We start from the raw sequence: 121896 nt of genomic DNA, 5'->3' as shown, positions 1-121896 counted from the left end.
ATGCAAGTAGAAAAATAGGGACCACCTTGATGGGAAGGTAAAAGTGTTCCATGTGCCTTCAGCATTGAGTCATGTCGGCCACATGACCACAGAGACGTCTTCAGACAGCACTGGCTCTTTGGTTTTGAAACGGAGATGAGCACCGCCCCCTAGAGTCGGGAACGACTAGCACATATGTGCGAGGGGAACCTTTACCTTTACCTTAAAGAGAATAAGAATTGGAGGAAAACATCTTTGAAGATGGCAAGGGTAAGTCTGTTATTGTTTATAATAAATTTAAAAAACCCTGCATGGGTGTGTTAAATTCAAACAAATTCAAACCTTTATTGTCAGAGTACAACATGTGTACAATGAGATTGACTGAGCCTCCCTTTGTACACCCCCCCAACACAATACAACTCACAGTGAAAGACAAAATATCCCTAGCCCAGTGAATCCTACTAATAAACACCCAGTCCTATTGCACCATGTGAACTTATTGGACATCGCATCACAAGTCAATTGTACTATGTTGTAGAGTTATTTTTCATTCAGGAGACTGACAGCCCATGGATAAAAACTGCTCTTCAGCTTGTTTGTGCATCTGCCTATGCTTCTATATCTCCTTCCAGAAGGTAGGAGAATAAAGAAGGGCTGACCAGGGTGTGAGTCTTCCCTGAGGATTTTCCTCACTCTTCTAAGGCAGCGAGCCTGGCCATGAGGTCAACAGAAATCAAACTTCACTGGAACATTTTACAATGGACAGTCTATCATCGTACATCTTGATGATGTGTGTGGCTAATGTGTTTGTTTAAATACCTTGTCTTTGAATGCAGCTCTTTTGAAAACAGGTGTTTTCAATCAGTCACAAATTCTAGAAAGGAATAAGGCTTGAGAACTACAGGAAGGAGGCCACCAATAGCAGTTTTTAACCCCTACCAGTACTGATTGCCACGTACACAGCATAAGTTGCCTGCCAAGTTTGGCAGGTTTTTCTTCATAGTGATAATGATTCTATAGAGGTTAAGTAGGTATCCAGCCTTACTCCTGTGTGTAATGAGATCATTTCCTCATTCACAAAATGTTCTCTTTTTTAATTGTATTTTAGAATTGAGCCCTGCACATGTATATTTAGCATAGGAGTGTTATGGCACCTTGCTTGTGTGTGATGATGTTAATTCTTTATTTTCTTTTTTGCTGTTATTAACTCCCCTATATTCCATTGTGTAATTTTATAAATCTTTTAGAACATAGTATCAACATCTGAAAAGACAAGGAAGATGGGAACAGTCATGGAAAAACAAGAAAAACCTTCCCACAAAAATCTCCAAATTCAGAAGGTTTCAACCTCAAATTAGTATGTGAAAGAACACCAATAGATAATAACTGATTCAAAGATCAAACAAAGATGGAAGAAATATACTAAAATTATATATATTAGGAGTGTCAACATACAAGATATTTTAGAAAGTAATAACTTGAGTTTGTACTACTAGAATATAAAGTGTTGAACTTTGGAGAAAACATTTGGAATATCACAGATAGACAAAAAAACAAATGGATCATAAAACAAGTCAGTCCAAAATTTACATTCAAAGCACAAATGATTATGCCAAATTATATTTTGGACCCATTACAGGAAGTTCCCTTGAAAAGTCTCTTGTGATGGGAACACAAGAAGGAAAAAAACACTGGAAAGAAAGAGAGAAGGCAAAGAACAACAAGTTGAATGGACTCACTTACAATGGTGGTCTATGCCATTTTGAGGACAGATCATCCTGGAGAAGAACATTTATGTAGTTGATAAGAAACAGTACTGACTTAATGGTGCATACATCAAATGATTTTGCAAATTTTGAAAGCACTTTCTGCTCAGGTTATTACGGTAGTTAACTTGAACTTTTCCAAGATGTTGTTAGTTAATTAGTAATAGGTGGGAGAGGTTTTTGTTTTCTTTGCACTTTTGTTTATTCATCCTCCACCCTTCAAATAACATTAACTTAGAACCTTGCCTGGAATGTACTACTTGTCTCTCTTGTTACATCCTCAAACCCCCATAACTTTAACCTTAAACTGTCTGTTGACCTCACCCCATTCCTAAGAGGTCTGTAAGGAGCGTGCATAAGCACACCAGCGTCTCTGTCCAACTGTCCCCATTTATTTGTCCCCATTTCCTGTTTTCTTATTCATGTTTATTCTTGTTCCTGTTATCTTGTACATGAGTGACAAACTAACTAACTAAATAAAAAAAATAAAATAACCAATCACTACTTATGCAAACTACAGCAAAGCCGTGTATGTGTGTGTGTCGTTTTTGTAGATTTGCACTTTTTCCCCTCAGTGCGGAGAACACTACTTTTTTTGCCCCGGGGATAAAAAGCGCAGAGTCTCTATTGGCCTTTACGAAAGAAACCTAAGAAAGCGAAGGCAAGATTTGAAGTTGCACCAGCGACCCCTACAGGACACATAGGAGCTGTGCTGGCGGAGCAAGGAGCTGGACGCCGAATGTGCGGGCCTTGTTCAGAACTTCTGGAGTGAGAGCAGTCGCGCGTCTGCGCAGATCTCGTCTCCTCTCTTTCCGGGATCGATGGTTTCAGCGCTGGAACCTGCAATTAACGAAAGTGGATCGGGATCATGGAAAAAAGGAGAGACTCCAACCCAGTGGGGTCGTTACTAGCAGCCGCTCGGGAAGTGTACAAAAGGGTTTATGGCGGGGAAGATCCTAAAATTGCAGTGTCGGCGCCCGGCAGGGTAAATTTGATCGGAGAGCACACCGATTACAATCAAGGGTTCGTGCTACCTATGGTAAGGAAGCAATGCCGTGCAGAAAAATCACATTAACTTCGGCTGTGCTTCTTCCAGTTTTATGGGGATTTTCCAAAGACCTCTCGGGGGAATTCCTTCATGTTGACTTCATCGATGTAGAGGAGGAGAATTAAAAAAGCCGTTTCTGCCATGACGATGCTAATGTTATACAATACAATAGTAGAGTTGGAAGGGACCTTGGAGGTCTTCTAGTCCAACCCCCCTGCCTAGGCAGGAAACCCTGTACCGTTTCAGACAAATGGCTATCCAACATCTTCTTAAAGACTTCCAGTGTTGGGGCATTCACAACTTCTGGAGGCAAGCTGTTTCACTGATTAATTGTTCTAACTGTCAGGAAGTTTCTCCTCAGTTCTAAGTTGCTTCTCTCCTTGATTAGTTTCCACCCATTGCTTCTTGTTCTACCCTCAGGTGCCTTGGAGAATAGTTTGACTCCCTCTTCTTTGTGGCAACCCCTGAGATATTGGAACAATGCTATCATGTCTCCCCTAGTCCTTCTTTCTCTTAAGCTAAACATACCCATATTGTTCCTAAATATGGGAACGCCAGTATTTAAAGAGATTATTTTTTTTGTCAGTGGGTAGGCAAAGCTGCTGAAGATTACCATTGAAAACTGGATTCCTTTCCGAAATATTTCTGGTCTCTTCCACGTCAGCAGAGTTAAGCCTTCTTGGATTGCAAAACGTGGAGTTAAATATTCACTAAGTATAAAATAGCAAATGTTAAGCTATTCTTTCCAACTTATGCTTTCATTACCCTTCTCTTATTTCCCTGACATAGAATTCAAAGGCAAATTGTTCCATAAGAAGTTGCGTTTTATGTCTAAACATCATGATTTCCTGTTGCAAAATGTTTACCGGATGAAGACATTTCTCTAAAAAATTAGCAAGAAATAAAGTTCCCTGAGTGTGAAAATGCTGTTCTGACAACACCCAAAGATATTCACTGAATATAATTTCTTGAAATAACTCCAAAACACTCATGAGTACAACACACTTGAGTTAACCTGAGAGTAGGTTTACACAGCACATTCCATTAGAATGTAATTTCATTGTTTATAGTTTGCTACAGGATAGTTTGTTACACTGTCTGTAATGTGGTTTCTTTCTTTTTTCTCCTTTACTGAATCTGTTTGCATCTACAAATGGTTCTTAAGACATAGGCCTCCATTAGAAGTTAAAGGAAAAAGCTAACTTTTGGAATGCCTACATTAATGTCATGCTAAACATCCACTCTTAAATCCCCAAAATATCTTTGATCTTCATCTTTGCTTCATCATTCTCCCCTAACTGAAATTATGCTTTCTAAAGAGGTTCTACTCTTTCTGTCTCTGTGGCCCATAGACTTGGAAGTACCTACTTCAACCCATGAGATGTATTGAACTATAATGACCATTGGATAATAAAAATCTCACCCCATCCTAAAGAAGTACAGATGGTGTAATTGCATAATTCCTTCTCTGTTTTTCTGCGGGGCTTAATTTTAAATTGTAAGCCACTTATTTCTTTGTATTCTGCAAGATATCCTGTACAGTGGCGGCAATTTATGAAAGTATGAATAACAACAGACTCCATCCAGTGTGATGGAAACAGATTTCTGTATGTGTGCTGTAAGATTTCCTCCACATCTCCAAATTCATGTTCTTACCATACCATGTCTGGTAGGTAGAATGACTAAATTAATCCAAATGTTCATCAAATACATTGAGCTCCAGACTCATCACACTGGCTGTGTTTGCACAATATTAAGCCATAGATTAGCCAGGTGTGATGTATGAAGTCAGCAATTGTGTATTTTGGGAAACATGTTTTCACACAAATCAGTTAATAGGTCTATTCAATGTTTCTAAGGACTATATTGGAGAAATCATTACAAATCAAAAGGATTGTCTCCATCATAATAATTATCTTAAGTGGCCAACATTAAAAACTTCAGGAAGAGTCATTCTTCTAATATCTACACTCCTACTCATATTCTTCATCCTCCTTTCTATCCATTCTTGGTCTCCTCTGCATTTATAAGGGGGAAATACCATGCAGAAAGTGCTTTTTTAGGAATCTTGCCCATCTTTTCTATTTAGTTACATTGGACATGACACACCTATTGTACTCCAGATGTTGCAGAACCACAATATTTAGCAGTCCCAGCCAGCGGTGGAGGGCACTGAGAGTTGTAGTTCATCAACTGCTGGAAGATGAGTTTTTTCCATTGCGACCCTATACGGCGCTCTGTTTCTTCAGGCCATACAGATGAGGACAGTCGTGGTTGGGAGTCCAAGGGAAGATGGAATAATATCCATAACTACAACTGCAGAGGAAGCGGAAGAGCCTAAAACTGTGCAGTTTCCCGTTCCGAGGGAAGGTGTTTCCTTGAAACCCGGAGAACCTCGCTGGGCTAATTATGTAAAAGGGGTTATCCAGCATTATAAAGGTAAGATCCAAAACCAATCAAAGATTGAGGTTATTACATTATTCGGCAGTTGGGGCATCCATAAGAAGGGAGTAAAGAAACTTTAGGTGGCAGCTACAACAATGCAGTCAAAACTCTGCTCTTTCCCCATGTGACCCTCTGCCACCACAGACTCTCCTCTTCAGCAGGAATGAGGCGATGGAGGTCTATAATATAACATTATTCAATAGAGACATTGAAATATTCCTCGTCCCCTCTCTCTTAGTAGGGCTTTAGGAAGATTTTCTTCTCAATCTCTCTCACGGAATGCTAGCTGTAGTTGCCATATAACCCATTAAATACAAACCAATTAGAGCTGTGGTGACGCAGTGGTTAGAATGCAGTACTGCAGGCTACTTCTGATCACCAGCTGCCAGCCGTTTGGCAGTTTGCGTCTCACCGGGCTCAAGGTTGACTCAGCCTTCCATCCTTCCGAGGTGGGTAAAATGAGGACCCAGATTGTTGGGGGCAAGAGGCTGACTCTGTAAACCTCTTAGAGAGGGCTGTAAAGCACTGGGAAGTGGTGTTGCTAAGTGCTATTGCTAAATGGGTTCCCATCACCCACAAAGCCAAGATAGCAGTGGGATAGGCAATTCCAGCTACTGTGCCTTTAACCCCTTTGAAGAAGTATAGCCCTTTACTTAAACAAAGCATCTTTCCATAACTCTGACAGAGTGTTAGTTAAATACAATGTTTTTCAGAATCGTTTGTTAAATTACAGATTATTTGCGGGACGTGCCTTGAATTATGTTGTTTTCTCCCTGTGCTGCTTTTCTGTTTCATTATAGCTGGCCCTCTCCCAGGCTTTGATGTTGTGATAGAGAGTAATGTACCAATAGGGGGTGGTCTCTCAAGTTCAGCCTCCTTAGAAGTGGCCATGTACACCTTCCTTCAGCAGCTCTCTCCTGGTAAGAATTATACCATGCCTGTGATAGAAACAGCAGATTACTTGCATTCCTTTTAAAGCAAGTGAAGTGCTAACTGGATACATCGAAAGAAGTAAGTAAGTTACACTATATTGCCAAAAGTATTCGCTCACCTGCCTTTACTCGCATATGAACTTACTGTAAGTGACATCCATTCCTAATCCATTGGGTTCAATATGACATTGGCCCACCTTTTGCAGCTATAACAGCTTCAACTCTTCTGGGAAGGCTGTCCACAAGGTTCAGGAGTGTGTTTATGGGAATCTTTGACCATTCTTCTAGGAGCGCATTTGTGAGGTCACACACTGATGTTGGACAAGTTTACGCGGCCTACCACTTCGTGGCTGAGTTGCTGTCATTCCCAAATACTTCCACGTTCTTATAATACAGCTGACAGTTGACTGTGGAATATTTAGGAGCGAGGAAATTTCACGACTGGATTTGTTGCACAGATGGCATCCTATCACAGTTCCACGCTGGAATTCACTGAGCTCCTGAGAGCGGCCCATCCTTTCACAATGTTTGTAAAAACAGTCTGCATGCCTCTGTACTTGATTTTATACACCTGTGGCCATGGAAGTGATTGGAACACCTGATTCTGATTATTTGGATGGGTGAGCGAATACTTTTGGCAATATAGTGTATTTTTCCTTCTTTTCCATCACTTTAACTTGCCCAACCATCAACTGCCTCTCTTCTTTCAGTCCTCTCTCAAAGTTTGTTTCTTTCTTTCTTCTTTCTTTCTTTCTTTCTTTCTTTCTTTCTTTCTTTCTTTCTTTCTTTCTTCTTTCTTTCAGAGGCAGTTGATAGTAGGGCAAATTAAAGTGATGGAAAAGAAGGAAACAAACAATCAGGGAAGAGAAAAAGAAGCTCTTATGACAATCATTCTTTTAAAAAAACATAGAAGATGCATTTTGTTTTTCATATCTCCTTTTTTCCCACCAATTAAGGGTAATTGTTAATATTTCAGCCAACTAATCTGAGTTAATGAGAGAGAGACTATAAGGCTTTATTTCTCAATCCCCGATCTTAACCTACCAGGAAAATAACTTAAAAGAACACTTAAGCAGTTTAGGGTGCCAACAGTGACATTTGAAATATATTTATTTACCCTCAAAAGGACTATAGAAAAATATTAGAACAAAGAAACCTGGTTTCAACACGTCCAGCTTTACCTGGAATTCTGAGACTGGAGATGACCCACCTGGAGCACAGCCAGGTAGGGTTAGGCTAGGGGCTGAGGGGCAAAATCCAGACAATGAGGTGGAAGCAAAGAATGTTTCCTGCCTTTCTTTGACATCATCAACCAGTTCCAGATTTTTTCAGTAATCCTTTAGAAGGCTCGTCTAGGGTATATTTTTCAACCTGAAATTTCTACCCCCTTTTTGACTTTGTTAGCTAAATGAGACTGAGGTTGACCACAGCTGAAGACGTTTTGGTAGAGATGTGTTGCAATCCCTGGCAACTCCAAATGGTTGGGAAAGATTCTGCCAAATTAGAAAGCTGCTACCACTCAGGGAAGAACACACACACACCGGGCTAGAGAAAGTCTAACCTATATAGGTTCTGGTGTTCCTCTTTTTCAAGCAGCTGCATGATCACTGTTAAAAACAAAATAGTGAATTAGAATTTAGTTAGTGGATGACCCTCTTAAGGCAGGGCTGCCAAACTCGAAGCCCATGAGCCAGTTGCGTCATGCGCCGGCCATGCCCATGCCCAGTTTAGCAAAGGGGGGGAAAGTCCCGATACTTCACATGATGCCACCATGATGACGTGAATTTGACACCCCTGCTCTAAGGCATTAGTCATAGTCTACACACATGCTCTGTTTAGCGAAGGGGAGGAAAGTCCCGATACTTCACATGATGGCACCATGATGACGTGAATTTGAAACCCCTGCTCTAAGGCATTAGTCATAGTCAACACAGCAGCCGAATTCACACAACATATCAAGGATTCTTGGAGAACAGCTATCCCTTCTGGGAGGAGGGTTCAGGCATGGAATCAGCCTGGATTCACTATATAAAACACAAGAGAGCTAGGCCTGACCTCTCTGATTGCCTTGGCACCTTATCTGCCCATTCCCAGATGAGATCGGCCACTCGGACAGGTTCCTGTGTAATAGGCAGAGAACAATAAAGTAACCTAGATTGAACATCCAAGAAGCAGACATAGGCAGAGATAAAGATTTAAGAGAGGAATTTTGGAGCCAAGTCAAAAAAAAGCATAGCAATTAAAGTATTGAAGAGACAATATTAGCACGAGACTATGGATAGATGATTATTTTTTCTTTACAGTTGTTTTGATTTGCTTTTCCATTTCCTTCTCTTTTTAAAGCATAGCAATTAAAGTATTGAAGTAGACAAGAGACTATGGATGGATGATTTCTCTTTTTTGTTATTCTGATTTGCCTTTTCTCTCTCTCTCTTTCTTTTTTTTAGGTAGGTGACATGCTTAGAAGTTAGATAGGAAAGAAAGAAAGAAAGAAAAAGTTGCTTAACAAGGGTGACATGATTAAAAGCTAGAATAAGTAATAGAAATAAGAGAAGGGGGAGTATTAATGTATACATATATTTATAACAAAATGAAAGTAATAACGAGAAATATGGAATGATTGAACAATGATAGACTGTAACCTAATATAAATGTATGTTATTATTAAAAATACATAATAATAAAAATACATAATTGAATGTAATAATTATGATTATCTTTATTAGTTTTATTTGCATTTGAATGTATGACACCCAGGTGCCACACTGTTTACACATTGATTTGAGTTGTTCATAAAAAATAAAAAACTGGGGGGGGGGGAATAAAGTAACTGATTGGAACATGGACTGATTTTGTTGGCCATGCCCATTCTGAAGAGCTCAAATCCTAGAAAAGAATCACTAGAAGGCTACACTTTTTATACATCTGCATGTTTTGGCTGGTATTGATATATGAATATCAAACATTTTTATATTTGGCCCTCTTTCCTTTATCTGGAAATAAAGTACTAAATTGTCAGTGGATATTTTTCTTCTTTGGTACAGATGACATGGATCCAGTTACTAAGGCATTGGTGTGCCAGAAAGCAGAACACACCTTTGCAATGATGCCTTGTGGTATCATGGACCAATTTATCTCCGTGATGGGGAAGGAAGGACATGCCTTGCTGATAGACTGCAGGTCAGAATGTGGCAATAAGTTGTTCTCTTGTGACTTCTTCCATCTACGTAGAGAGATCCTGTCCCCACAGATGAGTTATCTCATCTAACTAGGCTCAGAGTATTCAAAAGAGAAGAAGGATGATGTTTCTCTGTCAAAAAAAAAAGCTTCTTGTAAAGTATTTGTGGAATAAAATTCTCAAAGGGCGTTCAGATCACCCTTGTACCTTAAGCCCTGGGTGAGTTGCTGAGGCTAGGGATAGACCTAAATCCATGTCCTTTAAATTGACAGTTAAGACGCGCTTTTTAAGGATTGTATGAATATTTTTATAGAATATTAGAAATCGTTAGAAGGTAACACATACCCAGCTCATGCACATTTTAGAATTCAGAATGTGGATTTAAAATTTAAACCATTTTATCAATGGTTAGAGAATAAATATGAAAAGTGGAAAAAAGCAGAAGAGCAAAATAGAGAAAATGTTTTAACAAAGTTAATTAAGTTAAGAAGAGGATTGTTATAGTATTAGGTATCGTATATATTAGTATTAGTATTAAGTTAAGAATAGATAAAATAATAAATATGGATGCCAATTGTAATTGGTATTGTATAAAATATTTGCACAGAGTGTATGTAGCCAGATGACACACTGTTTAATAAAAGATGATGTTTGAATTAAAATAAAATAAAATAAAATAAATATTAAAACAAAGTTTAAAGCATTGCATTTTTAAAGTTTTTTTATGTGGACAGTGCACTTTGGTTTATAATGACGGCTCTTTTCGGTATTTCTTACGTATAAGTCACTAAACCCAGCAAACCACCTTTAGGATCATTTTGTGTGATCTAGTTATGTCCTCTTGTTATTCAAGGTCCTTGGAAACTCGCCTGGTCCCTTTGACTGACCCAGACTTAGTTGTTCTCATCACCAACTCCAATGTACGACACACTTTGACAGGCAGCGAATATCCCACACGTCGGCGTCAGTGCGAAGAGGCAGCCAAGTTGCTGGGAAAGGCCAGCCTGAGAGAAGCCAGCATGTCAGACTTAGAGGGTAAACATTATTTGGAAAAGAGCGGGTGGGGGGCGTGTCAGCTTCCAACCTTCAGAACATCTGACGTTTTGTGTGTCTGTTGCAGAGCAAGGGGAGATGGAAAGCAAAGAGGCAATCAGTGATGAAATTCATTTTTTTTACTACCGGTTCTGTGGGTGTGGCTTGGTGGGCGTGGCAGGGGAAAGATATTGCAAGATCTCCATTCCCTCCTCACTCCTGGGGGAAGGATACTACAAAATCTCCATTCCCTTCCCACTCTGGGGCCAGCCAGAGGTGGTATTTTTTGTTTTGTTTTGCTTTTTTCTCTCTCTTTCCAGAGTCCAGGAGTCTCCTGAGTAAGGAGATATACAGGCGAGCCAGGCATGTGATTGGGGAGATTGAACGCACAGCTAGGGCAGCCGAGGCTCTGGAGACCAGGGATTATAAGAGGTTTGGAGAGCTAATGGTAGAGAGCCACAATTCCTTAAGGTAAGGAAACAATCTGAAGCTGATATACAGTCTAGGTCCGTGATGGCAAACCTATGTCACGCGTGCCACAGGTGGCACGCACAGCCATTTGTTTGGGCACGCAAGGTGACTTCAGCCTTCTTTGAAGGCCGTTTTTCGCCCTCCAGAGGCTTCAGAGAAGGCTCCGGAGGATGAAAAACGGCCCTACAAGCAAACTGGAAGTCCGTTCCCAAACTTCCGGTTTGCCGTATGGCGGTTTTTTTGTGCTCCGGAGGCTTCAGAAAGCCTTTGGAGCCTGGGAGGGTGAAAAAAGCACGCCAAAAGTGTGTGGGGGGGGAGCGCTGGTCACACGGCTGGTCACACGGGGGGAGGTTGTGCCGCATGCGCACTGGGGTCACAGACATACCATTATGGGTGTGGGCACACCCGCGCATGACCCTCCCCTGCGCTCCCCCCGCATTTGGAACGTGATTCAAAAAAGGTTAGCCATCACTGGTCTAGGTTATTCCCTTTGTATTTTTTAAAATTATCATTTATAGAATCAAAAGGCCATTTTTGAATTTCCACGTAAAGGTTTTCCTGTATGTATGTAGATTGGATGTACAACGAGGCTATTTCCTGCAGAAGATCAGCACACCTTACAGGTAGTCCTCCACTTACAACAGTTCACTTAGTGACCGTTTGAAGTTACAACGGCACTGAAAAAAGTGATTTATGATCCTTTTTCACACTTATGACCGTTGCAGCATCCCCATGATCATGGTTTTCAGATGCTTGACAGCTGGCTCACTTCTATGACGGTTGCAATGTCCCAGGGTCATGTGACCCCTTTTGCGACCTCCTGACAAGCAAAATCATTGGGGATACCAGATTCACCACTTAACAGCCGTGTTACTCATTTAACAACTGCAGTGATTCACTTAACCGCTGTGGCAAGAAAAGTCATAAGATCAAAACTCATTTCACAGATGTCTCACTTAGCAACATAAATTCTGGGCTCATTTGTGGTCGTAAGTTGAGGACGACCTGTATTGTACATCTATTGCATCTCTTTAGTTTCACAAAATTAAGGACATCTTAATGTAAACCTACTACTTTTTATTCCTCTTACACTCTAAATGATTGTTGTTTGCGTATCATCAGATGGACCCATAAACACAATCTGTCATGCCTTGGCCACCTAAGACATATTTCTAAATAAGACAGAAAAAGTCTAGACTGGATTGTCTGCCTTAATCCTATTTGTTCCACATGGGGCGTTTGCCTAAGAGTAAATGAAGTCACATCATATTCTTTCCATATCCCATCAACAAAGATCTACATACAGTGTAATGACATAGGACAGGGGTCCCCAACGTCTGGGCCGCGGGCCACTACTGGGCTGTTGCCTAATCCCCATTGGGCTGCATGAGTAGCCAGCATGTGCGCACAGCCCCACATGCGCGAGCATCACTACAAGCGGAGCAGGTAGTCGCAGCCCAACTTGCACAAGTGTCGTTGCGAGCACTTGTGGCCCCTCTCACACGAGCCTCACCGCGTATGTTGCGGACATGCTCACCGACACACGCGCATGCACCTGTCCCTCCCACAAAATCATCCCCTTTTCCCCCTCCCTCTCCGGGCCGCCAACCCCGAATGTTTGGGGAACCCTGACATAGAATTTAGCTGCTGCAAGTGATACATTTTAATGCAGGGGTGGGCAGTTCATGGTTCCAAGAGGCTATGTGAGAAATTGAGACTATTGTGGAAGGCTGAACCAATAGGGCTGCGAAGGTGTGTAGGCAGGAATGCCTGCACAAAGGTAAACTGGAAAAAAAAATCACAGTCACCTTTAAAATGAAAGCAATCACTTGTATTGCATGCATAGCGTTGTACACTTATTTACATTTGATTTCTAATTTCTGGTTGCCCTCATGTGGGCTGGATGGAGACAGCCAAAGAACTGTGGCCCAAGGCTGCAAAATGCCCAGGTCTGCTTTAATGTATCCCAAGGTGAGAATTGGATACTTCTGTAATATCATCCCATGTCTATCATTATCTTGATTTGGTCTAGTGTAACTCCTAACAGTTTTCCCCCCTTTGTGTGTAGCTTCCTACATTCCAGATAGTAATTAACATGGCCCACATTTTTTGTTTAAAAATCACTTATTTTTCCTCCCATCAGGGATGACTATGAAGTTAGTTGTCCAGAATTAGATGAGCTGGTAGCTGCTGCCATGGAAGTGCCTGGAGTTTATGGTAGCAGAATGACTGGTGGCGGTTTTGGAGGTTGCACCGTAACTCTTCTTGAATCGGGAGCTGCAGAAAAAGCTCTGAAGCATATCAAGGTATGTGGTTCATCAGGCTGCAAGAGTGGATTTGCTGATACATTTCTCTCATTTACAACAGAGACCAGTGGAATTTTAACATCAGCTTTTTCTTCTTGGATCCTGGGTTTAGTTCTTCTAGATACAAAGCACTTTCTCTGGGGATAAATATACTGTACCTTTCGGAGTATAAGACGGACGTTCCCCCCCCCCTCCTAAAAGACGGTGGAAATGTCGGTGCATCTTATAAACCGAATATGGCCATTTTTGGCTTTCTGAAACCTCGTCCCGCTTGTCCCATTTCTTGGATCCTGTGTTTAGTTCTTCTAGATACAAAGCACTCTCTCTGGGGACAGATATACCATACTTTTCAGCCTATAAGACAGACTTTTTTCCCCGCCTAAAAGAGCGTGGAAATGTCGGTGTGTCTTATACACCGAATACAGCCATTTTTGGCATCCTGGAACCCCGCCCCACGGTGTCCCGTTTTTGCCAAAAACGAACCTGCAAAAACTGGGCACACAAAGTGTTTGGGAGGCCTGCAGAATCCTCCTGGGGGCTGGGGAGAGCAAAAATGGGATGCATAGGGAGTTGGGAGGCCAAAAACGGACTCGCTTTTCGCTAAAATTGGCCTGTTTTTCGCTAAAATTGGATGTGCAGAGGGTTTGGGAAGCCTGCAGAGTGCTCTTGGGGCTCGGGGAGGGCAAAAACAGGATGTGCAGAGGCCAAAACCTTTTTTTCTTGTTTTCCTCTTCGAAATCTTTGTGCGTCTTATAGTGCAAAAAATACGGTATAATAGAATAAAGGATGCAATCGATGCATGCGGTTATTTTTGATATCAAAAATTCCAATATGTTCATCAATAAATTTCATTCAGGAATCCAGTCTTGTTTTTCCTTCCTGGCTCTCTTTTATGGTCTAATTCCTCACTGTGAATCTAAGAACAGTTTTAACTTATACCCTGAAATAAAAACCCTAACCCTGCCTTTCTGCCTTCCATCAGCCATAACCTGCCACTAGTATATTGGCCTTATGTGCCTGCTTATTCCTGAGATGTTCCCAGCAGGAAGAAACAGGCTCCAAGCATATCCTTCTGGGCCCCGAATTTCCAGCATCTTCCTTTTGTCCTCTGCCTGTCTCCAGCCACTGATGATAATGTCCCACTGCTACATCCTCCACCTGCCTCTTTCTCTCTCTCAGGTTCTGCTGTTCCCACACACCAGTATCCAGGAAAACGCTCCATCTTGGATTCCCCCCCCCCTTTGCTCCCCATTGTAAACCACATTTGTCCAGAACTACCACATTTCAGTCCATACTGCCACGAAACACCCTTATTTTGTTCTGTATACAGGCCAAAAGCTGCATACATTAAACGGTCCACGCATGGAATATTTTTTCAGATCCCTAATGTCATTAATTGCAAGGAAAGCATTTTTATGTTTTTAGAGGAATGAAGTACGGTAGAAAGTGTTTGTGGGTGAGAAAGAAAGATTTTAACAGCATGGATTTTAGCATGGAGAGATGAATTTAGTTCTGAAGAGAAAAATCTCTAACGGGGAGCATATAAACTGTCTTGGTCCACCTCCTATTTATCTTCCACAGTTTCTCTGTTAAGAGCTGTTTCTTTCTGTTGCTATTAGAACTGTTGTTGTTTGGATAAAAAAATCTCCAGTCCAGACAGAGGCAATCTGTTGCCTTCTGGGTGTTTAATTCCTTGACATTGACAGTTTTGCCTACAGCAGATAGAAGACCAGAATATTTGAGAAAACATTTGCCCATTCCTGGCTTAAACGTCCATTATCAGCACATGTTTTCTGTTGCTAAATTTGCTGCTTGATCAAACTCATATGCTTGCTGATAATGTCTTGGGGTTATTTCCCCCCCCCCCCCTTCAATTGTGTCCAATTATTGGAGATTGCTTGAACAAGTCTTTGCCATTTTCTTGGCATGGATAAACTACTTTTTCAGAAGTAGTTTATCCTTGTCTGCATCCTGGGTTCGAAAGTTGAATAGCCCAAGGTCAGACAGCTGGCTTTGTGCCTAAGACAGTATTGGAACTTAGAGTCTTTCTAGCCTGATGCCTTAACCACAACACCAAAATAGTTTTCGCCTTTAGTTTACCTGTTAATAATTGCCCTCTGACTGATATACAGCCATCTGATATGCCCCAAATCAGATTTCCACATTTTTTCTCCTGATGCAATTTGTGTCCCTTTGATCATTCAGATCATTGCACATCATGATTTTCTTTTTGCTTTTATCGATTAGGACAAATACAGCAGGACAGCGACATTCTATTTCACGAAACCCGCCGATGGATCTAAAATACACCTCCTGTCTTGAAAGCTCTTCCATCTGGCCTGTAGGATTCACTAAGAAAAGTGATAAGAGCATGACATTTTTGGACAGCTTCCCGGGACATTAGCTTGGAGCAAAGTCTTGACTTCTTCCATAAAATAAGTGAAGTAAGTGAAAACCTGTGTGCACGCGCATATTTTTTTTCCCTTTTAGCCAAGAGCCCAAAATAGATTTTTGTCTGATTTGCAAGACAGTTTGTGGCACTGACTTTCCTTTTCAGAGAAAGACTGTAATGAGTTTGATTAAACAGTCCTTGATTTCTGCATACAGTTTTCTGTGATAAGTTCCTTCAACAACCTGGATGGAAATACTGAGGCTGGGAAAGTCTGGCATAAACTCCATAGCTCTAAAGCAATTCCTTTTTTATCTTTCCAAGCAGAGACTAATCATGGAAATAGGCTGTCTCTTTTACATAATGCTCTAAATATTGCTCCTATTCTCTCCTTCTTGCTTAACCAACGAGTGATCTTCCAATAATGGATTACCCACTAAACATCTCTTAAATCGAGTCACTTTGTGATGAGTTACTCCATTGCATTCCAAATTATCATTTGTTACTGACAAGGATTGGCTGGTGCGAGATAATACCCTCAACCCATATAATTGGTGTAAATGTAGTAGAAAGTGACAGTGTAGTCAGTCACTGTAAAGTCAAAATAAAATAGGCATCATAATGTTTATGAGATGTTGTGTAATAGTATCGTCATTTCTAATGAAAAGATGTAAGTTGTGTCATTTGTATGATGTAAGTTGTGTCATTTGTATGATGTCATGATGCATTTATCATTTCTCTCCCCCCCCCCCCCCGCCCCAACTCTGATCCAGTGGACATACATAACCTAAATTGAGCAAAATTTACAATGATGATAGCCTTTCTTGCAATAGAATGTATGATTGTCACGTTAAAGTAATTGGCTATGTTCCCTTGTAGGAAACCTTCAGTGGTTAATTGGTTTTCATTTTAGCATGATTGGGACCCAGCCTTCATTTGCAAACCTCAGTTTATTAAACCAATGTTATGCATAAGCACAATGTCATAATAAACCAGGGTTAAACACATCAGGGATTAGTAACGTGTAAACTAGCCAATACTTCTTTAACATCACTGGCCACTAAGCAGATTTTAAATTATCATGTGCCTAGCCTGTTTTGTTATGTAAAGCTTAGTGTTTTGTGCAACCATTATATATCCCAACAGTACTATCCCAACTGTATGTTTTGAAGTGGCAACTGTTACGTTAAAAATGAGCTTCATCTTGGCACTGTAACGTACTCACAAAAGCTATTCAATTATTCTTCACCTGTATCTCAGCTGCTAAACAGATGCAAACTTAACTTTGCCCATACAACATGTTTTAAAGACAGATAACATTGCTATTGATGCTAATTCTTAATGCTAACCTCGACAACGTTACATCCTTTTGACTTTGGCTGTTGGACTATTTTAGTAACATCTTCAGGTAGAAGTTATATATTTTGCTTTTATTGCCTAAACCTATTGAGGTTTAGGTTTGTACAAGATCTGCATCATTGTCCTCATTAGCAGTCAAACTGTTTTTTTTTTAACATATCATATTTGAAAAAAAAATAGCTGCGATCATAGAGAAAGTGTTTATTAAGTGCAATACAAAGCCATCTGGTCCCAAAGCACCATCTGTCAGATTTCTGAAATACTGAAACTGCATGTGTACTTAATTCCATCAACCTCTACAAGCCATAATAATCTACAAACGTGTAATTTACATTAGAATGTGTTTTTCATTATACATCAGTGAAAGCATAGGTTGCCTTTTAAAACTTCTATTTAGAATGACCGTGTTACTAAAAGAAATATGGTTGTTAGATACCTCCAGTGACTCTTTGGATTACACCAAGATGTGTGTGCCTCTTACTCTTGAGGGAAAAGTTTAATAATTGATAGTAAGAGTTTGCAAGAAACAGGAAATCATATCAGAAAAAGAAATGGAAAGCTCTGGAAATAAAAGTTAATGCAGCTTCTTCTAGGAAAAAATGATTTGATCTGTTGGATGTGAAAGAAATCTTGCCCTTTTAAAGACAGTCCAGGAACTTTAATAATTCCATCTCTTATGAATGATTCACAGCACTGAATATGAGATTCTAAGAACTCCAGACTGATACATTTTGCCTGAATGGGCCCAGCTGCATTACTCTTCCTAGTCTAGTGGCATTGATCAAATGTTCAGTTTGAAGAAATATTATGTCTATCTGTTCTGAGAACCACCCACATCTATGGGGCATCTTCATGTGGAGTGCGGGATAAGCCAGCTAGCGTTACCCACACCTTGCGTGATGATTGGCTCTGATGAATAAACTGTCATTTAGATCAGGGGTCGCCAAACTTGTCAAATTTAAGACTGTGGACTTCAATTCCCAGAATTCTTCAGCTAGCATGGAGTTGAAGTCCACAAGTCTTCAAACTGACAAGCTTGGAGAACCCTGATTTAGATAGATACGTAATGCCACGTAATTGCATTCTGACCTTCTCACCGAAGAATTCCTGGGCAGCTTCTGAAATACTGAAGCCACAACACTGATGTTAATTTGGGTTTCAGTTTGTTTCCAAATGAGTTTTGGCATTATTTCCCAAGAAACACTTTGACATGATGCTAGCATTGTCAATTCACCAGTTTTTATGTAGTTGGGGGAAAAAAGATTGAACAAGTAGTAGGAAAACAATCACATTGGGACTATGACCAAGGCTATTGTAACTGCACCATAAGAGCCTCATCCGAAAGTAACTAAATTGTTGGCTAGAAGTAAATCGGTTTATTTTGAGGGCTACCTCTTAAAGATATTAATTGTCCATGGCACAATACCAAATATTTGATGTTGAAGTTGGAAAGTTGCTTTAATTGGCCCCATGTTGTATCAGATTCTTTGGGAAAGGATTTACAGGTAAGTCCTTGTTTAGCAATCATGACCTGGGATCAGCAGCTCAGTTCTTAACTCAGCAGTCACTAAGTGAAACTGTGCCTGTGTTTGTGCTCTTGCTTCAACTGTCCTTTGCTTTATAACCCGCAAAGGTCATAAACATGAGGCTTGGTCATAAAATTACTTTTTAAAAATTATGGTTGCAACTGCAAATGGCTGCTGAACAAACAGTCGTTCAACGAGGACTACCTGTATATATTTTAGCAACCTTACACCATAAAATAGTTTTTTTTTTGTTAATCTGTTAATGAATTCCTATATACTGCACAGCATGGGATTTTATAACCTACTATACAGCAATTGGATTAACTCCCCTGCATTGCAAGGAGTGTATGTGACCAACAGAATGTTATTGTGCTCAAAAGAAAAGAAAAACAACAACTGAGGATGGTGTTAACATCAACAAAGAGGAAGAGATCCAGTTAAAATATGCAAAGTGAAAAGCAATGGTCTGAGGTAAGGATTTCAAACCAAATCCAGAGCAGCAAAGCAGATATTCATGAACTGGACTCAGAGTTGAACTAGTCAAGAACCAAGTGTCTTGTTAAAAGTTCCTTTCACAAGATGCTAGTTCTGTGATGGCAAACCTATGGCATGCGTGTCCGAAGTGGCACCCAGAGCCATGATGCCTGGCACGTGTGGTGTCGCTAATTCCTCTTCCAGGTTTCTGGCGGGCATGTGCACGTGCCAATCAGTGGGCCTTTGTGTGGGCAGCAGTGCCGGAAACCGGAAGAGCCGGTCTTCCGTTTTCCGGTGTGAGCATGTGCACTGGCCAGCTGATCAGCGTGTGCGCATGCGCTTAGTAACTGGAAGACTTGCTGGCCAGCATACACTGGAAACCAGAAGTACATTTTCCGGCACGAAGCACTCCCTTTTTGGCATTCGGTGCCGAAAAGGTTAGCCATCACTGAGCTAGACTGTCTGCAGATATCACCTGGTGATATTTCAAAAGCAACGGCCAGTGAGTGGCTTTTAGGGCTAATGGAGCACAGAGGTTGCCATCCGCTCCCATCTGGAAGATGGCCACAGAACATGTTGTTGGAATTTGAGTTTCTTTTGGGCAGTTTCCTTGTGCGGCTTAAGCTTCATAGAATTGTCTCTCTGTCTGTCTGGAGAATGTCCCACTGTTGCTGGACATTGTGCTGGTGATGTATTCTTTGGTGATCTGTTTGGTAAGGGTGCCGCCACTTTCCACTCGCTGAGTTGTCATCAGCATCCCATCTGAAACAAAGGGACAGAATAAAAATTGTGCAAGCAGCAACTTCACCATCGCTAGATTTGCAGTTCATTCTTAAAGCATAAAATTGGCTGTTTAGGTTTTTGTTGAGTATGTGATGTAAACCCAAATATATAAAAGTGCATTTTGCGAAGCCAGCTAATTGTAGTTTATTCTCTAAACTGTAATTGAATGATGGATTAAGTGTATTCAATCTGTGTATGTGCACAAACACATGGCCATACCTATGTGAAAGCTTAACATAGTTTATTTTTTGTTTTGTAATCCCTAAGCATCACTTTTATGACTTCTGCCCCTGCACTGGTTGCATTTAGGAACACTCTAGATCCGTTACTGATATCCCTAGACCTGTTTCAGGCACTTGGGAAAGAGCTAAGCCCCCTTAGAGGTAGTAAATATCCCAGCCCTTCCTGAAGTCATATTTCTGATATCCTCTAAAAGAGACCTTTTTATATCCTGTGACATCATCCATAACCTAAAAGGCTTTACATATAAAGCAACACAGATATCTATTCTAAAAGACCTGATAGGTGTAACTGCAGGCAGTCAGCACTCTTTGTGTGATTAATAAACCATATTTTGGGGGGTATAAGAAGCTCCAGAGTATAAGACGCATCTTAGTTTTGGGGGAGGAAAATAAGACGAAAAATTATGCCTCTGCCTACCAGCATCCATGGTATTCAGCTGACACATGGTAACAAGGTCAGCCAATGAATAGGCATAGCAACTAAAGTCAGCCAATGAGGGCTATTTGGACTCTGAAATTTGCTGTGGGAGCAACAAGGAGACAGGAAGGAGCCTGGCTTAGCCAAGAACTGAAAGTGAAACTGCTTGTATTTACTGCTACCTTGGAAATTTGGTAATGTATTGTATATTATTATTATTTTGAATCCTGGTGAATCAGTTACTTGTGTGTGCTTTCTGAATGTGATTGCTGCAAATTCTGACCAGCCAGGTGATCTTTAGCACTTATTGCAGCCTGATTCAGCACAGCTGATTGGTGGGTGGATCAGACTGCCAGAATACCTCCAATCAGCTGTTCCAGGCTGCAGGGATTGCCACAGACCATCGCTACCTCCATGCCTTGTGTAAGACATACCCAAATTTTCACCCTCTTTTTGGGGGGAAAAAGGTGCATCATACGGTAATCCTTTCAGAGTTCCTGAATGGAGTTGGGATGCTGGTCATAGTGTGCTTTAAGCAGAAACAGAGTTCTTTTTTGGTCAGAAGTCTTCATTTAATTTTTGTACCCTCAAAAAAAGCAGTTCTTTAATTTAGAAATAACTGCTCTGGCACTGTTCCTGGTCTTAGCAGTGACGGACAGTTTCCTTATACTATGAAAAGAATAAATTACCATTCAGTAAAGCTACGTATGTATGGAAGGGCCTGTTCAGTCATTTTTCTAGAGGGAAAAAATCTCTTTATTTTTCTTGAAGTAGAATGGAAGACAAGGAAAGTGGCGTAAAGGCCCACATTCTCTTAACATTAGCATAAACACAACTTCAGGAGTAGACTAGATTCCCTTCATCCTCGTTTACATATTTCTGAATGAAGATTTCAACCTTTCCCTTGCGATCCCAGAGTCTAGAGATTCAGGTTTGTTCTCCTCTGAGATGAATCCTAGATACTCTTCATTAATATTATCCCAAAGATCTCAGCGAGGTTATTGTAAATCAAGGCAACCCCTATTTCCATCATTCCCCTCCCCTTTTTTTACCTGCATATAAAGGATCCAGTAGAGAGTGAGTGATGCTCGTTTGCGTGTTGTATTCTGTAGGGAGATTGAAGACTTCCTCCCTGGTGAATTGATGTGTTCCATATTGAGAGAATACTCCTGAAGCAGAAAGGGTTTGTGTGTGTGTTAATTCAATGCTTGGATATCTAATTCTCATTCCATCTAATTTTTTTTTTTTTAAATGACTCTGAGAAGAAACGTAAGAAGGTAATGTCTAAGTTAAAGCAGAACATTTGTTTTCACGTAACCATGCAAAGCTCTATTCTGTTACTTTTATTTCCAGCTAGTCTTCCTGAATGTTCAGTTCCTCTCTCATTTCTCATCTGTCTCCCTTTGAATTAAAATGGGATGACGACAGCTTCAAAAGCAGAAACTTGTAAAAATCATTTGCGACTCCTTGAAGATCAATTTTCTAATCACTTAAGAAAACAGCATTACTTTTAAGAGTATTTAAAATGTCCATGCACACATCATGTTAAGGAAAACTGATTCACAATTCAAGATGCCGTCTGCTCCCATATATTACATTTGCACAAATTGGGTAATGAGGACCCAACTTTGACACATCCATATTACCCTAACGTTGCCTCTTTAAGAACACATTCACGTGTGCATTTTAAAAAAATGCAAAAGACTTATACTGCTGCTTATATTATAACAACAACCCTGGATAGTGTGGGAAACATTAAAACAATCAGAATATAAAGTCAATGAAAATTTCAAAAACCCATGGAATCCTGGGACCAACATTTCGCATACATCTAAGTACCACTAGCCTCATCCTATCCAATGTTTGCGAGAAGAGCCAGCATTTCCAGAGCTTCTAGAAGGTAAGGAGTATGGGGGACTGCCAGATCTCTGGGAGAAAGGTATTCCACAGAACATGGGTAGCTGCAAGAAGGCATAGTTCCTAGGCCCCACAAAAGAACAACATTTAAGGAAAGCAACCTGAAGAGTGCTGATCCCTGACCCTCTCATCTCCAGCCCAAACCATTGAAATTTGGGTTTTCCGCATCTGATTGGAGTGTTTTGTATCTTCTCTGGAAACCAGCTTTGTTACAAGTGCAATCTTCAGAACTTCAGAGATGACTGAAGCAAAGCTTGAGGTCTGCTGAGTTTTTATTGATCGCTTTTTACTAATTCCTAGTGACACCAGTAATAGAGAGTCCTAGTGGACAATTACTTAAATATGAGCCACCACTGTGATGAATGCCATACTGCATTCAGTTCTGGTCGCCACGATGTAGAAAAGCTGTTGAGACTCTAGAATGAGTGCAGAGAAGAGCAACGAAGATGATTAGGGGACTGGAGACTAAAACATATGAAGAACGGTTGCAGGAACTAGGTATGTCTAGCTTAAGAGAAAGAAGGACTAGGGGAGACATGATAGCAGTGTTCCAATATCTCAGGGGTTGCCACAAAGAAGAGGGAGTCAAACTGTTTTCCAAGGCACCTGAGGGTAGAACAAGAAGCAATGGGTGGAAACTAATCAAGGAGAGAAGGAGAAATTTCCTGACAGTTAGAACGATTAATCGGTGGAACGGCTTGCCTCCAGAGGTTGTGAATGCCCCAACACTGGAAATCTTTAAGAAGATGTTGGATAGCTATTTGTCTGAAACGGTATAGGGTTTCCTGCCTAGGCAGGGGGTTGGACTAGAAGACCTCCAAGGTCCCTTCCAACTCTGCTATTGTATTGTATTGTATTGTATTGTATTGTATTGTATTGTATTGTATTGTATTGTGCGGCAGCAGTCAAAAAAGCCAACACATTCCTAGGTTGCATTAACAGACAGAATCAAAATCACGTGAAGTATTAGTACTGCTTTATAAAGCCTTAGTAAGACCACGCTTAGAATATTGCATCCAGTTTTGGTCATAAAAAAGATGTAGAGATCTGGAAAGAGTGCAGAAAAGAGGGGGCTGGAGGTTAAAGCATGAAGAATGGTGGCAGGAATTAGGTTTGTCTAGTGAAAAGAAGTACTGGGGGTGGCATGATGTTCCAATATTTAAGGGACTGTCACAAAGAAGAGGAGGGTCAACCTATTTTCCAAAGCACCTGAGGGTAGAACAAGAAGAAATGGATGGAAACTAATCAAGGAGAGAAGCAACCTAGAACTAAGGTGAAATTTCCTAACAGTGAGGACAATTAACCAGTGGAACAGCTTGCCTCCAGAAGTTGTGAGTGCTCAAGAAGAGACTGGTCTTGTCTGGAATGGTATAGTGCCTCCTGCTTGTGCAGGGGGTTGGACTAGAAGACCCCCAAGATTCCTACAAACTCTGTTATTCTGTTACCCTGCTGCTGTGGCATGCCACCTCTCCTTCTGTTCATGGCAACTCACCTTTATGGCCATTTCAGGTTAGGCAGGGGGAATAACCAGGCACCACCCATTAGCCCATGAAACACCTGACAAGACCAGAGCCAGAGCCAATTCCTATAATTTGTACTTTACAGTAGGAAAGAAGGCATTGAACGCTGCATTTTTTACACCTTGGTTGACAATGTGCCCTTAACAGCACACCAAGAAGAACACATGATAGAAGTACTTTGGCGCCAAAGCATACCTGCGTCTTGAGATTCAATGGTGATAATGCCCTCTCTTTCAGGCCCAAAGCCTTCAGTGGTCTTGGCTTGCACTTTGAACTTATACGGAACATTTTCACTCAGGTAAGGCACTGTAAGGGTGGTCTCTGGGTTATCTCCCTCCACATAGATAGTCCTGGGTTCCCCTGAGCAGAGAAAAATAAAAATAAGGCATAGGAAGCTTAAGGAATAATACATATTCACCCATACAGTCCCATCTCCTCCTCATGCCAGGTGCTTCATTTCAGGTGACTGATTATTTTTTACAGCTCCGAGCCATCTTACTCTCACCTATAATTTGGGAAATGCTCTATGTTAGCAGGGGAAGCTTTGCGACTGAAGGGGAATGTATTTCAAAAGGCTGACATACCTTCCCCCTGCAGAGTCTCACAAGTGACCATGTAGCCCAGAATTAAACCATTGGGTTGGCGGGGTTTCTCCCAGCTTAGTTGAAGCGAGTCTGGACTCAGGGCTGTGAATACGAGAGGCCCTGGGGCACTGGGTGTGCTCAGGGTAAATGGTGACCCTATCAAGTAAAGAAGTAAAGGTCAGAGTTCTGTTAAGAGAAAATCAAACCAGTAACAAAGAGAGGCACAGGCAGAAGTTCGAAGATTTAGAATAGTAGAATTGCATCTGGGCTTTTCAAATATCTCATACATTGATTGCTTTGTTGAATCCAAAAAGCTAACCCAATTACATTTGGAATTTACAGGAAGTAAAGTACCACTCAAGATTCAGTGCAAGCAGTGGATGAACTTGGGACTGGCACTGGGGAAGCCCAGATTCTAGTACAGTGATGTCTAACCTTTTTGTTTGGGTGCCAAAAATGCGAGCTCGCATGCACAGTAGTGTGCGTGCGTGCCGGCACCCATAATGCAAAGCAAGCCTCCACATGTGCATGCATGCACAACCCCCCCATGCTTCCCCCCCCCCCCACATGGGCCCACTGCTTGCTTCCAAACTGAGCTTGGTATTTCCTTCGGGGGAACTTCTGGTAGGCTCATTGGGCTTGTTTTTTTGCCCTCCCCAGGCTCCGGAGGTTTTCTTAAAGCATGGAGAGGGTGAAAACTGCCTCCCTCAGCCCTCCAGAAGGTTGAAAATCAGCTGGCCGGCGCGCTCATGCACTCTGGAGCTAACAGCTTGCGTGCTGGCAGATATGGCTCCACGTACCACCTGTGGCGCACGTGCCATAGGTTCGCCATTACGTTTTTGGCCTTACGCCACTATCAAGCTGACTTGGGCCCCTCTTTCTCTTCGCCTAACCGTATCTTAATTTTAAAATAAGGATGTGACAGTCCCACTTCCCAAAAGAAAGGTGGAATATGAATAACAACTACATGCATGGTTTTCATGTAGAATAGGCACAGATTTAGTTTGAACTCCTCCTTCCAAAAGGCACAGCTGGAAAAATCAACATTTGGAAAAGTAAGTCGCATATCCATGAACTTGTAAACATTTCAAAACAATTACCTGGCATGGGGCTGAGAGGGCTGCGTGGATCCACCTGTGACTCAATGGTTATCACACCTTCTCTTTCTGGACCCCATCCCTCATCACTTTGGGCCTTTACTTTGAAGACATAGGAGTAGTTAGGTAATAGATCCTCCACCACCACAGAGTTCTGCATTGGATTGGGAATTGTAAGTCTCTTTATTTCACCTAAGAAAAAGGAGAAAAACCAGCGGTCATTCCACAAACTACGTCGATCAAAAATTGCCGCTTCTACTGGCAGAATAGGCACTGCTAGTGAATGCGATAGGCTGAATGCTACAATAATTGTGAATGTTTCTTCTTCATAGATGATCATGTCCTTCAGTTTAGTATACGTTGGAAGAAAAACTCTGTCCTTGTCTCTTTTGTAACACATTATCTCAGTGAAAACGAAAAGAAAACTAAACCTACCAATTTTGTCTGTGGATTATTTGAGAATTAAGGACTTTACACATTTTGAATTTAGTGTTTTTCACCAGAACCCAAATTCACATTACCCCTATTCCAGTCAGACAGCTATCTTCTAATGCAGCCTTGGTTGATATATTAGGGAACATTATTCAACAAATATTTTTAAAATCAAATTTAGAAACTGTCCATCCGCCTCACAGAGGATCTATGAAGGTTCTGCCCCTGCTGTGGCGTATGGAAACATCTGGAAAACATAAGGACAGGGAAATCTGTTTGGGCAGTTTGGAAACAGACCTCAGCAATAAGAAACATGATTTGGGGGGTGTTCCATGCTACAAACCATGTTCTGATCGTTCTAGAATTTGATGCCTTTTGACAAAACAAGGTTTTCCGATTGCCACTTTCACCACAGGGAGAGCTTCACTGACCTCCACTGAGAAGCTGGTATTGCACACTGTATCCTTGTACTTCTTTATCACAGTGGGGTTCCTGCCAGCTGACTTTCAGTGAGGTTGGCCCCAGGGCAGAGAACACCAAGCGAGTTGGAGTGTCCGGAACATTCAGAAGCTGCATTCTAGAATCTGAGGCAGATAGAAAATAGCAAGATTAGATCTGAAAGCAAGGAAAGGACAAAATGCAATCGTCCACATCAGCATGAGACTTCCTTTTGTGTCAAAGAAGAACAAGCCAAGAGTAAGCTGAGATGTTGAGAATGTAGCCAGAAGAATTGAGGGGAACAGCATGGCTGAAGAATCATTGGACAATGAATGAAAAGAGTATCACGGCTGCATTGCGTGGTAACATGCAGCAGGAAAAGAAGAGGAGTGTTGGTTTTGTCAGGGAAGCCGTTCTTTTTCTTGTCCCCAGGTCCTAGAGCCTCAGGGCAAGGCAAGGTTCCAGGTGGAGGTTAGATTAAACTCACCCACATGACAAACTAGGGCAGTGATGGCGAACCTTTTTTGGCTCGCGTGCCATAAGTGGGGGGGAGCGCAGGTGGGTAGTGTGCAGGCGTGCTGCACCCATAATGCAATGCGCGACTACAGGCGCAACCCCCCCATTTTGTGCATGCTTTTTTTGCCCTCCCCAGATTCCAGAGGCTTTATAGGAGCCTGGGGAGGGCGAAAACAGCCTCTCCCGCCCCGGTGGAAGCCCTCTGGTTTGCTTGGAGGGTTGTTTTGAGCGCTCCGAAGGCTTGAGGAACTTCCCTGAAGCCTCCAGAGCAGTCAAAATGAACCTCCGAGCAAACGGAAGTACATTCCCTAACTTCCGGTTTGGGAATAGGGCTGGTTTTTTTGCACTCCGGAGGCTTCAGGGAAGCTCATGAAGCCTCTGGAGGGCCTTCGGGGGGGGGGGGGAGGCTCTTTTCGCCCTCCCCAGGCTCCTATAAAGCCTCTGGAGCCTGGGGAGGGCAAAAATGGCTTTAAAAAAGGGTGAACTCAGCTGGCCAGCACACACATGCGCGCTGGCCAGCTGACAGGGCAGCGCCTTGCGTGCCCTGACAAATGGCTCCGCGTGCCATAGGTTCGCCATCACTGAACTAGGGCCTAGCTGATCTTCAGAGTCAGTGTAGTCCCTGGCCTTTTGTGGCTGAGGAGGACAAAATGCACCCTGGATTGTTCATTTTGCAGAACGTTTGGTACTCTCTTAAGCTTGATTGTTTGCTTGCAGATGTTTCCTTACCCAACTAGATAACATCATTAATGTGAGTGAGCGTAGGTTTTGCTATCTTTTAATAAATAGTAGCTTGCCCTGACAGTTTGGGTTGGGGTGTAATTTCCTTCTTGGTGATTACTTGATTAGAATATCATTTTTTGCCTGATTGTTTGCCTTGCTTATCTGAATATGGGCTGTTGGAGAGTATGTGTTCTAATCTTTTTGTTCCCTGCCTAGGTTTTTTATTGCCTTTTTTTGAATGGTGTGTAAATATGGTTTATTTCTGTAAGTCTATTTGTCTGAACATCCTAGGAATTCCATAGCATTTTTCAATTTGGCTTAGTTTATGATGTTATTAGCTTCCCAGTTGAAACTGGCTGAGTTTGGCTATGTGTTACGAGATTAAAGTTTTCTTGTCATGTCTTTTTACTGCTAGTTGATTTCTGTGGACATGTTTGTGGATGTAGCCTTCTGCCAGTCTATCCTACAAAGTGGCTTTTAGAACTCTTGCATTGTAAATGACTCCTGCTTTTTCTTTTTTTCCCCTTTGTTTTTCCCCGTAATGCTATTCAGAATGGGAAAGTAACAATTAAACATAGTCATAATGGTGGTTGCTTTGCATCCTTGAGAAGTGGAAGACAACATTATATAGGAATTATTATCTGAACTGTAGCAATTCCTAGGGTGCCTCCATTAGGAGACGTAGAATTGCTTTCCATGCAGCTTGAGCCAACCCACTGACTTTTGCTCATCTTTTTGCATTTAGGCAGAGAAAAAGCTCCTAAAGCATTTTGCTTACTCCTTAAAAGATTGGACTCATTTGGCCAGACAACCCCTTCCTTTTGTAGAATAAGAAGTTTCCCTCTCTTCCAAATGTTTGTTTTGGATGCAAGCAAGGTGCTTTCCTTTCTATAGAGGACAATGTAGTTTCAAAACCAGAGGAAATAGCTGTAATTATAAGGTTGTGAGCTACAATAAATATAGACCATGGACCTCGGCAACACCTTAAACTATGTAAATATGTTTTAAAAGGAACATAGTGTAACATTTGCCTGTTTTGACCTGGGGAGATGGACGTGGAGACAGAAGAATAGCAGATTGTTAAGGATACTGCCTGAGCACTAACTCCTTTGAGCGTGTAATATAATAACTGAAGTGATGTTGTTAAAACATGAAAACTATCAAAGTGAAAGAGATGGAAGGTTAGAAGGCAGAGCAAATTAGCACATGCACACAAGCAGATCTACAAGCAAAGCCACTTGAAGGAATTTAACGGGAATAAACTAGCAGTTTATGAGATGAGTCATTGGAGCTGGAGCAAACAGCCTTGCAGGTGATCAGCCATGCCATTTGCTATACCTAAGTACTTGGAAATCCAAGAAGGCTCATCAGTCATGACTATAGAATCCCGAGCATCACGGCTGTCAGAGTAACCCATCACATTTGCCCTCCTAGAGCCCACATCCTGCGGGATCTGGGGTATCCTTCTAGTTTCTTCGTATGTGGGAGAGAAAACATTCTTGGATGGGTCTAAAGACATGCCAAAAACAGAGAGAAAGAAAGACACACCATTGAGAGTACCAGAAAAGATTGCAGCACCAACACCAGGCACAGTGGCTGAAGGAATAAGCCGGAGGAAGAAGGAATATTTTCTTCCTGTCTAATGCTAACTGGCATGAGAGATCAAGTGAGAGAGAAAGAGTTCAACTAACTGGAATCTCCTTCAGATAGAACACTGATTATTCTCAAATCACTAACAGATTAGCACACATTAGTTACCTACCATGTCCGGACACAGTGGTATATTCTCTTGTTAGCGATGAGTTTCCGATCACTCTTCTCTCGTGATATACATGTGGACTTAGATAATTTCGGGTTAAACTTCCACTACCAGCAGGGAAGGCAATATCCAGTCGGCCATTCATCAGGTGTTCTGGAAATTATTCAATTTGCTGCAGTTAACATCCATAACCATGGATATGCATCTCAAGCAAGTTAATTAATATGAGATCTGACAATAAATATATCTTAGAATGCCTGGGCTCACGGTCTGTGCTAAGTGGTTTAATTTTTACTTAGTGAACCCAAACACGTTCATATATCAAGGTCCATGTCAGTATGCTGTTTGAAATCAGCCAACTGTGGCTACATTAACCAATCTATGTTTAAATTAAAGAAATGGCTCAATAAGATATGTGAACTCAAAGTTTCTAGTATTAAAATGTAACCAAGTGCCTCCAATATATTGATTTCAGTTGTATTTTTTTTCCGACCAGATATGTTGGTTGCAGATTAATGGGATTCAAAGCTGAAGGCACCTGAAGAGCATCAGTTTGGGAAGCATTGACCTTGGCTTTATTCTGCTTCTGATCTATAAAGTGCATTCTGGGGCTCCATAAGAACCAACATCCCTTATGTCGTATCACTTAAACCCACAATGCACAACAAAACATCAATATCAGAATTAAACAGACTGAAAGGACCAATAAGAAAAGAGCAAGGGTTAGTTAGTTCAGAAGATGGCTTCATGAATGCCAAATGATGTACCAAATACTAAAGGACATGATATTCAAGTAATGCTATATTTTTCGAAAAAGAAAATGTTTTAGAGCGTTCATTAAGTTCCTGTAAGACTAATATATTCAAATGTCTGTCCGAATAGTTACAGATCCTTCATAGTCAGAGGCATTATATATACTAGAACCAGATATTAATAACAAACACTCTGGCTGGTCATCTCTTTTTTCTGTTTTCTGAGTTCTCTGTTAACTCTGTTAACCACTATTGGAAATAATGAGGGCAAGATGAAGAGACATTCTTAAATGAATTACAGAAAATGCTCAGGGGGCAGGCATTAGTTCTGTCTCAACAACTCTAAGAATGTTCTGAATTTTTAAACAGTTGTTGGAATCATTGGTTGGTTACACAATGTAATACTTGGCATTGTTCAGATATTTAGGGCAACAGGTTCCACGAAGGAGTAGCTGCCAGGATGGTGAAAGTTCACCAAGTTTAGCATACTGAAGAAAATCATAGTTATGAGGTTTTCTGTAGCAGGTAACACTGTTGTCCTATGCTAACAAGATTCCAAATGGGAGGTGGGGACTTCTAAATACTGCAGAGGGGGCGGTTTCCTTCAGGTATGATGGATTGGGGGAATGAATGCCAGCAATGGAAAAGGCTGAAAAAAATAATGGGTCTATCTTTTTGACCACCATTCCCACCCCCCACCAACTTCTTCTACCAAGTACCTGGTAGGAAAGGAACTCAGATGTCTGAATTGATGGTTTACAGAGGATTTTTGAAATTAGCTTGTGAGCTGCATGAAGGGCAGAAATATGCAATATGTGTCCCAAAAGAATTCTCTCTCTTTGCACTTCCAGTCAGGTTCATTCAATTCCATGCCTAGGATAGCCCTGACTTTGGTACTAAATAACCAATCACAAGCAGATTCCATTACAAATGCTAAACGCCCTATGCCCGTGATGGCGAACCTGTGGCACGCGGAGCCATTTGTCAGGGCACGCGAGGCGCTGCCCTGTCAGCTAGCCAATGCGCATGCACGCGCTGGCCAGCTGAGTTCACCTTTTTAAAAGTGATAAAAGTCACTTCCGGTTTGCTCGGAGGGTGGTTTTAAGCACTCCAAAGGCTTCAGGGAAGCCTCTGGACAGTCCCTGGGGAGGCTCTTTTCGCCCTCCCCAGGCTCCTATAAAGCCCCTGGAGCATGGGGAGGGCAAAAAAAAATGTAAAAATGGGGGGGTCGCGCGTTTTGCGCCCATGCACACTGGGGGGCGTCGCGTGTTGCATTATGGGTGCGGCACGCCTGCACTTGACCCCCCTGCGCTCCCCCACTTGTGGCACGTGAGCCAAAAAAGGTTCGCCATCACTGCCCTATGCTATTAACATGTCCTTGTAGTTTGTAGAGGGGTAGCGTGAATAAATTATATTCCAGGGCCCTGGAGTAGGATGAGACATCATGGTTACTGGGAGGGAAGAAGGTGGCCATCCTTCACCTGCTTGGGGCTGGGACGTCCCACTCCTTGGTAGGCTGCCGCTGGTTGCATCACTGTCCACTAGCTCAGAGGGGGCACTACCCTCATGGAGGAGACACTCTGTGTCCGAGGAAAAGCAACTGCTGTCCGAGTAACGAGGGATCAGTTCTACTGGGAGTCTCCAGGTGACGTGACGAAGGTCCAGCTCGTCCCCCAGCAGCTGCACATATTTCCATCGAGAGCCTTTTGGAACAAGTGAAGGACTTGTGTTGGCAGGGTCGGAAGAGTGCAGGAAGCGCCGGGAGGAGTACAAAGCAGCCGGTCCATCACTTGCAAACTACCTGCAAACTTAGTGTCTCCTAGCAACACTTTAGGGGGGAAGCACAATGCACAAGGACTCTTGTAGCTCTGAAAGGAGTCTGCTACATAATGCATTGCATTTGTGCTCAGATTATGAGTGGAAAGGGGAGACCCGACCAGGATCCATAAGGCCCACTCTCTGATTCTTGCCAATCATAGTAAAAGTATGACATCCCATCCAGAGGTGACCTTCCTTTATCCTCTTCATTTAATAAATATAACATTGGATGATGAATAAAAACAAAATCACAATTGGGTATAGAATCAAATTAGACAAGAACTAGGGTGATACTTAGTAGTTGTCTGGATATCTCTGAAGCAAGATATCCAGCAACAGGGAGCAAGAGTTAGTTTCCCAAACTGCCTTATTGGCACTAAGTTCATCATTGTCATCAGAAAGAGGTAGTCCTCAACTCACAACCATTAGTTTCGTGAACGAAGTTACAACAGCATTAAAATGTAAGTGACTTATGACCGCATTCCACACTTACAACTGTTGCAGCATCCCTGTGGTCACTGACCAAAGTTTAGATGCTTGGCAACTGACATGGATTTTTGAGGGTTGCAGTGTTCTGGGGTCATATCATCACCTTTTGCAACCTTCTGAAAAGCAAAGTCAATGGGGAAAGCCAGATTCGCTTAACAACCATGTGGCTTAATTAACCACTGCAGTGATTCACCTAACAATCATGGCAAGAAAAGTCGTAACATGGGAGCAAAACTCACGTAACAATTGTCTTGCTTAGCAACAGAGGTTTTGGGCTCACTGTGATTGTAAGTCAAGGACTACCTATAGTGATTTCTTGATTAATGTGTAGCAAGACTCCAAAATAAATAAATCTATCTGTCTGTCTGTCCATCCATCCACCCGCCCACCCACCCACCCACCCACCCACCCACCCATCCATCCATCCATCTACAATGCAGAGTCACCTGAAAACAAGTTTCACTGAGTTAATACAGTAGGACCTACTCCCAAATATGCATGTATAAGAGTTCAGTGTAAGAATAGAAGGGGAAATCATTTTCAAACTTTCTGTATCATATCAATAATTTATACCAATGGCCATAACTGTATGGCAGCTGAATCATGCTGCATTAAGTTGTGGTTATGCCCAAATAAATCCATCTATGCATTACCGCAACCTTAAAAGCACATTACTGTATCACCTTATCATATATCTCTACACACACACACACACACACACACACACACACACACACACATACACACACAAACAGACACGCTGCTGAACTGAAGCACTGATTTATAGAATAAAATATCAGAACATCACTGTGCTTGTTGAATAATTTTTTCAAATTGCAAAATTATATACAAGAAGTTGACTTATGACTGCAGTTGGGACCAGAATTTCATTGCTAAGATAGGTTTCTTCAGAACCCTTGACTGTATGGAAATTACTGTATCCAGTATCCACCCCTCTAAGCAATCAGTGTTCGATGTCAGAAAATTACTGTATAACTGTCTTGTAGATGGGCTAAAGGAACAGTTTCATTTCCACTGAAGACAATGCAATTTTCTAATATCTGTAGTATCTGAAGTGGCTTGTTCTCAAATATGTATACGCTGGAAAAAAATAATTAAGGGATAAATGAAGTGGAGACAGCTACTTCATGGAAGAATATTTCCAAATCTGGATATAAATAAGGCTGAAGGAACAACTAAAGTGGGAAGGGAACTATAGCTCTACAGCAGATGGAAAAGGTCCAGAAAGAACAATTCTTTAAGGAGAGCCAGACAGTTGGGGGGGGGGGGGGAAAGGGACTACATTCTTTGAACAGTAGAATCCAGCTAACAGGACATTTTGCTATTTGATCTTTGAAAACTGAGATAATTCTACATGTCCTTAACACATCCTAATGTGGGAAAATATTTTAACACAATTTAATTGATTATTTTAAATAACAATTATTAGAACATTTTATTATGTATCTTTCGGTTTAAAAATGCACAATATTTCCATGATCTGCATTCCTCTTGAATTATTGACATCGTACCTTGACTCAAATAAATCACAATATGGAATCCATAGATAGAAGCATTATGTCTGTCTTTGTTCAAAAGGTTCGAAAAATCTTTTGTGGTAAGGAATAGAGCAGGGTAGTTTTTAGAAGTAGGCTTTGGTCATGACTAAAAATGACTAAAAATTTGGAACTACATGCTGAACCAAAACCAAACACAAAGTACAATGCGCTTGAAACTTCTTTCGAAGAAATCAATCACATGCCTAAATACAACAATTTACAAACTAGTTCTCGTATATACTCATATATACTATCTGACCCTCAAAAAGGCAATAATTTTGAAACTCTATGACGGGCAGTCTCCTTTTCTATCCCTACCCAGGTCAAAATGCATATGTTACCAGACTACAGGAGGCCCATGACTTAAATGGTATGGATTGATGTGATTAAGAACTGGTTTACCAACATAAGCTCCTCACCTCTGGTGTAGATAATGGGATTTGGTTGTTAGTCTTTTTGTCTTGGTTTAAGTTATTACTGGTTCTGGAAGGCATATTTTGGTTTTTGGATTTGTACTACCTCAATGACTGATAGCAGTTAACTAGGAAATGGGAAACTGAAAAAAAAAACCTTTAAAAATGATTAGTTGGGATGACCACTGAAAGCTGAAACTTTCATTTCAGAGTAACAAATGGCAAAGGTAGTCTTACAAGTCCAGTGATCTGACGGTGAACTTCTGCCATGATATTGGGGTTAGATCAGTGGTTCCCAACATGGGGCCCATACCCCACAGTGGGACAATTTGATTTTTAATGGGGGCACTTTGAACCTTGTTTAAACCAAGTTAATGGCCTTTTAGGCTTCCTAAAGTAGAGTGAGTAGAGTTCACTTTTTAAGTAAAGTAAAAGTTATATGTCACGGGGGGCATCAGGATTTTAGATATGCTTAGGTGGGGCATGGCCAAAAAAAGGTTGGGAACCACTGGGTTAGATAGAAATGATAATTTGCTATTTTGCTACGTTAGAGGAAAATCAATGAAGTGCAAGCACAAAAACAATTTACAGTCCTGTTTTGCTATCAGGGGTTGATAAACCACCAAACAGAAAACTTCCACTTCAAAAGTATGTGATTGGATATTCTGAACTCTGAAACCTCCACACAAAGCATTCCTCAGATTTTTTTTTTTTTAGAGAGGCTAATAGGGAAAGCACAGGTCAAGTCTAGCACCGTAATTTCAATATGGACCCACCAAATGCCTCCTGGCGCATCGGAGAGCCTGGGTTGTAGCAATTTGGAATTTATTTATTTATTTTAGTCTGGAAGGTAGTGTTAAATAGGTAGGACCTGATTGCTTAACTGGACTTTTTGTTTCTCTTTTTCTTGCCTTGGCGTTTTCTTATAGAACTTCTGGAAGCCATAATATTAGCTCTGCCTTAAAATATGCTTGCTTGTAAATAATAGGGGGAAAAATATTTGCTAGCCCGTTAATATGGTGCTCAGCGTGTTCAAGTTGTTTTGTATTGCCCTCGTATATTCATTTTCTCTTATAGCTATACTTCACTAAAAATGGCCACAAAATGAAGCATACTGTACCAGAGTCATCTGAGACGCTGGGGTGTTTACTACCAGCTGGTGAACGCATTATATCATTGCTGTACATTAGAAAGCTGTCATAGTCTTCTCTTTCTTGTGCATCAATTATTGGTATATCAGGAATGATAGGAACTGCAAAAAAGGAAGGAAGGAACCAAATATAAGTTGGATTTTTTTTTTGGATACAAACATAATGAATCCCAACCATACTTTTTATATCAAGACACTGTTTGAACTAGTACTTTGATCTAATTAATATGAGACATCGTTTCACTGGAGAAAACTATGTCAGCATTGAAGCTCTTTGATTTAAAAATATGCATGTTAGGATAGCAATACTGGAATGTGGTTGAACAGTATGATATATTTAGCATGTACAATTAAAAGTAAGAATAATAAAAAGTTTGATCCCTGTTCCCAGTGGTATCACATTAAACAGCAAATATATGCCACACAGTATAGTTCTGCAAATACAGACTATAATACTAGTTGTGTAATACCCACACAATAGAAGCACGGACCCAAAGGAATATCTCTTAACAACACTGTATTTGTTCAAGCCCAAAACAAAAATTCTTTTATAGCAGAAGCTTGACCGTACAAATTTGAAGAGCTATGATAAAAACTTACTGGACATGGGCCGTTTTGGCTGTGTAGCCAAGTTAATGGTCGCTTCTCTTTCTGGCCCCCATCCAGCTCCATTCTTGGCCTTCACTGTATAACGGTAAGGCTGTGATTCCCGTAAATTTTCAATCAGAACCATCCGCTTCTTAGGCTCCTCCACCATGACTTTCTTCATGGGGCCAATGGGTCCTGAAAAAATATATGTGTATATGAATTTGATATATATTTGGTCACTTTTCTTTTTCAACCCAGCCAGCTTTCCTGCTTAAGGGAGGACTAGAATTCACGGTCCCCTGGTCTATAGGCCAGTCCTTTTACTAATGCATCAAATGGGCTCTCAACGTTGTATTGGATTGGCAGAATCAATCTAATGGTCTCTTTTCAACAAGCAAAAGGTTTTACGTGAAGAAATAAGCACCAGGGTAAGGCAGCCAATATATCCTGTCATACTGGCTATCTGTATCTTAAAAAATTGGATACCTTGAAGTACCAGCAAAAACAGTGTTGTCTTTCTAACTGGACTGAGCCCAAAATCTCTTCGTAAAGCAAAAATTTGAAAAGTAAATTATTGAGATGATGTAACATTTAATGACAGAAGTCTAGGCACTATGCGAAGTATCAAATAGTGTGGAAACAGTTGAATGCATGGAGTGAAAGACAAAGACAAAGCACCAGGAGTGTTGTAAAACATGGGTTGCAAAATAAACTGCAATAAGACTGTAGGATTCAATCTGGGTTGGTTACCGGACCAGAGGTTTTGTCTTCTGAGCTTTCAGACTTGTGCTGGAGCCTATCGAGAGGCTAGAGAGAAGTTCCCTGAAGATAGGCTCCAGGATGAGTCAGAATCTGAAAGCTCAGGAAACGAAACCTCTGGTCCCGGTGACCGACCCAGATTGGGTCCTACAACATTATCCTCGGCCATGTACATACCAGAAGTGGTATTCAGCAGGTTCTGACCAGTTCTGGAGAACCGGTAGCAGAAATTTTGAGTAGTTCGGAGAACTGGTAATTACCACCTCTGATTGGCCCCACCCCCATCTATTCTCTGCCTCCCGAGTCCCAGCTGATCGGGAGGGAATGGGATTTTGCATTAACCTTCCCCTGGAGTGGGGAGGGAATGGAGATTTTACAGTATCCATCCCCTGCCACACCCACCAAGCCACGCCACGCCTACCAAGCTACGCCCACCGAACCGGTAGTAAAAAAAATTGAATCCCACCACTGGTACATTCCCTTTTATCTATGCAATAGGACTATTCAACAAGAAGTCTAAGCAAGAGAAGCAAAGTCAAGCTTCACACACAGACCAACCAATTGTATCCAACCTACTGAGAGATAGGTGTGTGCCATACTTCTCATCATCACCATTAGGGGTTTTTATAGTCTGCAGCTTGGATTAGCAGTTTTGATATCATAGGTTTCAAGAGCAATGGCCTCCAGTGCAATGGCCTTCTAAATGCATGCAACTGAAATACTTTCGTGAAGATATCAAACACGTTAGCCAGGATACATGATTTTTAAGGGTAGCCCACAGATTTCATGCTTACTGTTTTCCTCGTTGACAAGTCCATAGCTGACCTCGTAAGCCGTGATCATGCCGTTGGTTTCTGCAGGCTCAGCCCAGCTCAGCTGCGTCACAGTGGAGGAGATGACGTTGAAGGCCAAGCGCCCAGGCTCACTAGGAACTACAGAGATGAAATGCAGAAACTGTTCTGTACGCAACTAACACACAGTGTAGGAATGTTTGAATGCCTTTGAATGCATTGAGGGAGGAATACGGAGAGTTGGCTACCTGAAGCTGGAAATAGCACAAGAGCTCTATATAATACAGTAATTTTAAAGCAAATGCCCTAAAACTCAACCAAGTGCTTAATTTAGGAGCATTTTCAATGAATTTCAATAGGAATTCAAAAGTTAGAATCTGGAGTTTGATGGATAAATGTATATTAGTATTCGGTATTAGTTAAAAAAAAAGAAGCAATTGACACACAGCCAGCCACAAGACTAGTTCAATAATGATGAATAAACACAACAAAAGAAATTGTTATATAGGGATGCCACATTCATCCTATTCCAACAACCTAGGAAAACAACCAGGTTTTTAATGATTGTCTGAATGTCATCAGACTGAGCTGCAGTGGCAATGGTTAGAGTGCAATACTACAGGCTAATTCTGCTGCCTGCTGGCTGACTCAATTTGACACGCCAAATCTCACCAGGCTCAAGGTTGACTCATCCTTCCATCCTTCCGAGGAGGGTAAAATGAAGACCCAGATTGTTGGGGGCAAGAGGCTGACTCTGTAAAACTGCTTAAGAAGGCTGTAAAGCACTATAAAGCGATATATAAGTCTAAGTGCTATTGCTATTTGGATGAGAGCCATATGGGTCTCTGGGGATGATGCTACATTCCAGAGGGCAAGTATTGTAACAGCCTAGTTCCTAGATCCCAAAGATGATATTGTTTCATTGTCAGGAACTGGGAACATGCTCTCTCTGCCTGAAGTCGCTGGGAGGGCAGAAATAATCAGATTCTAACTCTAATTTAAAACTCAGGCTGCTTCAACATAATCTCCCCAACCAGTGCCTTGTTTTGACTCCAGCCATTTCATCTGAATGTGATTCATGAATACGCTGATGCTTGATGGATTAGGCTTGCAGAAAGGAGACCTTAGATCAGTGTTTCTCAAACTTGGCGACTTTAAGTCCTGGGGACTTTAAGCTGGCTGGGGAATTCTGGGAGTTGAAGTCCACAGGACTTAAAGTCGCCAAGTTTGAGAAACTCTGCCTTAGATGGCCCATTTTTTTCTGTCAAACTCCGTGGGATGGCAACCTTACCTTCCTCGAGTGTTCGACAGTGGATCACCTTAGAATAAAGCCCTTCGCCCAAAGCGTTATAGGCACAGGATTGCATTTCATAATCACAGTAGGGGTACAGGTTGTTCAGCTCTGCCGAAGGTACTTTGGAATCAAACAGATGAGCCTCTGATTCAGGGTCTCCTTGGATCCAATATTTCACCTGCAGTCCAAAGAGAAAGACTTTCCCTTTTAAAACTGCACGAGCAGCCAAGAAGTATTTACCACCACATAATTAAAAAATAAACAGGGAAAATTCTCATTCACAAACGTTACTATCCCTAAATGAACAGAATATGGGCAGAACTCTGCAATGCAATGCCACAGTTTTACAAGATGTTCTTTTTATTCAGGTCTTCGAAACGTAATGAATGAGGACTGTTCTCTTATGCATCAGGAAAGACATTCATCTATTAATAAATATTTGGAAAACTGAATTCTGATTCAATGAGTGTAAGCAATGCAAATGAATAAAATCTTTAAAATCCAATGCAGGGGTTCTTTTGCTTTTTAAAAAAAATTAAAGATGCATTTTCAAAGAAGTTAATATCTATAAATAGATGTATAGTTACTGAAATTGTATAGTTAATGCTAATGCTAAATAGTAAATTGTATAATTAATTTCTGACTTTCCCTTCCTTTGTACTCCAACAGATTTGCAATACCTATTGGCAAAAACTTTAGAAAGCAAATCCTGAGTGTATTTTCCTTGCCTCCACAGCAGTGCAGTTTTTTTTTCATGAGCCTTTCATGAGTCCCATTTCATGTGCATGGGACAAGCAAGAGTGTGCTTCCCTCCGTACACAACAGTCTCACATGTCTTTAGTGCTTTACTTTCCATACCTTGTATCCTGCTGGTTTGCCTGGTGGGGGCAACCAATTGAAGCGGATCTTTCTAGAGCTTAAGGCCTGTGAATTTGGATTAAGAGGTGCTGCAAGAATGCCTCTAGGGGAATATGGAGGATGAATATCTGGTGCCACAGCTTCTGGAAGGAGAAAAAAGGTAGAGCAAATTACACTACTTTGTAAGCAAGTAAAAAAATCCAAGTGAAATGGTAAAGGATTAAGACGTCATAAACTGGGAGAGGCACAACAGTTACTTCACACATCTGTAAGTGGTGAGAAAGAACTTCTTTAGAAGAAACTTGGGATAATAAGAGATAAGTGGTATTAAACACAGGCCACATTCTCAGGGCTAATATCTCTCAGGCAGGGGTGGGTTCCTGCCAGTTCTAACCTCTTCTATAGAAGAGGTTCCACAAATCTACAGTGCCGTTTAGAACCAGTTCCAGCTCCCTCCCCACCGTCCGTCTGCACATCATCAAGATGAAGAGTGAGAGGAGGAATTCTGGGAGTTGAGGTCCACAAGTCTTAAAGCTGTCAAGTTTGAGCACCCCTGGGGGTTTTTTCCCTAAAGGGTTAGGGGTGCAAAGGTCTTGTAACTTGACAGCTTTAAGACTTGCACACTTCAATGCCAGAGTTCCTGAGCCAACATGACTGGAGGAGGAATTCTGGGAGTTGAAGTCCACAAGTCTTAAAGCTGTCAAGTTTAAACACCCCTGGGGTTTTTTTCCTAAAGGGTTAGGGGTGCAAGGGTCTTGTAACGTGACAGCTTTAAGACTTGTGTGCTTCAAATGCCAGAGTTTCTGAGCCAACATTTTGGTTGCTAAGCAAGAGCGTTGTTAAGTGAGTTTCACCACATTCACAGAAGAAAAATACATCTCACTATATGTTTTGAAGATGAAATATGTGTATCCTGTATCATTATAAGGGAGGCTATGCAAGTTATTTGGCACAGCGAAGAATTGATTGGAATCATAAAATGATGCACAGAAATACTGTATTGCAGAAATCTGTTGCAAGGTAATATTGGTCACTCATTTACATAAACTATGCAAAGTAAAAATAAAACAAATAATTATAAAAATTGTTACAACAAATTAGTAACAGTTTTATAGGATTTCATTAGCAAAATTATTTCTCTAATTGTATCCCAATTACATTAAACAATGGCTAAAGGAATTTCATTAAAACACTCACAATTATGACAGGACCAGGGACATGCGGTCAGGGGAGGCAGGGGAGGTAGAGCCTCACCGCTCTCATCATGAAAATAAAAAAAAAGGGGGAAAAGGGAAAAGGCGCTGAGGAGCCTTCTGCACACGTGGTCTGGGAATGGGACCACGGGTGCAGGAGGCTCCTCTAGCCTCAGCCTCCCTCCTGCACACGTGGTCCAATTCCCCGCCTTCCTGAGTCAACATGAAGGGGACTGTGGAGCGTGAGCCGCGATCCTGCAGAGCGCGCTGCGTGGTGCCCCTTCATGTTGACTCAGGAGTCAGGAAGGAGGGGAATGGGACCACGTGTGCAGGAGGGAGGCAGGAGGGAGGCAGGAGGGAGGCTGAGGCTAGAGGAGCCTCCTGCACCCGTGGTCCCATTCCCAGAGGTTCAGCAGCTTCAGCCTCCTGCACACGTGGTCCCATTCCCCGCCTTCCTGAGTCAACATGAAGGGGACCGCGGCTCGCGCTGATGACATCACCAGCCTCACCAGCCATAAACCTCACCGCACGTCACTGGACAGGACATACATGACACAACACCTCTGGCTGAAACTCAAAGCACCATTGAACCAATGGGATTTGACTGTTTAAGGACCACACTGCTAGCTTATGAATGAGAATATATTTTATGGGAATCACATTTTATCAATTTTGTTGATCCTAAATACTGAAGTCTCGGTGGTTCCATCTGCCAGAGCCTAGGGAATCAAGAAGTCTAAACGTCTCTACAATACAGCACAACAGACAAATATTGATATTTAAGCATCAAAATGAGAATTGTCGTTGGAAATGAATGTAGCTCACCTGGATCAACAATTGTCACGATGGTTTGAGGGTATTTGCCAACCTTTGCCCCAAATCTGGGATTGATGAGATCCACTGCAAATTGTTTCAGCTGCTGGTTCCGAAGGAGGACATCCAACTCTGTCAACTCCATCAATTTGACTTGCACTTCCTTCTGCTTCTCTCCAGGCAGGAAGATCAGATCACCCTCCGCAAAAACATAATCCTGGAAAGGTAAAGAGAGAATACCCTGAACAAGGTACTATTTATTTTACATTAAAGTATTGAATCATCCATAGTATGTCCTTCTGATCCAAAGGCACCACCCAGAGCAACTTACAACACTTTACTTGCGGGATCGTATTCTGCCCCATACATCCCTGCGACCAATTCGCTCGCACAGAGAGGGGCTCCTCCAGGTGCCGTCCGCTAGACAATGTCGTGGGGCGGCGCCTAGGAGTAGAGCCTTCTCTGTGGCGGGCCCAGCCCTGTGGAATGACCTCCCTCCGGATATTAGGAATACCTCTGACCTCCGCTCCTTCCGTATTAAGCTTAAGACCCACCTATTCCAAGCAGCTGGCCTGGCTCAACTTTGATCTAACCATATCGCTCCTGACGGGTTTTTAATTGGGTATTTTAATTGGGTATTTTAATTATATTTAATTTCTAGGGGTTTTATATACTGTATTTTAATTGTTTTTATCAATCGACCTCCTCCTTGTGTATGTTTCAGTGTATGTCTTTGCTATATGTTTGTTTTGTTTACATATTTATTTCGTATGTTTCGTTGTACGCTGCCCCGAGTCCTTCGGGAGAGGGTGCGGCTAAGAAATAAATATATTATTATTATTATTATTATTATTATTATTATTATTATTATTATTATTATTATTATTATTATTATTATTATTATTATTATTATTATTAGAAGATGGCCTGCACCTTGAGCCATACAATATACAGGTATATATTTTAAAAATACAAAGAAATGAGATGTTCGGTGGCCTTGGGACTATGTCCACTGGGCTGATAATGGACTGAAAGCCACACCAGCAACTTCTTATTCCTAGTTTGTTTCTCTTCCTCTCCTCCTTTGGCTATAGAAAGAAGATGGTGTAAGAACTTAACTACAGAAGAGGTGAAATGCTTACCGTATAACTTCTCCCTAACACAAAACATTGTTCCAGAGGACTTTTTAACCTTTCTTCCCAGCCTCTTCCTTCACAAAATTACTGTGCCCTCTGCTCCCCTGAAGCTTAAAAATTGAACTGGCAGGCATGGAAGGTGTTTTCTTTTCAAGACTTCCCCTGTACAAACTCCTTCCTCTGAAAACGTTGGTCTCAATTAGAATTGTGCCCCAAACTAAATAGACAAACAAACAAAAATCCCAAAGAAAAAGAAAAAACACCAAAGGCATACCACGTTTTAGTAAACAACGTTTAGTCTGCAGATTTATGGTGTAAGATCTGCTGGTTTATTCAGGGGTTTTCCCATTATTATTATCAAACTACCCTTTAACTCACATAGCCAGCCAAACCCCTAAGGAATCCCGGCAACGGAAAGATAAGTTACATAGCAAACAATATACAATACAGTAAACAAAAAGTCTAGAAAGACTAATGGAAAACCACGTCATGTCAAATTAACTAAGCTATAAGCAAACCAAGAAGGAGTCAAGATCCAAGTGTCCTCTAGAAGAGCTCTGGGTGATTAGGGCTGGAGCCAACAGATCCCCAGTGGGAGGTTGTTTCAAAGAACCATCCCAGCTATCGCAAAGAACGACTGCTGGTTTTGGCCCCCTTCAGTTCCTTAAAATGGGAACATTATTAAGTTTTTCTCAGGCATAGCAAACTGGCCAGGCTAATTTCAGTGGGAAAATGTGGTCCTGCCAAGCCATGTAATAGATTAGTACCAGAACATCCAAAAGCCTGTTGGTAACCAATGTGGGGGCCACAGAGCTGGTCTAATATGGTAGGAATGCAATAGCACTTAGACTTATATACCGCTTTACAGTGCTTTATAGCCCTTTCTAAGTGGTTTACAGAGTCAGCCTATTGCCCCCAACAATCTGGGTCCTCATTTTACCCACCTCGGAAGGATGGAAGGCTGAGTCAACCTTGAGCCTGATGTGATCTGAACTGCCAAATTGCAGTCAGCCGGCAGTCAGCAGAGGCAGCCTGCAGTACTGCATTCTAACCACTGCGCCACCATGGTTCACATTCCCTCTTTTATGCACAGGGCTACAATATGACCATGTAGGGGCCAAAAGTTTTTGTGGAACAATTATGAGAATTCTTTTGGTTTTCACAGGGTGCTTACTTTGCCTTGCTGAGCTGTGAGATCTCGTGTCCTGTATGATATCTGGGATTTCCCCTTCTCCAATATTTCTCGAACCAAAGGGATCTTAGCCAGCTGGTCAAAGCGGCTGTATGAATAAACCGGCTCCAGGAAGCTAATGATGCTATTTGCTAAAGACATACACAGACAATATGTTAACAATCGTAATCATCCAATACTGTAAAATAATGGTTTCATTTAGGCACTATTCCGACATACAATTACATTAGCAAGCAGGAAATATTACTTAAGGGCCCCATTTCTAAGCTAGAGAACAAGATCTACACTTCAATATTAATAAAGGAGAATATTTGTAGCTCAGGGTTGAAATGAGGGGTCGTCGGTCCTCTCTGAGCTTGCTTGGAAAAATTTAGGAAAATTTTCTAGGAAAAAAATTGCCTGTAGGCACATTTCCACCAAAGAACAATTTTTCTTCCTGCATGAATGCCTATGACAGCATGCCCTACCTATCAGTTTCAGGTACAAACCTTCAATCAACTGCACATCTGGATGGAAAATAGACCAAGACACTGGGCAAAAAATGATATGGCTCATGATTACAGACACACACAAGCAAGCTTAGAGGGCACCAAGGACCCCACACACTTTAATATTCCTCCAACTAGTTTCTTGATACTCTGCATGGCCAAGTTCAGATGTTTTTTTACCGGCATCCCTAATATTAACAGATATGTGCGTGCCTACCCTCTAGATTGGATACCCTCTGGATTTTGCTACGTTCTTCACCATTTTCATCCCTCCCTAAATGAATATGAGATTTGGTATTCCATAAACATCTGTTGCCAGAGAAAAGTGGAAATTACTGGAGGCAGATCTACTCTTTCCATATAGCTATAATGATGATTTGTGACCTCATTTAAGGCTTGCAAGTACCGGTTTTGCTCCTAGATCCACTTATGGCAGAAATCAGCTTGACATTGGGGAAGAATTGGGAAAAATTTTAAAATGTGAAATGAATGCCTTAAATAGTTGCAAGGCTTAGAGCATTAATTCTACTTTTTGAAGTTTCCCTAATCCATTTATCCCAATTTTTGAACTTTCCTTTTCAGGGTGTGCTTTGAAGAGTTTGAAGGTGCTCTAAGTGTCACAAAAGGAGTTCTTCCATCTCTTGTCTATAATATATAGATAGTACACCTGATTTTTCAGAAAACAGAAAGTTTTCTGACTGCCCATTAGAACAAAAGCCTTTTTTTCAGAAACAAGCTACATTTAACTATGGCAAATAAACTACAGAAGGACCAGCCAGAGGTGATTGTATGACAAACATTTGTCCTCCCCAGTGCAGGCTATCATACTACCTTGCTCTTTTATTATGGTGATGTTGACCTGATGACGACGAATTTCCGCAGTGCCCACAGGAACATCAATAGCCTCTACTTGCAGCTGTTTTTCATCATCATCCTCTTCCCTGATGAAGAGGGGAACCCGAACATCCACCATCTCTACCCCTTCCTGAAACTCAATCAAGCCCTGGGCATCTGGGAGTAGATGGAGGCAAAGGAAAGAAGGAGGATAAGTTCACAATTGGAAAGCGTGCTTATAAAATGAGCCCTTACTACATATAGTTACTCTGTCTTCCTACATAATATAGGAGAGGTCCAGATAGCAACATCTTCCTGAATTTGCACAACGTAATTTATTCCAGTGGTGGGCAACATTCATTTTCCTAGATGTTGCTGAATTGCAGTTCCTAGTATTTCTCGTTAGTCATGCTGGCCAGCAGAGGTGGTATTCAGCCGGTGCTGACCGGTTCTAGCGAACAATGTTTAGTCTGCAGATTAGCGGAAATTTTGAGTAGTTAGGAGAACCAGCAAATACCACCTCTGGCTGGCCCCGCCCCCAATCTATTCACTGCCTCCTGAGTCCCAGCTGATCGGCTGGGTCTTCTTTTGTTGCCCTGCACAGGAGAACGGAAAACCTGGAAAGCAGGTTAGTGGGGTGGGGTGGGAATGGAGATTTTGCAGTGTCCTTCCCCTGCCATGCCACCAAGCCATGCCACACCCACCAAGCCACACCCACAGAACAGGTAATAAAATTTTTGAATCCCACCACTGCTGGCCACCACTTGGATTTACCTTGACATTTCGTCTGTCACTGAATATTTATTCAGGAAAGGTAAATAGAATAGGTCCACAGTGTCATGTGACTAAAAACGGCAGAGTCTTGTTTCTGGAGTCAGCCCTAGCCTTCAGTGCAATCGTCAGTCTGCATTAGGCTGTACAGATACTCCTCAACTTTCAACCATTCATTTAGTGGCTGTTCGAAGTTAACTGTGCAGCGACACTGAAAAAAGTGACTTATGACTGTTTTCACTCTTATGATTGTTGCAGTAATCCCATGGTCACATGATCAAAATTTGGTATGTTCGGCAAACTGACTCATATTTGTGACGGTTGTGGTGTCCTGGGGTTATGGCGATCACCTTTTGCAACCTTCTGACAAGCAAAGTCAACGAGGAAGCCAGATTCACTTAATAACCATGTCACCAACTTAACAAGTGCTGTGATTCACTTAACCACTGTGAAAAGGAAGGTTGCAAAATGGGGCAAAATTAACAACTGTCTTGCTTAGCAATGGACATTTGGAGTTCAATTGTGATCGTAAGTTGAGGACTATCTGTTTCACTGCTGACTATAGTGATAAAAACAAGAACTCTGCCATGTATGAAATAAGACGGGTTCCTCCCAAAGGCTCACAGACTCATTCCCTTGCAGCAGGAGTGTCAAACTCAAGGTCCGTGGGCCACATCCAGCCCATGGGGTACTTAGATTTGGCCTGCGGGGCTGCCCTGGAAGCAACGAAGGACTGGCCTGTGGTGCTTCTGCCAGCCAAAATGGGCTCCTACCCTCCTAAGCTCGGCTTTTACTGGCAAGGGTTGCAGGAGGCAGTGGCAGCCGAAAACGGAGCTCAGGAGCTCATTTTCACTGGCAAAGCACTTGAGCCATCTCAGGAACTGACACGAGTGATGTCAATCTGGCCACGCCCCCTGAGCCCCCCCTCCAAGGTCAAACACAACCCTCAAAGAAATCAAGTTTGACACCTCTGCCTTACAGAGAGAAAACTGTGTATGGAGAAGCATTCCATCACAGAAGGCTTCCCTCACCTCTCAATCGGTCTGAAATGGAGCAGCTCAGACGCTAAATCAAAAAGGAGGAGGAGGAGGCCCCTACCTTGGTCAGCAATCACAGTGTAGTAACCAGGTGACACTTTTAATTCATGGAAAGCTCCTTGTGAGACATGCTTCTCTGTTACTTTGTTAATTTCGTTCCTGGCCGAGCGGGGAGCTGGGAGCACCGTGTCCACAATTGTGTGGTCTTGCCTGGAAAGAAGAGAAACATCAGGATGCCTCCCCTGCCCATGCTTTTGTTCTGCCCCTCCCCCCCAAATCAGAGGCATACTGGCACGTATGGCCATATATGAGGAAACATGACAAATGAAGCCCTGGTGTTATATAAAGGAGGAAAAAATCATGCCCAAACTGATCGGCCATCTCAGCTTGTGCTGTAGCAAGATGCATTCATTGCCCACAAATGCCCACACAAATTCATAACTGCTAATCCACAGACAATACTGATCTAGAATACTTCTAAAGAGCCACGGTGGGACAGTGGTTAGAGTGCAGTACTGCAGGCTACTTCTCTGCCTGCTGGCTGACTCAATTTGACACGCCAAATCTCACCAGGCTCAAGGTTGACTCATCCTTCCATCCTTCCGAGGAGGGTAAAATAAGGACCCAGATTGTTAGGGGCTATAGGCTGACTCTGTAAACCTCTTAGTGAGGACTGTAAAAGCACTGTAAAGCGGTATATAAGTCTACATGCTATTGCTATTGATTATCTGGAAAGTAAATAATGCAATGTAGAGAAAAAGACCAGCAGTGATAAAGTTAAATAAACAACATCTTATTTTCTGGCAGATAGGCAAATATTATTGCAGTAAAGCACAGCAGTGGAAATTTATTTCTAAGTCCACACCTGGCAGTTAGAGTAGCAATGAATGGTTTTGTTTACCTTTTTCCAGCATTTGGCTGAATCCTAGGGAGAAAACAGATAAAATCCATAAATTTCATGGATTTAATCAAAAAGAATATCAAGAACTTTAATGACTGATGGACCAAATCAGTACCTGTACACTTTATACCCAGGATGGCAAACCTATGGCACGCGTGCCACAGGTGGCACACGGAGCCATTTGTCAGGGCACGCGAGGCATTGCCCTGTCAGCTGGCCAGCGCGCATGCGCAGGCTGGCCAGCTGAGTTCAGCCTTTTTTAAAGTCATTTTTCGCTCTACCCAGGCTCCAGAGCCTTTATAGAAGCCTGGGGAGGGCGAAAAGTGCCTCCCCCTCAGAGGCACTCTGGAGGCTTCAGGAGTTTCCCTGAAGCCTCCAGAGCGCAAAAAAACGGCCCTATGGACAAACCGGAAGTTCAGAAACGGACTTCCGGTTTGCTCGTAAGGTCAGTTTAAGACCTCCAGAGGCGTCCCTGAAGCCTCCGGAGGGCCTCCGGGGGGACGGGGAGGCTTTTTTCGCCTCCCCCTGGCTCCTATAAAGCCTCTGGAGCCTGGGGAGGGCGAAAAAAGCATGCAAAACATGGGGGGAGCACCTCCCATGTGCGCATGTGCACTGGGGGGGGTCACGTGTTTCATTATGGGTGCAGCACACTCGCGCACGACCCCCCTGCACTCCCCCCCTTATGGCACACGAGCCAAAAATGGTTAGCCATCGCTGCTTTATACAGTTATTGTTGTAACATCAAAAAGCTGATCAGAGGGGCATTCAAATTCTAGTACCTTCACATTCTAGGAAATTAGACAGTCTTCTCAGCCAAAAAGATATTCTCTCACTACACCAATTCCTTGTTTCTCACCTATCATCATCTACTTTCCTGTTTTTAAAAAAATCTATTGACTGATGTTTCATTCTTTCTTCCCACGCTAGTTATGCTCTCACCTGAATTTTGTCTGCTGGAACTTTTGGAAACCTGGGATTACCCTGTACACTTCATTCAGCTAGGAAGAACAAGAGAAGGTCATTAGTCCAGATCCTCAAGAGAACTAGCCCAATCCCTAATCCCTCCCTCATCCCATTCATGTGAGAGGCACCATTTAAGGATTAGGTTTAGCCAGTGACTGTTGCCTGGGAATGTCAGTCAGGGCTCCTTTGATGTCCCCATCAAAGAGCTGGAGCAAATGACGGGAGCTCACCCCACCACACAGCAGCACTCGGGTCTCGAACACCGGCTTGCTAACCTCCAACCCAGCGTCCTGACCATGTGAGACACCATGATCCATAACTGACCCAATCAGTGGTGGGTTCCGAATACCGTTGCAGCCTGTACAGTGCAATGGGGCCCAGCATACCCCACATGCACGTGCGCAGCATGTGCACATGTGCACACATGCACGCATGCGTCCTTACCTCCGCAATGCTCCAGCTGCTGAGCGGAGCATCATGCAGGCGCCGTACGCTCAGTGCACATGCACGGAAGCGCCGAAGAGTTCAAATACAGGTAAGGAGCTTGGGCGGGTGGGTGTGCCCCCGGAGCACCATACCGGAATGGCACATAGTGCTCCTAGCAGGCACCGGTACACCCCTACCGGGGAGTACTGCCTGCAGCCCACCACTGGACCCGATATACATCAAGCTGGTACATAAGGACTGCCCCAGCTCCTCAGGTGCTCAGTGAAATATTAATATTAAAAGCTTTAAGCCCTTCATCTTCTACTTTTCATTTGATTTATATCCAGACATCACATCCACAACAGAAATTGTATCAACACTCAAATCCAGAGAAAGAAATCTTGTATTGGGTTCAATATCTGTGCCTCCCTAGCAACAAATCACAATTACAGAGTGTTGGGGCAGTGGTGAGATTCAAATTTTTTTACTACCGGTCCTGTGGGTGTGACTTTGTGGGCGTGGTGTGGCTTTGTGGATGTGGCATGGCTTGGTGAGCATGGCAGGGGAAGGATACTGTAAAATCTCCATTCCCTCCCCACTCCAGGGGAAGTTTACTGCAAAATCCCCATTTCCTTCTGATCAGCTGGGACTCTGGAGACAGAGAATATATGGGGGCGGGGCCAGTCAGAGATGGTATTTACCGGTTCTCCGAACTACTCAAAATTTCCGCTACTGGGTCCCCAGAACTGGTCAGAACCTGCTGAACCACCAGCTTTGGTTTGGGGAGGATTTTTTGGTTCATATTTGACCTGACTAGTTGTCATGTTCTATATATATGGACTTAGGTCTATCAAAATCTATCTATTCACCTGCTAGAACTATGGTGAGGATAAAAAGGAGGAGCAACTCACACAGATATACACACATGCTTCCTGTAACAAGGGAGAATTTAAAATAGAACAAATGCCCCTACTTCTTACATTTTCCTCCACATCTTTCTGCAGCTGCTCATGTTCACGGCTATCCAGTTTTCCAAGGTTTTGGGTGTAGAGCCGTGCCAATCTGAGAGAGAGCCCAAATGGAACTGGAAATAAGAAAATAAATTCATCAGAATTTGCAGCTGCCAGTCAAACAAGGACCACAACCAATTAATATAGGGATGTAATGGGAAATAATGATATGGTTCAGCTACAGAGTTTATTTTACACATACCATGTAAACAGTGATTAGAATTCCGAGTCACCTATAATTTTGACATAGAGTTTTGCTGGACTTCAAAAATTAGAACCTACATCCTTACGTCAGTTACACAGTGATTCCTTCTCTGCTTCAGAGTATAACTGTAGGTAAGAGGAATGACAGGAATTTCTCACAGATGCACCTTTTATCAGTGTCTTCAGATCAGAAATTCCAGAGACATCCCCAAAATTAAACTTACACAAAACATATAGGCTTGTGGTGCAGTTGCATCTAAAAAACAAGGCAATTGTACTAATGGTCATGAGAGTTCTCTGAAAATTTAACGGAATCTCAAAAAACAAGTTTGAGGCCTTTTTTTGGAATCAGCCTTACGTTAAACCCTTTTCTATTCAGGCAGCTCTACTGAAAAAGGTAGCTTACAAGCTGCCATTATCTTTGAAAATCTTTGAGCTCCGTTTTCGTTGTCAGAGGGTTGCAGGAGACTGTCCCAGCTGAAAATGGAGATTGGGAGCCCGTTTTGGCTGGTGGAGGAACCGTGGGCCAGTTCTTCGCTGTTTCCAGGGTGGCCCAGCGGGCCAGATCTAAGAACTCCGTGGGCCGGATCCTGCCCGTGGGCCTTGAGTTTGACACCCCTGCACTATGGTCACCATTAACCTCAGAAATAAGCTATGCTCCACCTTGTAAAACGAGCACTTACTGATATCCTTGGGATTGAGGGCGAAGGATGAGTAGTCTTGCTTATGCACATTGTTTCTGATCTTCCAGTGGACTGTGTCTCTCCCTTTCAAATTACCGCTGCGCACCATTGGAGTGTCCAGGTGGTCTGATGCCATGAGACTCTGCCTGAGCAGGTAGTGGTCCTCCTTGAAACCAACTGTGCGACCTTCAGAGAGGGAAAGGAAGTTAGTATTTGTACTTCAGCACCGTGGATTTAACTTTAGATCTTTTTTATGCGTTAAATAGAATAAATAAAATACTTTTGTCAAAGGAGAAGCACCTTACTTGCATGAGTTTCCTACTCCCTTTTCCTTATTTCTACTTAGTAACTGGTGCTCAGATTGTTGGCAATAAGTTGTATTATTGTTAATTTTTAGATTGGCATGACTTGAATTCCTAATTCTGCCCCTCATGATTGTTATGACATACATCTAAATATACCTCATATACTGTATTTCAGCATGGGTTCATAGTGTATATTGCAGAATCATTATACTATTCTAAAAAGCATTTCAATTCAATAAGGTGACCAACCGTCCTCCTTTAGGGAGGACAGTCCTTCTTTTGTAAGTTCTGTCCTCCCTCGAAAAGTGTCCTCCTACATGTCCTCCTTTTTGATATTTGAATGTGACGTATTTTATTAAACGGTTTTTAATGGTGTTTTTTTTACTTCATCGCAAGTATATTGAACAGATATTGAATCTTGTGTTGAATTTTTATCTAAAGAAATGCTAGACATTAAAATAGACGACAATTGTCTCTTTGAAGAAATTGGAAGACTGAATGTATATTTAAATTCTGAAAAATTAATACAATGGGAAAATCAACATGTTGAAATTGATGAAAGATGGGTGGATATTTTCAGCCATTTCAAAAATGAACATATTCCATGTGAACATTTATTTATACTTGTTCAATTTACGTTGTGCTGCCCTGGAACTAATGCAGCAGTTGAAAGAGTTTTTTTCAATTGCCAATGATTTTTCGACAAGTGAGAAATCGAGATTGAATGTTGATACTCTAGCTGCAGCACATGCCGTAAAATTCAATATGAAGGATATTTCTTGTTCAGATATTTCCAATATATTGTTAGAAGATGATACATTGACAAAAAATATTAATTCAATGGAAAAGTACTCATTTAAATAATAATTAACAGGCATGTAAGCATAATTACAATATAAAATGTTGCAAATGTTTTTATTATGCATATATCATATTTTAGTGTATTATTGTTGCAATGAATAAAATATTTCTTTTATTTACGATATATTTTTTCCAATTTATTTGTCCTCCTTTTCATTGTAAAAAAGTTGGTCACCTTAAATTCAAACACATGAAGCTTTATGTTTCCTTACATTCTCTAAATACTCTACAAGGAATTATTTTCTCTCTGCTGCTCAGAGAGTTAAATGCATAGGATTTGATCCAGGTTCTCCCCAAAATGAAGAGAACAGTGCTTGAAAAGTCCTATCTTCTTAAGACAGGTATTGCCTGGCTAGGTGGCTCAGTGGCTAAGACGCTAAACTTGTCAATCAGAAAGGTTGGCAGTTCGGTGGTTCGAATCCCCAATACAGGTCTCCTGCCTGAGCAGGGGGTTGGATTAAATGACCTCCAAGATCCCTTCCAACTCTGTTACTGTTAACTAGCCTAACTGGATACAGACTGATAGAATTTAAACAGATAATGACTGAGCTGATTTAAATGACAGGCAATTTGTATTAAGCTTCGACTGCTAGATCCCCACCCCCCAACAACAACATACTAGCCTTCTTCGAATGTAATTATAGGTAGTTCTCAACTTACAATCACAGTTAGGACCAGAATTTCCATTGCTAAGCAAGGTGGTTGTTAACTGGGATGCGCCCAATCTTACGACCCTTTTTGCCATGGTTATTAAGTGAATCACTGCAGTTGTTCAGTGAATCGTATGATCATTAAGGGAATCCACTATCCCCCATTGACTTTGCTTGTCAGAAGAGGGCTGGGAAGGTTGCAAACCCTGACCTCGTATATATACGGTAGATGCCGATTGGCAGGTGCCTAAATTTTGATGACATGACCATGGGGTGCCACAAGGGTTGTAAGTGTGAATACTGGCTGTGAGTCACTCTGTTGTAATTTTGAATGGTTGCTAAGTGAATGGTTGTAAGTCAGGGACTGCCTCTATTGCTTTCTTTGGGTCTTGATCTAAGCCAGGAGTGTCCAAACTTGGGAACTTTAAGACTTGTGGACTTCAACTTCCAGAATTCCCCAGCCAGCATAGCTGGCTGGGGAATTCTGGGAGTTGAAGTCCACAAGTCTTAAAGTTCCCAAGTTTGGACACCCCTGATCTAAGCACACCATTCTAATGCTATTATCCCCTGTACCAGAAACCACATATAAATTCAAAAGATGTACCTCGTGCACAGCAGGGTAGTAACGCCAAACAATGCTAGGTGTCAAAAAAGAAAAGAAAAAGCGTTGAATTGATTTTAGTGCGAAAATGCAAAACTAAGCTGACTGGCAGGAGAATAGACCTCTCTGCCTGTTGCCCTTGTTTAAGTGGATGGTACAAAATACATTGTTAATGAGGATGCCAGAGCAAACACGACTTAAGGGCATCCATGAAAGGCAACGAGAAAAGCATATCAACCTGGTTTACATGGCATAGGGACTGAACCAATACATAAGCTTAATATGACCTTGACCCCTTTGGATCAATGATGTAACTGATTATAGCAATGCATCCTACAAGTAATGCCTTTTCTACATGCTTATTTCTCAGCCATTTTTTGATATGACTAGTGGTAAAGGATCATTGGCTCTCTTTCTCCGTTCCATTTCATTTGCTCCTTGGCATTGATGTTGCAATGCCATTGTTTCTTGATCTTTCCCACCAGACAAGGGTCTACTCCAACTCCAAACCCCGATGCCTTCCAATATATTCCATTCCGAATTCCCATACACGGTTCATTTTAGGATAAAACAAAATATCTCAGATCTACTGGAGAAAAGTCATCTTTTAAAATAATGATTCTCCTGAAGTTGAAGAAAGTTAGATCTAGAACAAAAATACTTGTTATCGTTTAGTCAATATAAAAACAGCTTCAACTAGAAGCTTACATGAACAAGACAGAAAATGTATTACACTGACCTCTAATTTTTACCTGATCGGAGAGAAGATTTTAGAAATCTTCAAGTTGTTAGAAAAAAACGACTCAGTCACAGGTTAGATTCAAAACATGCCACCAAAGCCTCCCTCCCTACCCTGCCCAGTTTTCCTTTGTCACTGCAGGTTGGAATTTTACCTTGCAACAAGCACAGAATTTCCAGCAGAGAAGCAGCAGCAACCCCAGGAGTAGTATCAGAAAAATGAGGAGGGGGATAAGCCAAAGAAAACTTCCTGGTGGACACTCTACATAGAATGACAACAAATAATAATCAAAAACAAAGGAAGCAACGTTATCTTTTATTTTCCTGGTTAGGAAAGAGAAGAGGAAAGTGTTGCAGCAAATGCTGTAACTCAATGGCAGAACACATGAATTGCATGTAAAAAATTCTGCACCGGCATCTCCAGATAGAGGTAGCCAACTGAAAACTTTGAGAATTCCTGCCAGTTCACAAAGATCAGACTTTTAGAGCCCATATTTCAACTCCAAAAGAGCTGGACTACAACCTCACCATCAAGAGAGTGCAGAGTGATGCTGTGTACAGACAATGAGTGTTGTAGTCTAAAACTTCTAGAGGGATTAATTTAGAGCAGCAGTGTTTAGATTAATTGAGTGGACTTTATTTACTTTCAAACTTCAGGAGCCACTGGAAGTTGAGTCAGGGCAACTACACTTATTTTCTTGCTGTTTTGAGATGTTTCTCTGCCCATCCAAGGTTGGTGAAGGAATCGAAAAAGACAGTAAGAAAAGTGGCAGACTACAGGAATCACTTGCACTTTAACCTAGTTGGTACATTCCAATGACTCTCTGCCTTCTCACCCTAAGCAACTTTGCTCAGACTGGAGAAGCTGCTTGTATGGGCAGTGAAATCTCTCAAACCAACAAGAAAATAAGTCCAGTTGCCATCACTCAGCTGTCAGATAACTCTACCTGGATGGCTGAGGATCTTCACTGACATCCAGGAGCCACCATTGACTGCAGAAACAAACTTGGGATGAAAGAAAGCATATCTCCAAATACCCTTTAAATCAAGTGATTTGTTTCCAAGATCAGAAATGAACCGATCTGCCTTTGTCATATAAAGTCCACTTGTGGTCTTTAGTTCAGGCTTTCCTTGTTTCAGCAACCCAATTTTTTAAAAGTCATTTATTGTTGCTCTTGCTAAACAATGTAGTTAGGCATCTTTGCCAATCAATTGCAAATAATTCAGAAGACTACTAGTACATCCTGATCTACCATGATGCAACTCCATGAGTGTGAACAAGAAAACAGTGACCAACAGAGTTACAAAAACAAATGCAAAACTAGTTGACAGTGCTTAGTGAAATCTAAATAACAGACCTTCTAATTTATCCCACCTGCTACTTCTTGAGATCCCCCTCTCTTCATAGAAAGCTATTTACCTTTCTTCTTTTGCACAAGAACAGTGTTGTTCTGTGATAGATTGGTGGCTTCTTTCCTAGCGTAGTGGTAAACGCAATCATCCTCCTCATCTTGGAAGGTACACTTTTTACCTGCAGGGTAAAAAAAAAAATCCATCAGATGTAATATTGACAATTTATGTTGGAAATTGCTGGGATCAAAATTCTACTGTTGCCAATGGAGAAAAGGGAGAAATTCTTCTTTTCCCATTTGAGGCCTGGGGATCATAAAACGCCCAGGTCTGGCTTACATTTTTCTCCCTTTCCCTCCACCCATCACATTTTACAGTGCACGAAGCAAACTCCTTATCCCGACAAAAATCCCTTTTATTAATTTACTGTGAATTCTGCTCATTCACATCCAGCAAAGTCTTTCAAGGAAGGATTTACAGTCATAGACCTTAACTGGCTTGGAGAGCTGCCAGACTGATATCTGCAAAACCTGGCAAGGAGTCTTGGAGACTCACGAACCAATTAAGCAAACTAATTGTCTCCTGCAAACTCCACTCCCCTTTTGTTCCTCTTTTATTTCCACTGGGAGGGGCCATTCATCGTCCACCTGTGACCAATGTCGACCCCTGTTCTTTAGCTGTTCCCTTCGTCTGGCAACTCTGAGCCTGCACACACTGGAACAGGCTCCAGCTGTTCTTCTGCCTCACTGATATCTGACTCTGAAGGCAACTGATAACTGACATACGGCCCTGGCCCCTCCTCTGTCTCCGACACAGAGCCCTCATCAGAGCTTTCCCCAGACTCCAGGACTGGCCCATGTTCCTCCCCAACCTCCTCACTGCCTGAATCTGCTGCCAGCTCCACTGGCCGCTGGCGGGCCACAACAGTTTGGTTTGCATTTGAATATGAAACTGGGCAGTTGAAGAACTACACCACCTTGATTTATTTCATCCACCAACTCAATCTTGAAATTGCAGTTTGAACATTTCTGTGCCTTCTTCTCTCCAGTGCCCCAAACCTGACACTGGACACAACTTCGGAATTCTTCCTCACATGCTTGCTGGAAAGCCTAGACACGAGGGAAAGAGCATGAGAAGGCAGGCAAAATCTTCACTTCCAGATAAGTGCTGAGCACAAAAGATAGTGAGGAGTGGAGAAATGGATATGTATGTATTTATTACATTTATTTGCTGCCCATCTTGCTTTGAAGCATCTCTGGGCGACTTAAAAGCATGAAAAGCATTCCATGGATATCACATAGAAAGCATCAGAAACAGAGGTGGGTTGCTCCCGATTGGGCTGAACTGGTAGTGGCGGTGGCGGGAGGATCTGCCCACCTGCCCGGATGCTTCTGCGCATGCACAGAGGTGTTACACATGCACGCGCAAGCACGAGCGAATCAGTAATAAACCGGTTAGCAACCACCACTGATCAGAAAGGACAATACATGCCCCTTGTACGTAACACTCTACCCTGTGAGATGCAGTTTTGTGAATGAAGGCAGTGGAGAAGAAGGGGTGAGTGAGGAAATCTCCCATAGGGAAAAAAAATGCCATTATGATTGGGAACTGGAAGACAGGAGATAAAGCCTTCTGAAAAAAGAAAGATTCCCCAAGCAATCTAACAGGGAACTTGATTCTGCTGGGGAATTAATAATATGAACTTCTATTCTTATATATATTAAAATACACTTTGTATCACTGAAGTGCCTCCTTCAAAAACAACTGAACCTCCAGTAAGTACCGGCAACCCTAGTTTCTCACCACTCAAAAATAAGCTCAGTGGTGAATTAACCATTAAGCAGACTAAGCACGTGCTTACGGTATCAAGCCCAAAGGGGGCACCACAAAGTTGAGAAAGAAAAAAACACCAATGAAGATTTGTACAGTATGTACAAAGGAGAGGCACAAAGATTTGTCAGTGCTTAGGGCACCAGTGAGCCTTAATCCGCCACTGAATAAGCTGCATAGTTTATTTTGTCAAAACACGTGTATCTGCTTCTGTAGATATTCTTTAAATTTTATTGTTATGATTGATTGTTTAATGAATTGATTATTGTAAGAAAGGATAGGAACAGTTATTCCTGAATCCAGGAAGAGTTAATATTGACAGATGAAAAGGAGCTTTTGTGGTTATATTTGTACAGATTAATATTCGCCTATGGATGCTGCCTACAACAAAAATGCGTTATGAAAAGGCAAGGCGGTTCAGAAAAAGGAACACAAACAACATATACGTACTTGTACCATTTTTTTCCTACTACAATACAGCAACAGTATTAATAGTCATAGTCATTTGCTTAACAAATATGCACTTTCATGCACTTACCAAGAATCCAAATTCACAGGTGGGATCAGCATGGGCAGTGGGGTAATTACAGAGGCATCTACCACATTCACACCTCCCCTGTCCATTACAAATCAGCTACAAGAGAGCAAAGTAACTGTTTAGTTTTTTCTTCACTGCACACATTGAGGTAACAGAAGGCTATACCTGATGTTTGAGACAGATCTTTTTTCATTACCAGGGAATATTTAAAAGAGAAGGTATTTAAGGATCACAGATTACATAAACAGCAGTAAGATCAACTGTCTAGCAGCCAATACCTCACTAGAGATCTAATAAGATCAATAATTCCTTTTAAGCTCAATTGACAATACTGGATTTCATCTCTAATTTACCCAGTTTGTAATAACTATATGTTGGCAGATTTTCACATGAACTATCATATTAAACACTTTCTGCATCCAACACTGGATTGTGTGTGTGTGTATGTATGTGGGGAATAACCAGTAGGCCACTTTTATTTTCTCTTCATGACCTCTTCATGATAGCTCTTCTGGATGGGCAATTTACTTACCCCATTGCTGCCGACACAGGTTTCGTTGCTTGTGGGACACTCACAGCCGGAGCCTTCCCAACCAGGTGCACATACACACTGGCCCATATAGCAACGTCCCCGGTCTGTAGAGAGACAAATAGCATCAGCGCAAAGACATTTTGAGCCAACTTACCCACATAGCAGGTCTGCTTTTATGTTTCTATTTTTAATGAAGTCTTAACTCTTCTATTAGCAGTGCAGGGGCAGTTCACAAAGGAATGTGATACATATCTCTTGTTCTGACCTACGCTTCCCGATACAGTAAAAAGCACATGCTTAGTCCCCAAAACCCTCTTTTTATTTCAAAGGCTTGAATTATGTTCATTCACAGCCCATAATGAGTCCCAAATAGTTAAGACTGATAAGCAGCCACCTTTACCTTCTTTGAAACACTGCCAAAGCCTTAATTGGTAATTAGCTTGGCAAGGCCACATGGAGCAAAGAGTCAAAACAGAGCTTCAGAAGGTAAACTGACCAGCATGAACCAAGTTGCTTCCTGCAAAGGCTCATGTGTCTTTGCTCCTCCTTTATGTTCTATGGAAGGGGCCAATCACCTCCAAGTGTTACTCCCAAGTCATCCCTTCTGTCTTAACTGCTCTTGCCTTCTGGCAGCTCTGCCCATGCATACAATGGGAACACTGTACACTGTTCCTCTGCATCACTCTGGAGGCTCCGGAGGAAAGCACATAACTCCCGGAAGGCCCTAGATCCCTCTCTGCCTCCAACACAGAGCCCTCTTCTGAGCCTTCCCCAGACTCCAGGAGTGGCCCATGTTCCTCCCCAACCTCCTCGCTGTCCGACTCTGCTGCCAGCTCCACAGGCCACCAGCGGACCACAACATCTCTATAGCTAAACTAAGCAAAGGTGACAGATTAGAACAAAGAGAATGCTTGAATCAAACATCTTTCCCCCCCTCTGTGTTAGCGTTTGTGCATGTGCCTGATGTACTCTAAAATCCCTAAAAAAAACGTATGGACATTCAAAACCTTTCTATACACAACTAGGATTTCAGTTTGGGCAAGAACGCAACTGGGGCCAACTGTCTATTTGCCATAATTGTATCTCACATTTCTTCTAAGGAGCTCAAAGCAATATGCATACAGTTATTCCTTACCCAAATGGGAAAGATCTATATAAGTGATCACTGAGAGTTGTCAATGCTTTGATAGCACATAATCAATTAATCATTCCTAAATTGTGAGATAGGATGAGTTGAATGAAAATGACTAGCCAGGGGGAATTCTAAAGTGATTGCGCAACTTGCATTCTTGCAATCTCTATTAGAATTCTGGTGTTTCCTCTTATTAATATTTTCAGTCAGTTGCGCACTCCATAAATACACATGGTCTGACCCAGAAGAAAAAGTTTACTGTTCACTATTCTAGAGATATCCAGAATATCTCTAGATATTCTAAACTTTATCCTGGGATGCATCATCTGGGAAAGCTGTTCTTAACCATAGGTGGGTTCCTACCGATTCAGACCGGTTTGGTCGAGTAGGTAGTAACTCGGCCAGACACGCACCCGAACTGATTCTATCGGTGGCGCCATAGGCGCTGCCATCTTGTTTTTTGCTTCTGCGCATTTTGTTTACTGCGCAAACCAGCAGTAAAAGAAGCTGGAGCCCACCCCTGTTCTAAACCTTCATCAACAATGGGGCATGCCCTCAAAATCAGTCTTCTTCGAGGGTCGAGGGCTACCACCAGAGATCCGCAAGTTGGCCAAAGTTACTCCAGTATTGCTGACCTCTCCATGAATTGTCAGGTAGTAGTTAACAAGGCTGTCTCTCAATGAACTAAGGGCAGAGTAAGCAATAATTTGCCCTCCCCAAAGATTTACCATTGCAGAGGAATCCGGAAGTGCGGGAACACTGCAAGTTGTCGAATTCACAATACTGTCCTTCATAACGCTGGGTGAGATCTTCTTCAGAATAACATTGACAGACCCCACAAAGGCATTCGCCTTTGCCAGAACAGGGTTCTTTATGTCCAGGGTATGTGCAGGCTTCAGTATCAGTAGAGGAGGTTGTTGAGCAATTACACTGGTCCCCTTGCCTGTCAAAGTGAGGGGAAGTCAAGTGTGAGAACGGCCATGAGATGCATAGATATAACATCTTGTACAGCTAAACAGGGGCCCAAACCATTTAGGCTATTTGACTATTGGCAGAGTCTGGTTTCATTTTTGAGAAATAGCATAAAGTGCTTTATAAATTGCTATATTTGTTACTGTCTTAGCAGATGTTATTTGATTAGTTTCACTCTTATATGGGACTTACCAGGCATAGGCAGCTTTCATATAGCCACCTCCCCCCCCCCACCCTACGTTTCATAGTGTCCAGTTCTTAGAGACTACCCAGACAAGTCCCTGCAGTTGTCTTGGCAAAGTTTTTCAGAATTGGTTTGCCATTGCCTCCTTCTTAGAGCTGAGAGAAAGTGACAGGCCCAAGGTTACCTAGCTGGCCTCATACCTAAGGCAAGACTAGAACTCCCAGTCTCCCAGTTTCTAGTCTGATCCCTAGCCACTACAACAAACTGGCTATTATATGTTGCTTACTCCATATATTCTATCTTCTACATGTGTTCAAACCTTTACTGGGATGTGAATTCACAGGCCTGACATACAGTATATACTGGGATATAGATTGAATAGATTGGCCTCCTACCCTTCTGGTCTTTAGGAAAAGGAAGGCTGTCCTAGACATGGCAGTGCCACCGTTCCTTTGTGTCAGATGATAGTAATGAGCCTTTCCAATGATTATATTAAATGGGATATATTACTCATATTGACCAGCAGACGGATTTATACTTCATGTTTGAACAATGTAATAATGGTTTTAGCATGGTTGTTTATTTGTTTATTATTATTATTATAATATTATTATTATTGTTGTTGTTGTTGTTGTTGTTGTTGTTGCATCAGCAGAATTGTATCACAGCGGCCAGTTGTTTCGCCGGATTTGGCATTAATTACTAGTCGGGCCCCACCCAGGGGCCTAGGACGTCATAACATATTTTCGTAATATGTGTGCGGATCCAAGCAGTGCGGCCTTTTGCATTTGACTGATGGTGATTTTGTCAATTTTTAACTGTTTTAAATGTAATTCCAGTGCTTTTGGAATAGCACCCAGTGTGCCGATTACCACTGGAATTACCACTGCTGGTTTGTGCCATAATCGTTGGATTTCAATTTTTAAGTCCTGGTATTTCGCAATTTTTTCATATTCCTTCTCAGCGACCCTGCTATCACCTGGTATTGCGATGTCTATGATTGTAACCTTATTTTTCTCAACCAGTGTGATGTCTGGTGTATTATGCGCCATTATTATTATTATTATTATTATTATTATTATTATTATTATTATTATTATTATTATTATTATTATTATTATTATTATTATTGCATCAACAGAATTGTATCACAGCGGCCAGTTGTTTCACCGGATTTGGCATTAATTACTAGTCGAGCCCCACCCAGGGGCCTAGGATGTCGTAACATATTTTCGTAATATGTGTGCAGATCCAAGCAGTGCGACCTTTTGCATTTGACTGATGGTGATTTTGTCAATTTTTAACTGTTTTAAATGCAATTCCAATGCTTTTGGAATAGCACCCACTGTGCCGATTACCACTGGAACTACCACTGCTGGTTTGTGCCATAATCGTTGGATTTCGATTTTTAAGTCATGGTATTTCGTGATTTTTTCATATTCCTTCTCGGCGACCCTGCTATCACCTGATATTGCGATGTCTATGATTGTAACCTTATTTTTCTCAACCAGTGTGATGTCTGGTGTATTATGCGCCAGTATTTTATCCGTTTGTATGCGAAAATCCCACAAGATCTTGACCATCTGACCCTCGACGACTTTTTCAGGCTTATGTTCCCACCAGTTTGTTGCTGTTTTAATATTATAATTTTTGCACAAATTCCAGTGGATCATTTGTGCCACTGAATTGTGCCGCATTTTATAGTCAGTCTGCGCGATTTTTTTACAGCAGCTGAGTATGTGGTCAACAGTTTCATCAGCCTCTTTGCAAAGTCTACATTTGGCATCATCAGAGGATTTTTCGATTTTGGCCTTAATGGCATTTGTGCGGATAGCTTGTTCTTGCGCAGCCAGGATTAGTGACTCTGTTTCTTTCTTTAATGTACCTGTTGTTAACCATAACCAAGTTTTTTCACTGTCCACTTTATCTTTTATGTTTTCCAGAAATTGGCCATGCAATGCTTTGTTCTGCCAACTCTCCATTCTTAATTTTATCACATCTTTTCTGTATTCTTGTTTCGTCTGTTGGGCCTTCAATAGATTTTTGTTCTTTACTTCGATTAATAGATGTTCTTGACTTTCTTTTAAATAATCAGCCAGCGCATGTTTTTCTTCTTCAACTATTTGCTTCACTTGTAATAATCCTCTGCCACCTGATTTTCGGGGTAGGTATAGTCGATCAGTGTCACCGCGTGGATGTAAACTGTAGTGCATTGTCATTAGTTTCCTGGTTTTTCGGTCCAAAATGTCCAAATCAGCTTGTGTCCAGTTAACTATACCAGCTGTGTATCTTATAACTGGTATTGCCCAGGTGTTTATGGCCTTGATTGTTGTTGTTGTTGTTGTTGTTGTTGTTATTATTATTATTATTATTATTATTATTATTATTATTATTATTATTTGCTTATAATTGCTGTGAACCACCAAGAGTTCAATGCACAACATGTAAATTGAATAAATAATAGGTATATACTCTGTGTCTGTGTATATATAATCATGTGGATTATTATAAAATAAATATTAAGCATATCAAGCATATATGTATATGTTTGATATGCTTATATACGTATATATGTAAACATATATGTTTATATCTATATATAAACATATAGATATGTTTATATAAATATGTAAATATATACATATAAATATATATGTGGACACTATTTAAAGCAGTGCTTCTCAACCTTCCCAATGCCGCAATACAGTTCCTCATGTTGTGGTGACCCCCAACCACAAAATTATTTTCATTGCTACTTCATATCTGTAATTTTGCAATTTTCCGATGGTCTTAGGCGACCTCTGTGAAAGGGTCATTCGACCCCCAAAGGGGTCCGGGCCCACAGGTTGAGAATTGTTGATGTAAAGTATGAAAAAAAACTTTTTGAGGGGCAAGAAGAGAATCAACCCTCCTATCAGTTTCTCCAATTCATCTACTTCTTGTTCTTTGAGAAGAAAGGCATAACCTTTCTGACAGGAAAGACAATGGGCCCCACACTGAAAGAAAAACCTAATTGTGATACTTGCCAGCCTGGATTGCACACACATTGTCCGCAGACAAAATTTCCATTGTAACTGCACTTTGATGATTTAACCTCCTGAGTCTGCAACAAGCAAAAAGACAATATTGGATCTCATTCTAGACACAGAACATCCTTTAAGCTTACAATTTCTATTAGTAAAAATTGATCAGACCAGGGTTAAATTTCTTGTATCCAAGTCTAGAACAATTCTTGGAACTGCAAATCAAAGAGGAGGAAACAACAACCTACCTTTTCACAGGAGCAGGTGTCGCAGAGAATTGAGGCATCAATCTCTACTTTGTCACTGAAAGAGGAGGGCTTAATGTGGATAATACCTTTCCGTTCCTTCTCTGGCAGATCACAGACATGCTTGTCAGCGAAGTTCTTAGCTTTCAAATTCACATTAAATGTTGCCTGGAGAGAAGAGAGAAGCCTGTGTTTTTTCTGGATTCATTTAGAAAAAGAAGCAACTTTATCCACAAATATGAGAACTGAAAGACTAGAGACAGATCTATTGAGGGTCCTGACATTCACTGGATAGTTTGTTTTATTACTGCAAAGTTCTTTATTTTTAGCACGGCTAATTGAGGACCAATAGGAATCAAAATCCAAAGTAACTAGTAGATTCTTTCCACCTGAATTAGTTCAAAAGCTGAATGAAGGGATGAAATTCCTCTCTTGAATTTGAAAAGAGGATGCAAGAAGTACAATTTCCAAGACTATTCTTACTAGCTGCTTTCCCTCCCAGCCCCTCAAGTACAGCTAGGATGGAGGAATGATGTTCACCAGGTGGCTGGTAAGGCCTGTACAGACACAGAATGTTCTGCCTCATGTCGGGCAGACATGTGTGGGCACCATTGTTGCAGCATTTGCAGCTCTGGCTTTGCGGAGTGCTTGCTTCTCTTGTGCTATAGTTGTCCTTCTGCTTTCAAATGTCTGGCAGCCTTGTTGAATCAACATGCGCCATGTCGATCGATCTTGTGTCAGGGTTTCCCAGGAGGTGGTGCCAATTTCCAGGGATTTGAAAGAGGCTTTCAATGTGTCTTTGTATTGCTTCCTTTGTTCTTGGCCTAAACAGCCAGTTACCAACACTTTAAAACCCACTGGCATAGCACTGAAACTGGGTTTATTTACTGTCACAGTTACTATGGAATAAATTTGATTTATAATTTATCAAAAAGTAATGCAAATCCGGAATCTTCAATAGGGATCCAGGGAACAACAGGTTACATCCGTGATGGCGAACCTATGACACGTGTGCCACAGGCGGCATGCAGAGCCATTTCTTAGGGCATGCAAGGTGTTGCCCTATCAGCTCCAGCATGCATGTGCACACTGCTCAGCTGATTTTGGCCTTCATTTTTAGCCATTTCTTGCCTTCAGGGAAACCTCCGGAGGGCAAAAAAATGCAACACACAAACTGGAAGTTCGGGAACGGACTTCTGGTTTGCGTGTTGGGCCATTTTCTCCCTCTGAAGGCTTCAGGAGGCTTTCCTCAGAAAACAGCCCTACGGGCAATCCAGAAGTCCATTCTTGAACATCCAGGTTGCCCATAGGGGCATTTTTCTCCCTCTGGAGGCTTCCCTGAAATCCGTTACATGGTGGCTCAACCTGAGAAGAGGATATGAGATACAGACTGCTCTCATTTGTTCAATTTAGCTCAAGGTGTGCAATTTGTTTACAGCCAGAGGGTGTTCTTTTGAGCAGGGATATCCTCAGCAGCTGGGAATCACAGGGATGGGCACTGATATCATGATGTTGCACTAGTGGAGACACATTTCATTTGTTTGTTTGTTTTAAATGTTCAGATTTCTGGGATAGAATTTGCTGATTAGGTTACTTTATTGTCATTGTACATATATACATATTATACACATACAACGACATTCACATAACACCCAGGGACCAGGCCCAAAGCACATAACAATCCCCAAACACACCCCCACCCACCCAAAAAATTCCCCACCCCTAAACCACCCAAACATCCACACAACAGACCAAGTAGTGCTGTCCAATATCTCACTCATGGTGGCTCTTTAGTTCTCCCAGATATAATGGAAAATTAAACACATATTTAGTATATGTGGGATTTGGGAGGAAATTGCACTTTGAATCTGTCAGTGAATTTTGGAAGTGCAATCTTGAAATGCTGCAAAAAATAAAAGTGGTTCAGGAACTGCACTAGCTTCCAGTTTCCCCCCTGTTGCCTCAAGTTATGCAAATGTACGAGCTGTAGCTCAAAAGATGTAAGTGCCTTTCCAAAATCAAGAGTTTTCTTCATGTTGTTTGTTTTTAACTGTAAATCATGAAGAGATAGAAATGCAAAATAGAAAGCTTACCACTTCACCTCGAACAATACGGAATGAACCAGACTCTATTTGTTCACTTTTTGAGTGTGATATTTGAGTTTTCATGGCTTTTGGGGTATCATAAGCTTGAATGTTCATCTTGGAACGAATGCGCTGGGAAAGAAAAGGGAAAGAAAACATACAGAACTGCAATGGATTCAGGCCACTGATTTCATAATTTGAGTTACTGAAGTTGATCAGCAATATCCAACCTTTGCACAGGGACTTATCAGGAAATGCCTTGCTAAGCGTGATTCTGACCATTTGGTATGCACACTGAGAGAGGGACTTCTCTGCGTTAATGGGACTGAACCAGGAAAAAGATCTTCTCAGTGGTAGTCCCCACTTTATGGAACACGCTTCCCTGAAGGTACAATTGGTCCCTTCCCTCTATAGATTTAGGAAGACCCTCAATACAAGTTTATTCCAAAAGAATATTTTAGTACACATGTATATTATTTCTGTTATTGTTCTTCAATTATTATTTGAAATTCTGATTTTAGGGAAGGAGATAGCCATGTTATATTCATTTGCTGAGAGAAACTATCCAGAGTTGCATAGATTGAGGTGCTTTATAAACATTGTTAATCATTAATAATTATTTAAAAACTGGGAATTTATCTGCAAGATTTTGTCCTTTAATCCCCACCAATCCAGAGATGGGCTACTGGGGGTTCACAGGGGTTCGGGAGAACCTCTAGCTAAGATTCTGTGCAGTTTGGAGAACCCCCAAATCCCACTCCTGGCTGGCCTCACCCACCCCACCCCTCCCCTTCCAGGAGTCCCCACGCGGCCTGTTTTGGATGTAGGTAAATGCAGGGCGCGCGCGGAGCCTCGGGGAAGGCAAAAAACGGGCCTACCGGAAGTTCGGAAAGGGGAGGACAACCCCCCCTCCATGGTGCAGGAGGCTGACTAGGCCACGCCCACCATGGTCATGCCACCCAGCCACCGAGCAGAGAACCCCTTGCTAAAATTTTTGAAGCCCACTCCTGCACCAATCCTGAATACAACTAAGAGCCTATATTTTTTAATCATAGGTACTTTGTACAACACCATGGGCCACCTTTTTGAGATATGTAGTTTTTTATATCCCTGATTTATATTATCTAATTCCTACCTGCCTGAAAATACTTTATGAATTGACTGAAATAAGAGCTGATCCAAGAAATAACTGCAAGAATGAAATGCATGGAATTATAAGAGAATTAGGTTATCTCAAGAAGTAACAGCATAAAATACCAGACATTGCTTCTTACCTCAAAAGCCATACGGATCAATTCCACAATGTTAGAAGAATCTTCTTGAAGCCTCCCAATTTCAGAAATTGGAAAATATTTGTGCAATTTCTAATAAAAAGTAATATTTATTAATTATAATACAACAATTTAATACTGTAAGCACAAAATGAGTAAAAAAGACAAGGAAAGTATTTAGAAAACTAAGCACACAGAAGAGTTATTCTTATTGTGCTATTGTTATTATGGCTAACTGCAGAGAAAGACAAAACTCCAGTTACAATGCTGCAAAATTTTCCTCTGATTTATTTTCCTGGATTCAGAGGTTGTATTCAATTAGTTCTGACAGGTTCTGGAGAACCGGTAGTAGAAATGTTGAGTAGTTCAGAGAACCGCCAAATAGGCTGGCCCCGCCCCCGCTGCCTCCCAGCCGATCTTCTTTTGTTGCCCTGAACAAGAGAACGGATCTGGAAAGCAGGTTAGCGGGGTGGGGAGGGAATGGGGATTTTGCAGTAACCTTCCCCCAGGAGTGTGGAGGGAATGGGGTTTTTGCAGTATCCTTCCCCTGACACGCCCACAAAGCCACGGCCACAGAACCGGTAGTAAAAAAAATTGAATCCCACCACTGCTTAAATTCTAATGTAACATTTTCCTTTAGCCTTTACTGAAGTGTGCAAATACAATGACTTATCCTTTTAAAGTGAATGACAAAAATTCATTGGGTAGACTCTGTTCACCTTCAGTTCAAACTCCTTCTAATAAGAGCTTGATTTCTGAGTAAAATTCCTCCAATTCATCTTGAGGAGTGCATAGAGCAGGGGTGTCAAACTTATGGGCCATGGGCCAGATGTGCCATGCACTGGCCACGCCCATCCCCATTTTAGCGAAGGGGGGGAAAGCTGTGATACCTCACGTGACGACAATGTGACGGCAGGAGTTTGACACCCCTGGCACAGAGAAAGAAAAGATTAGCCTAGACATATTCACAGTACAATAGGAAGGCTGGGTTATTTAGCCTTTCCCCTAGGTCCTAGGCTTTTTCATCATCTAAGAAACTACTAGTTGCTTTACAAAAAGAAAATACAATTTTCCAAATCACACTTCTCTTTCCTACAAATAAAACGTAGCACGACATAGAGAGAGAAAATGGACCAGAAGTAAGAGATAAAGATACAATTCTTCTCCTTGATATTTCAGCAGAAAAAAAGCCTTAAAACATTGTCCATGGTCTAAAGAAAGCGAATGGAAGGATATTGTTCTAAGAGACAAGCTAGAATTGAAGCTACTGGCATAAATGTCTTTTTTTCAATCCAAAAAGCAATAAAGCAGAAGACTTTATCACCATAGGATGGAGGTGATAGATGCAGACCAATCTTAGATGTCATAACATAATACAGTTTTGGTCTATCCGTTGATCAAGATTTATGAGGCAAAAGAAGAGTTATCTTTGAGTTACCTCTAACATGGATTATTTAGTTAGCCACTGGGTGTCTCCACTGCATTGCAAGATACAGACTGCAAAGACATTTCATTCCCAAACCCAGTATATTTTAATTTTAATTTTTCAGGATTTATAGACCGCCCCCTCTCCCCGAAGGGACTCGGGGCGGTATGTATATACATACATACCGTATTTTTGGGAGTATAAGACGCACCCTTTTCCCTCAAAAAAGAGGCTGAAAATCTGGGTGCGTCTTATACACTGAATACAGCATTTTTTGCCTCCTGAAGCCCCACCCCTTCACCAAAATGGCCATGCAGAGCCTCTAGGAAGCTGTTAGAGAGCTCCTAGGGGCTGGGGAGGGCAGAAATGAGCAAAAAATGGCCTGTTTTTTACTCAGTTTTACCCCCCCCCCAGCTCCCAGGAGCACTCTATAAGATTCCTAAATGCCCCCTCTTTTTTTTTTTTACAAAAAACGGGCCATTTTGGGGAGGTTTGCAGAGTGCAAAACCTTTTTTAAAATTTGCCTCTTCAAAACCTTGCTGTGTCTTATATTCTGGTGCGTCTTATACTCTGAAAAATATGGTACATACCAGAGGTGGGTTGCTACCGGTTCGCCCATGGGCTCCACCCATTCGCCTGGACCCTTCTGCGCATGCGCAGAAGTGTTGTGCAATCGCACATGCACAAGCGAACCAGTAGTAAAATAAATTGCAACCCACCACTGATACATACATATATACTTCAGATATATACCGATAGCCCTTGAATTACAACCATTTATTTAATGGCTGTTCAAAGTTACAACAGCACTGAAAAAAATGGCTTATGACCAGTTTTTCACAATTATGACTTTGCAGCATCCCCATAACCATGTGATCAAAATTTGACTGCTTGGCAACTGGCATGTATTTATGATAGTTGCAGTGCCCTGCGGTCATGTGATCACCATTTGCAATCTTCTCACAAGGCAAGTCAATGGGGGAGCCAGATTTACTGTGAAGTTAAATGCACTGAAATGATTCACTGAACAACTGTGGCAAGAAAAGTGGTAAAATGGGGTAAAACTCACTTAACAACTGTCTTGCTTGGCAACAGAAAATTTGGGCTCAGTTGTGGCTGTAGGTCATGGATTGCCTATACCTGAAGTTAGGCATTCAGCTGCTACACTGACATACATCTTCTAAACCAGTGATGGCTAACCTATTTGCCATTGCATGCCAAAAGCATGGGGAGCTTGGGGGAGGGGGTTGTGCGCGTGTGCCAGACCCATGCACTCTCCCCTGTGCATGCCTCCGGAAAGTGAAAAACGGCCGAAAATGAAGGCCGAAATCAGCTGTGCAGGAGCTGACAGGGCAACGCCTCACGTGCCCTAATGGCTCCGCGTGCCAACATCATGGTTCTAAACTATTAAAATTCAGCCTCCCCTCCCCTCTCTTTCCTGAGTTTCTGCTAGCAATCTTCAACTTCCTGGGCTACCAAATTAGCAGGGATCAGACTATTCCTTTCTCACAAAATTAATTAGTGATTTCTCAACTGATTTTCTGGATGCCAGGAAATGTGGAGAAGAGTGCTTTCTACTCTGTGGGGGCAAATGGAAAGAACTCTCTTCTAATGAAGAATTACTATTTTAAAAAATGTTTTAACTCTAAATCATCTTATAGGAAGCAAACTCAGCTTCTTGCCCTAGGAATAAATAAAATAAATAAAATAAATAAAATAAATAAAATAAATAAAATAAATAAAATAAATAAAATAAATAAAATAAATAAAATAAATAAAATAAATAAAATAAATAAAATAAATAAAATAAATAAAATAAATAAAATAAATAATAAAATAAATAAAATAAATAAAATAAAATAAATAAATAAATAAATAAAATAATAAAATAAATAAAATAAATAAAATAAATAAAATAAATAAAATAAATAAAAAATACATAAAATAAAATAAAGAAAAATAGTTCCTTTGCTGGGCAAATATCTATAGGCCAGTATTAACTCCAAATATCATCACATGTTGTTCCTTTATACTCCCAAGTCCACATATTTTTCCTGCTTAATGGCATCTTTTACCTCATAGTAATCATAGGAGTGGTTGGTGACAGCAAAAATAGGGATGATATTACTCCGCCCCAGCAGGCGCACAAGGGTAGGCACTGAGGGGTAATCCTGCTTGGTATCAAAGGTGTAAGTCCCTGCTTGAGTTAGATGGCATTTTTCATCGTTCTTTCTTAGGATTCCAGCAAGGACGTTGGCGCCATCAGCTTCGTAATGGAAGGCCGACTCGGTGGAGAAGACCAGGAGGTGAGTGCTGTCATTCCGCCACCCAATATTTTCCTGTGGGAGTAAGGAAAGTCTAAGATGTAGAGTGGAGGTGGGCAAATCACATCTCTGAGACTCATTTTGGCAGCTCCTTCCCTCTTGAATCATGTTTCTAAATTTTATAGGAAACCACTACAGCACAATGTTTAGCTGATTCTCAGCAGAGAATAAGGGCAGCACACATAACTGTTAACAACAAAATCCCCAATTCATCAAAAATAGCAATAGCACTTAGACTTATATACTGCTTCATAGTGCTTTACAGCCCTCTCTAAGCGGTTTACAGAGTCAGCCTATTGCCCCCAACAATCTGGGTCCTTATTTTACCCACCTTGGAAGGATGGAAGGCTGAGTCAATAGCAATAGCACTTAGACTTATATACCACTTCACAGTGCTTTTACGGCCCTCTCTAAGCGGTTTACCGGGTCAACCTATTGCCCCAAACAATCTGGGTCCTCATTTTACTGACCTCGGAAGGATGGAAGGCTGAGTCAAGCTTGAGCCTGGTGAGATTCGATCTGCCAAACTGAAGGCGGCCGGCAGTCAGCAGAAGTAGCCTGCAGTACTGCACTCTAACCACTGCGCCACCGCCAAAATACCAAAGCATCCACATTTTAAATAATGGTATCATCCCCATTAAAAAAAAGATAAAAATTGAAGTCTGCTTTTTCCATGTGCCAGGAAGAATCACATAACTAGAGCGTGGGAATAGCTGCCAGAAGCCAAGAAAGGCTGTTCATGATAACGTTTGAGAAATATGCTATAAACAGCTATTCCAGGATTGTTAGTAACCACTGGGTATGTCTTTCAAATGCAGCTATATCAAGGTTAATTGAGAAAACTAACAATGTCATAGATCTGGGAATTCCATGTTTATCTTGTCTCCTCAGCAATGAACTCTTTAGCTCCCTAAATTTACAAATGTTATTAGACACTAGGTAGTTTGTTTTTCCCCTGACCTTCATAAGATGTTTAGATGGTATTCAGACTATAATATCCCAACTCCAGATAGGAGCTGATAATAGCAAAACCTGATAACAGCAACGATCCCTGAGGGAGATGGATTGTTCAAAAATGTGAAAAATAAGTAAATAAAATAAACAGTTTCCACAATATCTAATTCCAAAGCTCACCCATTTTCTTATCAAACTGCAAACAAAGCCAGCTGTGGCTTTTCAAAGCAAAAATTTGGCCTAGATTTTTCTACTGCTCTCCCAGTTTGGTATGCAGCTACGGTAGTTTTTATTCATTATAAGGTAATGGTAGAGGTTCTCCTTGCACTTATGTGCTAGTCGTTCCTGACTCTAGGGGGCGGTGCTCATCTCCGTTTCAAACCCGAAGAGCCAGCGCTGTCCAAAGGTGTCTCCTTGGTCATGTGGCCAGCATGACTAAACACTGAAGGTGCACAGAATGCTGTTACCTTCCCACCAAAGGTAGTCCCAATTTTTCTACTTGCATGTTTACATGCTTTCGAACTGCTAGATTGGCAATAGCTGGGACAAGTAACGGGACCTCACTCCATTACACAGCACTAGGGATTCAAACCGGTGAACTGCTGACCTTCCTGATCAACAAGTTCAGCATCTTAGCCACTCAACCACCACGTCCCTTTTTCATCTTTTATAGAGAACCACTATATCTATGCCATCTTCAGTATACTCCTCCCTGTTTACCTTGCAAACAGCTGTTTGCAATATAGCATCAAAGCCACCTTCAGGAGCATCCAAGTTCCCTGATATACGTTCCTTCATCAATTCCTGGCTGAATTTATTAATATCATTGGTTAGACGGATGACATTCTTAAAAGAGAAAGGCGGATCAGCATTAGGCCAAGGTTCCCGCAATCTGAAAGCAAAAGGACAGACAGTTTTAATTGGTAACTACTGCCAGCCTGACGATCAGAAATCTTAAACAAGGATCCCTTGCAAAGCAGCTTATTGTTTACCACAATATTTAATGCAACGAATCTGAGCAGAACAGTTTCTATTTAAACAGTAAAAAGAGACTGCATTTAAATCTCACACTAAAACAAATTCAGCAAATACAAGCTAGCCATTGCTATTTCTAAATTAGGCTGTAAGGTTTAACACAATATAGAAACCTGCCCAAAGCACCAATGAGTTATGAGAATAAGTTGTGAGAAGCAAACATTTTATAGTAGTAGGGGACAATGAGGCTTAACATTACTACTTCATGTGTATGTATCCTACTTCTGAGTAGTGAGACATTGGTGCACCAATCCATACATTGGGTTCAGTTTCTCAGAATGGTTCCATTTGTTCCTGTTATTATTATTTTTTATTCACATGATAATACGGAACACATTTTTATATTATAAGGTTATAACATAATACACAAATACACATATGTGCATGCACACATGCGCACATAGGCTAAAAGGGATCTAAACATTAACATTCCTGTTCCTTTTCCAATTGCTAGAAAATTCCATACAATATCCCAGGATTTCTTTAAAAGAGGAAACTTGGTTCCCTGGGTATTTTCTTCAGTTTCATCTCAAAGTGATGGGGAAAAAAACTAATTACCCCAAACAAGAGTCCCTTTCTACAAATGGATGAGTCATCTTCCATTCAAGTAGTTCTCAGGACTTGCTCCAACAAGACTGAGCCAAATTACTCAAACTGCCTATTCATGGGGCAGTTAAAATATTGTTATATGCCCCTTTGTGAAATGTTTAGAAGCATAATTTTAGGGTAGCTTTAATGAAGCTATTTTCACAGAGACTTTTATATGCTTCTTAAAAAGGATATAAAAGAAAAGATTTATTGGGGGATTAATCAAACTGATCCTAAGTCCTCAGAAAGAAATGGATTCAACTGGCCAATTGATAGCAGAATTAAAAAAAAAGGAATTCTGACTGAGAGCAGATCTATCAACAGTTGATATCTACAAAATTTGGGTATACATAGAATTTTGCAAGAAAGTAAGGAAGCATGGTCTGAGGAAGAAATATGGTACTAGATGATCACAGATTAGATAAAAGCCTTATTTTAAAAAATGCTATAGATCCTGAATAGTTCATTTCCAAGTGACCCTAATGGATTCATTACTACTACTCACTTCAAGCGCCTCATGTCTGTCTGTGGTGCTGTAACTTTGTCCACAAATTTGCCAAAACCAATGGTATAGTCATCCGTCAGCTCCCTCAAGAAATTTGCTAGCAGGGTAGAAGAAAGGAAGAAAAAAAGGATGAAAATATTTGGGGACTTTAGATTAAATCTTATAATCCCATGATGGACTTCAGTTACTATGAATAATATGTTGGATGAAGTGAGATAATTCACTCTTCAAATCAATTAAAATGTACAGCAATCCTGAGAGATGTTATGACCATGTAGAGAAAACCAAAGTGTATTACGAGGGAACCTTAATGCAATTTGAGTATACATTCTTGTTTTTTGAATTATTTATTAGTATTATGGTAATAAGAGTCAGTTTGGTATAGTAGTTAAGGCACCAGGCTAGAAAGTGCGAGATCATCAGTTCTAATCGCACTTTAAGCACAAAGCCATCTGGGTAATTTTGGCTAGTCATTCTCTTCAGTTCTAGGAAGCAAGCCATAGCAAACTATTTAAAAAAAATATTGCCAAGAAAACTGAAGGGACTAGCCCAGGCAGTCAATGACTTGAATAAGAATAAGAATAAGAAAGTCTTGTTCATGATATTGCTTTACCAGGTAATGCTAGGATTGAGAAAAAGGCAATATTGGAAAAATACTAGGGTTCATAGATATAAGAATGCATAGGGAGAAATAAATTTGTTGCTACTGTATCGTAATTGTGATTTGCGCTCTTGGAATAATACCTAAAAGTTTCTCTCAATATTTGGAAAATTTGAATTTATAGGACTTGAACCCTTTAATTTTACAAAAACAAAATACACCGCTTGGAACACCCCAAATCCTCAGATGCTACCTTAATTATTCTTAGGTCCTTGGTTAGAACATGAATTACTAAGTTTTCACCATTCTTTGTGAATTTAATTGTAGATTATCCAAGTGTGAATCTCTCAATATGTCCTAATTATCTTAGGATATCCTAAATGCACTCATTTTTGTAATAGAAAACAACTATCAAGTGTATTTATTTTTTAAAGTTTGCTACTCCTATAAAATGTTGGACTTAATGCATTTGTCCTTAACCTACCAAAAGTTAAACCTATATATAAACTATTTATTCACTTTAATCACTCCATTCCATTCTATGGTTTTCTCCCCCCCCCCCCTGCTTTATCTTAATTTTAGGTTCTCTAAATCAGGAGTAAGTTCTGGTTTTGTGCTTTGCACAAAACACAAATAACACTTTGAGCTGTGTTTGACTATTAATGACCATGGATAAGCCCGTGTAGTTATTTGGCAACGATGTAGAAGCATTTCTTATAGCTTTCTTTTTGGATGTTTTACTGGTTTCCTTGGTAGTAGCTACATTATTTCCTGGTGATTACCCATCCAAATGCTAAGTAGCTTTAACCTGGCATACTGTTTCAAATTAGCTTGGTTGCTGTCAGGGGCAAAGAATCAGGACCAATTGTAAGATGGCAGCATAGAAGATTTATTCAAGCGTATACATAATACATAAAGTTCAACGCTAAATAGATGCCAGACAATGGTCGATGGTATACAGGAAGCACTTGTAGGAACACAAAAACTCTAAACTTATGATGCATTCAACTCTGCCTCCCAGCCCTGTCCTCTCTTCTAGAGTTGCCTAGCAGCCATTATCTAGGTAGCAGAGGTGGGTTCCTACTGGTTTGGACTGGTTCGACTGAGTAGAAAGTAACTCAGCCTGCCATGCCCCCGAACCAGTTCTATCAGCAGCGCCATAGGCACCGCCATCTTGTTTTTTGCTTCTGTGCATGCACAGGATAATTTTTTCCAGTACTGCGTGTAGTGTAGCGGACATCAGGCATGTACGCGGGAGCGGCACGTCCCTGAGTGAACCGGAAGTGGTAGCAGCCAGAACCCACCCCTGCTAGCTAGGCATAGAATGTGAGGACCTCCATGATGAAAAACAACCAAGGAGAATCAGGTGAAGCAGTTAAAATGGGGGTAGATTTTTCAGTCACACATTCCATGCTGAAGCTGGAATAGATCAAGTTTGCAAGGGGAAAAAAAGCCAGCTTTTAACTACCACATATATAATCCACCTGCTGGTCTTAGATTTTGTTTCCCTCCCTTTTGCCAGCTTCCTTGAAAAATTGCAGATAATTAACTGACTGACAAATGTCTCACTGCTTTCAAAATGAGATAATTTAATGTCTCACCAAGGTTCTGGCCCATTTGTTTCAGGTTGTCCAAGTCATCAGACATGGAATATGAAAAATCCATAAGGATGTAGAGGTCCACGGGAGATTCAATGGGCTCAAACACATGCAGGGCAAAGTTTACTTCCTCGTCCGGTCTCAGTTTGAGTGATATGTGCTGAGGAGATACTTGTGTTTTCCTCAAAGAGGTATCAATTTTGAAATCCTGCCAGGAAAGACATCGATTATAAATAATGGGGGATCCTGAAAAGACTTAGAGACAACTATCATAACAAATTGATTGAACGTACTGAATGTATAGTTATACAGGTAGTCCTCGACTAACAGCCGTTTGTTTGAAGTTTCAATGGCACTGAAAAAAGTGACTTATGCCTGCTTTTCACGCTCATGTCTGTTGCAGTATCTCCCATGGTCACATGATCAAAATTTGGGTGCTTGCCAACTGGTGTGTACGTATGACAGTTGCTATGTCCTAGGGCAGTGGTCGGCAAGCCGCGGCTCGCGAGCCACATGCGGCTCTTTACACATTTTAATGCGGCTTTTCTGTGTGCCGGGCGCCCGCTCCCCTCCCTCCTCTCGGGCACTTCAAAACAAGCGCCCCTTTCCCTTTTTTCTTTTCGACCCACAATGATTAGGGAGGATCCTGAAGTCGGGCGGGGACGAGAAGCGAGGAGGCAGAAAAAGAAACGGAGGCTAAGGAGCTTCCCCCCCGCCCCCTCCCAGCAAAAATCTAACCGGGGAGCCGGGCGGGCAGTAGCAAATTAGCCGATCACGCTGCGTGATCGGTTAATTTGCTACTGCCCACATGGCGTGATCGGCTAATTTGCTACTGCCCGCCCGGCTCCCCGGTTAGATTTTTGCTGGGAGGGGGCGGGGGGGAAGCTCCTTAGCCTCTGTTTCTTTTTCTCCTCGCTTCTCGTCCCCGCCCGACTTCAGGATCCTCCCTAATCATTGTGGGTCGAAAAGAAAAAAGGGAAAGGGGCGCTTAAAGGTTCAAACAGTAGAGCAAACACTTCAGAGGCAACAGTTTTCACAGGGAATTAGAACAGAGAGCCCTGGAGTTTCGCTGCCCACCCGGTCAGACCTCGCTTTCCTCACATGATTGGCTAATTTGCTACTGCCCGGCTCCCCGGTTAGATTTTTGCTGGGGGGGGGGAAGCTCCTTGGCCTCCGTCTCTTTTTCTCCCTCCTCGCTTCTTGGGGCTCCACCAATGGGGGAGCAAGGCCCAGCACCAGGCGTTGGGCTAACACAGGGGTCTGCAAAGTTGGCTGTTTTAAGACTGGTAGACTTCAATTCTCAGAATTCTGGGAGTTGAAGTCCACCAGTCTTAAGAGCCAATTTTGCAGATCCCTGGGCTAATATGATTGATGCCCTTGGTGGACTTCAATTCTCAGAATTCTGGGAGTTGAAGTCCACAAGTCTTCAAGCTGTCAGGTTTGAAGACCCCTGGGGTTTTTTTCTAAAGGGTTAGGGGTGCAAGGGTCTTGCAACTTGACAGCTTTAAGACTTGCATGCTTCAATGCCAGAGTTTCTGAGCCAACATGACTGGAGGAGGAATTCTGGGAGTTGAAGTCCACAAGTCTTAAAGCTGTCAGGTTTGAACACCCCTGGGGGTTTTTTTCCTAAAGGGTTAGGGATGCAAGGATCTTGTAACTTGACAGCTTTAAGACTTGTGTGCTTCAAATGCCAGAGTTTATTGAAACCAAAAACAGTGTACCATCCTATGTATTTTCGGTTTTAAAAATGTGGCTCTCAAAATAAATTTCAATCGTGGTTTTGGCGAGATTTGGCTCAGTTGAAAAAAAAGGTTGCCCACCACTGTCCTAGGGTCATGTGATCACAATTTATAACCTTTCCAACAGGCTTCCAACAAATAAAAGTCAATGAGAGAAACCAGGTTTGCTTTGCAATCACATGATTCACTTAACAACTGTGGTGATTCGCTTAACAAATATGGCAAAAAAGATGGAGCAAAACCTATTTAACAACAGCCTTGCTTAGCAACAGAAATTTTGGGCTCAACTGTGGTTGTGAGTCAAGGACTACCTGCAAATGGTTGCACTAAATCGGGGTTGTCAAACTGACGGCCCGTTGGTCGGATGTGTCATATGCAGGCCACGCCCACCCCAGCTCTGAGAATGGGAAAAACATTGTGAGACGTAATGTGAAGCGGCAAGTTTGACACCTATGCACTAAATGAACAAAACATTCTGACTGATTAGAAAGTACTTCATTGAGAATAGCTAGAGTTAATTTTTTTTATTGACAAATTTTACATTGTGCTGTTCTGGGAGATTATTCAGGTATATATTGATTTTCTTATGTTCATATCCATCATTCTTTCACTGTACCTCTACTTACCTTTGTTATTAATAACTCTCCAGACTTCAGTTTTATGTTGTTTTGGCAGCCATAGCTCCTTAGATTACTTTCCAAATCACAACGGATGCCTTTGAAGTTCTGGAATGAGAATAATCAAACAGTAAAGTACGCTTAGAAATTTTTGTTGGTTCTTAAAACTGAGAAGCAACTCATGAAATTCATGTTGCCAGATTGAAGGAGGAGGGAATTAAATAATAAAATAAACAGATCAATATCGAAGGGTTGAATGGACAGGGATCATGGCCAAATCTCGGCGTTTGAGATCACATCATCCTATCCTCAGTAATAACTGTGAAAAACGTTTACCTCATCCATGCAAAAAGTACAGTTGCTGCTCACTCGGATGCACTGAGTGCAGCTTTTTGCCCTAGAAGCCACACAGTGGTTAACTAGAAACAAACAAACAAACAAACAAACAAGTTAGAACATAATTGTCTAGAAATAGGCTAGTTCTAAAATGGGGTCATACCATAATTTCCTTTCAAATTTGCAGCATCAATGTTGTTATTATTATTTTTTACAAAGATTTGATATGGTTCCCATTTTTAAGAAAGTGAGCACAATCACATAAAATTGTATATTAGTGCAGCTGATCATCATCATTGTCGTCGCCGTCGAATTTCCAGATGTGAAATTCATAGAATTCACTGACATTTCATACAATTGTATATACGAGGTGTTAGTCCTTTTTACTTTGTAACATTTAATCTTAAATGCTAATGTTTTACTTCTTTTTAATTTTGAGAGTATATAAGGAGTGCCATTTAGGAGTGCCATTGATTTTATGATGCCTGCAGAGGCATGTTTCCAAAATTGCAAACAGCCTGGATTGGGAAGACTCTACTTTTTGAACTTACTTTTCTTCCCTTGGCCCAAGATAAAAAGCAGGGAGAACAGAAGCAGCTGGAACCACATCCTTCCCAAGAGCTTGTCCATCCTTCCTGAAATACAGTAGACTGTGGAGTCAGCAATGGTTCAGCTCAGACGCATTTGATAATTCTTGAACTCCTTTAACACGGTCTTCTGTAATCTAGAAGATACAATTCGAACATATTTGGGAGCCATCAGATTATGGAAGGGTTATAGAGAACAATTACCACTGCTGTTTGGAGGGGATTGGAATACAAAATCCCGTGCTGCAGGCACAAGAGACCTCTGAACTTGAGATAGTCAGCAATATTATGTAGCTGAATTAACATCAAATTCCTGACGTGGTTTCTTGTACCTTTTGTTGTTCTTTGCATGAATTCCAGATAATAATGATGAGTATTAAATTCACCATAACAATAAAATAATTCATTGTGCTGACAGATTTTGATTACAAAACAACTACAGTTCCAGTCACTGCCTCAGATAAAACCATGAGCATTAGAGAATAGATTGGGTGCTTTGTTTCTGGAACTCAAATTATGGTTCTCACACTCAGAATGGGACACCAATGAAAATACTTTGCTTTTATCCCAGAATGTTTTGTGACTACTCCCTATGTTCATGCTCGTTTCCCCCAGTGCAATCACACCAACAGACAAAATTGCTAGGTCTATTTGTAGGACTTTGACATAGCCCAAAGTCTCTGCTTCAGAGGAGATCTACAAGCAAGGCTAAAGGTTCTGTTTTTCTGCTGCATGGCTGTTAGCACTTCTGAATGGATGTGTGCCTGTTTATACTATCCCAAAGCCGTGCAAAGCTTTTGCTGCATTGTATCAGTAATGATGGTAGCTAGAGAAGGGATCGATTGTTCAGGATTCTGCATAAAACACCCTTCAAGTATAAAACCAGCACAGATTCAACTGAGTTTATATACCTAACGTTGTATTTCTCTGGGCAAAGACATTCAGAATAACAGAATAAGAGAATTGGAATGGACCTTGGAGGTCTTCTAGTCCAATCCCCTGCTCAGGCAGGAAACCCTGCACCACTTCAGACAAATGGTTGTCCAATCTCTTCTTAAAAACTTCCAGTGCTGGAGCATTCACAACTTCTGGAGATAAGTTGTTCCACAGATTAATTGTTCTAACTGTTTCTTCTTAAATAATGTATGAGATAATGTTCATACATAATGGATGAGATATCATTAAAACACAATAGTTCCCTTGTTCCAGAAAGCACTAGTCTGTTTGTGTTCCATTGGCCTTAAGTACTTGTTTAAAGTTCTGTTTCGGTTTAGTAAGGTAGTCTAGTAAATTTATTGCAGAAGATGATTTGCAAGAGGTATCAGATTTTCAAATCAGAATTAGAATATGTTGTGTATCATACTGTCCTGGAGCAGTTACAAATCTTATTTTAACTACTATAATATAGTTACAGAAGTTCTATAATAATAAGAAATAATCTTTGGAGAGAAAACTACTCAGAAAACCAAGGAAAAAAGGAAATTCCCTAGCATGAAACCTTGAAACTTCTGTTATGTACACATGCAATTGGTGTGTGGGTGACCTGGCGCAATTGGCCTCTCATACCAGTAGTTCAAAATGTGCATCCCTCTGCACACATGACTCATGATTCACTGCCAAAACAAGCACCTCTTTTTCCTGCGTTTGGGACTTTCTAGCCTAATAAAAATCAGAGAAGAAGAAAAACAAGATACGTTTCCAAACAACCCCCTCCTATCAGCTATTTCCTATTGTGCTAACAATTTCCAGCAGCTGTTAAAGAATGCTGGGTGGGACTGTGGAAAATGCCCTGCCTCCATAGGAAACTCTCGTCTGGGGAGAGCAGGGTGGGTGTCTGTAAATTTGCAAGCTCACATCCTCATTTTTTCTTTCTTTCTTTCTTTCTTTCTTTCTTTCTTTCTTTCTTTCTTTCTTTCTTTCTTTCTTTCTTTCTTTCTTTCTTCTTTCCTTCCTTTATCTCTCTCTCTCTCTCTATTTCTCTTTCTCCCTTCCTTTCTTTGTCTCTCTCTCTTTTTCTCTCTTTCCCTCTCTATTTCTTTCTCTATATATATATTTCTCTATTTCTCTCTCTCTTTCTTTTTTATTCCTTCCTTCCTTTCTCTCTCTATTTCTTTCTTTCTTTCTTTCTTTCTTTCTTTCTTTCTTTCTTTCCCTTCCTCCCTTTCTCTCTCTCTCTCTATTTCTCTCTCTATTTCTCTCTCTTTCTCTCTCTCTCTCTCCCTTCCTTCCTTTCTCTCTCTCTCTATTTCTCTCTCTCTCTTTCTCTCTTCCTTCCTTCCTTCCTCTCTCTCCCTTCCTTCCTTTCTCTTTCTTTCTTTCTTTCTTTCTTTCTTTCTTTCTTTCTTTCTTTCTTCTAGTATAAACGAAATAGAGGTAGAAGACTTGTTTATGGAATTGTTACATGGAATGCTAAACTGTTTTAAATTGGGGCATTGTTCTTTACAAGTGCTATTACTTGGAAAGAGAATTTCAGTCCAAGCATGTGCTCTTCAGGAAGCCCCAGCAGGTGTGGCATGCACATCTACACCCACTCCAAGGCATTATTTTGGCTTTGGATCTAAAGTGCAGCACATTCTAGTGATAATATTCCAAAGCTGTGAGCCAGATCCATAATTTATAAAGCAGAGCACAGTAGCTGGATTCATATAACACAGTAGACCATAAAGACAGACTCACTAGTTCTCTGTTGCAAACCTGACACTCAGCAGATAGCAGCCGCACACCATCTAATGGTCATCCAGACTTTTGTACCCAAGGTCTGATAGCTCTACCAAATAGGCAAACCAAATGATAGTTTAAGGTATTGTGCTGAGACAGTTGATATTTTAAAGATTTATTTTTCAGTTCATATCTTGCCCGTCCTCCATCTGCTCAAAATTGGCATACATAGTACTGATAAAGGAGCATATTTGTAGCTCAAGGGTGTTCATGATGGGCCCTTGGTCTTGTTGGGCTTGCTTGTTTTCTTGCAAATGTTTCATTATCTAAACTAGGTAACATCGTCAGTCCTAGTGAGGAGGGCTGTTTGCTATCAGTGTTATATTCTAGTGGCTTTCCTGTCAGTGTTGGTGGGAGTGATCTTACAGAAACTGGAAACACAAGTGGACAGAGAACCCTCCCATATTAACCAGGTGCTCCTCTACTAAAGCAACAACCCAACCTCCCACAAGAGAAGCTCCATAAGGACTTTATTTACTGTAGATGAGCTCAAACACACTGCAGCAACCCAGAACAGTAGAAAAAGGAAATAGAGCATGAATTCCAACAAAATAGATATTCATACAACTTTATCAGAAAGTCCCTGATCACTCAACCCAATACAGCACAACCAACACAAATTCTAAAAAGAATTACACTGCCATATATCAAGAATATCTCAGAAACCACAAATCGATTACTACAACCACATGGAATCCTCATAGCACACAAGCCAACAAAAGTCCTTCAAAACATCCTAGGCAGACCAAAAGACCCAACAACCCCAGAAGAAAAAACAGGAGTCATCTGAAATATACAATGCTGCAACAGCCACTATGTAGGACAAGCAGGCAGAAGACTGGCAGAACGCATCCACAAACACCAACTAGCAGTCAGAAGGCATGATGAAAGTTCTTTAATTTCACAACATATAGACAGATTTAACCATAGTCTCAATGGGAAAATGTGACTAGATCAAGCCAAGTCCAAAAATGCCAGGGAATTTCTAAAAGCCTGGCACTCCGACAAATCAGCCGTCAATAGACACCTAGACATTAACAACATCTGTAGACTCTGCAAAAGAGATTATCACCCATCCCAAAAAGAAACGAAAAGACCCAAGCACCTCTCCACCAGCAATCAGCACCCAGAGCAGCATAGATTAACTCCAAGGTTAACTTCAGACCAACAATCAAGTAAACAATGCCCCATTCAAGAAACTGCCAAAGAAGCCAACAGCAAACAGTCCAATCAAAGAATCTCTAAGACCATTTCCCAACAACACGGACAGACTGGCCACTAGAATATAAGCCAAGGGTATCAAACTAGCGACCCATAGGCCGGATGTGTCACACGCAGGCTATGATCACCCCAGCTCCGCAAATGGGAACAATATGAAATGTCACGTGATGGCAACGTGACACCGTGAGTTTGACACCCATGATCTAAACCAGGGGTGTCCAAACTTGGGAACTTTAAGACTTGTGGACTTCAACTCCCAGAATTCCCCAGGCTGGGGAATTCTGGAAGTTGAAGTCCACAAGCCTTAAAGTTCCCAAGTTTGGACACCCCTGATCTAAACTGACAGCAACAGCATTCCTTACTAGCACTGATGATGTTACCTAGTTTGGGTAATGAAATGTCGGCAAGAAAACAAGCAAGCTCAGAGAGCACCAAGGACCCCCTCCTACATAGTATTCCTCCAAGTGTTTCCACCCACAACTCTCTGGCTGTTTTACTGAAAGTAAGCTGGCCCATAGTCATCCAGTTGGTTTGCACGGCTAAAGGGTGAACTTGGTCTCCAGTTCTAATGCAGTATTTTAGCCACTGTACCACATTAGCTGTCCTTCCATGCAAATATTCGGAACGTATTTCATCAAGGAAGAGAGAAAAATGGCTAATAGAAAAAAGCACCATGGGAATGTGAACCTCCCCCACACACCCATACATGGGTTTAGCGTTTAGCCATGCTACATATTGCATAGAGCAAACACATTGTCCACAAATACACACACATACTGTATATCTACCCTGTCTCCTTTAGTTTCACACACTGCATTAAACCACCATATTAGCAACTGTGCCTGTAAAATAAACCACGGTAGCTAAGACTCAAATATATTATTAAGTTATAGATGACGATTTTCAAAGCAAAGCTGCTGGGACCACACACACATTAGACTTGGCCAAAGTCAGATCCGTTTGTTTGCTTTTTTGCTTAGCATGATGCCTGAATAAATCTTGAACCTATCCAAGCTGGGATTTGAATCCAGATAATTCCCTGGAGTCAAACACGCCACTCCAGGCAATTAATATTTTTCAGAACTCATTTTAACGTATTAAACATGAAGTGTGCTGTAAAATTGTGCTGCAAAATGAGTGCTATTTTTAGAAATAAAGTCCATAAAGCTGTTATGCTTGTAGGAAATGACTTGGTGGTGTTACATAGGTTGGTTCTGCGTGGTTGGTGAATGCAGGAGCTGCTTTTGGTCACCCTCCCAAGTCAGGCAGATACATAAATAGTTGCCACACACCTAGGCCCAGGATCAATGAGCAGCTTCCGTACACTTGGAAGGTGAGCCAGCATAGTGTTTAAAGCAGTGGTTCTCAACCTGTGGGTCGGGACCCCTTTGGGGGTCGAACGACCCTTTCACAGGGGTCGCCTAAGACCATTGGAAAACACATATTTTTGATGGTCTTAGGAACGGAGACACCAATTTTATGGTTGGGGGTCACCACAACATGAGGAACTGTATTAAAGGGTCACGGCATTGGGATGGTTGAGAACCACTGGTTTAAAGTGTTGGACAAGCCATCTTCAGTCCTAAAAACTCACCAGGTGACTTTAGGCGCTGTCTCAGCCCAATCTCCCTCAGTCATAAGACAGCTACTGTGGAGATAATAGGATGGGAAATCCCCACTAAGTCACCTTGAGAGGGCAGGATAAATCTAACTGCATCAGTAGGTCTAGGGGCCATCAGCTTCTTATATGGCCTGTCATACTCAAGGCTCCTGCAGTCACTTTATGATCATCAGTATCATTGCTGGCATTGTTGTATTATTAAAGCAGACAATACATTTCTATCTGCATTGTCTTTGGTAATGATGTTTTTGTCTGAGCTGTGCTGCATTCATAGAGATTCAAATTATCTGTGCCAGGGAAGCCTATACTTTTAATATATAGGAGAACAACCCCTGTACTTTAAAAGAGAATGAGCTCATGTTCTGATAATGTGATGAAGTCTTCCCACCTAGCAGTCATAAACAGGAGTTGTAGTGGCCCATATGATTACAGGTTGCGCACAGAGATAAATAAGATTAACTTCTTCATGCAAGAGCACTCATCCAGCAGGGGCTAATGACTCGTTCTAGATAGTGAATTATTCTGACATGTCAATACACTGCCGAAATCTTTGTGGCTGCAGCTAAGTATAAATTTGTGCTTTTGGAGTATGTGTGATAATTTAACTACATAGCCAAGTGTGGTTAGGTAGCAATTTCTATGACATCCCTAGAGAGATGAAAATATGAAGATGATCTATGATTTAGTTGTACATCAACAGAAGAATGAATCATATTTCTGCCACTGAGATTGGTAAAACTTAATCTAGTTTGGATCGTTTCCTTTTTTTTTCTGCAGAGGTGGGGAGTGGGTGAAAAAAGAAACTGTAATTAGAATTTTTGCAGCTTGGCAAGACTTGTCTATAACTAAAGCGGTCTAAATATTTTATATAGCGAAGCTGTATTATAACAGACCACTTTCTTTGTCTAATTTATTCCCTGCCTTTTCTTGAGGAGCTGACAGCCCTCTAAGATAGGCCAGCTCAAGAAACAGACACCACAAGAAATAGCAGAGCTCAACTTTCTTGATAAAGGCTAGATAATAACAGTACCTTGAAAGTCTTGACAACATTTCCCCTTCTTTACCTCTTATATCAAAGACAGTCAAAACCAGAGAAACTTTTGACTTTTTCCCCCTCCCGTTTTCCTGTTTTCTCAGGCTAAGGTCACATATTCCTACATTTTCCAATTTCCTGCTGGATATTTTCTTCCAGGCCCTCTCTGCACTCCTCTGCAAGAGCTCAAAACAAATCAGGATCTCCTTGAGGTAAGATGGGCTGAGGGTGTGTGACTGGATCAAAGTCATCCAATGAGTTTCATGGTTGGGGGGTAAATTTAAAATTGGATTCCCCCCCCCTCACCCCGAGGTGGGTTCCTACCTATTCGGTCCGGTTCGGCCGCATAGGTAGTAACTCCGGTGGACACCTGACTGTACCGGTTCTATCCTCGGTGGCGCCATCTTGATTTTCTGTTCTGCACATGCACAGAACAATCTTCATTGAAAAAAAGTAATTTTTATTCCTTTTTTTAACGTTGTGCGCATGCGCAGATCATTTTAAGTGCAAATGTGCACGTGCGTGCAAAATTTATCAGCCGCCGAACTGGTAGTAATGGCAGCCGGAACCCACCCCTGATTCCCTCCCCCCGCAGATCCAATCCCTACACCACATAGGCTCACTACTTTTCTATTCCATTGCCGTCTTTGGGGTGATTGTTTACCCCTCTGCAATAGAATGTTATTGATGGTGACATTAACCATTGTCACTCCCTTGCTAGTCAGTTCTCACAATGCCAGTATTTTGTCACTTGGAACTTGCAATGTATTTCCTCTGGTTCCAGTGGGAAGAGAGAGATTCAGCATTTTCAACCACCTTCTTTCTACTGTGATTCTCTAATAGGCTTGCCTAATTTCACTTTCTCTTTGCCTGAAATATTATATGGAATTATATTAATGATTATTTGTAAGGCTGGTGTGTGGCGAGAAGGATCTTTTGACTGTTCTTGAAACACCTTCTCTGTTTTTAGTTATGTCTCTGCCAATACGTATCCAGCAGAATCCTTTCCGCTGCCTGGATCCTGTCATCACTCCCAAGGATTTATGTGAACAAATAGTTGCCTCGGATGTAATGGTTTCAGAGAGAATCTGTTAAGTAAGCAATCTTCAAAGAACAGGGGGTTCATCGTGCCCCATATGGCCGCAGGGTTCTTTCACTGTTTCAAAGTTCCTGCCCATTTCGTTTTTAAAAGGATGCATCAAGAATTGAATCTGGGAAAGTAGAAAGGAGCCAATTATCATTCTAGCTACTGGGCAAGGCTGAATGGGGAAATCTTGGAATTCATCTAATGCATTATTTTTACATTAGTGGGGTTACAAGAGAAGAGCATGTATTTCCCTCAAGATCAGTTGTTGAGAGGTTGCCCACTTATATAATCCCACCAAGAAATTTCCCAAGAGTTCCCATATTTATTTACTATTTCAACGTTTATTTCATGTAGGAGCTCAAGGCAGCCTTTGTAGAGGGTGTCCTTCATTTTATCCCACAAGCATAGACATTTGAATGGGTGGCGGGTGGTGGGTGGGGATGAAACAGGAGTCGGAGTGGGGGATGAGCAGGGGTGGGTGTGTGAAAATAACCAACATATGCTGTGACATTGCAACTCACACTCTAAGCTTGTTCGCTTCTGCTGGCAACGTGGCACACAAGGGGCAGAATTTGCATCAGGAATGCTGCAACAATGCAATATTTTGATGAAATAATTGGCTGCTGTGGATGTTTCTAGTCTCCACAACAACTCTATGAAGTAGATAATGCTTAAGTTATTCAGTTGGCTGTTTGGTCAAATGGAGGCTTTAACCTGGGCCTTCTTGGTTCCAGTTCAGAAGGTTAATCACATCTCTCTGGCTACCTTAAGGTCCAATAAAATGGCTAGTCTGTTTAGAGATGGATTAAGGAATTCATGAATGAATGAATGAATAAGTAAGTAAGTAAGTAAGTAAGTAAGTAAGTAAGTAAGTAAGTAAGTAAGTAAGTAAATGCCCTGTGCTCTCTAGTCCCAGTTCTTGACAGTGGCATCATCATACTTGCTGACAAAACATCACAAATTGTCTATGGAGCAATGTTTGTGCTGGGAGAAGATGGAAACACCTCTTTAACATATTCAGATTGGCCAACTACAAAATTAGGTAGTCTCAGCTATCTGCTGAAATTTATGATCGATTTGATTTTTTATCCTGCCTTATTTCCTTATAAGAAACTTTAGGTGGCAACATATATAATACTCTTTCCTCCTCCTCTTTTTCCCCACAACCATCATCACGTGAAGTGAGTTGGACTGAGGGAAAATGACTGATCCAAAGTCACCCAGTTGGCTTTTATGACTAGGGCAGGACTAGGACTTACTATCTTCTGGTTTCTAGGCCACTACCTTAACCATTATACCAATGCTGACAATGTTTGAAGGCGTTCTTATGGAATGGTTAATAAGGCACCTTTGTGCCAGGCTTAAGAAGACATGTAGAAGAGCCCTTAATTCAATATAAAGCAGTAGAAAAAGTGTTACTGTCTACATATAACCAAAGTTAGTTTGGATGAATCTTCCCATTGCTGGATAAGGTCAATCAGAATAAGGACTCGTCTGTAGGACATGCTGTGGGGGAAAAGGAAAATAACAACACGAATGGCATGTGTGTAGGAGGAGATTATGTAAGGCTGGTAGCTTTCTTGCTTAGAAATTAAACACATCTACATATATATTTAAGGCAATGTTTGAGTCTGGGTAGTTATTTATTCTTTACCTTAAAAGAATGTAGTACAATTTGGGAAACACAATTATTATTGGAAAGGGAAAGCAAGTACAAGAGAAGAGAAGGAGTCTTCCTTGACCATCTAACAGTTTGGATTTCTGCCACATTGTGCAAAGCTTTTTAATAATAATTGATTTTAAAGGAAGAGATCAGCAATACTAAATACATGTTAATGCTGACACAAAGCATGTTGCAGCGTTGTATGTATGAATCAAATCCATATTTGTTTTAATTTAATTCCTCAATATTTAATTCAGTGTCCTCCAAATAAAAGGACCCTGAAAATTTCTGTATGCCCTGCAACTATGGCAACACAATAAATTGTTACACCGGCTCATCTAGAGGGCACCCAAATGGAAAAGCTGTGTTACTCTAACATGCCCTCTTCTAAGGTGTTAGTCACACAGTTCACACTTAAACTAGAGCAACAGACTGCGTAGCTCATGTCCAGACATGTCTACAGACGTACATTTCTCAGAGATATAAAAGCAACGCAAAAGAAGGATCAGGACTTATGGAATTATATGATAAGTGCCTAATTTTGGTATGACCCCACAGAACTCCCGAAAGCACCTGATGAATTGACTCCATGCTTAAAAGGTCTGGATAGATTGATTCGGCTTCTATTTCACAAAATTCCAAAAGAGAGAACCTGTGAAAACAGAATCTGCCTTTATAATTCCTTCAAGAACGATTAAGAAGGTGGATTTATCACCTAGATCAGGGGTGTCCAAACTTGGGAACTTTAAGACTTGTGGACTTCAACTCCCAGAATTCCCCAGCCAGCATGGCTGGCTGGGGAATTCTGGGAGTTGAAGTCCACAAGTCTTAAACTTCCCAAGTTTGAACACTCCTGACCTAGATAATATCTCAATTGTCCATGACTGGGCAAAACAATCAGAAGTCTCCCTGAACGAGGCTGGCTTTCATTTCTTCCCCACTTTCTATAAAAGTAAAAATAAGTGTTTGGGGAGGGTGGAGGACAAAACACGAACAAAAAAAAAAAAAAGAATCTGTTCATGAACCTAACACCAAACAGAAGAACCAAACCACCTCTTTCCAACCAGCCTTCCCCAATAAATTCATTTTTATATCTATTGATTGGGATTCTTTAATTGAAGGATGCTCTCTGGAGTAAGAACTCATTTACAGCTGGACCAACTAGGGAGAATGAAGAGGTTTAGCAGTGGTATTCAGCAGGTTCTGACCAGTTCTAGAGAACTGGTAGTGGACATTTTGAGTAGTTCGGAGAACCGGTAAATACCCTCTCTGATTGGCCCCGCCCCATCTATTCTCTGCCTCCCGAAACCCAGCTGATCAGGAGGGAATGGGGACTTTGCAGTAACCTTCCCCTGCCACGCCCACAAAACAGGTAGTAAAATTTTTCGAATCCCACCACTGGTTCACCTCCTTGGAATTATCTCCCACTGAGTCTGACAGGGAAGTTTTTTAATTTATCTTCCCTCCCTCCCCAATCCTGATCTGTAGCATTATATATCTCCATATTTTGCCTTCCTAAAGTCCACAGAATCATATATTGTAGATCTCTGTCATATTTCCATTCTCTGTCTGCACTTGCATCGTACTTTCCCAATTTTAACTCAGGAGAACAATACCTGAGGGAGCATCAGTAGGCAGAAAACATCCCAAATGTAATATATCTGCACCCCTCTGTGGATAAGATGATTCAAGAGGCCAGTATTCAGGTACAGCTTGAAAATGCAAAAGGCACACAGTCTCCAGGCCTTTCCCTACTTACACCAGAACATGGGATAGTTTTTTTTCGTTTTTTTTAGTGATGGATGTCCCTTCATGACACTGCCTTCATCTCTTCCCCGGCCCATACCTGCCACAACCACAAATGGTCCTTAGCTGTGCTAGAATGTGCACCTGGAAAATCAGTGGATAGGAGTTTTGGCAATGCAGAGCTTTCTTAGAATAGATTAAGAGACTGTCCAATCCTGACCTGGAGGGTGTAGGCGGGAAGAGGTTCAGGTAGCCATACCTTAAAATCTCTCAGGATGTGTCTAATAGGATAGAGGAGTGATGGCGAACCTTTTATCCACCGAGTGCCCAAACTGAAAAATATGCATGTGCAAACATGCACATGCATGAACATGCACATGTGTGACCGTGCACATGCATGCACACCAAAGACCCGAAGACCAGCTGGCCGGTGGGAGGTGGGGCATCCCAACACCAGCAGCGTGGCAAAATGTAAGATCTTTTTCTTTTGTGAGCTTCTGTTTCATCCTTTGCAGGGAAACAGAAGCTCACACACACACACAAAAAAAACCCACCACGGAGATCTGACCTGGGGCAACGGAATGCGTGCCAGCAGAGAAGGCTCTGCATGCCACTTATGGCACACGTGCCATAGATTTGCCATCATGGGGGATAGGCGTTTAAAGCAAGAATCTGTCCAGAATCTGGGCATGACTGGATTTCGCTGTATTGTCCTTGGGCTTCGGCCTGACATTAGCTCTCCTGATGTTAAGTTTTCCTCTTAAGCTGACAACATCCTGTAGCACCATCAAGGTGAATCAAACCTGGTACATTTTGCTATTGGCATCAAGAGTCCGCCTTCACACACACATCCACCCTCGGATCCATATGTGAAACAAGGCCACTGGGCTTGGCAGCTGTCTTTCAAACGGAATGCTTTGGTGAACTCCTCACTTCCCCAGCCTGAAAATCACCTTGTCCAAGAGACTTCAGGAACTTCTATTTTGACAGACGGCTAAACCTCTAAGTCTGGTCATATGCAGCTGAAATCAAAACAGCTCTATTCGCTGGCAGACCAGAACAAGCACTAGAAGGGTGTGATAGGAGTTGGCAAATGCTATGCCAGTATACTTTTCTGCTGCCTCAAGGTTGGGCGGGCATGACTTTACCTGAGCTGCACAGTATGCCCTTAGTTCCAGATATAACCTGCAGGCCTTTGTAGAGATTTGCGTCTCAGATCAGTGCAAAGTCCACACCCTTCAACTCTGCTAATGATGCTGCTGACGGAGCAGCTATGTGGGTAATTTTTCAGGAATATAAGTTAGGTACAAAACACTAACAACTGCATGGCATGGTGCCAGTTTTTGGTCTGATGCCTATTGGTCCAGAGACAGTCGTAGAGGAATGGATTTGTGTCAGATAGCCAACTCAAATGTGGTAATAGTAAATCATATAACCAGTACTGTAATGGAAAAAGCAATCAAATGCCATAAATTCACTAGAAGAGGAGAGCTATAATATGTAAAATAGCCACTTGAGATAGTTCAAGAATGAAGTTACTCATCTAGGTGTAAAAGATAAAGGTAGTTAGAAAGTCAAATAATCTGTAAACCTCCAAAAGAAAAGAAGAAAATGAACGAAGGAAGGAATAATTTGAGTCCAGTATCTGCCAAAATTTTTGAACTTCTTGTTGGAAATTACTCATCAGGAGCATTGCTACATATCAGGCATTAACTTTTGCTTTGCATTACAACAAAATAATGGTATCCTTGCAAATGCTGCTAGAATCTTGATATTCATATTTAATATTCTAAAAAGTTGGAAAACCTAAAAAAGTCTGGATTCCTTTATTTAATCCGAAGATAACCCATGATTTGTAGATATAATCACACTCAATCTGAGCCTTGAATTGTCCTTATCAGTCCTTCATATCCTGTATCTCCAAAACAACATCAGGAAACTTTGGCACAAATTCTGGCTTCATTTGATGCCTGTGTAAAACCTAGTTCATTGTGAGTAGTCTATCTTCAAAATCAATGCATATAGTGTATGGTAGTTGGTAGTGCTAGATTAAGGATAGGTGGCATCCAGAGGCCATATTGTCTGATGCAGGCATGAAATCCTCTTATCTTCACTACTGGTTCGGTAGCGGGAGCATGTTCACCCCCGGGCATGGGCAGAACCTTCTGTGCATGTGTAGAAGGTCAGTGACGACGTATGGGTGGGTGGGCGGAGCCTTGGAGCGTCCCCACTACCGGTTCACCCAAACTGGTACGAACCGGCAGAATAGCACCTCTGGTCTGATGCCTCCTCTCCTCTCCTCTCCCCTCCCCTCCCTTCCCACCCCACCCCATCCCACTCTACCCACCCCATCCCATCCCATCCTATTCTATTCCCTTTCTAAAATTTATCAAAACTGCTAAGCCTCAATGCAAAAATATAGTACCCAAAATCCTGTATTAATAATACTAAAGGTTGATTCATTAAAGATAGAATAAATGTAAATGAAATTTCTTGTGGGCTTTCTTTTCAGAAGGAGGGATGGCATTGGCATTCCTTAAGCTTTGGCACTCTACCCTACTCAGTCTTGGTCTAAAGCCAGCCCTGATAGTAGGGAAATCACGTCTTCATGGTGGCCTTCCAAATATGTGCAGTTATGCAGCTGGGCTAATCGGCATAAGTCCTACAACTTTTAACTCATTCATGTGATCCTAACCCATTACTGTGATATTTTTCTCTCAGTACATAATTATGTATATTTCTATCTTGCAGTATGACACCTTGAGGGAAATGCCTTTAAAACGGTAAGAGCCCTCTCCATACAAGGGTTTGGTGCAGCTCTTGGATAAAGCACCCCATACTTTTTTTGACTCCACCATCATCAGATTTAGTTCTAGTTCCTAAGCTCAGCACAAATCACACACTTTCTGTTTGGCATGTTGTGAGGCTGGCGCTCTGCAGTGCTTGGTAGTGGGCCATTTCCCCATTAGTAGGAGTTATCTCTGCCAATCCCTGCCTCTCAGCAGCTTCCTTTCTTTCTTGTACATTGGCCATTGCCCCACAATGTGTTTACACCACACTTCGGTTAAAAACAAAGAGGTAGATTTGCAACTAGTGACATTTTTTCTCCCATAAAAAATACCGTAAAGGCATCAAAGGAAGAAAAGGAAGGATAGAGGCTGAATTCTGAGCTTGTTGCGAGACTGCTGGTCAGTAAGTTTTGTCTTCACTTCTGGCACAGAGGAATGCTGTGCAAAGGGGGAAAAAGTTATGACTATCCTTTATTTCCTCTCTTCAAGGACACTAATAATTAGTCATATGTTCAGAGTGGAGGACTCTAATTTTCAAGGTGTATTTAGATCTGGGCTAATGGCCTGAGCTGAAAAACTCCAGGTGATCTTTAGAAGGGTTAGAATTTTAGGGATCATCTTATTGGTTGCCCTGCATATTTTGCAGATTGACAGAGTAGTCCTAATCTATTTGTATGAAAAACAATGCCTTCTCTCCACTGCGCTCCGCCCCCCGCCCCCCCCCCGAACATGCATTCTTACAGGAGGGCATGCAGTTAACGTGGTTTTGTTTTTTTAAAAAAAAATAAGGAACCTAATAAAATGGTTTGTGTGATTGTCCTCAGAACTGCAATACTGAACCTGGTTGTTATAAAGCAGGGGTGTCCAAACTTGGCAACTTTAAGACTTGTGGACTTCAACTCCCAGAATTCCCCAGCCAGCAGAGCTTAAAGTTGCCAAGTTTGGACACCCCTGTTATAAAGGAAAAGAATAAAATCATTTATGGTCTGCTTAACGCTTCCTTTTTCTATTGCAGTGATCTCACTAATCATAGTTCTGTGGCATTTGCCACCCATGGTATAGTAAATAAATTGAACAAATAAATAAATAAATACGATCAAGGTATAAACTTGGGTGGATAATTATACTCTGTCCTTTAGCACATTCCACACCACGGCCACTGAATGTGGAAAAGAAAAAACCAAAGCAATAGCTCAATAACCAGTACCCCAAAGACAAGGGGTCTACCCCAGGGGTGGGTTGCTACCGGCATTATTGCCGGTTTGGTGCAAAATGTTCTTCTGCGCACATGCATATTTATACCAAAAAAATTCTGTGCATGCTCAGAACATTAGAAAAGGGGAAAAATAACATTTCTGCAATGGAGATTGTTCTGCCCATGCACAGAACCAAAAATCAAGATGGCGCTGCTGACAATAGAATCTGTTCGGGTCCGTGGGCAGCCGAGTTACTACCTACTCAGTCCAACCGGGCCGAACCAGTAGGAACCCACCTCTGGTCCACCCCAAAACATGCAATGCTACCTCCAAGCCAAATGAAGTAGTGAAGTAAGTCATCTACAATAAAAACCCTACACTAAATATTTCAGAAATCATTAATTGATTCTAAATAGGAGCGATTTTATAGATGTGCCTATGTAGTGACATTTCTGTAGGTAAAGGAGATGGTGAACGTTAGTTATGATCCATGGCCAGCTTTTTGATACATTTAAAACTGACAGAGTAATTTATTTTGTAAGCAGTTGTTACAATTTTGATATTGTTACACTATCATATTGTTTGATTCTAATCAAGTAACTGCTCCATCATTTGAAACTGAAAGTATTTAGCTATACACACACATACACACAGACACACACACACACGTACGTACGTTTGGGAATTGATGTGATGATGATTTCTGCCTGTAAATATTAGGTCAAAATATGATACTCTGATATGATCATTAAGAAACCAACTACATGTAAAATAAAAAAGTATACATTGGTGTGCCCAATTGAACGTAAATGGCTATGGATACATTTTTTTTCTGTAATTAGGGAAACAGAACCAACATCTGGAAGACACTGTAGTGGAGAACATCTTTGCATGCAGAACATCCCAAGTCAAGTGCTGGAAAGTATCTTCCAAACAGCACAAATGATAGGTAAGTAACTTGTGGCCTTCTAATATTGTTGAACCACAACTTCCTATATCTGTCACCATTGGCCACTTTACCCAGGCCTGTTAGGGGATGACATTCATCAACCCTTGGAGAACTACAAGTTCCCAGAGTTTCCACCATGCACATGCTACAGGTTTCCACCATTGCCACCTTTCCAATTCCCAGAGCATTTTCAACAGTAAACTACTAGTTTGGAGGCATCGTCAGAGACTAGAACAGGGGTGTCAAACTCAAGGCCCACGGGCCAAATCAGGCCCATGGGAGACTTAAATCTGGCCTGCGGGGCCGGCCTGGAAATAGCAAAGGACCAGCCCACGGTGCGGCACTCCCACACCCTGTTTTCAGCCTGGACAGACTCCCAAAGCACTCTGCCAGCTAAAATGGGGCATCCCATTTTGGATGGTGCTGCAGGAAGCGTCCGTCCTATCTCTGTCCCTGCCAGCCCACGGAGAACTACAATGATGATCCGGCACTCAAAGAAATCCAGTTTGACACCCCTGGACTAGAATAATGCAAGATATAACTCAGTGTAAAAAAAATTGCCAGCCTATCAGAGGTGGTATTCAGCAGGTTCTGACCAGTTCTGGAGAACTGGTAGCGGAGATTTTGAGTAGTTTGGAGAACCGGTAAATACCACCTCTGACTGGCCCCACCCCCATCTGTTCTCTGTCTCCCGAGTCCCAGTTGATCGGGAGGAAATGGGGATTTTGCAGTAACCTTTCACTGGAGTGGGGAGGGAATGGAGATTTTACAGTATCCTTCCCCTGCCACTCCCACAAGCCACTCCCACCAAGCCATGCCATGTCCACCAAGCCACGCCCACAGAACCAGTAGTAAAAAAAAATTGAATCCACCAATGCAGCCTATGCTTTAGATTGATTATCATCTAACCTAGGGTTGGATACCCATGCACCACATGCAGCCCTCTGACCAAATTCTTCTGGCCCCGAGAATCTCTAAATTCATGCTGCCATGATTTGATGATAAATTCACTATTTCTGTTTTGCATAATTTTTGATTTTGTTTTTAGCAATGTTAAAAGGCTTACATCAAAACTTTCTAGATGTGTAAAGTCTAGAACAGGGGTCTCCAAATTTGGCTATTTTAAGACTTCGAATCCCAAAATTCCCCAGCTAGCGGAACAACCACAAAATACTAAAAGAAAAGAAAAGGGGAAGAAAACATGTAAGGAATTATGTGCCTTCTCCAATTTCTCTTTCCTTATTTGCATGCCTGTGAGGGGGATCCTTTGTTAATTTCTCCATCTTGTATGGTTAAGCTTTTGTACTCTGACAGCCGTTCCAACTTGTGTGTTTCTGCAAAATGAACTCTTCAACGTGCTGTGCAAGAATCAGTCAGCACTGCAACAAGGGAGTGAGTGATACAACAGCTCTTTTGTTACGCCCAGATCCCAGAAGCTATGAAAGGATTCAGTGTCAGCTCACTTTCTTTCCCTCCCTGCCTGCCTTTGGGCATGTTCTTTCTCTTTTGTAGCTCTCCTAGGCTCTTGGACAGCAGTTTTGTATACATGAATCCTGAAGTTTGTGTCCTTAAGGCCAAATTGCTACTGGCTTCATTCTTAAGCGCTTATATAGAGCTTATTATGGAATATAAGATCTCTCCATGGCCAGTACGATTAATACCTAGATGATTTATTTCTTGTTTCAGGGTTTGATAAAAAGAAAATGCCACCTTTTTCTCCTTCTGGTTATCAATTCCTGGTAACCTCAAAACTTCAAAAACAAAAAGGCAAGCAGGCTGCGGTATTTAAGACACTGAGAGATGTTACAAACTCAGAGCGTCATGTCATATTTGGGCAGCTGAGATGGCATTTTCTGAGTTTTCCTGTTTCGGGAAGATCTTTTTTAATTGGGATAAGTTTGTTTTAGGGCTTACACCTTTTTGCTGTTGGTTTCCTGCCTTCAAATGGTAGAAAACTTCAACAATGATTTTTTTTTGTGTGTGTGCAGAGTTCGGGACAAAAAAACATTCAAAAGCTGCACCGTAAGTACTCCTAGGATTGCAGGTTGCATGCACCTGATTTACATAGACAATAAAACTATAGATCCAAAAACTAAATGGTTTCCTTTTTCTGGGTTAGAATAGATGGTGGAAGAGTAATGTAAGCTTTTACCCACATGTGTACCTATCACATTATTCACTTTTAGGATCTGTTTATATAAAAATGGCCATGTGTGTGTTCCAGCATAACTCTGGAACACCTCAAGCAATTTCAACCAAACTTGATACACAGCTGACTTACTCTCTGGAAACAAATACTGTGGGGGTAAGACATCCCTAACACCTCCCCACCCCAGTGTATGTGTTCTGTTACGATACAGCTTGTTGTGCCTTAAAATGGCTTCTACTGAACTGCCATAAAATGCCTTCTACTGTACAGCGCAGTGGAGTTGCCATGGTAACAGCTTCACAGTACTCCACAAGGGGGCTCCCTCTGGCAAGGTGGAAAATCCAACATTAGAAATTACATTTGGTCCGAACATTTTCCCCAGGTTATCAGCTAGTAAGCAATAACATGCAAAGTGAAGCAAAGGAATGAGTAATAAAGCAAAATAAATGTAAAATTTGAAAGAAGAGGAAAGTTTTTAAAAATGCAATAATTCAGTATACACCACTCCCATTCACTATCTCCCTCCATACCTTTCTCCTTAGAAAACCACACCTCCACCAACACTGGCACGACAAATTACTATACATAAACAGGAAGCAAACCCCACAGTTACTAGCACTGATGCTATTACCTAGTTGGGTAAAGAAATGTCTGCAAGTGAACAACCAAGCTCAGAGAACACCAAGAACGCAAAAGATCACCTATTTCATGGCAGGTATCTGTTGAGTACTGTTGGGTTTCAGAATGTGTGACCATGGTCACTAAACTCAACATCGCTCAACAGACCCTCCTACTTTTCCCTACTTTTCCCTACTTTTCTAACAATATTTAACCATTTTCAAATGTTTCCATCCATTTGAACTTCAATAAACATTCTACCATGCTACAAATGCATCTACTTACTCTAATTTTTGCTATCAATATATAGTTTGCAGCCACTCACTCAATTGTCTCTGTCAAAAACAACTACCTTGTGCATATTACATACATTTTCAGAACTATATTACAAAATTGAGCACATCCTTTCATTTAACATTTGCTGTAAATCTTTTGGGTTCTCAGCCAAGAAGGTGGCACCATGTGCATACTAAAAGTCAATACACTTTCATGTCCCTAGTCATCATGCCTCTAATAATTCTACAGCATACCTGTTGTGTCTACCCATAAACAAACAAGGGGATATCGTGCATTTGTCTTATTCCAGTGTTAAACTATTTCCTAAGCATTTCCTTTATTTTCGTGCATGCTTCAATTCTATCATATGTCACTGTTAGGGACAAACAATGAAAGTAGGTTCATAAGAAGACACGGAGTTGAATTGAATATAGTTGTTCAACATTTATCCACCAAATAACTTGCCAAAGGTTGGGCTATTTTGAGGCATCGGGCAAGATACCTCCTGCCTGCCTGTTTTGTTACTTTCTTAAAGCTTCTGCTTAAATCCAATCAACTTCACTATCCAGTATGTAGAAAGACACAGAACCATAGCATGTTCCTCTACAAAAATTCTCTTTGAGAGGAGCAAAAAAATAAAGGAACAAGAAGATGGTGCCACACCCATGGCATTTGAAGCAGGGGTGAAATTCAGCAGGTTTTGACAGGTTCTGGAGAACCGGTAGCGGAAATGTTGAATAGTTTGGAGAACCGGCAAATACCGCCTCTGGCTGGCCCCAGAGTGGGGTGGGAGGGAATGGAGATTTTGCAGTATCCTTCCCCTGCCATGCCTATCAAGCCATGCCCACAGAATCGGTAGTAAAAAAAATTGAATTTCACCACTGATTTGAAGCCATTTCAACTCTTGCATCAAAAGCTTTGCCAGATGGAAAATGTAAAGGAAAAGACCAGCTTTTGAAATAGAGGGCAATAGGACAGTCACCTCCAAGGAGGGAGTACTGTAAAGCAGAGGGAGGGAGCAAGAAAGAAAGGAAGAGAGAAGGACAAAAAGTTATAATGACCTATAGAAGATTTTGCAGCTAAAAAGAGAAAATTGAAAAAGAAGAGATAATCCACTTGAAAGGTACAAACGGAGGTTTCTGGTGTACATAGAGACAATATTACAAAGAAATATTGCAAAAAGAAACAGAAAAACAGAAGCAGGAACAGAGACAAAGAGAGCCAAAAGCCCAGGATGCAACCTAGCATTGTACCATCTTAAAAAAAATAAAAACTTGGAAACACAAAAGGAATTGTGAGTTTCTATAAGTGTTCATATGTCTATGCTAGGATTTCAAGACACGTGTGGAGTGAGTCTGCATGAAACCATTGGCAGCACAGGTCATAAGTAAGCTACACTTCAGTTGTTTGTTTGGCAAAAGAATGGAAATGTGTATGCTGCCCAGACGGCCACCCAGACGGCCACCCAGACGGCCATATAAAATCAATCAATCAATCCCCAAGGAAATTATTTCCAGGAAAAGACACTGTGCAAGAATCTGTATAAATGTTATTCTACAATTCCAATGGCCTTACTGCATCAGATATGACCCTGGACAGCATGTAACTGAAGCACACAAGGCAGTGGACTATGAAACATACAATTCTCTACCAGTAACCATGAGGAGACCAAAACCGAATGTTTTAATACTGAAAGCAACATCAATACATCAAATTATATTCATAAAAATAGAAACAATGCCAACTCTTAAAACTAATAGGAAACCAACAATGGTTATAAACAATACATATATAAATGATAAATACATAGGAAAGATGGGTGATCTGATAGGTGATCTAAAAGGCAGATAACCTTGAACAGTCTGGGTGAATAGGCCTGTCCTCAGTTTGTCAACCTGAAGATCGCATGGGGCTGCCACTGGGAAGGCCCTGTTCATGGTCACTGCACTGAAAAAGAAATCTAGCAGAGGGACTACAAATATAAGCATCTTCCAGAAGTTTTTATAGTATGAATTGGGCAATATTAGGGAAGAGAGACTTACATATGTACTTGTGATAAATTACCTTCCCCCGTTCCTTTATGCAAACCTTATGCCCCAAAACAATTTTTAGATCCCAAATGTATTATTTTGAGCTATTCCAGATCTCCCGTCATCAAATTCCCACTGCCACTCTTTCAGAATATTACTTCACTTAGATAACCACTTTTGAACAATTTCAAAGTCCGTTGAGTTTGAGGCATGAATGGTACCTGAATCTAGTTTGAGGCATGAATGGTACCTGAATGGTACCTGAATCTAGTACCATACATGGCCAAAATAAGTGGAAGAATATTGATAGAACAACAACAACCAAGTTCAGAGAGCACCAAGGATCCCACACAGAAGAGTATTTTGAAAACAAACATAAATTAGTCTATACAAGGTGAAACACTGATAGAGGTATCGCTATTGTCTACAAAGCAATAAAAAGCACAGTTCCCCCAAACAGCCTTTCCATTGGACTATTCTCATTTTCCTTCCTTCCAGCTAATGAATAGGCTTCCATGACTAGCGTTCTCATCATTAATAAAGCCAAAAATTACATATTTTCTAAAACAATTTTTTGCAGATTTTGTTTTGACTTCATTTCAGCTTGATTTAGTATTTAATGGACAGAGGGAAATGCTAAGACTCAAGCTTGCATACAAGACAGATATCAATTAGAGACACGAGGCAACTCTTGTTTCCTTTGTTGCGTTCCTCTGTTGTCACAGATGACACTTCACAGATAATATTTTAAATCTGGCTGATGTAAAAAGGAAAGATACTATGCCCTAACTATGCACGGTAAAAACCAAATTGCTCTTTTCTTTATCAGAAACATCATATTGATTTGTCTTGTATTGCTAAACTGTAATGAAGTCAGTAATCTAGTTGAGTTTTGTCTTTCTGTGGCTGGGATATTCCCTCATTCCCAAATTACTCAAATTTATGACATTTTGACAACTTTTATATATGGGAGAAGCCAGGAACACTTCTTGGAGATTTGAAATTTGACCTATTACTGTGGCTACTGTTTTTCCAACAATTTATAGAGATATAATCAATTGCATTGAAGACAACACATTGATATTTTTTTCATTACAGAAAAATCAACATCTAATATTGCAAACAAGAACAAATATTTAGAGCTAGCTGAATCCTTCCTCAGCTACAATCCAAAATGTCTCTCTAACTTGAAAGTGAGTTTAGTGGTAAAGAGAAATATACTATGCACATGTTCTTAACTTCACTTTTTAATTCTCAGGGGCCCATATCATACTTGAGCTCTAGAACTGACTATAAAGGTTTTGAAGCTGATCTTTAGTGGCTTCCTTGTATGAAGATTAACATCATATCTGTCCACCATCCTATAACCTCACTTTTATCTGTCCTTCTTCCAGATCTGCTGCTTTACCTATTTTAAACTACTTCTCCCATTCAAACAATCCATCCAATTTATCTTAAATCTCATGCACATTGTTAATCTAACTAGTTTCCTCATTCTCATGCCTTTCCTAAACACATTTAACATCTGAAATCAGGACAAGTACATTATTTTCAATTATACAGATTATGTGATTCTCAGTCAAACAACAATCAAGTCAGAACGGGGCTTAAGAGAAATAAAAATGCTACGTGAATCCATGCTTAGAGCACTAAACTTTGATAACACATTAAAAATACCTAATCTCGGTCTTCTAACTGCTAGGAGAGTTACTATAATCCTCCCTCTCCCCCGCCCCCATTCTTCTCCACTTTTAACAAATTTATGGCACAACAGGATGAAATTAATTAGTTAAGGAAAACTGTTTTTCACTATACTGCCATGCCAAGATTGAGTTTACTGCCCAATGTCTGCCTGTTATGAAGTTGTTAACAACAACAGAGGGATATTGTGGGAGGGAAATGTCAACGTTCTCACTCAGGAAAAGTTCACCTTCCTCTGTTTGAGAAGAACACGTTATTGTTGATAGCCGTCTTCCCTGTAATTTCCTAATGTACCTTGCGAATGTACGCAGAGAGAAAGAGAAACTGCATGGGTATGTGTCTGCAAAGGAATTATATGAATAGCCTGGTTAATTCAGATAAAAAGGAGTCTCCAGCAAGAGAGCAACGGGGGCAGGGGGGGGGGATGTTCTGTTCTGCTGCATCAAACTGGCTGATCAAGAACTTGTGCCAAGTTCCAACCTCTGCAAAGAAGAGGAAACACAACTTACGGTCTAACTTTAAAGCAGAAAAGAACACAGCCGTTTTGCCTGCTTGCATACCTGTGCAAGGAGCCCTGTGCTTCTTTTCCCTTTTCTCTCTGATTAATATTAGTTGTCTCTTTGAACAAGTAACATTAATAAACAAATCATCAAAAAATAAATGCAGGGACTGAGAACAAAGATTTTGTGCCACAAACCTCATTCATGCTGACTCCATTTCAAAGTCCAGATCCTGTGCAACAATCCAAACAGCCATCCACACATCAAGCCAAGAACTTCCTCCAGTGGCAAGGGATGTGTGTGTGTGTGCATATTGTGTGCATGTGTGTGTCTGTGTGTGTGTGTTGGGGGAAGAGACACAGAGCAAGAGAGACTTGTTTCACTGCTGCATTGTCATTTCCAAATGTAAGGTTGGCTTATCCTGACTCCCCCTTGCTCTTCCTCTCCTCCCCCTTTCGCATACTCCAGTTTTATTTCAGATACAAAGTTGAAATAGGAAGGAAGGAAGGAAGGAAGGAAGGAAGGAAGGAAGGAAGGAAGGAAGGAAGGAAGGAAGGAAAGAAAGAAGAGCTCATCAATTCGACCCACCTCTTCAGGTCTCCTGGTTGCTTCTAATCCAGGGTTGTCTCACACCTTTTCACTCTATGCACCTTTTTGTTGCTGTTGTTGCTGTTTTTTTGTGTTTTTTTTAAGAACTCCCTCTTGCTTGTTTTTTCTTCTTCTCCAGGGTAAATGAAGGAGTTCCGAGTAGCGGCACCTATAGCTGTTAGGCAAGTAATGTAGGAAAGAAGCCGTTTTCTCTTTATCTCAGGTGTGATTAGGCGTGTTGTATGCATGCAGGGGAGGTTACCTGTGACTCAGGTCTGTCTGGCATTCCTGCGCATTATGCACACCTGCATGGGCAAGAACTGCCCGGGTAGCCAAATCTCTTCTTCATTTCTTCCCAGTAGGTTTTTTTTTTTTGGGAGGTTCCCACCCACAGGAAAAGGGTGGATGCTAAGTACCGAGACATAGCCCAACCCAACTGTACTTGTGTAACAGAAAGGTTTGCTCGACAGCAAGGATATGAAAACAAATCTCTTTGCTTTTAAGGTGCCCCAGGACAAATTCTTCTAGTTCCTTAATATTTCATCGGCATTCTGCTGCTGAAAGAAAGATCATAGGGTGGCTTTCAAGGTTCATTTTCCAATTCATTTTTCCCCCTCTCTCTGTCTGGATCTTTCCCCCCGAACTCCCAGTGTTATGGAAGCAAGATGGGTCCCCCCCCTGCTATTTTTGTCCAAGGACCACCCTCCAAGAAAAGGTCACCAAAGCTGCAGCAGATTCAACAATCTTCCATGTTCTGCTTCCTTCACAGCCGGAGAAAAGCTGGATGGCTCGGGAATCCTCTTTTTTGTACATCTTCCAGTGGGCGAAAGGACAGCAAATGAATGCAGTCTCTTGATTCAGTCTACAGTATTCTTGGACCAAAACCGTGATCCATCCAGTTTCCCAGAGTCTGCAGACTTCATGTAACCAACTTGCTGATCATTAAAGAACAGTACTGTTTTAGGCAGTTGGATATTGGTTGGCTCTCTTGGATATAGTTCTCACCTTGTAAGACTGAGTTCTAGAATTTAAGATGACAGATTCCTTTCCCTTTCCCTAATCTCCTCCAAAGACACCTCTGTTCAAAGTTGGGAATCCCAAGTCTCTCTGTGTGATTGAATGTAGGAGAAGCACCCCCTTCCCTTCTTCTACCACACCCTCTAAAATCACAAGATCTAAAGCAGTTGACAAAAACAAAACAAACAAGAAAGATAGCAAAGGGTTTCTTTCTACCCTGTCATTTCATTAGTAGAGGGGTTTTTCTTTGTGTGGCAATGTTGTGCCATCAGTAGGAACTCATCAATAGCATATATTTCCACCAAACTCACAAATCTGAAATGACTGTGCTGTAGATAAGCCTCTGCACATCCGCGATCTTACATCAAAGTTAGTCACCATTGCTCACAATCCCTACCCTAATGGGATAGCCATTAAAGTTCAAAGAAACATTAATTATATGCCCTTCTTCCCCCAATGACTTGTACCTAAAGGAACCACAGAGATTGAAATCTTGAGTAGAAAAAAAGAGTGCTGGAAGGGAAAAGAAGGAAACTGGATCCTTTGGCTAATTTTCATTTCGAAATCTTATTTCCAACTGTGTTGAATTCAAAGAGGGAAAATAAATTGGTAATCCTCTGGTTTCAGGGCAACCCCCTTTCCGTGGATGTCAATCTATTCAAAAGTCTCTATTGAGTCAAAAATTGAGAAAATGAAGACCATGACACTGAATCATAGATTTAATCAATTTAAACACCTGACTAAGAAACTGAATAAACAGATCTATTTCATTTTGGTCACTTGACTGGCAGATTTTGCATTAGTCGGAAGACTCATATTTAACATGATTATTAAGCTGATATGTAATATTTTTATCTACGATGTTTTAATCCAGGAAACTCATCTCAGGTTTGTTTCCTCCCCCTTCTCCCCTTTCTGAAGCGCAGTCTTTCTTTCTTTCTTCCTTCCTTCCTTCCTTCCTTCCTTCCTTCCTTCCTTCCTTCCTTTCTTCCTCCTCCCCGTCTCCTAAAAATGAGATATTTTAGGAAATATTAAAAGGGCAGAATATGTCCCCTAAAAGGGAGGCAGAAACCCACCCACCCCCGCTTTGTCAATGGAGCATTAAGACCCGAGCCAGTCTATTCTATATAACAAAGATCTACCTCCTTCAGGCACAGAGATAGTAGGAATTGCCCAAAGCCCTCTACCCATCTCACCACATGGCACCTGGGAAGATTACATCATCCAGCAAGGTTCAATCAAGCTGGGACTACCTACAGCAGGGGTGTCCAAACTTGGGGACTTTAAGACTTGTGGACTTCAACTCCCAGAATTCCCCAGCCAGCATGGCTGGCTGGGGAATTCTGGGAGTTGAAGTCCACAAGTCTTAAAGTTCCCAAGTTTGGACACCCCTGACCTACAGCCTAGGACAGCCTACAGAGCAGTGGTGGGTTGGTTGCCAATTTTTTTACTACCAGTTCGGGTGCACTTCTGTGTGTGCTCACTGCGCGCCCGCCGCTTCTGCGCATGCATAGAAACATCCAGGTGGGTGGGTGGAGCCTCACACCACCGCTACTACTGGTTTGTCCGATCCGGGTCAAACTGGCAGCAACCCACTTCTGCTGCAGAGTTGCCCCTGCATGGCCCATGGGAGTCTTACAACCAATCAGAATACAAACTCAAATTCAAAAGCCCAGAGAGGGCATAAAACCAGGGCACTCTCAGCATCTCTTTCCTTTTTTCCTCCAGGACCTCACACCATATGGTCCTGTCCACCATTAAAAACCATCTTTCCAAGCAGTCTCCATGCTTTCAGTGTCTTTCTCCCCACTTGGGACTGAACCCAGAAGGACATTTCTTCCTACCCTCCCTCCCTCCCTCCCTCCCTCCCTCCCTCCCTTCCTTCCTCCCTCCCTCCCTCCCTCCCTCCTTCCTTGCCTGCCTACCTGCCTGCCTGCCTGCCTCTAGCAGAAAGATCTTGCTTGCTTGTATATTTGCTGTCTTTCCTGATCTTGCCCTGGTAGAAGACAACCCCAGAGCCACATTCCAGCCCATCTTTCCTGGTCAAGTAATCCTCTCTGCTGCTGATTCAGACATTCAGAGAGCCTTCAGCCCTGCCTCCAGATCAGTGCCCACTACAGAGTATGAGAGGGGGCAGAGGTTTACAAAGGCTAGCACTGCTGGGGGGGGGGGAGAAATTGGGGCACCAGTTTCATGGCTTCGCTATTAAGTCCAAACTGCTTCAGGAAGTCTTCTTGGCTTAGCTGAGGAAAGTGGTGAGGTTTCTCTGAGTGTTTCTGGTGACCAAGTTTGCATGTTGGTGCAGCACTCAGGGCTTTGATCTTGTCAGGTGGTGTCTTCAGCTCCTACAAAAGCCGTTGCTGCAGGCTGCAGAAAAGGATTCAGAGGACTGCATGCAGCCCATGGCTGCAAATTGGAGAAGCAGCCTGGTTTTAAATGGCCTCTTCCACGCAATTTCATGCTATGATTTTAAGATCAGGGCTCCTTAATATTAATTGGCTCCAAGTTAGGGAGTCAAATAGATTGGTGGCCATTTCTCTCGGTGTAAAAAGAAAGGAGGGAGAAAAAGGGCTTTCTTTTTCAGAGCTTGTGAATCAGAAAGGATTTTTTTTTTTGCACTGGATCGTTTCAGCTCTTGATTAAGGCACTCCGTCACACAGAAAGCAATGACGCCATTCTTGCATCAATTTCAGGCGTTATTTTCATTAGCCGGCTTAACAAAATAATAGTTTGCAAGCTGTGGAAGTAGAATTATATTTGTACAACACAAGTAGCGACCACAATTGAGCCCAAAATTTAAGTTGTTAAGTGAGACGTTTGTTAAGTGAATTCCGCCCCATTTCTAGCCAATTGTTAATGGGGATCACTGCAGTTATTAAGTTAGTAACACAGTCGTTAAGTGAATCTGGCTTCCCCATTGACTTTGCTTGTTAGAAGGACTCAAAAAATGATTACATGACCCAGGGACACTGCAGTTGTCATAAATATGAACCAGTTGCCAAGCATCCAGATTTTGATTATGTGATCGTTGGGATGTTGCAATGGTCATAAGGGCAAAAAACTGCCATGTCATTTTTTTCAGTACCGTCGTAACTTTGAACGGTCACTAAATGAACTGCTGTAAGTCAAAGGTTACCTGTATTGTTTGAAGCTTCATCAATCCGAAGTCAGGGACCAATTCCACGTAATGAAAGAGAAATGGAACGTTTAAAAAAAAATATTAAAACTGGGCGGACTTTTGGATTTGAAGGAGACTTACGTAGCACTTGTTGGCAACTCGTTAGAGCAAAGGGTCCCCAACCTTCCCAATGCCGCGACCCTTTAATACAGTTCCTCATGTTGTGATGACCCCCAACCATTGAAAATATGTGTTTTCCGATGGTCTTAGGCAACCCCTGTGAAAGGGTCGTTCGACCCCCAAAGGGGTCCCAACCCACAGGATGAGAACCACTGCATTAGAGCAAGGGTCCCCAACCCGCGGCCCGCAGCCCACTTCCAAACTGCAGCCTGTTCAAAATTGGGCCTCAGGAGAAATGGGCAAGTGTGCATGTATGAAGCTCCATTTGTGTGAGAGGAGGGCGCTTGTGCTCACATGCAAAGATCCATTCCCCGTGAGTGGAGGTCACGCGCGCTTTCGTGTGAAGGTCCATTTGTGCAAATGGAGCTTTGCATGTGAATGCCCTCCACTCGCACAAGTGGAGCTTTGCACGCAAGCACAAATACTCTGCTCGTGCATATAGCTCCATTCGCATGAGTGGAGGGTGCACACATGTGCTGCTGTAAGTACGCATACACCTGCCACTCACATGCTTCCCCCCCCCACTTCCACTCTGGACAGGGCTGCCAAGCTGGAAAGGTTAGGGATTACTGCATTAGAGAATACAATTTTGGGGGGGAGGGGGAGTCACACTACAACTATGAAGTATAGAAGCAGCTATTTTAAAGAGTTGCTGAGAAGCGCGATGTGAAGCTCCCTGAACTTTTGTAGTGGAAAAGTTTCAGGGGTTGCTTTTAACAGGCTTAAATGTTATCATCTGATTTCAGAAGTTAAGTGCTGTTGCACTAACTCCAGTTCAGCTGAAATGTCTCAAAATCCTTGCAACTCCAGAGCTTTTCACAAATTCAGTTTTTTGCAAATTTAGTTCGGCACTTTATCTAGAACAGTGATGGCAAACGTTTTTCTGCTCGGGTGGCAAAAGGGCATGTGCATGATACCACACCCATAATGCAATGTCCTCCCCCTACGCATGCATGTACAAGCCCCCGTGCTCCCCCCTGTGCATGTGCGCAGGCCTCACTGAAGGCTCTGGATTTCCGGTAGGCCCATTGGGCTCATTTTCCGCCCTCCCCAGGCTTCAGGAAAGCCTCCCGAGCCTGTGGAGGTGAAAAATGGGCCCAACAGGCAAACCGGAAGTTCGTTTCAAAACTTCCAATGGGCCTGTTGGAGTGGTGGGTTGCAGGTGGTACGCCTCGGTATGGTCGTACCGGAGCTTGCCTGGAACACCAGGTACTGTTCCGGTATGGTGCTCCAAAGGGCCCACACGAGCGCCTTACCTGTTCTTTAAGCCTTTGGCACTTCCCTGCATGCGCATGTTGCATTCGGCGCCTGCGCGACGCTCCGCCAAGCATCCGGAGCGTCGTGGAGGCTCGTGGAAGCGTCGCAGGCAAGTTAGATGTATGTGTGCACTGCGCACGCTGCTGCACGCATCCATGTGGGTGATGCCGGGCCCGTTCCAACCGTACCTGTTGGGCCCATTTTTCGCCATCCACAGGCTCTGGAGGCTTTCCTAAGCCTGGGGAGGGCAAAAACGGCTTTCCCCGCCCTCTGGAAGGGAGCTGACATAGGGCAATGCCTTGCATGCCCTCAGATATGGCTTTGCGTGCCACCTGTGGCACGCATGTCATAGGTTCACCATCACGGATCTAGAAGTATGCCCTCCTGTTCTGAAGCAAAAAACAAGAGAAGCTGAGGTGGTAGAAAACACTTTGGGTAGCGTTTTCCCACCAGCTTAGCATTTGTTTGATAAATAGCAATTATTCATCTGGCCATGTTGTTTGTAGAGCTGCCGAAGGGCTGCTGCTCATATGCCTGGTGGCTTTGATAGCCAAGCCGGCAGGCATGGACAGGGATTTACCAAAGGTGGAACCGTATTTATGGAATTCTTTCCTAAGAAGTAATTTACCTCTCTGCTTATTTTCTTTTAGATCCTTTAAACATTTTGAAAGTTATTAATTTTCTCGTTCTTAACGGTCTGGTTTTTAGTTTTTATGACGAGTGGCTCAGGCAAAATGAGTTGATGTCTTAATTGCTTCTGTTTTAGCACTTTGGGTTTTTTCTCTAATGGTAACGTCAGAGTGATGCTAGCATAACCTATCATTTTAAGTTCCTTCCATAGTTTGCAAGGGTTGAAAGCAAAGTACCAAGTAATTCTTCAGTAAGCCAGCAGTAGATAATGCTGAATTGCATAACCTCAAAGGTGGTAGGACACAGGTAGCCAGATGGCTTGATCAGGCACATTCACATCTAATCACAGACTGTATCGTTAATGTGTCATCCAAATGTAATCATAGTGACTTGTCAGTGACCCTCCACCAAGAAGTGGTCATAGGCTCTGTCTGAAAGGGTTTGCAGTCTAGAGATAAGAACAAAGTAGGCAGCAGCAACCAGAAAAACATACTATCCTTATACAAAAGGGTGATTTGTAGTTAGAAATTTGTATAGTGTCAAATTTGATGAGGAAGATGAGTTATCACAAAAAGGCAACTCATCAATTACTACGGTAAGATACACTGAGAAAAGGCGATTTGTCCTCCAAGAAAATACTTCTCACTTTCAGTCACTTTCCCTGGACTACTATTTTATGGATAGCCTTGCTGGCTAGGGATTCTGAGAGTCATAACCATAAAATAATTGAAATGCAGTGGCCCAAAGTGGTGGAAGTTTGCTTTAGGCACTGTTCACAAAATGACAGCTCCAAAACATTTTATTTATAATCTATCTCAGTTCAAACAAAACAGTGCAGTTCTGAGATTTTAGACCAGGGTCTCCAAACTTGGCAACTTTAAATCTTGTGGATTTCAACTCCCAAATTTCCCCAGCCAGTATGAGAGATGTAGTCCACAAGTGGAGTCCTAGTGGACAATCATTTAAATATGAGCTACCCGTGTGTGGTGGCCAATGCAGTCCTAAGGTGCATTAATAGAGGGATAGAATCAAGTTCATGTAAAGTCCTAGTACAACTTTACATAGCCTTAGTAAGACCATACTCGGAAGATTGCATCCTGGTCACCACCATACAAAGATGTTGAGACTGAGTGCAGAGAAGAGCAACAAAAATGATTAGCGGGCTGGAAGCTGAAATGTACGAAAAACAGCTACAGGAATTGGGTATTTCTGATCTAATGAAAAGAAGGACTAGAGGTGGCATGATAGTGTTGTTCCAATATTTGTGGGGCTCGTACAAATATGAAGGGATTAAACTATTTTCCAAAGCACCAAATGGGAAGATATGAAACAATGGTTGGAAAATAAGGAGAAAAGCAACCTAGAACTAAGGAGAAACCTCCTAATGATAAGAACAATTAGCCAATGGAATGGCTTGCCTTCAGAAGTTGTGAGTGCCCTATCACTGAAGGCTTTCAAAAAGAGGCTGGACAACCATTTTTCTGAAATGATCTAGGGCCGTGATGGTGAACCTATGGCATGAGTGCTGGAAGCGGCATGCAGAGCCATTTCTCCAGGCATGTGAGCCGTCACCCATTGCCTTTCCGGGTTTTGGCGCGCTGGCCAGCTGGTCTCCATGCGTGTGGGAGCGCTGGAAACATGAAGAGCAGCCATCCAGCATGTACGCACATGCCAGGAAGAAGATCTTCTGTTTCCAGTGCACGCATGTGCACTGGCCACCTGGTCTTCCAGTTTCTGCGCAAAGAACAGTGCATGCGTACGCTCGGTGCCGAAAAGGTTCGCCAACACTGATATAGAGTCTCCTGCTCAAGCAGGGAGTTGGACTATATCTCCAAGGTCCTTTCTAACTATTATTCTATGTTCTAAGTCTTAAAAGCTACCAAGCTTGGAGATCCCTGTTTTAGACCACTATAGACTATGGCAAAAATGGTTGGAAGTATTTTACGAATGATTTAGTCTGGCCCTAATCCTTCTTCAGGAAATCCAAACAGCTGAAGCAAGTTATGTGAGTCAAACAGAAGCACTCTAGGTGGGGAAAGGGAAGCACCCCAGAGAATTCCTCTATGAAGTTTTCCCACTCGTTAAAACTATGCAACTTCATGTTGTTTTGAATTTTGCTGTAATACAAATAAGAGTGCTATGCCCACGGGTATTCATTTTTTACATAAGTTTCCACCCGGTTCCTTATATAAAGAAATGCAGAATTTCTCTCCCTCTCTCTCTCTCTCTCTCTCAGCAAAATAAATCTATTCGAGACCAACCTGCAGTTAACTTTATACAAAGGAGTGGTTTAAAATTGGCAGAGGAAGGAACGTGTAAAAGCTTTGGAAATGTTTGCAGGGTTGGACACAAAAGTATGACCAGGGCAATCAGTGCATAAAAACAAGTTCATGGATGAGGAGGCCCTCCCTCAGTAACTCTTTGATTTAATCTCTACGAACATTATATTGATGTCAGTGGAGACAGGAGAATAGGGGAAAACTTGCAGAGTTGTGCAAAATCGGCATTTTTCCCCATTAACTTGAACTATACCCGGACAGAAATAGGATGGTAGTTATTGCAACGGAGGTTATATGTACTTACTCTTCTTTGTACCCTCATAAAAACACAGACAGTTCAACCTGAATTGCTGAGGTAACTTATATACCCTTCTTTTTTAAATGTGCTAGGTTTAATCAAGTTCCAGCATGTATCATTCCAGTCAGGAGAGGCATTCTCCAGTGACGGTAATATATAAGACACACATTATTTCATTGTTTCTTTTTGATACTTACAATTTCAGTGTATTTCAATAGTGGGGTGCATCTGAAGAAAGCCACTTTTTTCACTTCCTCTTGACACCCGATTTATTTTTTCTTGACAGTTTTTATGCCTTTCTTCTTCCCCCTCATTGCAGGCTGTCAGGGAAAGGATAAATAGCCTTTTGCTAGACGTCTGAGCTTATTGTGTGCAAGCTTATGGAGGAAAACAGATAAATTCTCACAGAAAAAGTAAAAAACGGGGATGGTGAAAAGAATTAAAATTTGGAAACAGGGACTGACTAAGGTGCTGTATTTTTCGGAGTAAAGACGCACCTTTTTCCTCTCAAAAGAGGCTGAAAATCTGTGTGCGTCTTATAGACTGAATACAGCATTTTTGCCTCCCCAAACCCTGCCCCCTTCGCCAAAATGGCTCACCAGCCCCCAGGAGCACTCTATAAGCCTCCTAAAGGTTATGCATGCCCTTTTTTTTTTTGAAAAAAAAATGGCCCCGTTTTCACGAAAAACGGGCCATTTTTTGGGAAGTCTGCAGAGTGCAAAACCTTTTTTTTAAAAATTGTCTCGTCAAAATCTTGGTGCGTCTTATACTCCAGTGTGTCTTATACTGCGAAGAATATGGTAATGCTAAATTTAAAAGCAGTCTAGGCAACCTCAGATTAAAGCCTGCGAGGGGAGAAAAATATCCATTGGAAAGTTGCAGGCAATAGGCCTAGGAGTGAGCTTGCAGGCCTTGCTGAACTAAGGTTTTAAATTAATATAATTGCAAAATATATCAGACTAATATTTCCAAATGTGCTGACTCGTGAAAAGTCTGTACTTGATGTAGATATATTTAGTATAGGAAGTATGAGATGATGGGAAATGAGGAACTGAAAGTAATAGGTGTCTGAGAATTTCAAATCTACATGGGGGTATGCGGAAACTGCCTGGAACATCAAGTGAACGAGGAAGTGAAAGTGCAGGGGATAGGAAATCTTAGATGGGCAATTGTCCCTGCAAAAAGAGGAAGTTACTCAGGTGATATCCCATAGGAACCGAGATGTGAAAAAGGTATAAAAATGATGGGTTTGTGATCAGGTCGATGCCATTGATGGCAGCTGCTCCTCATTGGACTTAGCTGCAATCTCTGGCCCGTATTGCAATACACCCAAGCAGGTACAGTCTTACTGAAGTACTAATATAACATTCTGGCATTTTTCATGTTTGAACTAACCGTGGAAAAATAAACTTTTTGATTCAAAGCAGAATTGTGGTTGCATGTTTGCATTTCTTTTGTTAGTGTTTTTGAATTCTTCTAACAAGCCTATCCAGGCATAATTATTGGAAAGCAAAAACTTGTAGAGTTTTTGAGCCTACAGAGTTTTTGCCCATGCACAGCATGGCCAAAAGCATTTATCGATATAAGCATTTATCAATATACTACTAAAACTCTTGTATCTGTAATCTTTAACTGGGTGAAATGATGCATCATAGGGCAATACGTTTTCAACCAAGGTGTCTCAACTGAACTGACTTGCAGAATGCATCCAAAATCATGAGACCCATGGAAATTGAAATTTGGCAAATTTTACAAAACAATTTCTGACTTAAAAAAATTATCACAAAGCATGTTATAGAAGACAAAATGTCATAAAACATTTCCTGCAGTCAAGTGCTGAGGTCTGACTGCGCTATATAGTTCAACATGGGCTATTTTAAAGGTAGCTACATCTCTGAATATTTCCCAGAATTTTTAATTCCCAGTACATTGGACGTACATTGTTGAAGGCATTGAGGGATCTGGTATCTCTAAACAATGACCTAACTACTTACATTGTCCAGTATTGTACAAATGGAAAATGTCAATCTAATTGAACATTTCTTTAAGTGTAAACTCCAGGATAATCCACCATAGATATGGGAAAATAAAAAGGAACCTTGTGCAAATAAATATGCTGTCTCAAGATACAGTGAGGGCCTCCAATGTCAAATATTCTAGAAGGGAATTAGAGAAGGATTACGCTAACAACAGCTATTTGTTGTAATGTCAAGGATGCTCTAAGTTCTACTAATTAATATCACAAACTAATAATACAGATAGTCTCACCTTACGACCACAATTGAGTCCAAAATTTTTGTTAAGTGAAAAATTTGTTAAGTGAATTTCTCATTTTACAACTTTTCTTGTCACATTTGTGAAGTGAATCACTGCAGTTGTTAAATTAGTAACATGGTTGTTAAGTGAATTTGGTTTCCCCATTGACTTTGCTTGTTAGGTCGTAAAATGTCTTCTGAACATGGCAACGGTCATAAATACAAGTCACTTGTCAATCATCTGAATGTAAATCACGTGACCATTGGGATGCTGCAATGGTTGTCAGTGTGAAAAATGGTCTTAGGTCAGTATTTTCAGTGCCATTGTAACTTCGGTCACTAAATGAACCATTGTAAATCGAGGACTACCTGTAATTACTAAGGAACTTGGGCAGGAAGGTACTATCCACTTGCGGCTTGCATAAAGGATTTCAAGGAGGCCCAAATGGTTGAAAGAAAAAACAAGATGATTGGCCTAAAGGAGGCCCTTTATTCTCCTATAAGTATTTTAAATGTATAGCATTGAGTTTATTTTTGTTGGAATGAAGAAAACCTGGCTGAACACTTTCAGCTTTAATGCTCCCCCTCCCCAACTCATCCAATGAAATTCAACATTCCCTGGATGCTCTGAAGTGTGATATATATTTGACAGCTAATGTAATGTAAAACAAATGGCAGCAATAAAAATGAGACGCATTTTCAAAAGTTGTTTTTATATTCCAACATTTAAGTCAAACCTGTAAGAAAGCTTATACACATTTAAAATGATAGCATTTTTGTAATTACAGTGGTGAAAATGGCATTATTGTACAATTACGTAGTTTGAAAGTAGGGAACATAGGTAGTGATTCAGAGGATTTACTTCTGAAACTGCCTAATTGCCCCCGAAATGGCATGGTTTGTGAGGAGGATCAGCATTGTCCAGAGAGAGAACAGAATGTTCTGGAAGTCACTGGAAAATTCTGTTCTGAAATCAGTAAGTTATATACATCTGTATTTGAAACCTTCGTTACTATCACACATACACAAAAGACATCTAAAATGTTTATGTAGAACTCTAACAAAAATGCCACCATAGAGAGATTCTATTTGATTTCTTGTTCACATAAACCTTCCTATCAGTTGCGTTCAGATCTGCACCAAGATCCCCCAAAGACAAGAAGGGCTACTAATATGAAGTCTCAATTTTCAAAATGTTCCAGTTCCTGATTTATGACATTTAATCTAAATGGATTGCATGGGAATAACTCATCTTAGTCCATAAGATGACCTCCATGAAACTGAATTGTCACATACTCTTTTTCTTCTTAAACTTTTGACGGGAGTATTGAATGTTGCCTATAATTCTTGGAGGCAAACAGGAAAAAAAAGTTACTAAATGGTCAACTCAGTACAGTTTTTCTTCACACTCCATGAAGATCCTAAGGTAGTGACAATCGTAATACAGTTTTCAATGAAGCATAACAAGGACACGGCGACACTGCATTGCACACAGTACTTTAGGGCGCAGTCGTAGCAAAGCTTAGGAATTTTTTTTTTCCACAGAAAAATTCCATTATACATAGGACGGTCCACTCGTCTTTTTCCTTTTTCCAAACAGCCTTTCATTTCCACATCAGGAAAAAAATTGTCCATCTGTATTTCAAAGACAGTGATTTTGGTGTCAGTCAAATTTGAAAAAAAAAGCTTCAGTCACTCAAATCAGTTTCTTTACTGCGCCTGTCACTGTTTTGCCTTTTTCACTATGGTGCCAACAGCTGAAATCACTGTTGTTTTGGAGCCACTTGCACTGGTGGTTACAGTTACAACAGCCGGCAACGTTGCAGTGGTTGTGAGAATGGTGGGCTGAGCTATTGTTGTCACAGGAATGGCAGAATCCCATTTGCTTTTCCTCTTCTGTGCATCTGTGTATTGAAAGAAAGCATGAATTTCAGCAGGCTTGGTTAGACAAAATTCTCCTCATCACAAATTTACTTTCCCTCCAAAGTAAAATGCTTTCAAAGTCATCCCATTCCACTTCAAAATGCTGTTGGGGAAATCATTAATCTCAAGTGAGGTGTCCAATTCAATAACATTATCGTCACATTTGAGACTAACAAATGATTGCTATAAAGTTTCATGGATACTCTATCAATGGAAACCTTGTTTATTTCTTTAGATTTATAAGAGTGCCCAACTCAAAGCTGACTTTTAAAAACAGCAAAAACTCATAAAGAAAGTAAGAGGGGGAAATAAGCATCAGAACCCAAAGCAACAATACATATCAAATGGGCACATCACTATCATATCCTGCAGCCTGGGGCCAATGCCCAGTTTTTGAAAAATGTATAAAGACCTGTAGGGTCAGGGTGGCCCAATCCCTGGGGTTACAGGAGGCAAGCACTACAACAGAAAAGATGCACCTTCTGGATGACAGTGCTTAATAGCTAGGACACAAAGCACATCCAACTGTGTCAGATCTTATGAGGCAAGCAAAAATAACAGGACAGAGGCGATCTCTTAAATGGCCAGACCTGAGTGATCATGAGAAGCGACTTCAAGTCCAGGAAAGGGTACAACTTGCAGCATCCCAGATGAATCTGAAGGCCATGAACCTGTAGAAGGCCCTCCGGTCCACAGTTCTCATGTGATAATTTAACAGAGGCTGTGAAGTCCAGGAAGACTCCTACACTGAATGCTAGTCTTGAACAGGACTATGTACCGTATTTTTCGGAGTATAAGACGCACTGAAGTATAAGACGCACCAAAGTTTTGAAGTGGCAAATTAAAAAAAAAAAGGTTTTGCAGTCTGCAAACCTCCCCAAACGGCCTGTTTTTTGCAAAAACGGGCCCGTGTGTTTTTTTTTTAAGGGCACGAATAGCCCTTTGGAGGCTTGTAGAGTGTTCCTAAAACGCACCCAGATTTTCAGCCTCTTTTTTGAGGGAAAAAGGTGCGTCTTATATTCCGAAAAGTACGGTAACTTAAATAGCTTCCAGACACTGAGCATAACAACATCACTTGGTTGACCAGTGATCAAGATGCACAATGTTGAAAGAGTGATGGACAAATGAAGAAGCAGGGCTTCATCAAATAAAGAAGAACAAAAATTCAAATCTAGACTTCTTACTTACCTCCACCCGCAGTGCTAGCTGTTGTGGTGGTTGTAGAAGGAGCATTTGTTGTCCCTTTTTTAGTGCCTGTAACAAATTCAATCTAGAAAAAAAAAGGAAGGACCATTATACTGTGCTTCTGATTTTACCCAAAGGAATTAAGGAACCCCCCCCCCCCAAAATATATATATATTAAGAACACATCTTTGTTCCTGTTCTCAATCCAGGCAGGATCACAGAGATTCAATGCATGAGCACTCATCTATTTATCAGGAAATAATGATTTTTCTTCATGAATAGCAGACAAGAGGGGGTCTCCTCCATTTTCTTATTCGATCTTATTTAAATACTAGTTCTCTCAATTAGAATAAAAGAGATTTAAAACAATTAATTAATTAGAACTTCATACTATTTGACAGTAAAAACATAAGGCAATTAGAACTTCTAGAAGGTATGTCTCTTCAAGCATAATCTTAACAATTTGCATCAACAAGGGCAAATCAGTGGCTGGGAAAATCCCAACAATCTCATCATACTTCGACAAGTCCAAGATCATTGCAGGAAGGAGGCAAATCACAGAATTATGCAATTACAACACAATGTAAGGAACAATTTGACTGGCTGTGAAAAGAACCAAGATCCAAACATGCTACTGAGAAACCCTCATGTATATCTTGTTAACTACTTGGATAATATACACTAAATTCAGGCCTTTACTAGCTAAATATACTGGGTTCTACAGGAGGATGATCAGGTTGGTTCTGAGGTAAACAATTCCTTAGCACAAGGAATTGTTTTATAAAGCTATAGATACAAATATACAGATAATCCTCAACTTGTAACTACAATTGAGTCCAATATTTCTGTCTTTAAGCAAGACATCTATTAATGTTATGACCATTCTTGCCACAGTTAAGTTAGTAACACGGTTTCAAGTGAACCTGGTTTCCCCATTGACTTTGCTGTTAGAAGGCCATAAAGTGATCACATGGCCTCGGCACACTGCAACCGTTATAAACATGAGTCAGTTGCCAAGCATCTGAATTTTGATCACAGGAGCTGGGGGATGCTGCAATGGTTGTAAGTGTGAAAAACAGTCAGAAGTCACTTTTTTTAGTGCCATTGCAACTTCAGTCACCAAACGAACTGCTGTAAGTCGAGAACTAGCTGTACACACACTCAAATATAAATAAAGTTGGAAAGTGCCAGGTTATTGGGAATAGAAACATGACTATATATCTCCATACTTACTTCTCATCCTTATCTATGCATTTGGAATACTTGAAATATCTGTCATCTTTGGTCAAGAAAAGAATGTCTAATTTGCTTAATTTAATTAACTGCAGATTTATCAAAGTGCAACCTGGGGAATGCAACATTTTAATTTTTTACATTCCAAAATGTAACAGATACCTTTGTTCGCTCTTTCTTGGCTTTTTCTAGCTTGTCCATTTCAATTTTCTGTGCTTTTGCTGAAAAGAGAGCCACATAACAGTAAATACATCCAACAGATTTAAATATGTGGGTAAAAAGAAGTGGTATCTCAATATTTTCAGCATCAAACCTTATCTATTAAAAACATTTGTTAGTTTCCTCTAATTTACCTAAAGAGAAAATAACAGCCATAACTAATGCTTTGAGCTCTTTGAAAAACAGAGAGCATACAAAGAAGATGCATTATTTTAACCACACGTTTTCTCCATTTTACTAGAATATAGAAATCTAGAGAAAGCATGGAAGAAAAATCTTCAATACCTAGTGCCTCATAATATGAATCTTCAGCCCATCCATGAGGATCAAACATGTCCTAAAAGAAAACAGAAAAAATTCATGTTACATATGTAGATTTTAAATTATGCAATACATAAAGAAATAAAAAAAACCTGACTTCACATCCTAGTTAAGAATAGCTTATGGATTTATGGATGTTTTTAAACGGATAAAAACTAGACTCACCCGGTCATAAAAGATTGTGCTGTTTTTTAATCTTGTCATATATATATATATATATATGTTGTATTTGTACTGATAAATAAATAAAGGGAGACTAGTATAGATCTATTTCGAGCTAATTAGCTCTCATCAGCTAGCCATACCCTTACTGGGATTTGAACTATGGGATTTGAACTATTATGGCTAGCTGATGAGAGCTAATTAGCTCGAAAGAGATCTATACTAGTCTCCCTTTATCAGTACAAATACAACACAAATATAAAAAAGGCAACATTAAAAATAAAAATATGGTTTTCTGCCTGCATGGTCTTCTGTGATGAGCCGAAGGACAGAAAGAGGGAGTAGTGAGCTTCCTCCCATATTTAGGCATACCAGGGGTTGTAACACACATACATACATACACACACACATACATACATAGTAACTCAAGGCAGTGAATATATCAAATTGTGCTTTGAGAGTGGGAATTATAATGGACCACAAATTCTGAGAAGCAATGGTTCTAAAGCTTCAGCTTGCTTGCTTGCTTTATTTATTTATTTATTTATCCTAGCTATAAGAAGAGTAATTCTTAATAATGGCAGAATGGTGAAGATAGTGCCTATTTGTATATTTACAATATATCAGATACAAATACAGCCCCTTTTCCTCAGTTACTATAAGTGCTCCAGTTTTGCAATACTTTTTTTTTCTCATGCCACAAAATAGGAAGCTGCTCCTAGTCAGAAAAGAATATAATCCTCCAAGCTATGTGGGAAAGAATTTATTTTTTATAACCAACAAAATATCTACAAAAAGTTGTGGTTGACCCAGTCTTTTAAATGTACTTACCTTTGGATAATTAGTACCAAGTTCATCAATTGCACAAAACTGGATCAGCTTCTCATAGATGCTGAAATGAAGCATTGCAACGTATTATTTCCATTATTCTATGTCCCATTTGAAGTCACTGAATAGTTTCTGGCTGGCTTGGAGTAAACCAGTGTGCATTAAGACATATTTATGCTCAAAATTGATATTGCATTATATTAAGTTATATTATTTTCAGGAAGCTTGAACAACACACTAAAAAGAACGTCTAATTTATTTCTCAGGGGTCCGTGGAAGAAGGAAAGAGGAAATCAAGGCTGAAACTTTCCATGACCATACAATGCTATCTACTATTGCCCTTCCACTTCTACAGATGATATGTTCCAAATCTCTTGCCTACAAAACGCACAGGCAACCATTTAACTGAACTTGGGGGAATGATTAAGAATAAGCCCTCAATCATTTGTAGGGAATGGTATTTCAGAGGACAGAATGTTTACATGGCTTGCTTAATCTCCCTATAGAGCAGCCTGTCCAACCTTTTGGCTTGGCTGGGCTACACTGAGTAAAGATGAATGTACAAATAACAACTTTCTTTTTTCTAAAATATTTTTTTATTATGATCAGGTGGGGCTGCATTACCAGCTGTCCAGGGCCACATGCGGTTCTTGCGGGTGGTACCTGCCTGCTATAGAGGAAATTTTATGGGGGGAGAGCAAGGGAGAACCCAAGCATCAACCAGTTTGCATATTTTCATCAAGCTTAAAGCTTGACCAAGTTTATTCTACATAGAAAAGCAATTGTAGTCATCTTTAGCCAGTTCCAGAAACTAAAACTGTTCTCCCTTCAGTCCAACCCCAACTCATGAAGAGTCCACAGATATTCTTTAAGTAGTAGTACAGTATATACTTCTGGACTCTGAGTCTTCACTGTTGCATATAAATGTGAGAGTTGGAGCTTATTATGTCAATATTATGATCCCAGTGAAGGCCTTGTATGAACATTTGGCATTCACTTAAGTTTTGATCTTGGTGGCCTACAA

At 41.3% G+C, this 121896-nt stretch overlaps 3 protein-coding genes across 9 annotated transcripts in view; 1 reads left to right on the top strand and 2 right to left on the bottom strand.

Annotated features, from left to right (window-relative positions):
• The first annotated feature begins 2484 nt into the window (after nucleotides 1-2484).
• GALK1 (galactokinase 1) lies at nucleotides 2485-17457 on the top strand. Its single transcript, XM_081954286.1, has 8 exons — nucleotides 2485-2784; nucleotides 5043-5232; nucleotides 6039-6158; nucleotides 9215-9350; nucleotides 10202-10383; nucleotides 10701-10851; nucleotides 12995-13157; nucleotides 15405-17457. The coding sequence occupies exons 1-8, from the start codon at nucleotides 2614-2616 to the stop codon at nucleotides 15477-15479; spliced, it is 1188 nt and encodes a 395-aa protein (XP_081810412.1). The 5' UTR covers nucleotides 2485-2613; the 3' UTR covers nucleotides 15480-17457.
• Nucleotides 17092-104395, bottom strand: ITGB4 (integrin subunit beta 4). 6 transcript variants are annotated; one of them, XM_081954160.1, is made up of 42 exons: nucleotides 104230-104395; nucleotides 103968-104142; nucleotides 80047-80219; nucleotides 79496-79578; nucleotides 79169-79267; nucleotides 76807-77011; nucleotides 74605-74701; nucleotides 73197-73368; nucleotides 71274-71537; nucleotides 67776-67865; nucleotides 66511-66633; nucleotides 64421-64585; nucleotides 64176-64252; nucleotides 60722-60936; nucleotides 58862-58965; nucleotides 58330-58425; nucleotides 56938-57070; nucleotides 56032-56142; nucleotides 54767-54873; nucleotides 53877-53910; nucleotides 51457-51642; nucleotides 50540-50643; nucleotides 49110-49168; nucleotides 48171-48194; nucleotides 47331-47479; nucleotides 45459-45638; nucleotides 44122-44270; nucleotides 41824-42028; nucleotides 39806-39948; nucleotides 38945-39125; nucleotides 37657-37794; nucleotides 36116-36298; nucleotides 35486-35617; nucleotides 31568-31789; nucleotides 29338-29487; nucleotides 28914-29084; nucleotides 26330-26482; nucleotides 25470-25658; nucleotides 24370-24525; nucleotides 23981-24145; nucleotides 21401-21517; nucleotides 17092-19667 (listed from the first exon to the last, which is right to left on the bottom strand). In XM_081954160.1, the coding sequence occupies exons 3-42, from the start codon at nucleotides 80123-80125 to the stop codon at nucleotides 19525-19527; spliced, it is 5553 nt and encodes a 1850-aa protein (XP_081810286.1). In that variant the 5' UTR covers nucleotides 80126-80219; nucleotides 103968-104142; nucleotides 104230-104395; the 3' UTR covers nucleotides 17092-19524. The 6 variants fall into 6 exon arrangements, with proteins under 6 accessions (XP_081810286.1, XP_081810289.1, XP_081810288.1 ...); XM_081954163.1 differs by having other exon boundaries at nucleotides 39806-39945; nucleotides 103968-104395; XM_081954162.1 differs by having other exon boundaries at nucleotides 80047-80130; nucleotides 103968-104395.
• An 11302-nt stretch (nucleotides 104396-115697) lies between these two features.
• SAP30BP (SAP30 binding protein) overlaps nucleotides 115698-121896 on the bottom strand; it is a 41134-nt gene continuing 34935 nt past the window's right edge. For both annotated transcript variants that reach the window (XM_081935086.1, XM_081935087.1), the window contains 5 exons: nucleotides 120876-120936; nucleotides 119847-119898; nucleotides 119505-119563; nucleotides 118113-118194; nucleotides 115698-116905 (listed from right to left, as the gene is read on the bottom strand). In XM_081935086.1, the coding sequence (XP_081791212.1) occupies nucleotides 116724-116905; nucleotides 118113-118194; nucleotides 119505-119563; nucleotides 119847-119898; nucleotides 120876-120936 (436 nt within the window). In that variant the 3' untranslated portion in view covers nucleotides 115698-116723. The remainder of the gene's footprint in view (nucleotides 116906-118112; nucleotides 118195-119504; nucleotides 119564-119846; nucleotides 119899-120875; nucleotides 120937-121896) is intronic.

This window comes from Natrix helvetica (genome assembly GCF_964273705.1).
Source record: "Natrix helvetica genome assembly, chromosome: 1".
Lineage (NCBI taxonomy): Eukaryota > Metazoa > Chordata > Lepidosauria > Squamata > Natricidae > Natrix > Natrix helvetica.
This window is presented reverse-complemented; position numbering and strand designations above follow the sequence as displayed.

What these genes read in the sequence shown, in the direction of transcription:
- GALK1 (XM_081954286.1), top strand. Translation starts at nt 2,614, where the DNA reads ATGGAAAAAAGGAGAGACTCCAACCCAGTGGGGTCGTTACTAGCAGCC. An exon ending in CCTTCAGCAGCTCTCTCCTG is followed by an intron (nt 6,159 to 9,214) that starts GTAAGAATTATA and finishes TCTTTGGTACAG; the next exon opens with ATGACATGGATCCAGTTACT. An exon ending in GAGAGCCACAATTCCTTAAG is followed by an intron (nt 10,852 to 12,994) that starts GTAAGGAAACAA and finishes TCCTCCCATCAG; the next exon opens with GGATGACTATGAAGTTAGTT.
- ITGB4 (XM_081954162.1), bottom strand. Translation starts at nt 80,125, where the DNA reads ATGGACAAGCTCTTGGGAAGGATGTGGTTCCAGCTGCTTCTGTTCTCC. An exon ending in CTGTCGAACACTCGAGGAAG is followed by an intron (nt 37,795 to 38,944) that starts GTAAGGTTGCCA and finishes TCATCTCTGTAG; the next exon opens with TTCCTAGTGAGCCTGGGCGC. An exon ending in CATTGAATCTCAAGACGCAG is followed by an intron (nt 21,518 to 23,980) that starts GTATGCTTTGGC and finishes TTTCTGCTTCAG; the next exon opens with GAGTATTCTCTCAATATGGA.